General features: G+C 44.2%; 3 protein-coding genes across 3 annotated transcripts; 1 reads left to right on the forward strand and 2 right to left on the reverse strand.

The window, feature by feature from the left end:
• Positions 1–28,486: 28,486 nt before the first annotated feature.
• Positions 28,487–64,251, forward strand: asl (argininosuccinate lyase). Its single transcript, XM_084320083.1, has 16 exons — positions 28,487–28,649; positions 28,899–29,093; positions 31,965–32,048; positions 35,936–35,992; positions 42,087–42,184; positions 42,542–42,619; positions 43,253–43,330; positions 45,174–45,226; positions 45,411–45,473; positions 45,589–45,703; positions 46,106–46,190; positions 58,515–58,574; positions 59,692–59,775; positions 62,749–62,829; positions 63,287–63,393; positions 63,561–64,251. The coding sequence occupies exons 1-16, from the start codon at positions 28,635–28,637 to the stop codon at positions 63,700–63,702; spliced, it is 1,395 nt and encodes a 464-aa protein (XP_084176209.1). The 5' UTR covers positions 28,487–28,634; the 3' UTR covers positions 63,703–64,251.
• Positions 64,252–65,132: 881 nt separating this feature from the next.
• On the reverse strand, positions 65,133–75,083 carry ca4c (carbonic anhydrase IV c; the record flags this gene model as incomplete). The annotated part of the gene is made up of 8 exons (XM_084320390.1): positions 65,133–65,312; positions 65,498–65,661; positions 67,339–67,405; positions 67,610–67,702; positions 68,609–68,754; positions 69,408–69,572; positions 70,902–70,949; positions 75,023–75,083. 8 exons carry the CDS (start codon positions 75,081–75,083, stop codon positions 65,133–65,135), a joined length of 924 nt encoding a protein of 307 aa, XP_084176516.1.
• A 664-nt stretch (positions 75,084–75,747) lies between these two features.
• Positions 75,748–94,096, reverse strand: aldh3a2b (aldehyde dehydrogenase 3 family, member A2b). The gene is made up of 11 exons (XM_084320081.1): positions 93,965–94,096; positions 91,222–91,391; positions 90,886–91,117; positions 85,832–85,917; positions 83,837–84,045; positions 83,412–83,529; positions 83,154–83,295; positions 80,829–80,995; positions 78,061–78,160; positions 77,490–77,728; positions 75,748–77,379 (listed from the first exon to the last, which is right to left on the reverse strand). Exons 2-11 carry the CDS (start codon positions 91,381–91,383, stop codon positions 77,365–77,367), a joined length of 1,470 nt encoding a protein of 489 aa, XP_084176207.1. The 5' UTR covers positions 91,384–91,391; positions 93,965–94,096; the 3' UTR covers positions 75,748–77,364.
• Between the last annotated feature and the right edge of the window lie 10,863 nt (positions 94,097–104,959).

The raw sequence follows: 104,959 nt of genomic DNA on the forward strand, positions 1-104,959 counted from the left end.
CAGCCCCCTCAGCATCGACGGGGCACCGGTTGAGAGCGTGAACAGTTTCAAGTACCTCTGAGCCCACATATCCGAGGACTTGACATGGACCACACACATTGACAGTGTTGTGAAGAAGGCACGACAACGCCTCTACTTCCTCAGGCGCCTAAGGAAGTTCCAAGTCAGTCAGAAGATCCTTAGGAACTTCTACTCATGTACAATAGAGAGCATCCTGACTGGCAACATCACCTCCTGGTTTGGGAATAGCACTGCACAAGACCGTAGCAGACTACAAAGAGTGACACGTTCAGCCGAACGCACAATTGGAGGGGGGCTTCCCACCCTCCAGAACATTTACAACAAGCGGTGCAGGGGGAAGGCTAAGAGAATCATCAAGGACTCCAGCCACCCGAACAACTGCCTCTTTGAACTGCTGCGGTCAGGCAAGCGATACCGGAGTCTTAAGGCGAGCACAGAAAGACTCAGAAGAAGCTTCTATCCCAAGGCCATCAGGCTGCTAAACGAACAATAAACACTATGCAACAACCATCAAATGCACACAGCACACACACCCACACGCACACACTCACTTAAACAAACAACACACTGCAGCACCGACTCTCCACTTTAGATCACACAAACACACTTTATATTTATTGATAAAGGATTTGCACTACAACTCGTACACCTACTGTAAATTGTACCTAAATTGCACCTCATCCCATTTCTGCCTTGCACTATATAGTATTGTATATTAGTACACTGCATAGTATATTGTATATTATATGGTAACTCAGTTATGTCTATTCTGCATCGGACATTGTACATATGTCTATACTGAACACTGTGACCTCATTTTTTTACTTCTAATTTACATGCTATACTATGTTATTTTATTTCATACTTATCTTGTCTTGCACAGTCTCTGGAGCGTAACAGTAAGAAGCATTTTGTATAAAAGTATTCTGTACTTCTGTATGACAACTATTAAAGAAACTTGAACTTGTGTGATCACCTGCTAAAGATCCTGCACATTTTGCCCTGAACAAATTATATTAGTATCATCTGCAAAAAGAATGAATTTCATGATAGATGATACTCTACATATGTCATTAATGTATAATAAAAACAGTATTGGACCCAAAATTTACCCTTGCGGTACTCCGCAGACAATGTTCATCAGTGTTGATCTATGTTTGTCAATTTGTACAAATTGTTTCCTGTCTTCCAAATAACTTTCCAACCAATTTAGAACAGTTCCTCTAATACCACATCGATCCAGTTTTTTTAATAATATACCATGATCTATAGTATCAAACGCCTTTTTCAAATCTATAAATATTCCTACAGCTAATTTCTTATTTGTCAGTACATGTGGTGATTTCCTCAATTAGGTCTGTAAGTGCCAATGAAGTTGATCTATTATGTCGGAAACCATACTGGCTGTCGGAAAGCAAGTTATTTTTTTCAATAAAACTGAAAAGTCTTATTGAAAAAAGTTTTTCTAGTATTTTTGAGAACTGAGGTAGGAGAGAGACTGGCCGGTAATTTGTAAAAGTATGTTTATCCCCTGATTTAAATAATGGTATTATTTTAGCTATTTTCATTTTATTTGGAAATGTTTCTGTTTGAAAGGATACGTTGCAAATGTGAGTTAGTGGTTTTATAATTCCCCCAACAATTTTCTTAATCGGCTCCATATCAATATCATTATAATCTTTAGATTTTTTATTCTTACAGTTCAATACAGTGTCCATTACTTCATTTTCTTTTTTTAAAACTTTATTTTTTTTAGCGTTTATTGCTTTTCTGGTCAAGCATGACCGACAGTTGTAGGGTGAAACGGGAGAGAGAGCAGGGGGAGACATTCGGCAAATGACGGCGAGTCTGGGAATCGAACTCGGAGTCAACCAGATCCGTGACGCAGCACGGAGTCCCGCGACGCAGCGCGGTAACATGGTGTGCTACTGGAGCACCCCATTACTTCATTTTCATCTACCGGATAAAGAAACATTGAGCTTCAGTTTATCCAGTGACCCAGTTGTGAATGTAATTTTCTCTGCCAATTCAGGTCCAATACGTACAAATAGTAGGGAGGCCGAAGGTCTCTAGAGGCTTCCGTTAATGAAATGATTGATCTGGTTTTACAGAGTATATGTTATTGTAATATGAACTACATAATATACTATAATGACACATTTCCGTTTGTTGGCAACGGTTTTTGGGTCATATCTTTATGAAAATGAATGTGTTGATAAGATAAAAACTACCTACGTTTGTGAAAAGGGGCGTTGCTGCGGAACCAATCAAAACGCGTTACAACGTCAGGTGACTTGATTTCTCCCAATGACATTCTTCAAGCCCTGGAACCAGGAAGTAAATATTGCTACTCGTCTGTGTGAGGTTCGCCTGTTCCCTGGACCTTTAATTCCCTGTCTCCTCACCTCACCAGCCCCCACCCTCGCGTTGTCGTTGTTTATTTATTGCATTCCCTGCCTCGCTCCGTTCCTTTAAGGTACTGTCGTTACTGTGAGGTTCGCCTCTTCCCTGGACCTTTAATTCCTGTTCCCTGGACCTTTAATTCCCTGTCTCCTCACCTCTCCAGCCCCCACCCTCGCGTTCGTTTACTCTCGTCTGCTCTTCAGCAGCCCACACCCTTGGACTACCTTTCATTATGTGTTTGATTGGTCCGTGCCGAACACACACTTCTAAGTCAAGTATCAATTACCATCACGCACCTGATGTGTGTTCTAATTAGCGCCCCAGTGGGCTTTAAATACCTCGATCTCCCCCCCAGTCCGGGTCGGGTCGTCTCTATCTGTAAGCTCCTACGGGAGATTCCCTATCTGTATCTGTTTCTGTATTCTGTATGCTGTTTCATCTCCGGCGTGAGACGAGGTGCAAGCCTTCGCCACCTGTCGCCGTTTGCCTGGAGTGGGACACAGCCTGCGCTCTCTAATTCTCTACGGGAGGTATTCCAGTGTTCCACTCCAGACCCCGCGCCAGACGCGCTCCTACAGCAGACGCGCTCCACTCCAGACCCCGCGCAGACGCGCTCCTACAGCAGACGCGCTCCTACAGCAGATGCGCTCCTACAGCGGACGCGCTCCTACAGCAGATGCGCTCCTACAGCGGACGCGCTCCTACAGCAGACGCGTTCAACTCCAGACCCCGCGCAGACGCGCTCCTACAGCAGACGCGCTCCTACAGCAGACGCGCTCCACTCCAGACGCGCATCGCTCTCTAATTCTCTACGGGAGGATGCGTCTCTCCGAGCCGGCGCGCTCTCCGAACCGGCGCGTTCTCCAAGCCGACGCGCACCACTTCAGACGTTTAGCCGGCGCGCTACTACTCCAGACGCGCATCGCTCTCTAATCCTCTACGGGAGGATGCGTCTCTCCGAGCCGGCGCGCTCTCCGAACCGGCGCGTTCTCCAAGCCGACGCGCACCACTTCAGACGTTTAGCCGGCGCGCTACTACTCCAGACGCGCATCGCTCTCTAATTCTCTACGGGAGGATGCGTCTCTCCGAACCGGCGCGCTCTCCGAACCGGCGCGTTCTCCAAGCCGACGCGCACCACTTCAGACGTTTAGCCGGCGCGCTATTACTCCAGACGCGCATCGCTCTCTAATTCTCTACGGGAGGATGCGTCTCTCCGAGCCGGCGCGCTCTCCGAACCGGCGCGTTCTCCAAGCCGACGCGCACCACTTCAGACGTTTAGCCGGCGCGCTACTACTCCAGACGCGCATCGCTCTCTAATCCTCTACGGGAGGATGCGTCTCTCCGAGCCGGCGCGCTCTCCGAACCGGCGCGTTCTCCAAGCCGACGCGCACCACTTCAGACGTTTAGCCGGCGCGCTACTACTCCAGACGCGCATCGCTCTCTAATTCTCTACGGGAGGATGCGTCTCTCCGAGCCGGCGCGCTCTCCGAACCGGCGTGTTCTCCAAGCCGACGCGCACCACTCCAGACTTCTAGCCGGCGCGCTACTTCTCCAGACGCGCATCGCTCTCTAATTCTCTACGGGAGGATGCGTCTCTCCGAGCCGGCGCGCTCTTCAAGCCGACGCGCACCACTCCAGACGTCTAGCCTGTGTGCTCCTACTCCATCCCTGTAAGCAGCTCTGGCCCTCGCCCTGTCCAAGGCCTTAACCCTGTTTTCTCTGGCCCTGTCTCCAGCCCGCCTCCCCGGGCCTCTGTCCCTGTTCCCCTCTCCAGTGCCCCTGTTCCTGCCCTGTCCTTTGCCCTGGCCCTGTTCCTTTAGCCTTAGCCCCTTAGCCTGCTCGCCTCTTAAAGGCACAGTGCCAATTTTCCCTAATTCTTGTTTCCAGTATTTTGTGTTCTCCCTTAGCCTTCCCCTTAGCCTGCTCGCCTCTTAAAGGCACATTGCCCTTTTTCCTTGTTCCAGTATTTTTGTGTTCTCCCTTAAAGGGACAGTGCCGCTTTTCTGTTGTATTCAATAAATGCCCAGTTCTTGGCTTACTCTCATACCTGTTTTGTGTTGTGCGATTGGGGTCGGTTACAAACCATAACAGTACGACCCGACCAGTCGACGACCCCAGCCAGCACAGACAGTGTACTTGAGTTTAGCCTTTGTTAGCTCCCCTGTTAGCCTGTTAGCTCCCCTGTTAGCCTTTGTTAGTTCCCCTGTTGACTCCCCTGTTAGCTTCCCTGTTAGCTCCCCTGTTTAGCCTGTTAGTCTCCCCTGTTAGCTTCCCTGTTAGCCTCGTTAGCTCCCCTGCAGCTTGCCAGGCCTCTACTACCGGCATGGCCCCAGTCTGCTAGCTTAGCCCCGGCTGCTAGCACAGCCTCTATGTTAATGCAGCCCTTGCAGCTAGCATAGGCCCTGTAGCTAGCCATGCCCAGGCAGCTAACCCGGTCCCTCTGCATGGCCTCCACTTTTTGTGTAGCTTTCCCCACTGCTAGGACTGCCCCTTCAGCTAGCAAGGTCAGTCTTCCCCGCTGCTAGGACTGCCCTTTCAGCTAGCAAGGTCAGTTTTCTCCCACTGCTAGGACTGCCCCTTCAGCTAGCAAGGTCAGTTTCCCCGCTGCTAGGACTGCCCTTTCAGCTAGCAAGGTCAGTTTTCCCCACTGCTAGGACTGCCCCTTCAGCTAGCAAGGTCAGTTTTCTCCCACTGCTAGGACTGCCCCTTCAGCTAGCAAGGTCAGTTTCCCCGCTGCTAGGACTGCCCTTTCAGCTAGCAAGGTCAGTTTTCCCACTGCTAGGACTGCCCCTTCAGCTAGCAAGGTCAGTTTTCTCCCACTGCTAGGACTGCCCCTTCAGCTAGCAAGGTCAGTTTTCTCCCACTGCTAGGACTGCCCTTTCAGCTAGCAAGGTCAGTTTCTCCCACTGCTAGGACTGCCCCTTCAGCTAGCAAGGTCAGTTTCCCCACTGCTAGGACTGCCCCTTCAGCTAGCAAGGTCAGTTTCTCCCACAGCTAGGACTGCCCCTTCAGCTAGCAAGGTCAGTTTCCCCACTGCTAGGACTGCCCCTTCAGCTAGCAAGGTCAGTTTTCTCTACTGCTAGGACTGCCCCTTCAGCTAGCAAGGTCAGTTTTCCCCCACTGCTAGGACTGCCCTTTCAGCTAGCAAGGTCAGTTTTCTCCCACTGCTAGGACTGCCCCTTCAGCTAGCAAAGTCAGTTTTCCCCACTGCTAGGACTGCCCCTTCAGCTAGCAAGGTCAGTTTTCCCACTGCTAGGACTGCCCCTTCAGCTAGCAAGGTCAGTTTTCCCCACTGCTAGGACTGCCCCTTCAGCTAGCAAGGTCAGTTTCCCCTCAGCTAGGACTGTCCTTCCAGCTAGCTTGTTCTCTCATTCTGGTCCAGCCCTGTCTGCTAGCCTAGCTACGGCAGCTAGCGCAGCCTCTATGTTAATGTAGCAGTACAGCTAGCATAGGCCCTGTAGCTAGCAGTGCCCTGGCAGCTACCCTGTCCCTCTGCTAGTCCCACTTTTGGTGTAGCTTCCCCGCTAGCATGGCCCAATTTTTTGTTTGTTGCCTTGTTTGTGTCCCCTGCCCCTCTGTCTTTATTTTTGGGTCGCCCGGTGGCTCCCGTGGAGGGGGGAGTACTGTGAGGTTCGCCTGTTCCCTGGACCTTTAATTCCCTGTCTCCTCACCTCACCAGCCCCCACCCTCGCGTTGTCATTGTTTATTTATTGCATTCCCTGCCTCGCTCCGTTCCTTTAAGGTACTGTCGTTACTGTGAGGTTCGCCTCTTCCCTGGACCTTTAATTCCTGTTCCCTGGACCTTTAATTCCCTGTCTCCTCACCTCTCCAGCCCCCACCCTCGCGTTCGTTTACTCTCGTCTGCTCTTCAGCAGCCCACACCCTTGGACTACCTTTCATTATGTGTTTGATTGGTCCGTGCCGAACACACACTTCTAAGTCAAGTATCAATTACCATCACGCACCTGATGTGTGTTCTAATTAGCGCCCCAGTGGGCTTTAAATACCTCGATCTCCCCCCCAGTCCGGGTCGGGTCGTCTCTATCTGTAAGCTCCTACGGGAGATTCCCTATCTGTATCTGTTTCTGTATTCTGTATGCTGTTTCATCTCCGGCGTGAGACGAGGTGCAAGCCTTCGCCACCTGTCGCCGTTTGCCTGGAGTGGGACACAGCCTGCGCTCTCTAATTCTCTACGGGAGGTATTCCAGTGTTCCACTCCAGACCCCGCGCCAGACGCGCTCCTACAGCAGACGCGCTCCACTCCAGACCCCGCGCAGACGCGCTCCTACAGCAGACGCGCTCCTACAGCAGATGCGCTCCTACAGCGGACGCGCTCCTACAGCAGATGCGCTCCTACAGCGGACGCGCTCCTACAGCAGACGCGCTCAACTCCAGACCCCGCGCAGACGCGCTCCTACAGCAGACGCGCTCCTACAGCAGACGCGCTCCACTCCAGACCCCGCGCAGACGCGCTCCTACAGCAGACGCGCTCCACTCCAGACGCGCATCGCTCTCTAATTCTCTACGGGAGGATGCGTCTCTCCGAGCCGGCGCGCTCTCCGAACCGGCGCGTTCTCCAAGCCGACGCGCACCACTTCAGACGTTTAGCCGGCGCGCTACTACTCCAGACGCGCATCGCTCTCTAATCCTCTACGGGAGGATGCGTCTCTCCGAGCCGGCGCGCTCTCCGAACCGGCGTGTTCTCCAAGCCGACGCGCACCACTTCAGACGTTTAGCCGGCGCGCTACTACTCCAGACGCGCATCGCTCTCTAATTCTCTACGGGAGGATGCGTCTCTCCGAACCGGCGCGCTCTCCGAACCGGCGCGTTCTCCAAGCCGACGCGCACCACTTCAGACGTTTAGCCGGCGCGCTACTACTCCAGACGCGCATCGCTCTCTAATTCTCTACGGGAGGATGCGTCTCTCCGAGCCGGCGCGCTCTCCGAACCAGCGCGTTCTCCAAGCCGACGCGCACCACTTCAGACGTTTAGCCGGCGCGCTACTACTCCAGACGCGCATCGCTCTCTAATCCTCTACGGGAGGATGCGTCTCTCCGAGCCGGCGCGCTCTCCGAACCGGCGCGTTCTCCAAGCCGACGCGCACCACTTCAGACGTTTAGCCGGCGCGCTACTACTCCAGACGCGCATCGCTCTCTAATTCTCTACGGGAGGATGCGTCTCTCCGAGCCGGCGCGCTCTCCGAACCGGCGCGTTCTCCAAGCCGACGCGCACCACTCCAGACTTCTAGCTGGCGCGCTACTTCTCCAGACGCGCATCGCTCTCTAATTCTCTACGGGAGGATGCGTCTCTCCGAGCCGGCGCGCTCTTCAAGCCGACGCGCACCACTCCAGACGTCTAGCCTGTGCGCTCCTACTCCATCCCTGTAAGCAGCTCTGGCCCCCGCCCTGTCCAAGGCCTTAACCCTGTTTTCTCTGTCCCTGTCTCCAGCCCGCCTCCCCGGGCCTCTGTCCCTGTTCCCCTCTCCAGTGCCCCTGTTCCTGCCCTGTCCTTTGCCCTGTTCCTTTAGCCTTAGCCCCTTAGCCTGCTCGCCTCTTAAAGGCACAGTGCCAATTTTCCCTAATTCTTGTTTCCAGTATTTTGTGTTCTCCTTTAGCCTTCCCCTTAGCCTGCTCGCCTCTTAAAGGCACATTGCCCTTTTTCCTTGTTCCAGTATTTTTGTGTTCTCCCTTAAAGGGACAGTGCCGCTTTTCTGTTGTATTCAATAAATGCCCAGTTCTTGGCTTACTCTCATACCTGTTTTGTGTTGTGCGATTGGGGTCGGTTACAAACCATAACAGTCTGTTGACAAGACTGGATAGCTCTGCATTCGGTAAGCTCTCAATTCATTACTATTACTATTGAAATGCATTTTTACTTAACTTTACAGCATTATTCAAATGTGATAGGAAGTTATGAGTCATCAGCAGTTTATATGCAGTCCGTTTTGACGTCCGATTACACATTGGAAAATGTTGTAGCCAGCTCACAAAGACTAACGTTACGTTAGCATTTTAACTTTCTCAGATAGCAATCTAACATTACGTTAGTGTAAATCAAACAACTCTAACCCAATACTAATAATAGTAACTTGTTTCACATTCTTGCTGTGTGTTACACTATGGTAATAGCGGTCTGTGTTGTTGCCTGTGACGTTAGAAATTTGACGTTGTCACAACCGTTTGCAAAATATACTGTCTCATAAATATACTCTTCCAATATAACAATTAACAATAGTTTGATATTGGATGGTCCCTGTGCTGTTGTTTACTGTCTATCTGTATGTCATGTATGTAATATGTTATGATGAATTGAAAATAGGGGACCCTGATGTAAACAAGATGAAAGTCTTTCTCTGGTCTGCATCCCATTAACAATTGTGTGTATTGAGCTGTACTGTACTGTACCCATTCTGCAATCTGTTAATAACGTTTTCAATCAATCAATCAATCAACATTTATAACACAATAACAAGTGTGAAAATAACATGTTATTTATTTTAACAGTAACATGTATTACAAAAACATATTCCCTGTTGTCCCAAATTACTGCTCCTTAATGATGATGATTATTTAGCTTTAAGTATTGTTCAGAGACGATTTTGGCTGGCAGGAAGTACTGCTGAAAAAAAAATTGGCGCTTTGATGGCAAGCTCCACATTCTCTGCCCTTTAATCACTGGAAACAGTTATTAGCTGATGTTGTAACAATGGAGCTTTCTACAGCTAGATTAAATGGTGCAAACTATCAAACAATAGATAGCTGGAACCAACAATGTGCATTGTATGCCTGTACCTGTGCCTATCTTCCAAAAAAGAAATAAAATATATGAAAAAAAGAAGAAAAAAACTCCAGTGAAAACTTAGGATACAGTGTTCTGACAGTCCAAACACAGACACATGTCTGTACATGGTAGGTTGTTTGATTTGCATGTGCATCGCCCCTTCATGCATTGTGTTTTTTTGCAGGAGCAGTATACAAGTTCCAGGATTGCGACGGGCTGGAGGAAGTGACATCCAGTCAATCTCGAAGAAATCTCTGGACTGCTGATCACCACATGGGAACTGTATTGAGAGGCATGAGCACAGTGAAGCAATAGTCGGGTGTCTGCTTCCTCCTGTATTGAGAACAGTGTTTGTAGTGGTAACACCTCCACCCCTGTGCCACTGCTGTTGACTCTGATGACATGGCACTCAGACCCATGTCCAACTATCAACAAGATGTCTTGCATTACCTCTTTGCTGGATTTTGACCATGTCTCAAATAGAAATTGCTGTAGGTTTTCTTTGTTTTCGCCACAAGCTAAGAACTTGGACCATTGTTTTGGTGTTTTCTGGTCAGCTGAATATATTGTAGTCAGCTGACATCCTCTTGCTGCTCGTCGGTTTCTCTCTGCGTTCTTTATGCTCAGTGTTTTGTACGTGTCGGGGACAAAATGCACCACTTTGGATTTACTTGCTTTGGCTGGGTTGATGAGGTTCAATAGTACGCTGTTTGCAAATCTTCCAAATGTATCCTGAGGTTTCATTGCCTGTATCAGAGCCATTGCATCACACACCCAGGTTGAGCCATCAGGGACTTCAACTGTGGCGGGTGGATTTACTGATCCCTCGAGAAAGTGCATTAACTTGGCTTTATCAGTTTTCACCATAGAGCCATCCATGTTCGCTATGGCTGCAGGGAAGGGTCCCAGACTGTAGACTAACATTTCCCCGATGTCAATCTTCCTGACTGTTCCCACCACTATAAGCCTGGCGAAGAGGTCTCGGTCTGCTTTCAGGGCCATCTCCTTGCCTCTCACCTTGGTAACACTTGATGTTGCTGTGTCCTTGAAGGTTTTGAGTTTCATCTTTTTTACAGGAGCATGGAAGTCCACCTCATCTGTTAGGAGACGTTGTTTAAAGAAATCGCCAAATGCCTTCTCACTGTACTAGTTACACATTACACACATACAAATGACAATAACACTATGTAACAACCATCAAATGCACTCACAGCACACACATCCACATGCACACACTCACTTTAAACAAACGACTCACTGCAGCACCCACTTTAGAACACCTAAACACACTTTATATTTATTGGCAAAGAATTTGCACTACAACCCATACCTCATTACACCTTACTGTAAATTGTACCTCATCCCATTTCTGCATTGTACTGTATAGTATATTGTATTGTAACTCAGTTACTTTTCTACTCTGCATTGTACATTGTATGTATATATTGAACACTTGTCTACGTACTTGACTTCTATTTTATACTTATCTATTTTTATCTAGCACAATCTCTGGAGCAAAACAGAAAGAAGCATTTTATATAAAAGTATTCTGTACTTCTGTATGACAACTAATAAAGAAACTTGAACATCAAAAAATCAACATTCTGTTCTCTATGCCAGGCTAGATCTGACCTTGACTCATGTTACAGGATTAATACACACTTTATACACAAATTGCATATAGCATTCTCTTTGGTAGCATTCATTCTGTGTTTATTGTGTCATACTGGGGAATAATATTAATATTATTATGTCCTATTGGGGACATAATTTTAAATTCTGAGCAATTCAATCGTTTTTTTTATAGAGAGGACGTCTGACATTGATTGAAAACTGTTAACAGATTGCAGAATGGGTACAATACAGTACAGCTCAATACACACAATTGTTAAGGGGATGCAGACCAGAGAGACTTTCGTGAGAGACCAACAAAGTGAGGTATGTAATACATTTCGAATCAAATTGTGGTCGGTTAGATCTAACGTTAATATCACGTTATCCATCTAATGGATAGCAAGCTCACCTGACGTCGGTATGGCTTGCGAAATACAATCTTATAGTAAGAAACAAAACACAAGTTGAACATAGTTTTGAACGTTTTATTACAATAGTATTTAGGTCGGACCGTCGGATAGATCTAACGTTAATATCACGTTAACCATCTAAAGCTCATCTGTGACGTCGTTATGGTTAATACAGTGCGAAATACAATCTTATATAGTAACAAAACAATACACAAATTGAACATAGTTTTGAACGTTTTATTACAATAGTATTTACTGTCTCATGTTGTGTATAATCAGCTAGCGTTCCAGTCAGATCCATTCTCCGTTGTTCTTGTTGACAATTTTGGGGTCCCGAAATCCCGTTTCTGTATCCTGATTGGTTTATCAGCTAGAGGTGTCCAAAGATATGCATGAGCAAACATTTAATTTAAATGTAAGATTACGAACACCGATGACCAACAGACGGCTGGCCAACAAACGTATTTTGACTCAACATAATAACTAGATATCACACACAAAGAATTGTGTAGTCTGCCAACATGGATCAATCAAGTTCACTTTAGACAGACTCGGCCTCCCATCTAAAAGAGTTGATGGACTTTTAATTTACAATAAAATGATCTGGATAGTTCACACCATTAGACCCCTTTCTGATAAGATTATTAAGCACCTTCCAAATACCCTTAATAATATATAAGATATTGTGGGATCGCAAGAAAGGATGAAACGGGAGACGGTAGTCGAGTCTTTCCTTTACTTACCAACATAAATTACATACATCAAAACAGAGTGCAGAGACGTTTAACGTTATTACTTCAAAGTGACAGCAGCCCGCTGACAGCTGACAGGTGACATAATATACGTCACCAAATACCCAACCCGTTCCCAGAATCCCCAGGCTTAAAGGAGCATTCCCCCGCTCCTCAAGTCCAGTGAATGTCTGCACCAATTGTGCGTGATAAGTGTCACCACACAGGCCCCCCCAGAATTCACAATAACCCCCCAAAAGATCCACAGTCAACGAGGCGGGGGGCGGATCAGGCGCCCAAAACGACTCCGTATCACCCGTGCAGGGGTAGAGGTGGGGATTGGGGCGTGTGGGGGGAATTCAGGAGATATGAGGTGACTAGAGGGAAAAGCAGTTGGCAGGGGCCGGGCAGGGGGTCGTCCACGCCGCGGGGGCCGGGCCAGTTCAACTGGCCTGTCTAGGTCCAAATGGGCAGGCTTGAGCCGGTCGACCGATACCCGCTCTGACCTTCCTCCAATGTCCACCATGAAGTTCTTAGGCCCCGCCTCCAGGACGCGAAAAGGGCTGTCGTAAGGGGGCTGCAGAGGAGTACGGTGGCTGTCATGGCGAATGAAAACATACCTGGCTGACTGCAGACCCCTAGGCATGTAGGACTGCGGGAGGCAGTGCTGGGAAGTTGGGACTGGGGTGAAAGCACCGGCGCCATCCCTGAGCACAGTCCGAGATGAGGTGACCAACCAGGGAGCCTCGGCATCCGGGAGGAACTCCCCAGGGACTCGCAGCGGCTGTCCGTACACCAGCTCAGCAGCCGAGGCCTGCAGGTCTTCTTTGGGGGCGGAGCGCAGGCCAAGCATGACCCAGGGAAGCCGGTCGACCCAGTTGCAGTCCGTAAGGCTGGCCCGCAGAGCAGCCTTCATAGAGCGGTGAAACCGTTCACACAAGCCGTTGCTCTGTGGGTTGTAGGCTGTGGTGCGGTGGAGCTTCACTCCCAGGCCCTCTGCGACTGCAGTCCAGAGCCCGGACGTAAACTGTGGGCCCCGGTCGGATGTGAGATCAGATGGTGTGCCAAAACGGGCTACCCAGGACCCAATGAACGCCCGGGCCACCTCGGCGGATGTGGTCGATGCCAGCGGGACCACCTCCGGCCACCTAGTGGTTCTGTCCACCATGGTGAGGAGGTGAGTGAACCCGTGGGAGGCGGGCAGGGGACTCACCAGGTCCACATTGACATGGTCAAAGCGCCTCTCCGGCACGAGAAATGGTGCCAAGGGGGCTTTGGTGTGACGGTGTATCTTTGCACGCTGGCACGCCACGCAGGAGCCGGCCCAGGCTGCGATGTCCTTCCTGAGGCCATGCCAGACGAATTTAGCACTGACCAGCTTAGTTGATGCCTTCACCCCCGGGTGCGACAGGCCATGGATGGCTTCGAATACCTGCCGCCGCCAGCCAGCGGGAACCATCGGACGGGGCTGACCGGTGGAGACGTCGCAGAGGAGCGTGGTGTTGGCAATACCAAACTGCACATCCTCTAACCTTAGTCCAGTGTCGGCTGTTCGGTAGGCCTGCATGTCCTTGTCAGTGGCCTGGTCGGCAGCCATGGCAGCGTAGTCTAGTCCCAAGTGGACGGCCCCCACCACCGTCCGGGAGAGGCAGTCAGCGACGTAGTTGTCTTTACCTGCGACATGCCGTAAGTCCGTGGTAAACTCGGAGATGGCGGAGAGTTGGCGCTGCTGGCGCCCTGACCACGGCTCGGTGGCCTTGGCCATGGCGAAGGTGAGTGGCTTGTGGTCCACAAAGGCAGTAAACCGTCGGCCCTCCAGCAGGAATCTGAAGTGCCTGATGGCCAGGAAAGAGGCCTAGGAGCTCCCGGTCAAAGGTGCTGTACTTTCTTTCATTGTCCCGCAGCTGGCGACTGAAGAAAGCAAGCGGTTGCCAGCCCCCCCCCACCCACTGTTCGTACACTGCCCCCACTGCGTAGTCTGAGGCGTCAGTTGTGAGGGCGATAGGGGCGGTAGGAAATGGGTGTGCCAGTAATGCGGCATTGGCCAGTGCAGTTTTAGCGCCCAAAAAAGCGTCATCGGTACACGGGGACCAGTCCACCTCGGCCTTGGGGTCCTTACCACGCAGGGCCTCATACAAGGGGCGCATGAGGTGAGCAGCACGGGGAATGAACCTGTTGTAGAAGTTCACCATGCCTAGGAACTCCTGCAGGGACTTCACGGTGCGGGGGCGTGGAAAGCTGGCAACGGCGTCCACCCTGGCAGGGAGCGGAACGGCTCCCTCTGCTGAGACCCTGTGCCCGAGGAAATCAATAGACGACCGGCCGAACTGGCACTTGGCGGGGTTAACAATGAGCCCATGTGCACTGAGCCGCTCAAACAACTGCCTGAGATGTGTCAGGTGCTCCTCTGCAGACGTGCTGGCTACGAGAATGTCGTCCAAGTATACGAACATGAATGCCATATCCCGCAGCACCGAGTCCATCAGTCGCTGGAAAGTCTGTGCCGCCCCCTTGAGGCCAAAGGGCATCCGCAGAAACTCGAACAGGCCAAAAGGAGTGATGACCGCCGTCTTGGGAACGTCCCGTGGGTGAACTGGTACCTGGTGGTATCCCCGCACCAAGTCCACCTTGGAAAAGATGGTGGTCCCCGCCAGGTGGGCGGAGAAGTCCTGTATATGCGGGACGGGGTACCGGTCCGGGGTCGTGGTTGTTTAGGCGTCGGAAATCGCCACAGGGACGCCACCCACCATCAGCCTTAGTGACCATATACAGGGGGGAGGCCCACGGACTGTCAGAACGGCGCACAATTCCAAGGCGTTCCATGGTTGCAAATTCCTCCCTGGCAATGGAGAGCTTAGCTGGGTCAAGGCGCCGAGCACGTGCATAGACCGGGGGACCGACAGTGGCTATATAGTGCTCCACGCCATGCTTAGCGACTGCTGAGGAAAATGTAGGCGTGGTGAGGATAGGGAACTCCGCTAGGAGGCGCTGATATACATCCCCAGCAGCAAGCATGTTGGACAGACCTAGTGTCCCTGGCCCTCCCAGCGTGCACGGGTAGGTAGCGAAGGAGACAGCATCGATCAGGCGACAGTTTGTAATGTCCACTAGCAGCCTGAACGCACACAGGAAGTCCGCGCCGAGGAGAGGAACTGAAACAGCGGCCATGACAAACTCCCACCCGAAACGGCGCCCGCCAAAACACACCTCTACATACCGGGTTCCGTAGGTACGTATAGGCGTGCCATTAGCAGCGTCCATGGGGGGACCGTGGCCCCCAGCCATAGTGTCCACAGCTGTAGCAGGCAGGATGCTGCGTTGCGCGCCCGAGTCGACTAGTAGTCGCCGGCCAAATAAGGTGTCCTTAATAAATAGCAGCCTGCTGCCTCCGCCAACGCTCATGGCTGTTAATGAGTATTGGCCCTGGCGTTTCCCTGGTCACTGTAATTGCACGGTGGGCGACACTGTTTGGCCCTGGCGCCAAACCGGTTATGGAAATAACACCATCCACTGTTACCCTGGCGACGGGCAGTCACTGCTGCAGCGGCGTCCGCAGCGTCCACTAGGTGGGTAGGTGGGTGGTAGGCTGGAAGCAGCGCATGCACAAACTGCTGCCGGTTGGCGAGATAAATCCTGTCCGCTTCGGCAGCCAGCGCGCGGTAGTCCTTGGTGAAGGAGACGGGAGAGCTGGCCAGGGCGGTACGCACAGGCGCTGGGAGCTGACGCATGAAAACATGTTTAAACAAAAAAGAGGGATCTGCCGAGCCCAAAGCGGACAGCATCCTGTCCATCAGTTCGGACGGCTTGCCGTCGCCGAGGCCGTTAAGTGACAATAGACGATCCGCCTTTTCAATTTCCGACAGTTCAAATAATTGCAAAAGGAATGCCTTGATAGCGTCATATTTGCCGGCAGCTGGCGGGGCTTCCAGCAGCCCCATAGCGCGGGCCGTCGTCTGGGCATCCAATGCTGCTACCACATGATAATATTTCGTAACATCCTGTGTTATTCCTCTCAACTCGAACTGAGCTTCAATGTGTTGAAACCAGGGTCGAGGGCTGTGATGCCAGAAGTCGGGTAACTTAATTGCAGCGGCGTAGACAATGTTCACTTCTCCGTCCATAATGATGTAATATTCACGTACTTCAGGTCACCAATGTGGGATCGCAAGAAAGGATGAAACGGGAGACGGTAGTCGAGTCTTTCCTTTACTTCCCAACATAAATTACATACATCAAAACAGAGTGCAGAGACGTTTAACGTTATTACTTCAAAGTGACAGCAGCCCGCTGACAGCTGACAGGTGACATAATATACGTCACCAAATACCCAACCCGTTCCCAGAATCCCCAGGCTTAAAGGAGCATTCCCCCGCTCCTCAAGTCCAGTGAATGTCTGCACCAATTGTGCGTGATAAGTGTCACCACAATATATTATATTGTTATATTATTTGTATTCTATTTAAATTTTTACCTCTCCACTGTACTATAATTCTATGACCTGTATCATGTCTACCTGTACCTCCCCTCCCCCATGCTGCTACGATGCCTGAATTTCCCCAAGGGGATCAATAAAGGAATATCTTATCTTAAACAGATTAGGACAACCAACTGTTTATCTCGAGTGAGGGTAAGGTTACGGTAAGGGTTAGGTTTATACACAAATGTGTATAAACAGATTAAGATATAAACCATGAAATGTTCAACATATTATAGCCTTATAAACAGAGCACCATTTTGAGAAGTTTTAATAGGAGCAAATTATTCAAGGAAAGGAATATTTCCCATGCAGTTTAAGAGCAGTCTTAAAATACCCAAAGTAGGTTATGGTAAAAGTAGGTTTGACTTTGCTGCTCTCTGACCTATGGACATTGGTGACATGTGGTGACCTGTTTCAATAGCACATTGTAATAGTATTGAAATGACTGTTCAAGCCTTTGGCTAAAATAGGAATAGTTAAGCCATCTCTCCCTCCCACTCTCTCTCTCTCTCAATTCAATTCAATTCAATTCAAATGGGCTTTATTGACATGGGAAACATACGTTTACATTGCCAAAGCCAAACAAAACAAAACAATCAAACAGAGAAAACAAAAGAAATCAGTACATTACAGAAGGAATTTCTTGTACAGTCTTTATGGTGGTTGTATTCCGTTGGATGTCCTTTTCTTGTCACAGCAGCTCACAAATCTTGCTGCTGTGTTGCACATTCTTGTATTTCTCCCAGTAGGTATGGGCGTTTTGAGTTATTGTCCATGTTTTCAAAGTCTCTTTGGGTGTTTGCAATTTGTGGGAAGTATATGTCTCTGATGTCTTGGTATAGTGGGCAGGTTGTTAAGAAGTGGAACTCGGTTTCCACCTCATCTTGTGTGCAGTGGGTGCATAGTCTGTCTTCGCTTGTGAGCCAGGTCTGCCTATGGCGGCCTTTCTCAATGGCTAGGCTGTGCTCGCTGAGTCTGTACCTAGTCAAGGATCTTCTTAGTTTTGGGTCAGTCACAGTGCTGAGGTATTCTGCCACTGTGTACTCTCTGTTTATGGCCAAATAGCATTTCAATTTGCTCTGGTTTTTGGTTGATTCTTTCCAATGTGTCAGATAGTTTTCTTTTTGTTTTCTTATAATTTGATTTAGTCCAGTGTGGTTTCTGTCTGGTGGCTCTGCTTGTGTTTGTGAGCAGAGTCCCAGAACCATCTGGCTGAGTGGGCATCTATCGAGGGTCTCTCTGTGGGTGAGGGCTATGTTGTGGAGTGTGTCTGGGTCACTTTCTTTTAGGTGATTGTGGAATTTGAATGCTCTTTTTTTTTATTTTGATGATTAGTGGGTATCTTCCTAGTTCTGCTCTGGATGCATTATTTGGTGTTTTCCGTTGGGTGCGGAGGATGGAGTTGCAAAATTCTGCATGCAGAGTCTCAATTGGGTGTTTGTCCCATTTGGTGAAGTCTTGGTTTGCAAGTGGGCCCCAGACTTCACAACCATATAGGGAAATCGGTTCTATGACGGAGTCTAATATTTTGAGCCAGATTTTGATTGGAATGTCTAACTTGATGTTCCTTTTTATGGCATAAAAAGCCCTTCTTGCTTTGTCTCTCAGGTCGTTCACAGCTTGGTTGAAGTTCTCTCTCTCTCTCTCTCCCCCTCTCTCTCTCCCTCCCGCTCTCGCCCTCTCTCCCTCTATCTTTACTATCCCCTCGTCCCCCTCGTTTAAAGGTGTGATCTTACATTGTGAGTTATCCAAAAAGCTCACACGTGCACGGTGCACGTGTAGAGTAGAGTGAATGTTGGTATTACAGTAAAGAGAAGTATGAATATGTCGCTTATGATTTAAGTGACCATTGATATTGAACCCACGAGGCATATGTATCTGATTTACATGAATGGTTTGATAACCAAAGAGAATGAAACAAAGGTGAAAGTAAATGATTTCAATGAATAGCTTGATAACGTTTGACATTGATTAACCTGAGACACAGAAACAGACAGACAAATGTAAAGAATACATATGCAATTACTGTAAATATGATGTTTTGATACCGAATTGTTAATTGAGAGTTATTGATGACAATAAAACTCTCAGAGGAGTTTCTGGAGTAAACTGAGCAGCACGTGTCTTCACTCCTCTTGATCATATTCTATGGTTTCAGGGAGTGAATGGAGACCGGCTGCGACGGGGGTGTTTTGCTTCCCGTCCGTTCCCTGGTGGCATGTGGGATGCGCGCCTGAGTGGTCGCGGGTCCTTCTGAACGAAGGTAAATCCCACGGTCTGCTCACCCTGTGCGTTTGAGGTGCTAAGCCCTCTTCGCACAGTCGGATCCGATTCCCTCCCGTCCTCCACTAGGGAGCACCGGGGGGCTCGGGTCCTCCCCGGTTCTGATGGTTGTAGGGGGCCTCAGCGGGTACATCTGTCGAGCTTTTCGCTCTGCTCAGCTCCTGTGTTCCAATAGAGCAGAGCGTAAAGCTATACAATCTATAACGTATGGTTATCCTATAACCCTAGTTATATGAGTATAGCGAGCGCTCTGCTCTGACTCACTGAGGACCCCATGGTCTTTGCCTTCGGTGGTGAAAGACTTGGGAAGGAGCTGATTGTGTGGCCACGACCCCGCTTATGTAGGAGCAGATGTGGGTGTGGCCAGGCGGAGGTAAATAGGTGTGTGTATGTGGAGAAACTACCTCTGGTGTTGTGGTTGTGGTATTCACTGACCTTTGGGAAGTACCTCGACATGTACATGGATACCTTAGTGGTGTAGTGTATCTTGTAGACCAGGCCCATTGCAAGTTGCTGTACTCAAGTTGTCGTTCACTCTAAGCCATCCTAGGTTGTCAAAATGGGCAAGGGTGAGGTGGGTTTTAGGAGTAAGGTCAAGCAGTAGTCTGACCAGTTTGTTTTGTGATGTTTGTAATCTTGTTTTTAGTGCCTTTGAGGTGCTTTGGTACCATGAGTTGCACCCTTGATTGATTGAAAATGTTATTAACAGATTGCAGAATGGGTACAATACAGTACAGCTCAATACACACAATTGTTAAGGGGATGCAGACCAGAGAAACTTTCGTCTTGTTTACATCAGGGTCCCCCATTTTCAATTCATCGTATGACATACAGATACAGTACTGCTACATCTAGACATTTATGACATACCAGATCTACAAATACAGTACTGTTTGTGATACAAAAAGAGTCTAAAAAAAGAGAGTATATACATTTGAGGGGGAAGAAACTGTACATTGGAGGTTGGGTGGGGAAACTGTACATTGGAGGTGGTTGGGGTGGGGGAACTGTACATTGGAGGTGGTTGGGGTGGGGGAACTGTACATTGGAGGGGGTTGAGTTTGGACATTTACAGGGGCCAGTTTTGGATTGCAGTCTCCCGTAGGTGCTCTTTTAGAGGTTTTGAAGGTGGGTAGTGATTCACATTCCTTTACAGCTGTGGGTAGGGCGTTCCACATTGTTGTTGCATAATTGCAACCCTTGAATGAGTGCTCCTGCTAGAGTCTTCAGGGTATTCTTGTTTACCAGAGAGGAGATCCGGTACAAGAATCTTGTTCGTTGGTTGACTTTCTTTTATTACATTGGCTGCCATTTTGTCACAGGAAAGATTTGCCTCTAGGATGGAACCCAGTATGTAATTTCATCTTTCCTTGTGACAATATTGTCACCCACTGTAAGTCTGTAACAGAGAAGCCGTTTGTCTTGCTGAGTTTGTTATTTGATCCGAAGAGAATGGACTCTGTTACTTTTACCCAGGTGTAATGATAGTTTGTTATCAGCGAGCCAGGTGCAGATTCTGCAGAGTTCAGAGCTGAGGGCTTTTTCAACCTGTAACTTGTTCTTGTCAGAGACCAGCAGGGCTGAGTCGTCCGCAAACAGGACACAACATACGCTAGAGAATTATGCCCAGTAAGCTGGTTTATCGTACAAGCAGTAAAGGGATAACGTAGTACACACTATTGTACAAAGAATGTAAGAGGATGGACATGTGATTGTTCTATAATAAACGCTAGCGAGATAAATGACGCCCTAAAAGTGTACGTTGACTCGACCGACATTAGCTGGAAACGGCTAGCTACACAATCCCACCAGGAAAGACTAGCTAAATTGTATGATGCATTTCAAAGCTGACTAACGTTGGTTCGTGTTAGATTACAACTGTACGTTGTCTTTAAATAAAATTAATCAGAATTCAATTCAATAGGATCAATAGGTTCCGCCCGCATGCCCACTGACTGCACTGCGTGTGTGCCCAGGTCCAGCTGCAGCACCGCAGAATCCTCTCAAGGGGCAAGCCTGTGGCAGCCACAGAGAGCGCGCTGATTGGCGGAAAGTACGGACGTTTCTCGAAGTACTCGGAGGTGCATGCTGTCGAGTATTCTTGAAAGAACGTGAGACTACAACTGTGAACTGATCTGGTAATTTATTTAGCATAGCCATAACGTACGTTAACTCCCTGTTACCTTGAACTCCACCCCTACACATAGCCCCAGGCTGATTCCTATTGGCCGGCCCTAACCTTACTTCCTGTTCGTCATAGCAATATACCCGGCCCACATAGATGTTCTAAACTAGGATAACACCACATCTCCCCTTTCTCGAGAACAAAGGGTAGACTGCCTTTGTCTCATCAAACCTTAGAGGATTATTCTGCCTCGTGTAGAAAGGTCTGTCCCTGTGTAACACAAACAGTATTATTTATAGTGCCTTATACTAGACCCATAGCATTTACATTTTACATACCATATTTTCATAACATTTCATTTTTCTTGTTATTATACACATGTGCCCTTTTTTTTTTTTTTTTTTTTTACTGATCTCAGATCCCCTTTTCCCCTAGTTCACAGGTCAAGCCTATTAGGTTTCACTACAGTTCTCCCAGACCGGGTGTCGTATATTCTTGATCAATATCTAAGGTGGTTTTACAGTACAATGAGGTTGCTATCTGGAAGGAGGAAAGGAGAGCGAGGGCAACATGGTCTTCTCCCCTGACTTAGTCAGATAAAGAAATAAACGTGCAGTCCAGGCAAAAGGAACTATATTTCAACTCAACTGATTTATTTGCCAAAGGGTCAAGGGTGGATAAGGCATCAGTTGCACACAGGAATTAATTCAGCATAATACATGATTGTACAGAAGGTTTGATGAGGTTAATCAAAATAGCCCATTCACAGTGGCTACATCAAGACAGTCTTGCACATTAATAGTATTCATGTTATGTATGAAATAGACCAATAGTACTCGTTGCCACCACATGATAAACCTGGTCTAAGATAGACATCTTACTCTAAGTTATCACAAACAGTGATTATTCCATATACAGTTTACTCACGTAGCAGCAAAGTAGAACCATGGTCGGTGGGCGATGGAGGCGCAGACTCAGACCCCCTGGGGAACGGTCGTGGCGGGTCATGAGCTGGCCTACCCACCATCATTATTGTTCCAATACTTATAGGTTAAATGACTTCCCTATTTTTAACTAGTTCAACCATTCACAAGTATCTAAACACAGGCGGTCCTTAGATGACCTTCTTGGGGAGGCTGGTCCGCCTCCCCCCCTGACTTCCTCGTTGGTGGCTAGCTGCCCCCCCCCCCCCCTCCTCGATCTCCTGGCCGGTGTCTTCCTTCAGTGAACAGAGGGGGGGTCTGCTAACTCAGACCTTTTAACCTTCCCTAAATAGGGCTTGTGTAATGATTCAATGGCCTATCTAGCATTAACCCAGTACAGTCATTGCTTCTTAGGTTAATACCATTCAGTCCACAAGAGCCAGCACCAACCCCTATTTACCAACTGACACTTTGTAATACTCTGTGATAAATATACCAGGATTCTTAATTCTAAATATCTATATAGATGTTTTTCTTGGTTTCTTTATAGAGTTGTCAATCCAATCAAAGCCAATCAAGTATCATGCTTTTTCATTTAACTTTGAAACATGTCCTTATTGATTAATTACCTTTAGTCCTGTCTTATACTATCAGAGCCAGTTATCTGGTCTCTGCTGTCGCTGCTGAAATCTGCTAACAGTTGGGTGTGACTTTTCAGTTAGTACATCTGCTAGTGGGGGTTGAAATGACTGTTCCTGCTGTTATCTGATGCAACTGTCTCTAGAATCGTTCCTCATTTAGCCCTGCAAACCACTCTGCTGCTAAAAAGTATACAAGGCATTTGCATATATTTTCTATTTACAGACATATCGATTATGAAATCCCAGTCAAGGGTACCACACGGGTTTTGAGAGAGAGAGTCCCTTTAGGTGCGGCTTGGGGTACCACACCCGGTGACATGGGAGCCTGCTCAGGAGTTGGCTCTGGCGTTTGGTGCTGTAGTGGGGAACCTCTGTCCTGTTCAGATGTCTGAAGAGGTATCAGGTGCAGGCGGTTACGTCTCACCACCCCCTGAGGTAGATCCACCAAGTATTACCTTGGAGTGGAGTGCTTCTGGAGCACTGTCCCAGACTCTTCAGCGTCAGTGACCCATACTTGTTCTCCTGGTGACAAGTCACTGAGAGCTTTGACATGATGACGTCTGTTGTAATTTTCAGCGTCCGCCGCGCCTCTCTTCTTCTCCTTCTGAGCGAACGCACTGCAGTCTGGCAGCGCAGGAACCAGCTGGGAGGGAATGGTCGGCACTGTGGTGCGGAGACGTCGGCCCATGAGAAGTTGAGCCGGGCTGTAACCACTCTGGAGAGGTGTGGCTCTGTAGGTGAGTAGAGCCAGCCTTTTTCAGCAGATTTTTCACTGTCTGGACTGCGCGTTCCGCTTCACCATTACTTTGAGGAAACCTCTGGCTGCTGGTGACATGCCTGAATCCATATGTAGCTGCAAAGGACGTGAAGGCCTGTCCAGAAAACTGTGGCCCGTTATCTGACATCAGGACCTCTGGGATGCCATGGCGGGCGAAGATTGAGCTGAGGTGAACGATGACGTCGGTGGACCTGGTGTGACATAATAGTGCAATCTCAACATACCTGGAGAAGTAGTCGACAACAAGCAGGTATGTCTTGCTTCCCAAGACAAACAGATCTGCCCCCAACTTCTGCCATGGTCTTTCAGGGCATTCAGACACCATGAGTGGCACTTTGTGGTTATGGTGCTCTTGTATGCATGTCCTGCAGTTGAGTACCATGTTATTTATCTGCTGCCAGAGTCCCGGCCACCACACGGACTGATGAGCGCACGCTTTACATTTCACCACGCCTTGGTGTCCCTCATGAATTTTGGCCAGCACGTCATTTCGCATTGTTGCTGGTATTACAAGCCGTGCTCCTTTCAACAGTAATCAATTTTCCACTGTGAGTGTATCTCGCTCTGGCCAGTAGTTTTTCAACAGCGGTTCTTCATTTACATGCGCTGGCCATCCTTCTGTGCACAGTGTTATAATATGTGAGCAAACACTGTCAGCTTTCAGCTGTTATTTCAGGTTTTCCATGTATGAGGCACTGACAGGTAGACTCTCTATAACAAAGTCCACGTATATGTTGGTGCTCTCCATCAGCTCTTTATCTCCTGCAGACATGCATGACTCCACAGGTGCACGCGACAGCATGTCTGCTGTCCAAAGTGACTTTCCTGGTACATGCACGATGGAGTATGAGTAGCGCATGAGCCTCATTCTGAAGCGCTGGATTCTTGGCGGTAGCAGATCCAGTGCTTGGGCTCCAAGTAGACTGAGTAGGGGTTTGGGGTCGGTCTCCAGGCAGAAATGTTTCCCTATGAGGTAATCCCGGAACCTTTCGCAGGCCCATGTGAGGGCTAGCGCCTCCTTCTCTACCTGCACGTAATGCTGCTCAGTTGGATTGAGCGAGCGCGATGCATACGCCACAGGCTTCCATCCTTCCTCCTCTCTCTGGAGAAGAACGCCTCCCAATCCATATGATGATGCATCAGCTGACACTTTAGTGTCTCTGTTCGGGTCATACATAGCCAGCACAGGAGCAGAACACAGTGCCTTCTTCAGCGCTTCAAACGCCATAGCCTGGTCCACGTCCCAGACCCAACAGTTTCTCTTTGAGAGGAGGTCACGAAGCGGCTTATCAGTTTCGGCCAGCTGGGGGATGAACTTTCCCAGCTGATTGACCATGCCGAGAAAACTCCTCAACTCAGTAACGTTCGTAGGCTCCACCAACTCTGTGATGGCCTCTGTCTTCCTCGGGTCAGGGCGGATGCTCTCCGATGTGATGATGTGACCCAGGAAAAGCATTTCACTCTTGGAGAACTCACATTTGTCCACATTCAGGGTGAGGCCAGCTTTTTCCACTCTTTGTAGCACAACATGGAGTCGAGCATCGTGCTCTTCCTGGTCCCGCCCCCACACTAATAGATCATCAATGTGGCAGACCACCCCTTCTAGCCCCTCTATGACCTCCGCCATCATGCACTGGAAGTGTTCGGGTGCTGAGGCGATTCCAAACGGAAGACGGTTAAAGTGGAATCGACCAAAGGGTGTAATGAACGTGGTGTACTTGGCTGATTCCTTCGTGAGTGGAATCTGCCAGAACCCCATGTTGGCATCCAATTTGCTGAATATTTTCGCTCCAGCAAGTGTCCCGAGATTCTGCTCTACTGACGGTAAAATGTACTTTTCACGGCACACATACTCGTTCAAGCGTGTCAAGTCCACACATAAACGCACCTTCTCGCTGTCTTTCTTGGGCACGACCACCATGCCGGCGCACCAGGCGGTCGGCTCCTTCACGCGGCTGATAACTCCCAGGCTTTCCATGCGTTGGAGCTCTTCTTTGACCTTCCCCACCAACGGCAGTGGAATTCTACTAGGGGTTTTCAAGGAAATCGGCACAGCATTGGGTGTAAGCTTAATGTGGTATGATCTACGTACCGTACCCAGCCCACTGCTTAGCTTTGGGTAGCTCGTCTTGAGGGTCCCCTTGTCCACACTGTTGACATGGATGAGCAGGCCCAGGGCTACTATGGCTGGCAACCCGAGCAATGGCGTACTCAGATTTCTTACCACATAGACTTTCTCCGTGGTGTGTTTGGCTCCCTTTCTCAGCTGCAGTCTGGCGAAACCCGACACATCCAACGGAACCCGTCCTGGACCCAATAAGGGTCTCTCTCTGAAGGCTGCTGTGCATGGGAAAATATACTGTTAAACATTGTCTGTGACACAGCCGTAACATCGGTGTCCAATTTGAAACTGATGCTTTTTCCCATTATGCCTATCTCAGCAGTCCATGCCTCTTGCTCAGATGTCACAGAGCCAAGAAAACAGCCCCTTTTCTCTTCTTCCTCAATACCATGCACAGCCTTACCTGCACGGCACACACGCTGGTAGTGACCCATTTTTCCACAGGAATGGCACCTGACCTCATTTGCAGGGCACTTGTGTAGGGTGGGACCCCCACATTTGTAGCACTGTGAGCTGTTTTGATTTTTACTCTGGCTGCTGTGTGGCTGTGCTCCATAACTTTTGTTTTTGGTGAAACTAGGCTTGTCATACTGCTGCCTGCCTTTAAACACTCCACAGAGCTAACACTATCCATGAGTTTTACACAACTGGCATCGCTCCTCAGTGTGTGTTGCTATTTTTTAATCTCTTCTGATTGTCTAGCCATGTTAATGGCTTTTTCCAGGTCTAGATTTTTCTCCATCTGCATGCGTTCTGAGAGATGTGTGTTAGCCAGTCCCACTACGATCCTGTCCCTGATTAGCTCATCATGCAACGTCCCATAATTGCAGTGCTCTGCTAATCCATACAGGGAAGTAACAAATGCATGGCACAGCCTCGTTTGCTTCTTGCTTGCGCATGTTAAAACGTGCACGTTCATAAACAATGTTCTTTTTCACAACAAAGAAAGACTGAAAGCCATCCGCACTTTACCGTATTCCAGCTGGTCTGTAGCACTGAGATTCAAGCCTCTCAAAACATCATCAGCTTCAGCTCCCATACAGTAAATCAACGTGTTTACCTGATTTTCTTCGGAGCTTGCAGTTAAATTGCTTGCCTGACGGAACCTCTCGAATCTCCTGATCCATTTAGTCCACTCGAGCGGCTTTGAAAAATCAAAGGGCTCAGGCGGTTGGATGTTGAAAGTAGCCGCAGGTACGTTAGCCATGATGCTACCTCCGACTCTACCTGGCTCTTTCTCCTCACCGTTACTCATGGAACCTCTTTATTCAACCTCCGAGGTAGACCTTTTAATCTGTTTCACAGCACTTCTGACACCATGTCGAGTATTCTTGAAAGAACGTGAGACTACAACTGTGAACTGATCTGGTCATTTATTTAGCATAGCCATAACGTACGTTAACTCCCTGTTACCTTGAACTCTCCCCCTACACATAGCCCCAGGCTCATTCCTATTGGCCGGCCCTAACCTTACTTCCTGTTCGTCATAACAATAGACCCGGCCCACATAGATGATCTAAACTAGGATAACACCACACATGCCATCTAAGAATGAAGTGAGCGTGTGTTATTGGAATGATTGATTGATTGAACATTTTTGTTCAAACTGGTTATGCTTAGGCCCTCTTTCGAAGTCGGTTATGCTTAGAGTTTATCTTTAGAGCAGGGCGAACGCCGATAGACCACCAGCCCTGATTCCAAACATAACCGACTTCGAAAGAGGGCGACTTCGAAAGAGGGCCTAAGCATAACCAGTTCGAAACAAGGCAGACATTAATACAATTTAATCAATCAATCAACCAATCAATCCAATAACACACACTCACTTAAAACAGCGCACCTCCGAGCTGCTTCTATAGAAAGTAGGTTTGTACTTTACGCCAGACGTACAGATGTACAGTCCCCCCCCCCCCACCCAACCCCACCCCACCTACCCAACCTCCTCCAATGTACAGTTTCTACGTCAAATGTATATACTCTCTTTTCTGGACTCTTTTTGTGTCACAAACATTACTGTATTTGCAAATCTGGTATGTCATAAATGTATAGATGTAGCAGTACTGTCTATCTGTATGTTGTGTATGTCCAGGCACGTGCACATAGCGTGGGTGGTGATGATGATGATGATAGAAACCGCTGTGGCGCATACAGTTGAATGCTGGTATTACACTCATTGAGGGACACGAAGAAGTCAAGTCCGATGGGATTTGGGAATCTCAAATACAAATCGGGATTGGAATAAAAAATGCATTTATATTAAACAATACAGAATATACAGCACTTCTTGGGGTCTGTAGGGTAAGCACTTATTCCCTCCCCCATGAACATTTATGGAGATGTATGGGCCTTTTAAGTCAGTGATAAAACTGTCTTTCAAGGATAAGTGAGCTCCTGCACTGATTATTATAGTTCAATATTCAATATTTGATCACCAAAACCCCCCAAAAAGCATAAAAAGCCCCCCCCCCCCCCCCCTGAAAATGGCCCTTAAAAATCGGGCTCGTGCGCTACGAGTGCTCGGTTAAAACACACACAGGTATGCCCTTTTCAGCCTTTGAGCACCTGCCCCTCTAAAGTCCTGTGCACGTAGGGTGACCAGGTGTCCCCCTTTTGGTTGTACTGTCCCACCATTTGAGACCGCGTCCCACATATTGAGAGGATGTCCCTCTTTTTGAAGCAAAAAAATATATATCGAACACAAGACATTCCTGTCAAGTGATAAAGTTTGAATATTTAAAACAGATGTTAGGTGGTAACAAGCCGGCTGCCAGTGCCAAGATGAATGTGGAGAGATATAATTCTGTATTTAATTTGTATTTATTTTGATTTAACCTTTATCTATTCGGTGAAGACGAGTTATTCTAATAAAAAAAATTACATTATCTATCTGTCCCACCAAAATCTTACTGTTGTCCTGCTTTTGGACTTTTTGCATCTGGTCACCCTATGTGCACGTCCCTGTGTATGTCAGACTCATATGTTATGATTAATTGAAAATGGAGGACCCTGATGTAAACAAGACGATAGTCTTTCTCTGGTCTGCATCCCCTTAACAATTGTATGTATTGAGCTGTACTGTACTGTACCCATTCTGCAATCTGTTAATAAAGTTTTCGATCAATCAATCAGCGCTCGCCCTCTGTGGCTGCCACAGGCTTGCCCAGTGAGAGGATTCTCCGGCGCTGCAGCTGGACCCTATTGCCTCTGCCCACTCAGACAACCATCTGCCAACCTCATTCAACTGAGCCAAACATTTCACCAGCCGAGAGTCGAGACCCCAAACCTGTGATTTGATCCTTAACCCACGTACCACAAGGAAGAGAAAGATGGCGAATGCAGAGGTAACGTTAAGGGGGAAACGACCACCACTCTCGTGTTTTGTTTTTCTTCTTATCCGCGTGGATTTGTGCTTCAGAGGGTTGTTGTTTTAACACTTAGCTGGACAGAGGCTGACACAAAGCTAGCTGTCAGAGTCAGACCTTCACGCAGCGATCATACCGTTCTGTCTGTTATGTTGTTGCTGGCTAACCGATGATATTGCTATGCTAAGCTATGTGTATACAAACCGTGTGTGTTTATCTTGCTCTCAGGGAAATAAACTTTGGGGTGGTCGGTTCGTTGGAGACACCGATCCTATCATGGAGAAGTTCAACGCATCCATAGCTTATGACCAGAGGATGTGGGATGCGGACATCCGAGGGAGCAAGGCGTATGTCAAAGCCCTTGAAAAGGCTGGTCTGGTCACGACAGAGGAAATGATCATAATTTCGCAAGGGATGGATCAGGTGAATTGATTGATTGATTATTATTGATTGAAACTTTATTTAACAGATTGCAGAATGGGTACAATACAGTACGGCTCAATACACACAATTGTTAAGGGGATGCAGACCAGAGAAAGACTTTCGTCTTGTTTACATCAGGGTCCCCCATGTTCAATTCATAATGACATTAATGACATACGCAACATACAGATATATATATCATGACATTTCTGACATACAGGTATACAGTAGGCCTACTGTTACATTTGTGACATACAAGATATGCACATATACAGTACTGTTAAACAGAGATCCTAACAGATAATATATACATACGAGGGGGAGATTGATTGATTGATTGATTGAAAACTTTATTAACAGATTGCAGAATGGGTACAATACAGTACAGCTCAATACACACAATTGTTAAGGGGATGCAGACCAGAGAAAGACTTTCGTCTTGTTTACATCAGGGTCCCCCATTTTCAATTCATCAGGAGGAAACTGTACATTAGGAGGGGGTGGGAGGGGGGGTTTGGACATTTACGGGGGCCATACAGACATACAGATATGACAATACATGACATACAGGTATTAGTACTGTTACATTTGTGACATACAAGATATGCAAATATACAGTACTGTTAAACAGAGATCCTAACAGATAATATATACATACGAGGGGGAGGAAACTTTACATTAGGAGGGGGTGGTGGGTGGGAGGGGGGGTCTTGACATTTACGGGGGCCAGTTTCGAATTGCAGCCTCCTGTAGGTGCTCTTTGAGAGCGGTTTTGAAGGTGGGTAGGGATTAAAAAAAAAATTATGGCTGTGGGTAGGGCGTTCCACATGCATTTGACATACTTTATTGAATCCTCAGATCAAACCACATTTGCGCATTGGATTCAAATAACAGAGGTTCAACATGCTTTCGGAACACCTATGGATACAAAAAGCATCTTCTCCGCCACACTGTGGCTACCTAACCTGTTACAGCAGAGTTAGAACAAAATCTGGCAAGCTGTTTGGAACTTCTCTTTGACAGGCCTGCAAACCTCACGCCACTAACCATGTCCGAGGCGCAAACAGACACACAAAATAAAGGCAAATAAAAAATACTAACCCACTCTGCCATACTTCTGAAGGTTTGCAGCAAATTAACACATTTCCAGTTCCTACAGACCCACTTAACTCTTTGACTGCCGTGCATCTCGCTTATCTTTACAGCTAGATTGCCAGCTTGATAGCCGTTTCCGCGGTCGTTTCACTATGTTTGCGAAGCTATGTGTGTGTTCTGTATTATAGCTGTGGAGACATGGTGTGGCTCATTTTAACAGATATTACTTGTAGTGCAACATGGGAAAAATCGTTTGTTTCTACACGCTGTAGTTTGTAGTTTATTACACGCTAAACATCGCGCATTTCCAAGAAAATCCAGTAACGAGATAAATCGCGTTATGTGCAATAAGCCCAAACCGTTCTGGTTGATCCCCCGAAACCCCAAATCAAAGCTTGACATGTATATATGTACCTTCACAAAATCATCAAGGGGGGGGGGGGGGGGTCGTTTTAACTCAAAACTGTGATTGTGTTTGGCGAGCATGTTTTTTGTCCGGTGAAACACAGAACTGTGATCGTAGGAAAAAAACTTTTCAGATTCGGTAAAATAGACATAGAATATACCTTACCTTAGCCAGAAGGTATTCCAAGAAGAATAATTCCAAGTGATCGCATTGCCATCGCGATTACCAGTGTATATGTCTATACACGTTTCGATGGTCAAATACGCTTAGGCAACGGAATTTTGAGGCGATCAATGTGAATTTCTGTTCCAGCAGGAGGAGGGGCCACTACCAAAGAGAAATTAAAGTGAGGCTGTGTATCAACCCCAAGCCATTGCAGTTCAGACACGGACGATACCACCACCTGGTGATAGTCGATCGGCATTTCAATTCAAACATATACAAACGAGCCAGGGACGGCTAGAATGATCCAGATGATGATTTAGAACGGGGATCAGAGGGAAAAGATCAAAGGATCAAAACCCCAGATATCTCGGATCTGGCAGCCAACGCATGGCGAGTTAACCCGAGATATCTCGGGTCTGGCCATTAATGAGTTAAGACTATGATGATAGTCTGAACTCTCCACACACAAGTACACATGAGCACACACACACAACACACATGCTGCATTCGCTCACACACAAACGGTCACTTAATGGAACAGAAAATGGAAAGGACACTTAAAGGAACGAGGAAAATAAAGGTCACTTTAAGAAAATAACTGATGTGATTCTTGTATAGTATCTCAGGACTTTAGCATGTCTATTTTATCATGCCTATTTTATGTCTATTTTATTAGCTGTTTATTATGTCTATTATTTAGTATTATTGCACAATCAAAGCGGGCATGGCCACCCGCATTTCACTGTATGCCCTGGTATGTATGTGACAAATAAACCTCTTGAATCTTGATATTAACAGGGCTTTTGACAAAAGTTTAACTTTGTGGACAAGGACCAATGCATGAAAGAAAAACATGTTTATGTTATTGGGTGGTGTTAGGATGAGTGTACGGTTCACACGCTTCTCTAGGTTAATGGGTGACAGCTGAAAATCTGCCCTGGTTGAGAATTCCTTTCTGCATTCTGCTGAGTTTGTGGTGAACAATAGAATCATCATGTGACAGATACCAGCTGCCAAATAGCTAACCCTTTCACTCACATACCGAGTTCAAATCTCAGGGTACAGGCCACAGGCCTCTTGCCTGGCTGGATAGGCACATTGGCCACCTCAAAATTATATACATACAGTATAGAAATGTGAATGTTTTGATAAAAGTTAAGTGGCATGTTTTGTTTTTCTTTTGTATGATTTACTTGTCTTTTCAGATCTTTGAGGAGTGGTCCACAGGGGGATTTGTGATCAAGCCTGGAGATGAAGATATACACACAGCGAATGAGCGCAGGCTGAAGGTGAGCTATAGTTGAGCGAGTTGGGTTGACCTACAGTCGTGGGTCAGAGTCCTCTTCTGCTGTTCGAAAAGAGGAATTACTATCCATAGTTTAGGATTAGCCAGGGATTCCCAACCTCTTAGGCCCTAATGCCCACCTTCCCATCCCATCTCAGAAGCTTTAGTCTCACAATACCAACTGCAGTGCAGAATCAATGGTAGTTACTGTGACAACTCTGTGTCAATAAGGTAAATAACTGACATGCTAAATTGATTATCCCTTAAGAATGCCTTCCTGGAGCCCACTTTGTGAGCTATTATATTTGTAATCTTACAATGCATGCTGAAGAGAGACCAGTGTGGCTATTTATTTATCATTGTGGTTAAAATATTGGCAACCAGCAGAGTCATGCAAGGCAAAATTCTGGATGGGCACAATTAGAGGGGGTGAAAAAAAAAATAAAAATTGGGTGTGTTTTGTGATGTCCGGCACTTTACCTCTTAACCCTTTATCTGCCGGAGCTTATTCTCATCCTTGTAGCCTCTCTGCCAGCACTATTTGTCTATGGAGATGTTCACCTTCTTTGCAGGGCTATAACTTTTTTAATTGTATTGCTAAATTGACATTACTATGGCCCATTCAACATCAATTATCTATCGTTCAGGATTTAGGAACGTTTTACTTTTTCACTCACACATTCATACAAAAATACGGTCTAGAGTATAAATATGTTTTTATCGTTTTCTGCAGTATTTCATAGAACGTGAGTTATAGCCATAAATGCATATATTAGATCATCAAATGCAGTTTGATACCGATTGACGCCAGATAAAAAATTTCAACTGTACATGATCCCAGACGTTATGACTCATCATGCGCGGTTGACCTGAGGGGGGGGGGGGGGGGGGGTCGTTTATAAGTCCGTGGCCGACGTTAAATCATTCATGTAGTATGGGTGATATATAGATCAGAGCAGTTTGTATCGAAAATGGTAAACAAACAGGCTGAAACTCACCCCAGTCTCCTCGTAGCGTTGGGTGATGAGCGTGGAGCAAAAAGATTGCTATTATGGGATGTTGATCTAGATGATCCAGTTCCGGTTTGTATAATACTAATATACGTCCAATCATGTTGTTTATTGAGTTATGGCAACGGATCGATATGCACAGTGTCTGGATAGAGTCCTGCGAGCGATAGCGAGTGGCCGGAAGGAATAGGGAGACACACCGGCGTCACAAATTTTGACATCCGGTTGCAACTCGCTGATTGGCCACCAGGTGGCGGTATTGAAGCGTTGGAGAGTTGAGCGGAGATCTACAGCACCAGTAAAGGATCCGTGGGTGAAATATGAATACCATGACAGAAATATGAAATATTGATCTCAAAGACGCTGTAAAACGGCATTGGCAGATTACGCATGGCGAGGAATGACGTGGTAACACGTCATTGGCGAGAAAAGGGTTAACACATCCACCGCCGTTCACGTTGTACAGCGGTATTGCCCGCCATGCGTTGTCTGCCAAACCACGCTGTACAGCGATATTGAGATCATATTTAATTTTTTCGCCATGGCATTCATAATTCAGCCACCCAGCCGCTGGTGATACAGTGATACAATATTGCAACGCCTCAATACCGCTGCCTGGTGGATGATCGGGCGAGTTACAACCGGAAGTGGCAATCGGTGCATCTGGGAAATCCGTCCGGCAGCCACATATTGTTGCGGGACTCCAGACATACACTGGCGTGCATATGGATCGCTGCCATAACTCAATAATCGATATGATTTGGGCGTTTATTGCACCATACACCATGCATGATGACGCATAACGTATACGATCATGTACAGTTGCATTTTTTAATATAGCGTGTCTAGGGAATAGACGGCAATCGATAATCTATATATGCGTTTAGGCCTATAGTTCACGTTCTAGGAATTACTGCAGAAAACGATAAAAACATACTTATATTCTAGAAGGTATTTTTGTATGAATATATGAATGAAAAAGTATAACGTTCCTACATCCTGAACGATAGATAATCGATGTTGAATGGGCCATAGTAATGTCAATTTAGCAATACAATTTAAACATCTCCATAGGCTTAGAGTGGTGGCAGACTGGCTATATTGATGGATATAAGTCATGGCAGGGAATGTTTTAATATTAATACACAGACATACCGTCATACCAATACTTTCCTGAGCACATATACACATTCACCTAACACACCCGTGGACATGAACTGTTCATATGGACTGTCAGGGACTCGTCCTACTAACCAGTTCAGCAGCATCGTTAAGCTGTAACCATCTCCTCCCCCGATGCACACAACACTGCTGCCTGCATGTTTATCTGCTGTTGAACCTTTGGGAAATTTTACTTCTTCATTTCAGATATTGATTGAATAAGTGTGATTTTAATAGACAAAGTTTAAAGGACCAAGAATAGAGCCCCCTGGAGCTCAGATAGGAGTGGGTCTGAGGCTGCCAGAAGATGCAGACTGTAGGGGTCTTGAGGGTGTGTAGTTAGAGACCATTGACCGGAGGTAGGAGGGAGCCGTTCCCTTTGTTACATGGTATGCTAGATCAAGGACCTTGAAGCGTATTTGTGCAGCAATGGGAAGCCAGTTCTCTAAGAAGTGGGGTAACATGGACTGACCTTGGTAGGTTAGAGATTGGGCGGACGGCTGCGTTCTGAATGAGTTGAAGAGGCTTGGTGCCGGTGGTTGGTAGACTAGCGAGCAGTGCATTGCAGTAGTCCAGGAGTAGAGTGGCTTTTTTTCCCAGGAAGGGGCGGATCCTTCTGATGTTGCTCAGGAAGAATCAGCAGGTTCTGGTTGTTGCGGCAATGTGAGCGGAGAAGTTCAGCCGATCGTCAAGGACAACACCAAGGTTCTTGGCGGTCGTGGATGCGGCCACGGCTACATTCTCCACTGTGATGGAAAGGTCGGTCAGCGGGGAGGATTTGGCCGGCAGGTGAAGCAATTCTGTTTCGATTTGTGACTGGCTGAGATCCGCTCAGAGACATGGATATCTTGAGAGACATGGACACCCATCTGTAGAGGGTGGGGGGCTGACAGGGTACCTCTCCATGGAAGAAACCAATGGAAGAAACCAATACCATAGGGAAAGGGGGTGTGTGACCTTTTGAGGCATGACCTATAACATAATTAGAAGAATATGTTTGACTCATAATAATATAAAATGATCATAACTACATATAATAAAACATTTCCAGATATAAAAAATCTGGTGAGGCACGTGCCACTATTTCTTAAAACATAAGGTGAAATAAAAAAATTCTTTAATCTCCACATCGTCATTATTTTGATTCTCAACAATACAAATATATACAGTATTTAACTGCAAAAACCACAATAATGGCACCTACATTTAATAACAAAATGTATAACAGAAACTATAGATTTTCAGTTAGTGTCTAATCCCAATGGGATTTATCTCCCGAAGCAGATTCAAAGGCACATTACATAAATGTATTGATGTAACGGTAGTCATATCGTCACCTTAAACTGCGATGCCCCGAGGGAGTTTCGAACCTGTGGTCTGCCGCACCACGGGTCAACAGCACAGACCGCTATACCAAGAGGTGAATTCACTGCTTTGTAACGTGTCTTTTAAGGGTGAGAGTGAGTTTAACCCACAGCACCGCTACTCGCCACAGTCACTTCACAACATCTGAAGTCCATCGTGACCGCGCCTCGCGGTACCATCCGCTACATTGAGGAACATCTGGTTGGCTCATGGATTGCCGAAATGTACACAATATTATTATCTATTAAACAAGACCAAATCTTTCACCATTACACAAATTCCCCTGATGTTGGACATCTTGGTAACATAAGCATGATTATTAATTATTGATTGGTTTTGTGTTCTCTTCTCCCAGGAGCTGATAGGTGACCCAGCAGGGAAGCTGCACACTGGCAGGAGCAGGAATGACCAGGTTTGTCTTTACAAAATAGTTTATAGTTGTTTGTAGCTACTGAATTATTTACTCAGTCACAGATTATATAATAAATTAACATGACAATAAAGATTATATGTTTGATGATATTTTAAGGATGGGTACTTTCTGTTAACACCTTAGCTAATTTCAGTTTTTCTTTAATTAATTAATTTAACCTTTATTTAAACTTGAGGGACACTAAGGTTTCCCTTATTTACAGTGACGTTGAGTATACAACTAAAAGAGATAGAATAACACAAAGATAAAACAAGGATTAAAAACAAGTAAGCATCATGATAAAATCAAGTTAAAATAAGATAAAAAAACGGAAACAAGAAACAGTAAAAGCAGACTAAAAGCAAGAAAAAAGGGCCAAGAGTATGGAGAAGGCAGTTTTTCCAAAATTAGAACAAGCTCTGGGAATAAGCAAATCACTTGAGCGAGTTTGATATAATCCAGAATTCCAATCAAATTGTTTTGTAATGTAAGGGGGTTGCTTATAGGGATGTCCGATATTATCGGCCTACCGATATTGGCATTAAAATGTAATATCGGAAATTATCTGTATCAGTTTACAAAAAAAAAAAACTATACATTTTAATTTTTTTACATTTATTTAACCTCTATTTACCCAGGCAAGCAAGTAAGAACAAATTCTTATTTAATTTATTGTCAAAAGTATGCATAATGTTTTATAGTGTTATAACCGGAAATATTAGTTCTCCTCCTTTCAAAATCACTCGTGGAAGTAGGCAAGGGGATCCGATTTCTGCAAGCTTGTTTATTCTATCCCTTGAACCTTTAGCCCAAGCTATACGGCAATCAGAAAACATTAAGCCAATCTCTGTCAATTCTAATTATCATCATATTTCGCTCTATGTGGATGACATCTTGTTATATATGGAGAATGTATCTCAGTCTCTCTCAAGCCTCCTGAAAAAAAAATAAAAAATCAGTTCAATTTCAAGTTATAAAATAAACTGGACCAAATCAGCACTTATGTACCTAAGAACCACTCCTAACTCTGTGCTTGACCATGAGATCCCGGTTGTAACCCAATTTAAATATCTTGGTATTGATATATTTCCTTCAATTGAAAAAATTGTGTCTGTAAACTACAATAGAACCATTAGGTCAATCATAGACGATCTCAATCGATGGTGTAATATACCTGTCTCCCTTTCCGGAAGAGTCTCTATTATCAAAATGAACATATTACCTCGAGTAAACTTCTGTAGTTCCATGATTCCTATTGCCCCACCTGTTGCTCATTGGGAAAATTTACATAGAGCAGTCTCAAAATGTATATGGCGAGGCAAGCGAGCTCGGGTTAAACTTACTACCTTACAAAATGAGCGGCAATCTGGCGGTTTAACTGTACCAAATTTTAAGTTATATTTTCAAGCGTTATCATTTCGTCCTCTGTTGAGTTGGTTTAATTTAAATTCTGAGGCCCCCTGGCTTAATATTGAAAAACATATTGTGGCACCGATTCGTTTACAAGACATTGTCTTCACAGATATTTCACTAAAGCAGTGTAGATTACGTTATGGTCCGATAATAGCGCATGCCATATCTTTATGGCGCAAATATGAAAAGTTACTTAAATGGGATACTAAGTGGCATGAACAGACTCCCTTATTCCATAACCCTTTTATGCTTAGCGGAGGCCGCAGTTTTGTAGCTCAATCATGGTCCAATTGTGGCATTCATGTACTTGCCGATGTTATGGAGGACAATGGTTTAAGATCATTCTCAGATCTGAAAGAGTCATATAACTTACCTGGCACCTCCTTTTTTTATATTTACAGCTCCGTTCGGCTATGCGAGCCTATGGAGTTCCATGGACCAAACCAACTACTCACCCCTTAGTTACTTTCTCTAAAAAAAACTGCAGGTCTGTCCAAAGGTCAAGTCTCTATAATTTATAAAGATCTATCACAAAGATGTACTTCGTTAATACCTGTTATCCAATCGTGGAGCACATAATTGGGATTAGAACACCATGGGGAAATATTATTATGGCATCACGAAACCCAAATCATCAGCCGATTCATTTCAATTTTGTCCATAAAACATATTTAACCCCCCAGAAAGCTTATAGAATGAGACGTGCTATTTCACCAAACTGTACACTTTGTTCTCTAAATACTACTGGTACTTTTACACATATGATGTGGGAATGCCCCACAGTCAAACGTTTCTGGGAACAGATAACTAATTATCTATCTAAAGTATTACAAAAACATATTCCCTGTTGTCCCAAATTACTGCTCCTTAACACTTTCAGTGCCACCAGGGGGCGCACGACTTAGTGCTTGAATGCCACCATCGGCGCCAATATTAACGCTAATATCGCCTAATCTATGTTTTAAATTATGGCTATGTGTCTAATCTGCCCGTCGCTTATCAAATAATCATTTTCCAGTCAGTGTTGTCAAGGCAGATTGGTTTTTTATCGCTTCATTTCCGTTTGAGAGCATTTTGAAAAGCACCCGTTTTCAGGTGAAAAACAGCCCATTCTGTGATAATCGCCTTTTACTGGAATATTCCAGAACGTTGATATTTGTCGGCCTATTTATGAATTGTTTTCAAATAAACGCTAGATGATCAATAGTATACGTGCACGCACGCACGTTCGAGGCGCGCGCTGATAATAGCTGCTTTCATTTCCTCATGGATTTTACAGTGAAACAGCTGGAGCACATATCACAAAAAAAGCTTATATCTTCATGAAAACGAGTCTGATTATCCTAACACTGATAACATAGATTCCTTACCTGACATCAGATGGTATCCAACTGGTATATTCCAATTCCTGATCACCATTCGAAAAAATCGATAAATGTATAGATCTAACGTGTATACAGTAGAACTCATGATCCGCGGGGCTCAGAGCCCCCTGAATGAACTCTGGTACTCCGGCTGCATGGGTGAGAAGTGAAATGTGGACTGGAATATTTTTTTTCCCATCCATTTTCATTGAGTCCACTCCAAAAGGGTGATTTACCATCTGGGAGACGATAGGGGGCGCTTTTTTCACATCTGATCGCCGGCGGCCCCTGGGTAGGCTAGGGTAGGCTCGCGTGATGCAATATGATTTCAGATCGCTAAAAAAAAAAAAATCAGAGAAATCTCGTGAGTGGCTTTCAACGTCACAATCGTAAACCCGAGATTAGCCGTGAGTGGCAGTCAAAGTGTTAATGATGATGATTCTTTAGCTTTAAGTATTGTTCAGAGACGATTTTGGCTGGCAAGAAGTACTGCTGCAAAAAAATATTTGGCACTGCGATGGCAAGCTCCACATTCTCTGCCCTTTAATCACTGGAAACAGTTATTAGCTGATGTTGTAACAATGGAGCTTTCTACAGCTAGATTAAATGGTGCAAACTATCAAACAATAGATAGCTGGAACCATATTCTCTATCAAGTTAGGACCTCTACTATATAACTAGCAGGACATAACTAATTATATCTGTATAATTCCCTTTATTTTTTTTTGGTCTTTGTTGAAATCTTTGCTCAATTCTTTTTCTTTTCAGGCCTATGACAGGGTGGGTTGGGGGGGGTTATTATTATTATATTTTTTTGTCAACGGTGGTTGGTGCAGGGGTTAGGGAGTAGGATTTTTTATTTTAAATGAGGCAAGGGGCAAGCCAATGCGTGTAGTTGGCAAATAATTTAAATTATGTTTTATGTGCATTGTATGCCTGTACCTGTGCCTTTCATCCAAAAATGAAATAAAAATATATGAAAAAAAAGAAGGTATGCATAATGTTGTGTTAATTCCACGACAAGAGATATGTAATGTTAATTACCTGAAATTATAATGTTTTTTTGGGGGGGAAACCCCGCATATATCGGTATCGGTTGATATTGGTATAGGAAATTAAGAGTTGGACAATATCGGTATATTGGATATCGGTAAAAAAGCCAATATCGAACATCCCTAGTTGTTTACCAACGACAGCTTTGAATTTGCAACAAGGACATAGGGCGCTTTCACATATAGTTTTGGCGGACTCGGTGCGATTCGGGGGGTGAAGTTGCAACATTGCGCACCAAACTTTCTGAACAATGTCACGCGGTCGAAAAGGGTGCTCGTCTATTGGACACAAGAGAGTGGAAATGTGTGTGCGTGACTGCGAGCCCTAACGTGTGTGTGTGTGACTGCGAGCCAGAGGCGGTGTTGGTGATGCCTTCTGATGGGTCTCATCTTCGAAAGACTCAACGATATGTTTCGGGCTGGATGTGGGTCTTGTGCCAAGTATAACGTCCAGTCAGGTCATCATACCAACTGACACTGGCCGTCTATTTGATGGCCACGGATAATAAACTATAGATTTATATGGAATTCGTTAAACAGATCCGTTGTCTTACTTATTATTAAACATATTATTTATTTTTCCCAAATGAAGGTTGAAAGTCTGTCTCCGTCACAAGCGTAATGTAGGATAGACCGGTCTATCCTATATACGCGCAACCAATGAGTCTATCGAGAGAGAGAGAGATAGACCGGTCTATAGAGAGAGAGAGCACAACTCATTGACTGCCTTAAATTAGCACACACAAATCATCTCCAACTAACATTATTTATTTAAATTGTTCCTGTTAATTAATTATTTTTAATAGACCGGTCTATCTCTCTCTCTTGATAGACCGGTCTATCCTACATTACGAGCAACCAATGAGTCTATCTGACGGCCACGGATAATAAACTATAGATTTAGATTCAATGTCAACGCCTTTTAAATATAATCAAAACGTTCCCGCATTTCTGTCCTCTTTATCGTTTTATGACATCTGATAGAGTGTATGCGCCAAAAATAACGAGTTGAGTTCTAACAAAGACCAGGTAGGATGTGCTTCATCTAGCTATTCAGCCGAATGCATGAATGCTGAGTCAAACGCTTACATCAAACGCAATGAATGGTTTTGTTACACACGTATTATTATTCTGCAGTATTATTAATTTGCTCAAATGTGGCCTCACACGGTGCCAACTGCATGGTCTCGCCATCTCAAAGATGACCGAGCATAATGCAGCATCATCCCCCTGTTTGGTTGCTCAATGCTGTAAAATATTACATAAATGTTTTTTATGAACGATATTTGAGAAGCCTAATAACAGGGACTTTCATTCATCTTTTTTGCATTTGTGCCCGTTTTTACAAGGAACGTATAAAAGTGTTATGCTCCCTGCTGTTTTACAGAGGCTGTCAGTGGACAATACTGTGTTTAGCCTATATTAAATAGTCTAATTGTTTTTTTAGCCTGTTATTCGTTTGAACTTTCAGCCTGTTAATAAATATGTGTCGTTAATTCAGTATTTAACTTCTTGAATTCATATTTATTTAGGCTATGCTAATTAAAAACACAAATGTTATGGACATCTAATTAAATTATCTGCTTATTTATTAATATATTGCTGATGCCGTTTTTTTATTTTGACGTGGCATTGATCCATTGTTCTATTGAAGCCCATTACCACCATCCTCTCGCTAAACAACTTGTACACGTGTTGTTTTTATGAGTGCCCACAAGTAGCTGTTTAATTTGGTCTTCTGCCCATATTTCTATCAGGGCTTTCACCTCGTCATTCGCCCACGTCTGTCCACGAGACATGTTTACCGCGGTGTTTGTTTTGTTTCCTTCTACCCAAGATGCACAGTTTATCAGGTCACTTCCTATATTTGGTCTTGCGTTTGGTCCGATGAAGCGAACCGAGACCTACGTTTTCAGGCGGACCAGAGTTTGCGTGTTTGGTCCGCACCAGAGTTCGACTGAGCATTCACACCACCCCAAAAAAAGCGGACTATCTGAGGAAACGAACTCTGGTCCGATAGTCCGGACCAAACGGCTCTGGTGTGATCCGCCACAAGAGCCAGAACGGCTGAGTGAGTGAGTGAGTGAGTGAGTGAGTGGGTGGGTGGGCGGGTGGGTGGGTGGGTGGGTGGGTGGGTGGGTCGGCCCATTACCGCCAATCCACATTCAAATTGTTTTATTAGGGACAATTGGAGTGTTGAGAAAAGTGGGCAGGGCTTGACAACCCTAGTCGTACATTGTTCTCTTGTGTTGTTGACCTGACCAGGTGGTGACTGACATGCGCTTGTGGCTGCGGGACGCAATTTCAACACTGAAGAGAAACGCCCATCAGCTGATATCTACCATGGTGGAGCGGGCAGCAGCGTAAGAAAATAAGCACACACGCGTGCACGCATGCATATACACACACCATCTTGGCTGTCCATCGAGATGCTCCGATCAACCCTTTTCACAGCAGCCAACTTGTCCTAGATGGGTAAAAAAAAGAAAAAAAGCCGTAACCATAGATAGGGGGGGGGGGGGGGGGGGGGGGTTCAAAGACATCTCATGTGTCTCGCTGATGTGTCTCTTTCTGTGTAGTTGCTGTGAAGAGCTTGACCATGTGCTCCCGGTCCCACACACATTCTTTCTCTCACACAATGACTTTCTTCCAATCCACTATCTCAAAAGTGCCTTTGAAGTACCCTGCAGTTTTTAATATTGCCGCTTTTGAAACATCAGAGAGATTGAAGTCCTGTTTCCCGGATACACCCACATGCAGAGAGCTCAACCAATCAGATGGAGCCACTGGATTCTGAGGTAATCTTCTTGAAATGCACTCTCTGCAGTGTTTGTCATAACTGTTTATGATGTTAAGCATTAGCAAAGATAGTGGATATGGTAACATACTGCAGGGATAGTCTTGCATGTATGGGAGGAAAATGTCCACAGTTTCTGTCTGCTTTAGTGGCTGTGGACTGTGTTTGTTCACATAGTATTGACTGGCAATGTCTCTGTGGACCGCATGGACTCCTGGAGATACAGTAGCTGAACACGTCCAGATGTCCTCATGTGTGCGTTAAGATCATTACTTTCCCATTTTTTGTGTGTTCAGAAAAGTGAAACATTAATAGTTCATATATTTGTTAGTATTAAAAAGTGTGCTGACCTGCACCATAACGTGGTTATGTTTATAAAGTATGGTGTCTTTTGTCAATTTGGCAATGGGGAAACTGAATTGATGAGAAACGGCAACAAATGTAACTATTTCACTCAATTCAAATCGGGGGCAGTGTCCATACATTGTGAAACGCGCACGTGACAGATGACAGGAAATGTAATCAAGTTGAAGCGTCTCCCTTTTTTTCTCCCCGCTGCTGGATCATGTCGTTGACGTGTTCATGTCGCTCTCTGTTTCTCCTCCTCCTATACGCCACTTGAGTTGCCCTCCAGCCACGCGGTGGCTCTGAGCAGAGACGTGGACCAGCTCCAGGCGATGAGGAGGCGGGTCAACGTCTTACCTCTGGGCAGGTATGAACATTTTCATTGTCTCTCGCCGCCAGCCCGCCTGCCTTTCTCCGTTTGTTACACACACTCACATAATGCAGTGTTTACTGCTTTTAGGTTATTATGATGGTGGCAAGCTGGATTAGACGGGAGATTCAGAGTCCATTAGCAGAAAGAAGTGTGTGTTACAAACACGTTATACTGTGTGTTACAAACACTTTATACTGTGTGTTACAAACACTTTATACTGTGTGTTACAAACACGTTATACTGTGTGTTACAAACACGTTATACTGTGTGTTACAAACACGTTATACTGTGTTACAAACACTTTATACTGTGTGTTACAAACACTTTATACTGTGTGTTACAAACACTTTATACTGTGTGTTACAAACACGTTATACTGTGTGTTACAAACACTTAATACTGTGTGTTACAAACACTTCATACTGTGTGTTACAAACACTTTATACTGTGTGTTACAAACACTTTATACTGTGTGTTACAAACACGTTATACTGTGTGTTACAAACACGTTATACTGTGTGTTACAAACACTTTATACTGTGTGTTACAAACACGCTATACTGTGTGTTACAAACACTTCATATTGTGTGTTACAAACACTTCATATTGTGTGTTACAAACACGTTATACTGTGTGTTACAAACACATTATACTGTGTGTTACAAACACTTAATACTGTGTGTTACAAACACGTTATACTGTGTGTTACAAACACTTCATATTGTGTGTTACAAACACGTTATACTGTGTGTTACAAACACTTAATACTGTGTGTTACAAACACGTTATACTGTGTGTTACAAACACGTTATACTGTGTGTTACAAACACTTCATACTGTGTGTTACAAACACTTTATACTGTGTGTTACAAACACGTTATACTGTGTGTTACAAACACGTTATACTGTGTGTTACAAACACTTTATACTGTGTGTTACAAACACGTTATACTGTGTGTTACAAACACTTTATACTGTGTGTTACAAACACGTTATACTGTGTGTTACAAACACTTTATACTGTGTGTTACAAACACTTAATACTGTGTGTTACAAACACTTCATACTGTGTTACAAACACGCTATACTGTGTGTTACAAACACTTCATATTGTGTGTTACAAACACGTTATACTGTGTGTTACAAACACGTTATACTGTGTGTTACAAACACGTTATACTGTGTGTTACAAACACTTCATACTGTGTTACAAACACGTTATACTGTGTGTTACAAACACTTAATACTGTGTGTTACAAACACGTTATACTGTGTGTTACAAACACGTTATACTGTGTGTTACAAACACTTTATACTGTGTGTTACAAACACGTTATACTGTGTGTTACAAACACGTTATACTGTGTGTTACAAACACTTCATACTGTGTTACAAACACGTTATACTGTGTGTTACAAACACTTAATACTGTGTGTTACAAACACGTTATACTGTGTGTTACAAACACTTAATACTGTGTGTTACAAACACGTTATACTGTGTGTTACAAACACTTAATACTGTGTGTTACAAACACGTTATACTGTGTGTTACAAACACGCTATACTGTGTTACAAACGCGTTATACTGTGTGTTACAAACACGTTATACTGTATACTGTGTGTTACAAACACGTTATACTGTGTGTTACAAACACAATATACTGTGTGTTACAAACACGTTATACTGTGTGTTACAAACACGTTATACTGTGCTATTTGATCAGTTTGGGGAATGAATATATTAGCAGTAGGCCTGTCAGATATTGTGGTAGGCCACCATAAGTAAGTTTATTGCCACTTCATCGTAATAAAGTAATACGTCTCTATCCTTTCAGCGGTGCCATAGCTGGAACTCCATTTGATATAGACAGGGAGCTACTGCGCCAAGGTAAGTTGACTCTGACTGACTCTGGGTCATTTACTGTTAACCTGGTAATTCATGCCTTGTCAGTTTGTTGGCCTCTATTCTCCTTATTGTTACCATTCAACTAGCTTCATCGCCAAGTCCACAACAGAACCTTCTCTTCGCCGCTGTCGTTCTGGATTTCTATTTCTATCTATTTCTATTGTAGAGTTGGCGTTTGATGACATCAGCATCAACAGCATGGATGCTACAGGCCAGAGGGACTTTGTTGGTATGGTAACTATATCTATATCTGTCAGTGAACTTGTCCAAGAAGTACAGTATAAGTAAAATACAGTTAAAACCGTGTGCTCGTGTGTGTGTGTGTGTGTGTGCACTTTTCTCAGCCGAGTTCTTGTTCTGGGCGTCCTTGTGTCTCACACACCTCAGTAAGATGGCTGAGGACCTGATGCTCTACAGCACCAAGGAGTTCTCTTTCGTCGCACTCTCCGATGCCTACAGGTCAGGCCAATTTTCTGTTTACATTAGCCCTGTCATTTGATTGAAGTTACGCATCACTGCATTCGTTTCCTATTCCCTATGCACGTCCAACGTTTTCCTTCTACTTATATGTGTGTGTGTGTGTGTGTGTGCGTGTGTGTGTGTGTGTGTGTGTGTGTGTGTGTGTGTGTGTGTGTGTGTGTGTGTGTGTGTGTGTGTGTGTGTGTGTGTGTGTGTGTGTGTGTGTGTGTGTGTGTGTGTGTGTGTGTGTGTGTGTGTGTGTGTGTGTGTGTGTGTGTGTGTGTGTGTGTGTGTGTGTGTGTGTGTGTGTGTGTGTGTGTGTGTGTGTGTGTGTGTGTGTGTGTGTGTGTGTGTGTGTGTGTGTGTGTGTGTGTGTGCGCGTGTGTGTGTGTGTTTGTGCAGCACAGGAAGCAGTTTGATGCCTCAGAAGAAGAACCCTGACAGTCTGGAGCTGATCAGGAGTAAAGCAGGTCGTGTCTTTGGCAGAGTAAGCCCGTATTAAGCCATTAATTAAACGAGTGATCCATGCCACATCTTCACTTTTCCGATACAGATTTAAATTCCTAACCTTTATAAGTATTGGCTGATACAGAGTACTGATCAAATCCACTGCTTTAACTGAACAGTATAGACCAGGTGTAACTGAGGGGTACAATTCCCTGACTGTATTACTAGATATGATACTTACTACCACTACCTTTGTACTTAATATTCGGCCACCCAGTACACGGCATAAATATATTATCATAAACACTCTCACGTAGATGAAACGGATCCAACACAAATGTACGAAGTCGAAGTATGCGTTTATTACTACACAGCAATGGTGTGTAGAGCAAGCACTTAATCACTTAATTACATTTATGAATTGAAATAGTATGCACTTTTATGGCAAAGAGTATTCGTCGGTATATCAATAGAGAATGTCCAATCTCTGATGGCGCAGGTGGTAAATATACGACCTGGAATAGTTAAGGAATAACAGCAATGATACTTTAATGATTATATACTAGATACACTAAGGGGGGGTTAATCCGGTCGCTTGTAAGCCGACAGGAGTAGGAGGGGGGGGGGGGGTAGAATCCGGCTGCCTCGTCCGGCCAAGGGTATCCCAGGTGAACCCACTGTAGTGCCGTTCAATGCGCCGGCGATCCTTGGACCACAGATGAAAGCAGGTGGACTCTTTGTGGGCCGGCTCTCTCCGGTCCACGGGGGAGAGACGTGAAGCGACCTCGTCTTGCAGAGCGTCTCCTCACCTTGCGTCCTCTCCAGGGGGGGGGGTTCCAACACACGGCAGTGTCGGGGGTCTTTATCCATGGAATAATCAAAGTATACAAAGCATAATCTGTGCCTGGGAAGGCGGGCTGTCGTCGGTAGAATAATCCGGTATACAGGTCCACTCGCTCGTCGGCTCTGGGGCTCCTCGGGTGCAGCTTCACATGGGGTCAACCACCCTGGGTAAGCAGCCAGTTCTCTGCCCGAAACGATGGGGTACTGACCACGGTAGTATTCTCACCGCACGAAGCACTATATATTAACAGACTATTATTAGCTTAATAGACTACGTCCAACTCGACGATATAGTGCCAAATATGACTATTCAAATATTAATATACACGATGTCTCAATACCGATGGTAGGCGAACTTGGCCTTACTCCCACACGTGGCGTCGCGGGGAGGCTTTACGTCTGTGACTCTATTGGAGGGTAAGAAACTGGACTGAAAAGAAAGTCCTACTTTAGTAGCGCAGTATATATACGCACTATGAACAAATAGTCCCATTAGTGGTGCGGTAGTCAGATTCCTACGCGGAACTAGGACTTGTTCGTACATGTGGAGCGGTACGTTTGAACTGGGTCTGAGGGGTATGGCAGCCTGGCACCAAGGTCTCGACCAATAGTAGAATGGAGACTATTATGGGATGTTCAGTAGGCTAGAATGGATATTCAATGCATATTGTACAAGGAATATACAAGGGATATCAGGGAATATTAGAGAATATACAAATACAATTAAATATATATATATAAATAAATATATATATTCGGTTTAATCTGGCCCTTCACAACAGCCACCCCCTGAATAGGTCCCAGACCTAATCAGTTAAACAGGGACAGATTAATCGCGTTGTCTATTTACACATAAGGGTTTGCTGTAGGGGTCAGTCAACTTCACAAAGTCATAGGGTTGTAGGGTCATGGTCATCATCGATTGTGTCTGGGAGTCGAGGCAGTTCTATGGGCCTCGCCACGGGACGAGTGTAAGTGCGACCCTGGACGAGCACTTCAGCTGCTCGGACCTTGCCGTCGGCACCGGTGATCACTTTGCTTACGCGGCCGGCCGGCCACATAGCTCTGGGCAGTGATTGATCAATAATCATGACGACTGTTCCTTCTGTCAAATTGTCTCTCTCCTTTACCCACTTCTGGCGGGTCTGTAGAGACGGTAGGTAGTGCAGTAGGAAACTGTTCCAAAACTTGTCGGCTAATACTTGGCTGTACCTCCACATTCGTCGGCCGTTCGCTTCTTCAGGCCGGTACATTGTCTGGGGTAATGCAGGATCTAGCCGCCCCATCAGGAGTGTGTTGGGGGTAACTGGGTCGATATCCGCCACATCACTGGAGACATATCCGAGGGGCTTCGATTTAAGTACTCCCTCAATCTCCGTGAGGACTGTTTCTGCTCCTGCGTGATGTACATCCTCATCGTATTTCTTTATAATCAGCTCTGTGACCTTGTGTCGGCTGTTCAATACGATCGGGTATTTAATGTCATCCGGTAGATTGGGGGCTCTGCGTAGGCGACCACCCACTCTGATGAGGGTATGAGCGTCGCTCTCGGGGGCCAGATGAATTAATCTGCTGTCGGATGGGACGGGCTTTCCTCCCTGTAGACAGGCCAATTCATCGGGGAACGAGTCTCTCTGGGCTCGCTGCAGTAGAAGCAATTCTGCTTCCTCTTAGTTAGCTGCTGACATATCAGCGGGGGACTTGCACTCCGGGTGGTACCGCAGGAATGTTCTTTGTTGTGCACTCTCTATGGACGTGCAATCGTCTATGTTAGGGTCGGTGGAGGCTACGGTGCTCAATCCACAGAACACAGACTTCTTATTTTCCACCTCCTCTGAACTTGCTTCCCTCGGGATAGGCATGGGCCACTGTCCTTCCGGGAGTCTTAGGAATGCGGGGCCGTCACTGTAGACATTGCGACGGGTGAGGTCATCCAGGGGCATCCCCCGGGTGATGACGTCAGCTGGGTTCTGTTTTGTATCAACGTAGCGCCACTCTGTTTCTCCGGTTAACTCTTCGGTTAAGTCTTGAATCTCGGTGACTCTGACTCCCACGAAGACTTTGTACTTGCATGAGTCCGATTTGATCCAGGCGAGTACCGTCGTGGAATCTGACCACAGGATTGTTCTAGACACCGGTATGGTGAGCTCACGTTGGATGAGCGTGGCTAGGTGCGCTCCGGCTAGGGCTGCGCAGAGCTCTAGACGTGGGATAGATTGTTGCTTGCGTGGGGCTATTCTCGAGCGGGCGAGGACAAATGCTGTGTAGATCTCTCCCCCCTGGTCTTGGGCCCGCAAGTAGGCTACTGATCCGTATGCGACCTCTGAGGCGTCACTGAAGACGTGTAAGTCCATTTTACATGTCTCTGGCCTCACCGTGGGTGGGAAGTAGCTTCGGCGCATATTAACGCCTGGGAGTGAGTGGAGCTCCATCTCCCACTCTCTCCAGGTGGATGCAAAGTGTGCGGGAATGGGGTCGTCCCAGCCCTGGTCCTTGTCCCACAATGCTCGTACAATCATTTTTGCCCTGGTGGTGTACGGTAGAATACATCCTAGCGGGTCATATTGTCGGGCGAGTGTTGTGTACACACTCCGTCTGGTGGTCGGCGCCGCCGCCGGCCTTCCCTGCTCCGTAGTCAGGGGCTTGTGTCTGTAGTGAAGCGAATCTGTTTTGAATCGCCACACCAATCCCAGGGTCATCTCCTGGGCTTCTCCCGGGATTGTAGCCATCCAGGTCTCGCTGCTGGCTGCCTTGTCCTCGGAGGAGAGGCTGCGCAGTACTTGCGGATCGCTGCTGGCCCACTGCCTGAGATCAAAGCCGCCTTTGATCAATGAGGCGCGGAGTTTAATCAGGAGAGCCTCGGCTTCTTCCTGGGTTGAAAGGCTTTGTAGACAGTTGTCTACGTAGAAGCTGTTCTTTACGCTGTGTCGGACCTCTTCGTCCGCTGCTGGGTCCTCTGCTACATGTTTCTGTAGTGCAAATGTAGCACAGCAGGGGCTGCACGTCGTTCCGAAGGGGAGGACTTCCCATTGGTAGATGGCTGGGTGCTCATCTCCTGGCTTCTCTCTCCATAGGAACCGTAACAGGGGCTTGTCCGCCTCTACTAATCTCACCTGCAGGAACATTCCTTTAATGTCACCGCTGATGGCCACCTTTTCCTGGCGGAAGCGGAGTAGAACGCAGAGTAGGGAGGGGCCGAGTGTGGGACCGGGCAGTAACTCTTTATTTAGATTTTGGGATCCGATCTGGTAGCTGCAGTTAAATACTATGCGGTCTTTACCGTTGTGATGGACCTTGTGGTGGGGCACGTACCACGATTCAGTGGTCTGGTCAGCCTCTTTAATGTCCATCTTTGTGACGTGTCCCGCTGTGATGAGCTTCTCAATCTCAGCGCGGTATACACTCTCTTGGGCGGGGTTCTTGGCTAAGCGCCGCTCCGTGTTCAGCAGGTACCGTTCTGTGGCGTCTGTCTTGGCGTGGAAAGTAGGCATTCCTTCTCGCCGCAGGAGTGGCGTGGCGTATCTCAACACGCCGTTGACCGGGACTCTCTTGGTCCCTGTCTCGAGGAGGTGAATGACGTAAATGTCATCTTTAGAGCGAATGTCTTTCTTTCCGTTCTTAAAGGGCATTTGTTCCAAGGTCCATAGCCGCTCTCCGTGTTGCAGGAGTGCGGTTTCTCCCTCTGTGACTCGGGAGTGGAGACATCTAGTGGCTGTACTTCGGTTGAGAGATTTGGCGAGCGGGCCTTGGAGAGTCCATCCCAAACGGGTCTCGACTGCTGCAGGACAGCCTCGGGGTCCGGTATGAACCCGGTCTATCGGGACAATGAGGTCTGCATGGTCGGAGCCTATCAACAGGGTCGGCATAGCATTGTCTATGAGCGGGATCGGTAACTTGCGCAGATGTGCATATTTCTCCATCAGCTTGGCGACGGGGTATGTGTACCGCGACAGTCCTATTTCTTGGCTGGTGAAAGCGTCTGCAATCTGGTACCGTCGCTCAGGCTGGCCGCTTGCTGCGATAGAGAATGAGACATTCTCGCCCTTTATCGTCTTCAAATCTCGTCTTATTGTCCGAATTGTCATTTGGGTTTCGCTTCCCCGCAGCCCTAGCTGGGCCGCAGCGGAGGCGAGCAGCAGGGTCTTCTCTGACCCGTCATCGAGGACGGCGTAAGTGTCCAGGACTTTATTCTGGTAGCTTAGTGTCACACGCACTACTTTTAGGAGTACTCGGGCTCCACTGCTGCTGGCGGGATCGATGTACATGACGCTCGCTTTGCGGCTGGATGGTGCAGGTGAAGGGCGCCGTCTGTTACTGTCGTGAAGTATGTCCAGATGGGCTCCATCGCACTTGGTGCACCTTTTCTTTAAGCGGCATTCGGCTGCCATGTGTGAGCGCGCACAGCGAAAACAGCGCTTGTTGGACTTTATCCATTGACCTGCTTCCTCCGCGTTCAGCTTGGGGAAGGAGTCACATTGCGCTAGCCAGTGTTCTTTCTCACAGTAGGGGCACACTATCTTCCACTTCTCCGTTCTGGAGGGGGTACTGTGGCTCCTGCTGCTCGGTACTGACTCCGGTTGGTGCATCACAGTCACCGATCTTCTTCCATCATTTAGTCGTCTGGTTCCTTCTCTGGAGCCAGGGGTGCTCCGTCCGAATGTATCTAGCCGTAGGCTGCTGACTTCTCTCGCCAGGAAGTCTGCTAGATCGAGGAGGTTCGGTTCGGGGCCATTCGGGTCTCTGTGGTCCCTCTGCCGCCTAAAGCGCTCCTGACGAGCGGGCGGCAGCTTCTCCAGAATCCTTTCCACATTTGAGTTGGCGTAAAGTTCATGCCTCCCCTTCTCTCTTTGCGCTCCCAACATCCCTACCAGGGACTGCACTCTGATGGACAGGTCGTCCAGTGCTCGATTGTCTATTGCTGGGGGTAAGCGGTCGATGTGTCGGATCTCCTGGATCACGTAATCCCATATGCGCCCATACCTCTGGTCCAATGCTACCAGCGCTGCTGTGTATGGGGTGGTGGAAGTCGCGTAGGCGAGCGCTATATTATGTGCGCGGGGTACCTTTAAGTGCTTCAGTAGGATGGCGTATTTGTGGCGTTCATCCAATACATCCACCAACATGGTCTCCAGACACATGCGGAGTTCTGTATACTGGGCCCGGTTCTCTTGGGTGAAGTCAGGTACCATAGGCGTGCCAATGTATGACGCTGACTGTGGATACATCGGCGAGCGTTGGGGGAGAGGCCTCCTAGGCGAGTCTCCTCCCGCTCCTTGGTATGGGCTGGTACCGGCAGTGTACCATGGCCCGCTTGTCCAGGTGCTGTTCCTCGGTGCGGGTCGTGCGTCGTGCTCACCCGTGTATAGAGTCGGGGGTCTGTAGCGCAGCTCCGCGGGAGTATAGCCTGGGCTGTACCGGACCTCCTGGTCCGGTAGAGTACTGTGCTGTCTTCGGGCGTGGTTCTCCTCCTCTTCCTCTTCGTCTTCAGTTAGGTCATCCAGTGCTTGTAGTCTCTGGTTTAGCCTCTCCACAGGATATGCTGCTCCTTCCCGGTTGCTAGGTCTCGCTTGGACCGGTGGGGGGAGGTGGTCTGTGGGGGGTATAGACCTCGTCTGTTGGTCAAGTTCAGGGTTGTTTACTCGGCTAGGGGATGCCGCCCTGGAGGTGTGTCTAGACGAGTTCCTGGAGCCTCTGGCGGAGGGAGAGGGTGTTGTCCGTCTGATCAGCTGTTCTATTAGTTGCGACTGCTGTCTGTCGCGCGCTGCGTCCCGTTGAGCACCGGCTCGTTCTCGGGCCACATTCTCTTCCATCTGAATGCGTCTTATTTCTAGACGTATCTGCTCGTGTTCGCTTCGCTGCTGGATCTGCAGTCGGTCGCGTTCAGCAGCGGCGTTCAGGCTGATGAGGAAGGCCTGCTGTAGGGTCCTCTCTGCCTCGCTGGGAGAAGGCGGTTGTATAGGGGAGCCTTCCCTCGGGGTACTCCTTGCGGAGCCTTGGAGCTCTATCTCCACGGTGCTCTCCCCGTCTTCTTCCGTGCCGAGTTCTCTCTCGGTAGCGTTGTATTCCTCCCGGGACTCATCGGGGACTACTTCTTCAGTACTGGCGGGGTGTGAAGTCATGTCTGGTTCCCACTGGTCCCCACCGTGAACTTGGTCAGTTACATTAGAGCCCGTAGGGGCCTCTATGGTCGGGGTAGTCTGGGCGTTGGGGTTAGACATACTTTTACTTTCTAGTTTTACCGCGTTTACTGTTAGTAGAAGACTAGGTTGTTGACTGACAGCGTAAGCCTCTAAGTACTGAGGGAGCCGTCGTTCGCGCTGCGGGCGTTGGTTAGGAGGATCGTTTCGTGGAGTGTTCATCATAGGCCATTTCAATACTAATAACACTATATTAATATTACACTGATTACCCTCCGGCTCGAAGGACCAATTTGTAACTGAGGGGTACAATTCCCTGACTGTATTACTAGATATGATACTTACTTCACTGTATATTAGTACACTGCACAGTATTGTATATTGTATGGTAACTACGTCTACGAACATTGTACATATGTCTAAACTGAACACTGTGACCTCTTTTTTTACTTCTAATTTTTACTATTTTTACTATGTTTTTATTTCATACTTATCTTGTCATGCACAGTCTCTGGAGCGCAACAGTAAGAAGCATTTTGTACAAAAGTATTCTGTACTTCTGTATGACAACTATTAAAGAAACTTGAAACTTGAAACTACTACCACTACCTTTGTACTTAATATTCGGCCACCCAGTACACGGCATAAATATATTATCATAAACACTCTCACGTAGATGAAACGGATCCAACACAAATGTACGAAGTCGAAGTATGCGTTTATTACTACACAGCAATGGTGTGTAGAGCAAGCACTTAATCACTTAATTACATTTATGAATTGAAATAGTATGCACTTTTATGGCAAAGAGTATTCGTCGGTATATCAATAGAGAATGTCCAATCTCTGATGGCGCAGGTGGTAAATATACGACCTGGAATAGTTAAGGAATAACAGCAATGATACTTTAATGATTATATACTAGATACACTAAGGGGGGGTTAATCCGGTCGCTTGTAAGCCGACAGGAGTAGGAGGGGGGGGGGGGGGTAGAATCCGGCTGCCTCGTCCGGCCAAGGGTATCCCAGGTGAACCCACTGTAGTGCCGTTCAATGCGCCGGCGATCCTTGGACCACAGATGAAAGCAGGTGGACTCTTTGTGGGCCGGCTCTCTCCGGTCCACGGGGGAGAGACGTGAAGCGACCTCGTCTTGCAGAGCGTCTCCTCACCTTGCGTCCTCTCCAGGGGGGGGGGTTCCAACACACGGCAGTGTCGGGGGTCTTTATCCATGGAATAATCAAAGTATACAAAGCATAATCCGTGCCTGGGAAGGCGGGCTGTCGTCGGTAGAATAATCCGGTATACAGGTCCACTCGCTCGTCGGCTCTGGGGCTCCTCGGGTGCAGCTTCACATGGGGTCAACCACCCTGGGTAAGCAGCCAGTTCTCTGCCCGAAACGATGGGGTACTGACCACGGTAGTATTCTCACCGCACGAAGCACTATATATTAACAGACTATTATTAGCTTAATAGACTACGTCCAACTCGACGATATAGTGCCAAATATGACTATTCAAATATTAATATACACGATGTCTCAATACCGATGGTAGGCGAACTTGGCCTTACTCCCACACGTGGCGTCGCGGGGAGGCTTTACGTCTGTGACTCTATTGGAGGGTAAGAAACTGGACTGAAAAGAAAGTCCTACTTTAGTAGCGCAGTATATATACGCACTATGAACAAATAGTCCCATTAGTGGTGCGGTAGTCAGATTCCTACGCGGAACTAGGACTTGTTCGTACATGTGGAGCGGTACGTTTGAACTGGGTCTGAGGGGTATGGCAGCCTGGCACCAAGGTCTCGACCAATAGTAGAATGGAGACTATTATGGGATGTTCAGTAGGCTAGAATGGATATTCAATGCATATTGTACAAGGAATATACAAGGGATATCAGGGAATATTAGAGAATATACAAATACAATTAAATATATATATATAAATAAATATATATATTCGGTTTAATCTGGCCCTTCACAACACCAGGGGTTCGACTTTTTTATACCACGATCCAATTTTATTTAGGATTTTCTTTCGCGCCCCCTCACTTAACTCATTCAGCGCCAGTCACAAGAAAAGTCGGGTTAACTCGCCAACCGTTCAGCGTCAATCACGAGAAAACTCAGGTTTTAATCGTTATTTCTTTTATTAGCTATATCCATGAATTTTTCATCCATCCAGCCTGATGTTATCATTGGGAATGGGTCTGAGCTCGCAAAATGGCAAATACCGCCGCCTACGCCTTCCAGCCAATGATAATCTAGCGTTGATTTCAGGAAGATTCGATAATCAGGAGAAAAAGGACAATGTGTTTTAGTGTATTCCACGAAAATGCTATTATCGCGTCTTTTCCTGGGATTACTAAGAATCACCAAAACGACTCATATTCAAAATGGTATAAAACGGAAATGTACGGATGAAAAAACAATCTGTTTTGTGCATGTTGACTGGAAGCAACTTACTGACAATCGACAGGTATATTAGACCTATAGCTATAATATAAGATATATTTTAAGCACTCGCAAATCTCGCAGTCTCCCCATTGATTAAAGTGATGGTGTTCTAGCGCCCCCTGGCTCATTGAGCGATGGCGCTGGATGAATTAATGTATTGCATAATTTCAATGTGGAAATAAGGAATATCAAAATAAAAGCACACGTTGAACTTGATCATACATATTTATTAGAAAATGAAATTACAGCACTATGTTATCAATGAAATGAATTAATATTATCAACAAAAGCAATGGAATTGCTTCTGTATACACATTTATAAAACAAGGCATATTTAGCCAAAATATGTTGCCAGAACATGAAAAGAAAATGCGTTCACATGCACTTTGGCAGAGATCCGCTTCTACTCTGAAAATCCAGCCTCACAGAGGTACCGTAATTTCCGGACTATTAACACTTTGAGTGCCAGCAGGGGGTGCACGATTTAGCGCTTGAGTGCCGGCGCTGTAGTCAATGGGAGGGCGAGCACATTTGCGAACGCATAAACTATATCTTAAATTATGCCTATGTGTCTAATACGCCCGTCGCTTATCAATGACTTGTTTGCAGTCAACATTGGCGAAACGGATTGTTTTTTAATCGGTATATTTCCGTTTGATACCATTTTGAAAAACGCTAATTTTTTTAAACTTCCAGAAAAAAGGTGATTCTGCAGGAATCGTGCTTTAGTGGAATACACAAAACACGTTGTAGTTTTTCGGCCTATTTATGAATCGTTTTCAAATAAACGCTAGATTATCGATCGTATATGTGTACTTATGCACGCTAGAGAAGCGGGCTGAAAAATCGATTATCTTATTTCCTGATCAGCACACACACACTCACACACACATACACACATATGGGACACGTTGATATATAGGTGAGAAAAACTCTGATTATCCCAAGACTGGTAAAATATATTCCTTACCTCAGATCAGATGTTCTCCAAAAAGATTATTCCAATTCCTGATCGCCATTCCAAATATCGATCGCGTTTATTGATCCAACGCTGGGTACTGGAAACACATATTCCACGCTGTTCTGCGGCTCGGCAATGAATGGGATCGTCTCCGGTTACATGCCTGACAAGTAAAATGTGGATTCCGGACTCTTTTTTCCCATCCATTTCATTCAGTCCAATCCAATGGGTGGAATACCATCCGGAGAGACGATAGGGGGCGGTATTTTCCCTGTTCGAGCTCAGATAGATCCCCAATGGTAACGTGAGGCTAGATTGATGAAAAATGTATGGAAATCGATAATAAAAAAAATAACGATTAAATAACGAGATTTCTCGTTTTTGGCACTCAACGCATGGCATGAACTAACAAGATTTCTCGTGGCTGGCACTCAAAGTGTTAAGCGCACCTGAATATAAGCCGCACCCACTGAATTTAAAAAAAATAAAGTATTTTGTACATAAATAAGCCGCACATGTCTATAAGCCGCAGGTGCCTACCCGTGCAGCAGCTCTATTTCCTTTTCCAACAGCCAGATCGATCGCCTTCAACTTGAAAGCTGCATCAGGGGGACCCTGATGTAAACAAGACGAAAGTCTTTCTCTGGTCTGCATCCCCTTAACAATTGTATGTATTGAGCTGTACTGTACTGTACCCATTCTGCAATCTGTTAATAAACTTTTCAATCAATCAATCAATCAATGCATTTCTCCGTGTCTTTGGCATGATGAGGTGACAACATGACTACCGTAATCAGAATGATGGAGCTCGTTTGAGCTCGATTTATGTCACATTATGTGACGTGCTCAGTCTTTTGGCGGCATGAAGCTTGTGAAAGCAAAAGATGGTAGATTATTATATTAAAGAAAATTATATTTGTAAGTAATTATATATTTAATTTATAATTTAAATTATAAATTGAATACTGTGTGTCGGCCTCCGTTGATGAAGGGGCGAGACATGGCAAATACACACAGTTGCCAGGTGGAAAACTCGATCAGTTATATTTTTTTTGCCAATGCGTGACCCCACTGTCGCCTACCCGCGACCCCACTTTGGGTCGCGACTAGGGATGTCCGATATTATCGGCCTACCGATATTATCGGCCGATATCGGCATTAAAATGTGATATCGGAAAATATCTGTATCGGTTTTCAAAAAAATATATATATATATTTTTTTACATTTCTATAACCTTTATTTACCCAGGCAAGCAAGTAAGAACAAATTCTGATTTTATTTATTGTCAAAAGTATGCATAATGTTGTGTTAATTCCACAACAAGAGATATGTAATGTTAATTACCTGAAATTATAAAAAAAATTGGCGGGGGAAACCCTGCATATATCGGTATCGGTTGATATCGGTTGATATCGGTATCGGAAATTAAGAGTTGGACAATATCGGTATATCGGTATCGGTAAAAAAGCCAATATCGAGCATCCCTAGTTGCGACCCGTAGTTTGAGAACCGCTGGTATAGACCATCAGTTTGTTGAGATATAATGCTTTTTACTAGGGATGCTCGATATTGGCTTTTTTACCGATACCGATATTGTCCAACTCTTAATTTCAATTTTTGAAAACCGATACCGATGTTTTCCGATATCACATTTTAATGCCAATACTCATTCTCTCAGCCAGAACCTAGACTGAACCTAGACTGAACCCTTCTCTCAGCCAGAACCTGTCTGAACCTAGACTGAACCCTTCTGTCAGACAGAACCTGTCTGAACCTAGACTGGACCCTTCTATCAGCCAGAACCTGTCTGAACCTAGACTGAACCCTTCTGTCAGCCAGAACCTTCCAGAAGAGCTATTTAGTCCACATCCTAAACATTAGTAGGACAGTCAGGCTTTCGCTGCTGTTGTTCCCTGTTCACACATATAGTCTGTTCATCTCTAAACTTTACATTGTGTATGTTTCAGTGTGCTGGGTTCCTGATGACAATGAAGGGCTTGCCCAGCACCTACAACAAAGATCTGCAGGTACACACGTGTGTGTGTGTGCGCGCGCGCGTGTGTGTGTGTGTTTATGTGCAGTATTTGTCTGTTGCACAACTGGACACTCACTTCACCACTTCTGCAACCACACGTGCCTCTGGCACCAATGTGCACAGTACTAAACGTGGAGAGTGATATGTATATTCTGTCTGTCCCTGTGTTCTGTATGTGAGGTCCTTTTGTGATTGTACGATGAGTGTGATTGTACGATGAGTGTCCGATGAACCTTGAAAGGTAATTGATATGCTGTGTCTTTGCACCACTGGCAAGACTAATACATTTCTCTCATGCACTCATTGTGTTTGGCAAATGAGGTGACGATTATTCCCTCACTAATCTAAAGATGCACTAAGTAAGGTTGGCGATGATTTTAAATGAGGACCATGTAGACTCAACCTCTTACGATAACCGGTACGTGGAATAAATAAGCACATGATTCAGTGGATGAGTCTACTGAATGGTAAATGGCTGCATTTATATAGCGCTTTTATCCAAAGCACTTGACAATTTGTTGCTCACATTTGACCCATTCACTCACACATTCACACACGGACGGCAGAGGCAACCATGCAAGGTGCCAACCTGCTCATCAGGAGGGGTTAAGTGTCTTGCTCAAGGACACTTCGACATGCTGCCCGGCAGGAGCAGGAATCGAACCGGGAACCTACGGATTACCAGACGACTGCTCTACCTCCTGAGCCACTGTCTACTAGGTCCTCATTGTTGCTTCGCCCCAATCACCACATTAAGAGCTTATTCCTCTTAACTGTGTGTAATTGAATCAACACAGCCTTCATTTTCAAATCATCAATGATTTACATTTACATTTTAGTCATTTAGCTGACACTTTTATCCAAAGGTACTTACAAGTTCTGTCAGCAGGAAGGGTACACCTGTGACAGCTAAGTAACATTGTTCGTCAAACAGTGTTGAACTTCGAGTGCTACAGTCTTGAGCGCATAGTAGTAAAGACATAGTAGCATAGTAGGTAGTAATATAGGCAAGGAAGATTATTTAGTAGCAAAGTGCATGGTAGTAATGCAAGTAGTAAGATCTTAGTGCATCTTTAATGTTTGTTTTTGTCATTTTCCTGATTTTGTAGGAGGATAAGGAGGCCATGTTTGACTGTTACGACACGGTTCATGCTGTCCTGCAGGTGACAACGGGAGTGATTTCCACTCTCAAGGTGAGAGGTCACCGTCCTCAGTGCCGTGCCGTGTTCTACGTGCACTCGCTTTGTGTCCTGCTGCTCGTCTACCCGTCATGCCTTTGTGCAAAGTGGCTTCTTTTGTCTCTTTACTAATGAGTATGTTTAGTCTTATCCTGGACCCAGACTCATTTACCTACTGTATCTCAAACCCTGCCCTCTTTTCTTGATCCTCCAAACTAAGTTTGTTGACAGGATCACAAAACGTGGGCGGGTTTTGAGATAGGTTGATTGACATGTGGCAACCCATCAGAAGCAAGCCCACAATGCATTTTGGGTCCCGAACCGTAACCCTTTCAGGTGTATGTTTTTGGTTGTTGGTTGTTGTGTGAACTATACTGCTGTACACACCATGTTTGGAGGCTCTAGCCTTTAAATGGACCTATCTCCATCTGTTGCCACAGTTGTGATTGGAGGGTCAAGAAAAGAGGGCAGGGTTTGAGATAGAAGCCCAAGCTCATCAAAAGGGTTGTAACCAGAAACTTTGCACAAACGTTGGACCTTGTTAAGTTTAAGGCTGTCAAAGTTAATGCATTATTAACGCATTAACGCACAATTCTTTTAACGCCACTATTTTTTTACCGCAAGATTAACATTAAAAAAAAAAAAGGGGGGGGGTGTATTATTGATACTCTCATTGATACATTTGTTTCTGACACAGTTTTCTGAGATACAGATAAAGAATATGCGATTAATTTGAGATTAATCACGATTAACTATGGACAATCATGCGATTAATCAGATTAAATATTTTAATAGATTGACAGCCTTAGTTAAATTATACTTTATTAATCGTTGTGGGAGAATTATTCCTCTGCATTGTACCCATCCTCACCACTGGGGGAGCTGTGGGCAGCAGCCACAGACTGGCGCCTGGGGACTGTTTAGAAGAGTTGTAAGACGCGATACCAGGAGGGTTGAATATTGCAAAGAGAATAAGGGAAGAAAAAGCAGAGCAAAAGATAAAGTCTTAAAGGGGCACTTCACTAAAAACAATGTTGATTTTCTTTTATTTTGCACACAATCTCACACACATCCAAAAAGTCTAAACAGTTTTGCACACATTCATTTAGTTTGACAGTTATTGAGAGTAAATGAGTTTGAATATGGCAGTGATGTCGTTGGGGACATTGAATCCATGTGTTGCGTTAATTACAGCTTCTCTCTAGGCCCCGTTTAGACGGAAACGCTAGCAGGTGAATCCGCAAAAATATTTTTTCGGATGTGCCTTTCGTTTATACGGAAACGGCGTTTTTACGGGGTGAAACCGCAAAAAAGTGAGACTACCTTCCAGGGTGGAATTCCTAGAAACGATAAACCTTTGCGCTCTCATCTAAACTGTCAAACCGCATAAAACGATGACGAAAGGGTTGTCAAGGCTCTCGTCGCGTGTACTGCTTACATCACAGGCATGCGTCAGTAGCCTAGAAGCGTAAACAAAGCATGTCTGATTCTATCCATGGCGATCACCTGAAGGCTACATTGGCAGTACTTTTAAATACACAAGAATCTGTCCCGCGGCGTGACTGGACCCACTGTCTGTGAGTGACTCTGCTTTGGTCCAATCACATTCCCCACCCACAGTCTGCGAATCAGAGGCAGAGTAGGGCGGGTCTTCACAGCACGTCATGTGACATATGCGCCAATCGTGTGACAGCGGGGCTCAGTCGTCTGGAGTCGTTACAGCCTCGTCTGCACGGAGAATTCCATCCCAAAACGATAGTCTAAACGCAAAATTAAAAGTGAAACCGTAAGACGACTTTTGCGGTTTCTGTTCAGACTCTCTCCGTCTAAACGTAGCCTCAGACCCCATGCTCTCTCAGACCCCATGCTCTCTCAGACCCCATGCTCTCTCAGACGGCATGCGCTGCAAAAATGCCTGTGGAATTGATTGATTGATTGATTGAAAACTTTATTAACAGATTGCAGAATGGGTACAGTACAGTACAGCTCAATACATACAATTGTTAAGGGGATGCAGACCAGAGAAAGACTTTCGTCTTGTTTACATCAGGGTCCCCCATTTTCAATTCATCGTAACATATATGACATACAGATAGACAGTACTGCTACATCTATACATTTATGACATACCAGATTTGCAAATACAGTACTGTTTGTGATACGAAAAGAGTCCAGAAAAGAAGTATATACATTTGACGTAGAAACTGTACATTGGAGGAGGTTGGGTAGGTAGGTGGGGGGGTACTGTACATTGGAGGTGGTTGGGTGGGTGGGGGGGAGGTTGGGTAGGAGGGGTGGGTGGGGGACACTGTACAACTATACAAGCAACACTGTACATTGGAATATTGACAAGACCATACTTGGTAATTTTTACTGTACATTGGAGGGGGTTGTGTTAGGACATTTACAGGGGCCAGTTTCGAATTGCAGTCTCCCGTAGGTTTTTTGAGAGTGTTTTTGAAAGTGGGTAGTGATTCACATTCCTTTACAGCTTTGGGTAGTGCGTTCCACATTGATGTGGCATAATTGCAAAACGTGTTTAGTCCCTTGTTTGAGCCGAATCTGGGTTTAACATGATTTGTGGAGCTCCCTCTGGTGTTGTGATTGTGGTATTCACTGACCTTTGGGAAGTATTTTGACATGTACATGGGTACCTTGGTCGTGTAGTGTATCTTGTAGACCAGGCCCATTGCAAGTTGCTGTACTCTGTCGTCTACTCTAAGCCATCCTAGGTTGTCAAACTGGGCAGGGGTGAGGTGGGTTCTAGGTGAGGTGGGGTCTAGGAACACACTGGAGTCTCAGAAATAATAATTTAACTTTGCCTACTAAGATACAAAAACTGATTTACTACAGTTCCTCAGTTATCTAATGCTCTAGTAGAATGGAACCACCGTGGATTTTAATCCCATGTTTATGTTGCGCTTTCTTCTGCAGACGAATGAAGGGCTCAATATAATTTCTTCCTTTCTTATCTTTGCTTGCATTCAGATCAACCAGAGTGTGATGGAGGCAGCTCTCAGTCCTGATATGCTGGCTACAGACTTGGCCTATTACCTTGTCAGGAAGGGCGTGAGTACTCATATATATACTGTGTGTGTGCGTGTGTGTTGTGAGGGGCCTACAAATAGCCGGTCTCCCCAAAAGGAAGGCCAAGCAGTTAGCCAGGTACTGCGTGCGTGCGTGCAAATCAATTTGCTTGGTACAGCTAAAAGGCATTTTTATTTACTGAAGAATTCTTATGGGTCCCAAGGCAGTACCAGGGTGGAAATAAATCCCAACCTGAGCATGACATGAGAGCAAAATGGCCACTGTGTCAATATGGTCAATTAGTAAACACTGCAACAGGAAATAAACATGGGCCGATTTAGAATGTGTATGTTGTCAAATTTGCAAAGGTATATACCTAGTGTTCTAGATTTGTCATAATGTTATATCCTGTGTTCCCGATTGTATATCCTGTGTTCCCGATTGTATATCCTGTGTTCTAGAAGATGTGTCATAATGTACAGTATATCTTGTTTTCCAGATTCCATTCCGGGAAGCCCACGGTGTCTCTGGTAAAGCTGTGTTCATGGCTGAGTCCAAGAACATCCCCCTAAACCAGCTCACTCTGGAGGATCTGGGCACTCTGAGGTAGCAGACTCATTCACACATACACACACAGGGAGGGCCCCCAGCCCCTAATGCCTCAAATTTATTAGTTCAGTTGTTTCTTTGAACAAGTGTAACGGTGGTCCCCACCCCCCTCTTTATTTCCCCTCTATCTCCCTCCATCCCCTATCTCTACTCCTTCATTCCAGTCCTTTGTTTGAAAGTGACGTGTCATCAGTGTGGGACTACCGTAGCAGCGTGGAGCAGTACAGCGCCCCCGGGGGCACGGCCAAGAGTAGCGTGACTGCGCAGGTGGAACACTTGAGGACCTGGCTGCAGACACAGAACTGACCTCTGTCACCTTGGAACAGCCTTACTGATTGCACAACTGGTTTCATTGTGACGGTCAAATATTTTTGTAAAGGTCAATCGCCATAATTGCCTTCAAGAACAACCTCCAGTGTTTTTTTTTACCACAAAAATGGGTCAATTCTGTGACATAAGTATTGGTTGAAATTAGGGATGCACCGATCCGACTTTTTCAGTCATGATACCGATACCTGGGCTTTGGGTATCGGCCGATTCAGAGTACTGATCCGATCCATTACTTTTAGTGAACAGTATAGACTTGGACCGTCATTTTGCAGCAAATCAAGTCACTGTGCTTTGATTTCTGGCACGTTTAGACGCATTTCTTGGTATCAGATTTTGGTATTTGGGAAATTCTCAGATATCTATATTCTATTTTAGCCAGTATCGGTACCAGTGCATCCCAAGTTGAAATGTACTGTATGCTTAAAAGACTAGATTAATGCTTAAAAGACTAGATTAGCAAGATGAGGGGGGAAAAAAGGATTGATTTATGCACTACATTTATTGGTTATTACATTAAAATGTACCATTTAATTTAGTTGTTGTTCATTTTGAGAAATGTCACTTACACAAGTCATTAAATTAGTGTATATATAGAAATCATCATAAGCAGAAATAAGGAATCTTATCATAGTGTAAAAACCCATTGGTCTGGTTTTCCTACAGCTAACGAAGAAGATTGTGTACATTTAGGACGTACTTCAAAGAAGTCTGCTCCTTTACTCATCAGATATGCAGAGTATTTCATGATGTCATCATCGCGGACATCTTGGTAGGCAAAAACAACACGTGATTGTAATCAAATGAAAGATGGTACTCATTAAATGAGTTGCCTATGAGCTATACTTATGGCATTGTGCCATATTGGTAGGAAAGGCATTATGCATGACAATACTACAAATAGGATATTAAAATATACATGATAGGTGAAAATAGCAGAAGAGTTTGCATACAACAGAATTCTGAAAATATGAAAAGTAGAATTCCCCAAGGCATCACAGATGAGATGGAAGACAAAAATGTTGACTGTTGAGGTACAAATCCTCATGTGCTCTAGGGAATAAATTATTATTCAAGTCCAATTGAAAATTCAAAAGGCAATAAGCAACCATGTTATAGTGGATGCTAATCAAATTCCACATTTAAAACTAAATGAATCAGAGATGAATTGTCATGAATATCTATGCCTGGGGTTAACCTATTTGTCAGTATAAAATAAAAAACAAATGGCGACTTATATAAAAATAGTCTAAATGTAAGCTACATGTTACATCTTCTAAACAAGAATATTGCCTCTGTAAAGCAAATTTCAGCTGGACGTTAAGAAGTATGCAGAGGTTGCCACAGTTTATGGCGTTGAAACCAGACAACATCTTATTTTGGACATCTTAATGGTTGGGCTCGTTGCATCAGACCCAGAGTCCACAGCAAAGACAGAGAGCAAATAGCCACACTGTGGTCAGACGGGGCAGAACCCGACTCGCCTTGGACCGGTACACAACTCTGCCATCCAGAGGCTGTACGGGCCGGAAGATGTCGGTCATGGGCTGGCCAGTCCAGAACCGACACTGTTGAGCCACCTCCACCAGCTGAGGAAGAGGGGAGGAAGGAGGAGAGAAGTGAAAGGTGGCGATGATGGGAGGAGGAAGGTGGAGAGGAGAGCAGCGGAGGAGGGAGAAAATGAGGGATGAGAGGGAGGAAATAAAACAGCAGTGGTCATATTTGTATAGTAAATGCTATGACATTTAACCCCCAGTAACCTTTGCTTCTGTACCTGCCGGTTGCTGATGGGCAGAGCCTTGTTAAACAGTGTCCAGGCCACTGCCTGCTCACAGCCTGGCGTTGTCATGGAACCCACATAGCGATAGTAGCTATGGAGGTCGTTTGCAGGCGGTATGATGTCACTGAGTTGGAAGTCTGGCACTATTGTGGTACTGCCTGAGGCAGGAGAAGGTAAAGGAAGGTGAGATGGGTGGGAGTGAGATGAGGGGTTAGAGAGAGACATAAGGTAGTATAGCTTAGGGTTTTTGAGACAGGGGTGTCAAACATGTGTCCCAAGGGCCATATCTGGCCCGCTAGGCAGTCCACTCCGGCCCGCAGGGATCACAGGATGATCTTAGTGTGGAAATTGCATTTGAACATTCACACTCAAATAGTTTGCTAAGAAAAAGGGGCCCAAGGCTATCTTCATTAGTCATTCAAAAGCCTTTAATACATTGGCTTGTTCAATGAACAATTAAAATCATTAGAAACTCCATAGACAAATCTATAATAAACTCAGCTTTGCATTCTTCAGGGAGTACGACAAAACAGTCCTTGACAAACACCAACAATTAATTATTGTATTATTAGCCTATATTTGCATGGTCCGGCAGCTGTGCTGTCACTTTACCTCTTAAACAGCCTCTCTGTCAGACATGAAATAACACCAAATAATAACCTTATCTGGGTTCTTCACAGTAATAAGAAGTGCATGGAATATTAACTTTCTGCTGTATGTTCCTTCCTTCCACAATCTGAACAGGTAAAACAGTCCTTCCACAGTCTGAACAGGTCAAACAAAATGCTTGCACCTTTTTTTTACCAACTTGATCATAACAGTGGTCTGAACTGAACAATGGGCTCATCGGCTTAGTTGTCAGAGCAGCAGAATCTCTTATATGACTCAATCAGAATCAGCAACGCTACAGCAAACACAATCATTTGATAGGAATACGCAAGGAACATTTGGAAGATCCATCTTGATACTTCGTTTCCTGGAGGCATATGGCCAAGCAGAAAGGTACTATGCGTGAGTATTTTACACTTGTGAGGTGTGGACCCGAGTCAGATGACTTGGACTAGAGTCAGACTCGAGTCACAAGTTGATGACTTCAGACTCGACTTGACAAAATCACAAAACATTTGCAACTCAACCACCAATGACTTGTGACTTCACTCTGACTTGAGCCTTGTGACTTGAAAGACTTGATACTCTCCCCAAGCCCAAAATGTAAAATAATTATGCCATGAAAAGTGGCATCAAAAGTGAATCAACTTAATTTCCCTGATTACAGTTCCACTTTGGACCAATCCGTCAGCCGCCAATCAAGTTGCGCGAGCAGAGAAGGAAGTTGTGTGTGACTGCAGAATCATCTAAATTGAATAAACAAACTATTACTATTACAAGTTTAAGACTTGTGACTTGCTTGAGACTTATAAATTGCCAGTATTGACCTGGGACTTGACTCAGGACTTGCAAAACAATGACTTGGTTCCACCTCTGGACCAAAAAGCGCTGTCCATGGTTCTGAAACAAGAGCATGCTATCTCCTGTCCTCTCCTCTCCTTTCGTTGTCACAGAATTTCAATATATAATCATTATACGGGACAAGGGAAGACCCGTATGGAACAAACCCATTTAGCCCAATGTACGGGATGTCCTGGCTAATACGAGATAGTTGGCAACCTAATCCGGCCGCATGAGTTGAAATTAGACTGCATGTAGCTTATGACCTTTGGTGCAACTTCGGTTGATTTTAAATGTGCTATATAAATAAAGAGGGTAATTCAAAATCTTCAAAAAAATGTATAATTATATTTTGCATGTATTTCTTATGGTAACTGAGCATATACCATTGGTCTGTACTCGACTCAGAGCAGCTATCAGAGTATCAAAATATGGATGATCCTCTGTTGTTTCCTATGGGGAAGATACAACATAGATTAGAGAGTAAAAGATTATATTCAACAGCCATTCAATAATGATGTTATATAGCATATTCTGTAGATATTATAGCTGTGGTTATTTGTCAATATATTGTTGAATTATTATAGCTGTGAATATTTGTTGATATTATTGTTGAAAATACAATATTAGAAAAAAACAGGTAATTTTAGTGAGTACCTCAAATAGAAAGGCAAGCAGGGCAATACCAGCCATATCATTCTCTGCCTCTGCTAAAGAACCATATGGCTCCTTGATGTGGACTATGTGCAGCTAAAGAAAGGGAGAGAGGGAGGGACAATAGACAGATAAGTGTGAATTAGATCATAGTGAAGTACACTGTACAATGTTGAGTTTGGATCAATTCACTTTCAATTCAGTGAATTTAGGAAGTGTTTTATTTTCTCAACTTTGAATATTGAAAAGTGTTTGGCATGAAAGGCTGTACTGTCCAGTAAATGATAAATGGCTGCTTTTTTATATAGCGCTTTTATCCAAAGCGCTTTACAATTTGTTACTCACATTTTACCCATTCACTCACACATTCACGGCGGAGGCAACCATGCAAGGTGCCAACCTGCTCATCATGAGCAATTAGGGGGTTAAGTGTTTTGTTCAAGGACACATCGACACGCTGCCTGGGAGGAGCGGGAATCGAACCGGGAACCTCCGGATTGCCAGACGACTGCTCTACCTCCCGAGCCACTGTCACCCCCAGTCCAGTCTATTATATATCATCATATAATTATATATCTACTAATACATGGGAATGGTTGTTCTGTCACAGAGGTTATCAACAATTTTCGTGTCACCACGGTGGTCGGACCAATCTGCGTCCATTGAGGAACTACTGGCAGCTACGGGTGTGGTTTAGATCCAATCATATGCCAAGCATTTTTTGTGTTGGCACTTGGCCCTATTCCAAACAGTTTTAAAGGATGACTTCTCAGATGGTTCTTCGTAATGGACCATCGAGCGGATCAGGTAAACTCTTTCTGGGGAGCCCTTCTTACCCCCCATATCCCACATTAAGAACCACTGTCCTATCATCACTAAGTAAATCGTAATTTCTGTTTAAATTTTGAATTGATTGAATAGAAAGTAAATTGATCTCAACCCTGGTAGATAATACCACCAATTCCTTAGAGACGCATTACTTGTTTTGCCCATCGGATTTACCTCCATGGGGAATCGCTCTCCATCTATAGTGTGTTCTGATCCTGGTCGCCCATTCACGCCCCAGTGGAGATGGAACTGGACAGCTCTGTAGTGCCCTGGCAGAGCCCCCCCACTCAGACGCACTGACTGAGGCAGGAGAAAGTGTGCTACAGGGAAGAGACCGTCTTTAAAGCCCAAAACCAAAACGATTCCAGCTGACAAGAATAAGTGTTGAGATTTGCTAAACAAAGTGTGCTGGAGAGTGTTGTTCTGTATCCTACTGTGTTGTGTTGTGATTAGGGATGTCCGATATTATCGGCCTACCGACATTATCGGCCGATATCGGCATTAAAATGTGATATCGGAAAATATCGGTATCGGTTTTCAAAAAATATATCGTTTTTTTTTAAACATTTCTATAGAAATGATGTCCGATATTATCGGCCTACCGATATTATCGGCCGATATCGGCATTAAAATGTGATATCGGTTGATATCGGTATCGGAAATTAAGAGTTGGACAATATCGGTATATCGGTATCGGTAAAAAAGCCAATATCGGGCAAGTTGTGATGTATCCTGGTGTATTGCAAAGTGCTGTGTTTTGTTCTGTTGTCTCAAGTCATGTTGCTTAGTGCAGTGCTGTGTATAACAGGCATATTTGATATTATACTTGGTCTCCATAGAATTCATTTTTTATATGGCCGTGCACATAAAGTACATCTAGGTACTCAGGGAAAAGATCTATCCCTTTAACTTTTCACTGCATATATTTGATACGTTTTACAGGAATGCATTGAAAACAGTTGTTCTTCGTCACCAGAGTGTCCTTGGTTCTCCGCTGTGATGTTGTTACTGTTGGTGTGACCAATGAAGTTAAAGGGCGGCAGTGCACTGTTGACATGCACTTTGCTGGTGATGATGTTGATGGGTGACTGGCGCAATCCCCCACAGCTTGGAAACAGAGCAGCCCAGCGACTAGGGTCTATGATGACAGGAAATAGTTTATATTAATTGTTCTAACGTTAATATTTTCTCCGGGATCATGCAAAACAAACAAAATAATTAAATTTTGTGCAGAAGTACATACATTTCTACCATACTTATTACTACTGTTGTTCACACTTTTCTAAGAGTGAAGCTAAACTGAAGCTGATACTGGATGCCCATATGCTGCACATCTTAAAGGAACACTCCACCAAAAACATAATGCTGATTTATTATTCTCATAATATCACACATATCACACACATACAATTTCATTGTATACTTGTATGCCGTGACAAATAAAACTCTTGACTTGACTTGATCCCCAAACTATAAACTACAAATTAATTTGGTTTTAGAGTTATTGAGTTAAAGACTTAAGCTGTATGATGTCATTAAAATGTATATTATTCCGCAGAAGTAAGAAATACATCTTGGTGAAATTATGAAAACATTTCTCTTTTCATTTTCATGATTTCACTGAGCTGTATTTATTAGCTTCCTGTTCCTGGAATAATGTACATCATAATGACATCCCACATCTTAACTCTTTAACTATATTAATCTGTAACTTTTTTCACATTGATAGCCATACATCTTCTCATTCTATTTATTTTAGTGAATGAATTGTATCGTGAACATCATATCTAATTGATAAATAAAGCTAAAATCTACTGAAAAGACAGGAGAGATCAAATGTAACATACTGTACGTAGGATAGCTGCTAGGAAGCTAAATGTTTAGAAACGGTAATTATTTACAAACGAAAATGTTATTCCTCAAGATAATGATTATGTATATGAACACATTTGTGTAATATTCTGTCCTAACATTGCTAAACATCCAAAGACACAGCAATTCACTGTTGATTAACAATAGCCTAGCTGCCTGCAACTGTAAGGTAGCAAATGTATGTCGCATTATTGAGCCTTTCAGGCAGCCAAATCCTAGACATTTTACATAATAGAGAGGCAAAGTCCCTCCCCTTCATCTAAACATCAGGGACGCTATTTCAGATGAAATATGTATGTTAGTCAATGGTGATAAACAAATACTTTTTTCAATTTATATAATATTTAATCATTTTGCAAGTCAAGAAAGTTGATTTATGTTATGTTAGCAAAAATTATCAATAGCTTTTGTTTTTATGCTATAACCTAATGTTAACTAGCTGACAATTAGACTTTTAAATTGACACATTTCATAATTCATGGCACAATTCAGGATACAAAATTTGTTGTTTCTCGCCACTGACTACAGTTTGGCTGCAACAGCAGCTGGCTTCCAGTCAGTTAGGGAACAATAATTCCTCTGGCTTGTTGCATACCTCTGCATGTATCGTCACACGAGTACTGGCTCTGGTAGCACCACTGAGCTGGAAGGGAAGCACAGCACTTAGTTCAGCTGCAAAGGGCAAACGAAGTGTGCATAATTATGCATGTGCACAGTACACACACATACACACACAGCCATGTTTTCATGCCTTGTGGGGACATTCCATTGACTTTCATAACCACATGACTTAACCATAACCACACCCAACTCTCACCCTTACCCTATACTGTAACCCTAACCCCTAACCCTAAAATAGTACCTTGCCCTTGAACACACACACACACACACACACACACACACACACACACACACACACACACACACACACACACACACACACACACACACACACACACACACACACACACACACACACACACACACACACACACACACACACACACACACACACACACACACACACACACACACACACACACACACACACACACACACACACACACACACACACACACACACACACACACACACACACACACACACACACACACACACACACACACACACACACACACACACACACACACACACACACACACACACACACACACACACACACACACACACACACACACACACTGTTCAGGACAACTCCATCTTGAGGACAGCAGCTTGGTTTTCTGTGGCTCTTGACAGATTATGCATTTATTTTCTATTCCATGCTCTAATGCCCCTGGTGTTTTCCTACAGTCAGCAAACGAATCACCTGACCTCCTTCTCCAGCTGACCATTCCATGTGAGTGCAGTAGCAGTAGCTGCAACCCTTTCAGGTATGCATTGTTTTTAGAACATTTCCCCCAAATTGTATCTTGCAATTCTAGAATTAGTTATATCATCATTAGAATGTTCAGTTCTCTATATTCTCATGACAGATCGCACACGTGAAAAGGGTTAACTATCATATTACTAACACTGCCCTTAAGCGCCCCTGAGTTTTGTAATGTCCAGTTTTGAGTTGAGTCTTTTGAGTTGTGTCCTTGACTTCTATTTTATTCCTATTTACTTTGTACTCTGCATTGTTGTGTAATTTCTTTAGTCGTGGTTTTTAAGCACGTTGTAACATTTGCATTCAAAAGTGCTATATCATTAAAATTATTATTATTATTATTGTTGTTAAAGGAACACGCCAACTTTGGGGAAATTCGATTTTTTTTCAAAAAGCAACAGGACTTTTGAGGTGACGAAATCCCTGCGCTCAGGCAGCAGTGGTTCGGCAAAAACTAGTTCTGAGTATATATCTGCTTAGAAAACGAAAATGTCAACAAAAAAACAATCCACGTGGTAAATACACAGGTCACAACAATGTTTGGAGTTGTATTTGGAGTGTATTTCGTGACTGCTGGGAACTAGGCTACACTGGCACACCTACTTCCAGTGAATGACGCTAAGCTAGGCTAACGGTGCGGCTGTTCCCTAAACCTAATGCATGCACAGAGAAGAAAGTGTATGTATCTGCTTGTCTAACTCCGGGGTAGATGGGCAATAAGCAAATTTCCCCAAAAGTTGGCGTGTTCCTTTAATATTAGTGTTCATTTTACACCTGCCCGTCTGATATTATGTAGTTTAAATGGATAAAAACCATATAATGACAAGCCAAAGACGTTGATGTTTTTGAATGATGTTGATCTAACGGGTTAACTGCTGACAAATGAGTGACTGTTTCAGCCTTAATGAGATTACCCAAGTGTTACATGAGAAACACACACACACACACACACACACACACACACACACACACACACACACACACACACACACGCACGCACGCACGCACGCACGCACGCACACAGACACAGACACACACACACACAGCATGCTAAGTAACCTTTTCTCCTTACAACCATGTGTTAAATGCAAGGAGAGTGCTGAGCTGGACACATTAGACTGAGGACTAATAGGAGGTCAAACACTGACAATAATCATGGGACTCTACGTACTAATGAATAACATATTGCAGCCTCAGTGATGAATATACAAGCTATTCTATTTAGAAACAATGGTGGTAAAAGTACACAATTAATTTACTAAAGTGATCCACAGGAATTCTGATTGAGTATAAATGTATGTGATATGGAATGTGTTCAGGTATGAAAAGTAAAAGTACACACTCTATACTATTTTCTTGTATTTCAGAAACTTGAGGGCATTCGATCTTGGATGCATTGACCTCTAAAGGATATGTCAAAGTGGTGGGTGGTTAAGTTATTCTTAATTATTTCCTCTTAAATTTGGTAGTGTTGGATATTGCAAGTTCAAGATTTTCGTGTTAAAAAATAAATAGATACATAATTGATTCATTTAAAGGAAAGCAGGTTATTCCCTTTGTAAAGTACAATGAAATAACAAGTAGAATGTGTGAAATTAAATACATTGAAATAAGTACAATTAGTATTTATACCTGTCGTGGAATATATTATCACGTCATTAGACAGCTTGACTGGTGCATTCTGACCAGCTATATAATGTGCTCAGATGTGGCAGACACTACTGTCCCTTTCAATCTTTTTCTCTCCTAGCAAGGATTGTTTAGCATTCCACATATCGAACAACACCGCCTAGCCAATGCTGGTTCTCCTTTGGGCAGACTTTGTTTACCTATCTGGGTGTCTAGTGGACGTCATTTCAATTGTGTATTTAATATACGTGTGAACAGCGCTCTGGGTCAGTTTCCGGCCAGACGCTACTGTGTGAACATGTTGTCTCTGACTGTAAACTGTCCTTTCATTGTGGCCACAGTGAAATAAACCTTTCTATTATTAATAATGACTCAGAATGATTAATGTAAACGGCGCATCGTTTTGTCCATTAATATTTCCCATTACATACCTCAGACATGTCTGTTTGTGGCATGTTTGTGATTCCCCTTAACATGCTCAACACTAGGTTCTGGTAAAAGCATCTAGTTTTATGCTGCATGTGTGGCATTGTGCTGCTGGTGTGAAAGGAGCTCTAGTGTCTCTGGCTCTGTGCAGGGAGTGAAAGGTGCTTTAGAGAACCGTTTAACCCATATTGGTACACAGATTACCACCACTGCCTCCAACAATGCTGTCCTTTGAGAGAGAATCACTTTTCTCACCAGGGGAGAACAATACACAGGTAGATGCTGGATTTACTCCACCTACCGCCTCACACACACACACACACACACACACACACACACACACACACACACACACACACACACACACACACACACACACACACACACACACACACACACACACACACACACACACACACACACACACACACACACACACACACACACACACACACACACACACACACACACACACACACACACACGTCACACACACACACACACACCTGCAAATGACTGCAGGAATTTACCATATTCACACGGGCAGCCATTTTGCTCTTATGTCATGCTCAGGTTGGGTGGGAACAGGGTCTGAATGCAGTCAATTACCTCAGCTAAAACCCAAATGTCAAGCAATCAAACTGTGATACACCAATCTGTAGCTTTTATTTCTCATTCATATCAGAATATTCTGCCAAAACTGCAAGCCGTGTTAGTTAAACTGGGTTTACATTTCTGGTGGAGCCCCACATGATAATGAGTAAAGCTATACTGTATGTTTTAATGAGCAACATGTAATTCATTTCAATGTTTTAATGAGCAACATGTAATTAATTTCAATGTTTTAATGAGCAACATGTAATTCATTTCAATGTTTTAATGAGCAACATGTAATTAATTTAAATGTTTTAATGAGCAACATGTAATTCATTTAAATGTTTTAATGGGCCTGGGTCTTGGGAGCAACATGCAATTCATTTAAATGAGGCATTGGGCTGCAAAGGTTGAGGAAACCCTGCCCAACATCAACATTTATACACCTGTGACACCTGTTGACCACCAAGTGACATTGTCCATGATATATTACATGTACAGTATATATACAACCTTGCAGCTTAACACCTGTGATATTTCAACAAGCTCAATCTTCTGCCACTTTTGATTCAGAATGTAAAAAAAGAAAAAAGAAAAAAATTCAACTTAATGCCTATATGTATTGATTTCTGTATATTACGTTGCAGACTGTATGTAAGTTTATGTGCCTACCTTACCTGAGCAGTGGGATATGACTGAAAGCAGCAGAGCCAGGAGGTAGAGATAGAAGCCCATCATTATTACTCACACACACAGGAGAGGATACTCACATACTGACCAACACAACTGAGAGGAGGGAGACACCTGAATGTGAGAGAAAATGTGTGTGTGAGAGGGCGGGCGAGAGAGAGGGGGGGAGAGAGAGAGAGAGAGAGAGAGAGAGAGAGAGAGAGAAACATAGATGGGAAGGGTAGTAGAGCAATGGTTCCACACGATGTCAGGTGTTCAGTAGAAAGAAAATAAGACACCTGGTGGCGAAATCAGTTACTGCAGTGTTATTTCAAGCTTGCACACTCTCCCTTTACTGGTGCTGGGCAAATATCAAATATATATAACGCCCAACACACACATATTTCCTGCTCAACAACTTTTTAAATTAAAGTCAGACAAACATTTTTATATTTTGATCTAGATACTATAGGTCTTAATCCAGGCTTAGAGACCTTGCAGCTCTGGCCGTACAGTATGTAGGTTACTCAAGGTTCTTAGTTCAAAACCCAGCCATACTCACCATACTCTGGTCTGAGCTTAGCTCCAAGCCAAACAAAAGAGAAGGTCACCATGATTAGCTTATCACACACGGCAGATGACCAGTAACTAGGTAATTAACTCCAAAAATACAGATTTTAAACAAGACAGGTAAGATTGATTTCAAAACATATTTATTGAAATATTGATTAGAAGCTCATTTCAATTCAGTGCCCCACTTGAAGCACACAAACATGGAAATGTTTCAGAGTTGTTGTTAGATACAGATACAATTTATACTATACTTGTTACGTTTTTTACAGGTACATGGTATTTGGAGATATTGAGAAAATTATGATTAAAACAAAAGGTTAGTCCCCTTTGATTCTGAGGTCATAGATAGAAGGACATAGATAGAAAGTCATAGATAGAAGGACATACAGTCGATAGGTCAGATAGAAAGTCATAGATAGAAGGTCATAGATAGAAGGACATAGAAAAACATAGATAGAAAGACCGAGAAGGACACAGATATAAGGTCATGGTCACTTGAAAGAATGTTCAAATATCCTGATGAAGCCTAATCTCAATGACATGTAAATCCATGTCATCACAAATAACAATTATTTTGAAACAAATTGGAAAATCTGTTAGTTAGTTAGGAATTATAATTGATCTAAGTAACTGATCGCAAAAGGTTGAAATGGAATACATTCTAAATGGATAATGGATTATGCAACTTTCATGACAATTGCAGTGTATGATAAACAGTAGGGTTGAGCAACATGCCCAAAATATCATATCACAATATTTTTGACAGAATAAGGGTATTTGATGGTATAGTTTTCCAGTAAAAGATTACAACGTGATATGACATATTTCTTTTATGTCTTTATCTTTATCTTTTAATACAATTGTCATGGTCTATTTTATTTAACTTTTTACTGCAATACTGCTGCAAGCAATTTTTTTTTATTAACTTAAAAATATACTGTATGTATATTTTAGCAGCGACCAGCAGCTCTATAGGTTGCACGGTTGGTTTGTCAGTCGGTTGGTCCAGAAACCCCACCTTCTAGCAGCCACAGGTTCCGGCATAGGAGGCTGAAATTTGGCATGGAGGTAAATGGTAAATGGAGGTGTGTGAAGGTGTGTGTGTATTCATGCTAATGGCTAAAAGGGGAGTGGCAATGGGAATGGCCTATCACAAAATGTGCGCTTATTGTTACGATATGTGTATATCGTGGACGATATTAAAAATCCATACCTTTGCATGGATCCATGACGGTATACCTTCCAGCCCTAACAAACAGCGCACACATTAGTTATGTGAGGTTTATCTAACTGCAAACTCATCTGAAAAAAGGTCCTTCATTGAGTAATGGATAATGTCTACATGTTGTCGCATCACAGTGCTATATGCAGATAGTTAGTTAGAATACAAAAAGCTATAACAGGTCATTGCATAGTTATTCCGTTTAAAATAATATATGCAGCAAAATAGCAGCACTGTATAATATACTTCATTTAAATGCTTATCAAAACAGGTTAAAAAGAATGTAGTACACAAATTAAAGTGCCATAAATAATGATAAAAGACCACATTCTGTAAAATTTGTTATTGAAATGCAAAAGGACACTTCATAAAAACAATAAGAGGCTGTTCCCCACAGTGATACTTTATCACAGCCTACAAGGCATGAATGCTGATTTAGCTAGAAGCCTGTCCATGATGTAAACCTCACACTGCACTCTTAACGCCCGTCTTTCTCTTGGATCCCGAGGGTCAACGAAACACCAGCCCTGTCCTCTGGGAACTATTAGGACGTCCTCACAGGAAATACTTCTGAGAAGAAGAAAAAAAAAAAAAAGCACATATCCACCAATCAGAATCCCCTTTGACAAACCAGTAATATTATTGCCCTTTTTCCTTCCTCTCTCCCTCCATTAGCTCACTTGCAACACGACGGCAGCCACCACAGCGAGGATGGCCAGGAGAGCCATGCGTCCCATCCAGCCCAGGTCGGGGTTTTTCAGGATGAAAAAGCGTGCCCAGCCCAGTTTCTTGGCGGTGTGCGGAGGGTAGCGCATGCCGTTGACCCCCTCCATCTTCAGCTGCTTGATCAGGCAACCTCGGAGGTGGCTCAGCTGGTCAAAGCTGAACTTGCCATGGTAACAGCCCATACCGCTGTTTCCTGTAGAGGGAGAACAGCACAGAGGAAGTGTTAAGAGGGTTAGAGCTCACTTATAGTATGTGTATGAGCTAGAGAGAGAGAAGGATAGGGAGAGATAAGGATAGAGAGAGACAGTGAGTGAGTGAGTGAGTGAGTGAGTGAGTGAGTGAGTGAGTGAGTGAGTGAGTGAGTGAGTGAGTGAGTGAGTGAGTGAGTGAGTGAGTGAGTGAGTGAGTGAGTGAGTGAGTGAGTGAGTGAGTGAGTGAGTGAGTGAGTGAGTGAGTGAGTGAGTGAGCGAGTGAGCGAGTGAGTGTGCATGTGAGTGTCAGTACGCCAGACTAGTCTGTACTCACCCACTCCACCGAAAGGCAGAGCACTGACAGAATAATGAATAAGACAGTCATTGGCCAGTAATCCTCCACTGGATGTCTCATCTATCATCCTCTTTATTATCTACAGAGAAGGAGGGAAAGGGAACAAGAGTCAGATCTAGACTTGCGTACAGTATCACAAGGGAATACTGGTACAGGCCAGGGTTCCTGCATGTTTCAACCAGTTACATTTAAGACTTTTTAAGACCTTTTTAAGATCACTATGAATAGAATTGAATACCTATTTCACGGCCATACTGGCAGAAATAGAGGGGAACAGACGGTTATTACCGTACTGCTTACTTTACAACTCCAACATGTCCCCCCAAACACATTTTAAACGCACAGAAGTTATCATAACATATCGTAACATAGTTTCCGGTGTTGCGGCATGTGACGGCACCAGGGATGTCACGATATGACATTTTGATGGTATGGTTATTGTGTGAGGAAATATATCGGTTTTCGCGATTATTCTATTATTAAAAATATATTTGATATATATATAAATCAGTATCTTCTTTTTGAATAAAATCGCCTTTTTCTGCATCAGGATTGTTAAAGATAATTAGAACACACACAGAGGCAGAATGTCTTATAGCAGACAATAGTATTTTTATATTTCAGCTAATGAAGTGAAATATTTATTATCATCAACTATGATAGTTATGGTGTAACGTTTGGCTACTTAATATCACTGAACGTTGTGCAGTTTGACCATAACGTACAGAGAGAGGGGGGAGAGAGAAAGAGAGAGGAGAGAGAAAGAGAGAGGGGGGAGAAAGAGAGAGAGGGGGAGACAGAAGGAGAGAGAGTGGGAGAAAAAGAGAGAGGGGGAGAGAGAAAGAGAGAGGGAGGGATAAAGAGAGAGAGGGGGAGAGAGAAAGAGAGAGAAAGATAGAGAGGGGAGAGGGGGAAAGGGGGAGAGAGGGGAGAGAGAAAGAGAGAGAGAGAGAGAGAGAGAGGGGAGAGGGGGGGAGAGAGAAAGAGAGAGAGGGGGGAGAAAGAGAGTGGGAGAGAGAGAGAGAGTGGGAGGGGGAGAGAAAGAGAGAGGGGGAGAGGGGAGAGAAAGAGAGAGTGGGAAGGGTGGAGAGCGGGGGGGGAGAGAAAGAGAGTGGGAGGGGGAGATAAAGAGAGTGTCTCAGGTTGAGCTGGAGAGCAAACTATTCCAAAGAGGCCCATCTCTGACTATGCTCCGCAAAATCAAGGAAAGTAAGTGTAGGCTGGAGAGTATTATTCTTAAAGGGTGAGTAGGCTATTAATGGGATGGTCTATCCAATCCAATCCAATCCAACTTTATTTATAAAGCGCTTTAACAGCCACAGGGGAACAAAGTGCTGTACAGAGGGAGCATATTAAAAACTATAAGCAGCACTAAAAATAGATAGAAAAAAAACAAGAGTACCAAAAAGAGAAAAGAAATAAGGTAAACATAGGCAGCAATACAAATTTAAATAGATCAGAGTACTTAAAAAATATTTAAAAGCAAAGGACACAGTAACAAAACGATACAACAATAACACAGTAAAACAATAAGATCATAAAGTCAACAAGCTACATGGTGTCGAAAGCCAGAGAGAAAAGGTGGGTCTTAAGGAGGCCCTTGAAACGGGGCAGTGATGAGGCCTGCCTAATCTGCAGCGGCAGCTCGTTCCACATTTTGGGGGCGACAACGGAGAAGGCACAGTCCCCCCTGAGCTTACGCCTAGTTGTAGGCACTACTAGGAGCAGCTGGTCAGCTGACCTGAGAGAGCGAGAAGGTGTATAGAACTGCAACAGCTCAGAGAGGTAGGGTGGGGCAAGGTCATGAAAAGCTTTAAAAGCAAATAAAATAATTCTAAAATGAATCCTAAAGCCAGTGGAGTGAGGATATAATCGGTGAGATGTGCTCATGTTTTGGCCAGCTGCCTCAACTGGAAAAAGCTCGATTTGCCCACGGCCTTGATCTGGCTGTCAAATTTAAGGTCTATGTCGTTCTTGCTTCCCCAATTCTTATGAGTGACATAGTTAGTACACTAGTAGTGCATTAGTATTACATACAAATAAAATCTTTTTCTTTTTTATCCACTTTTTCTCCCATTTTTCTATATTTTCTCCCATCCCAATTTCGTATCATCCAATTCAACCCTCCCCTGTCACGGACGCTGTTTCTTGCCTCCCACAAGCCGGCTGCAATGTGGACTAAGTCATACATAGCACAAGTCCCCTCCGGTACTTGAGGTAACAGCAGTCGCATCTTTTCACCTGCGCAGCTCGATCTCTCAGTGGCGAGGAGTAACGCGTGGGAGGCTCACGCTGCCCCCGACACTTCCTGATTCTACTGCGCAGGCGCACCAACCGACCTGTAGGAGTCGCTGTCCACAACGCCCGATCCCCACCCTTCAGTTTCCCTCCCCGTAATACGGCCGATGTGTATTACTGTGGACGACCAGCTAAACTGAAAGCAAATGTGGAGCGCTGGACATACAAATAAAATCTTAATATTATTCTAGATGTGTTGTTTTTGTCTTCTTTTTATGCGAGGAAACACCCAAATACCTTGTAATGTATGTGTAAATGTACTTGGCCAATTAACATGATTCCCATTCTCGTATTGTTATTATTGCTTTAGAAATAGCAGGGATACACATAGCGGGGAGCCTTTTTAGCCTTTAGACTTCAGAGCATTTCACGTTAGTTGTCCTGATTTATATATATATATTTTTTTTTAATTACCCCTTATCATCTGGTCACCCTGTCTCTACGGGTACCTTGTTGTCAGGCGTGAAGACGTAGAGGGCCAGAGGTTTCTCTCCCTGGTTGATGAACTTGATGGCCTCGTCCAGTCCGCTGACCGGCAAGATGGGCAGCAGTGGACCGAAGATCTCCTCCTGCATCACCTTCGCCTCTGGCTTCACATCCCGCAACACTGTTGGGGCTGGAGACACCATGAGCACACTGAGTGTTGAAGGAACCAGTGCTTCTTTAGCTTACCCTGGGACCCATTAACCAGTACCCCTAAATGATCTTACCCTGGGCATTAACCAGTACCCCTAAATTATCTTACCCTGAGACCCATTAACCAGTACCCTAAATGATCTTACCCTGGGACCCATTAACCAGTACCCCTAAATGATCTTACCCTGGGACCCATTAACCAGTACCCCTAAATGATCTTATCCTGGGACCCATTAACCAGTACCCCTAAATGATCTTACCCTGGGACCCATTAACCAGTACCCCTAAATGATCTTACCCTGGGACCCATTAACCAGTACCCCTAAATGATCTTACCCTGGGACCCATTAACCAGTACCCCTAAATGATCTTACACTGGGACCCAGTACCCCTAAATTATCTTACCCTGGGACCCATTAACCAGTACCCCTAAATCATCTTACCCTGGGACCCATTAACCAGTACCCCTAAATCATCTTACCCTGGGACCCATTAACCAGTACCCCTAAATGATCTTACCCTGGGACCCATTAACCAGTACCCCTAAATGATCTTACCCTGGGACCCATTAACCAGTACCCCTAAATGATCTTACCCTGGGACCCATTAACCAGTACCCCTAAATGATCTTACCCTGGGACCCATTAACCAGTACCCCTAAATTATCTTACCCTGGGACTCATTAAAACATACCAGTACCCCTAAATAATTACAAATCATAATGTAAGAAACATTGAAATACACATTATATGACACATGTTAGGGACATATCATCATCATCATTAGTAACTACTAACTAGCCACTTCTATGGATTGATCTCCATTCGTCACACGTAATATCGCAAACACCACAGGTCAGATGTTGATTAAACATATGGATCTCACCCCTCTGTTCTGCCATTTACAAAATGACCCTTAATTTGCCCAAATCTGGGCGATATCTAAGACAGTGGTTCTCAAACTGTAAGGCTTGTGTTCCCCCTCTTAGTACCTTTTTCTACCAATTGCCCCCTGGACCGGCTTCACCTACCCTCTCGTATCTTTTTTACCGCTGTGTTAGCGTGTGTGAATACACACAGGCCCTCGGCCCTCTAGATTGCTCACGACGTGGGAAATAGCGTCATGTTTAATGTTGGAAAGGAAAGGTGATATTCATTCAGCATTATTTAATCAGAATATGGATTTTTATAGAAATGATTGTGTTGGTGTGTCTGATACAACTTCAAAGGTCTTCTTGTGTGCCCCCTGTAGAACTCCTAGCCACTGTGTTCTACTTTTTAAAACATTACACTGATTGGCCTGAGGGGGGCACTACATCCACCATTAGTTCATCTGTCTGGAGCGATATCTCAGACACCACTGGGACAATTTGCCTTGCCACATTAACATTATTATAGGCTGAATGGCCTAACTAAGGGCATGCGTCCACCTAGCTCACATTTCCAGCTGAAAAACGCTGGCAGTGCGCCGGTAGTTTTGGGATGAAGCGCATCTTGTAGCGAGATGACAGAGAGAAAGAAATCTAGCGACAGCCATATTTTTATCGTATTTTACTGCCACGGTTTTGCACATATAGCATATTTTAATACACTTTATTGTATATTAATTATATATATAGTTATTGCCTGACACCACAGTTCGCGCTTTGCTTTTTATTAGTGTATTCGTGTAGTTATTTGTATTTGTGCCCTCATACTGCTCCTGTCTCTTGTGGGCAGACAGGCAGGCAACTCCGGTGTCAGGTTACAAACAGAGTGGTAGATATGACTGGCTGTGATTGGTTGTCTGAAAATGCGCTCAGCGCATCGCTCTGAAAAGTTCAGAAGTGTTAAAGAGCTGGGTGCGGCCGCACAAAAAAACTGAAAGGCGCTGAAAAAAGAAGCCGACTGCAGCGCATTTCCTATAGGCGGCAGCATGTGGCCGCATACGCTCTGTCCTCATTGGGAACAATTGACAAAAGACGCTTGCGCCCAGAAATATGCGGCAGGTGGATCCAAGCCCTAAGGGGGCAACAATGTCTGTTTTCAATTCCTACACACATTCCTACACTGGCTTCTGATAAATGTTACAATCTCTCTATTATAGATATCACATTTTGATCTATGACTCATTGTGGCTGTCGAAAGTAGTAGCCATACCTATGTAGCATTCTAACTCGTCATTTTCTCCTCCTACGGCAATGGTGCTGTCTTCCGTCAAAGCCATTATCCTCCTGAAGTGGCGCTGGTTGATGATGCGTCCAAAATCAGGGCAATTCTTAGGGTTTTCTGTGTAGAAGTCCTGAGTGAGGAAATATAGGCTAATCATTAGTGCTGCTGGCTGCAGATACATCCACACATCTCCCATGCTATAGCCATGCTTGGTGGTGCTGTCCCAGTTCTACTGGTACCGTTTACCTTGATGGATTTCTTGACCTCTTCTATGACACGGTCCTGGATGCTGGGCTCACACAGGATGTAGTCCGGAGCGATGCAGGTCTGACCGCAGTTAGTGTACTTCCCCCAGGTTATACGCCTGTAGAGTATGGTGGGCAGAGAGGAGGAGGGAACGGTGCGATAGAGAGATTAGGCAAATAAATACACAGATTCCAATGGAAACCTAGAAGAGGTGGGTTAGAGGGACAGAGAGGGAAGGCAGTGGGAGGGAAAGAAAGAAAGAAAGAAAGAAAGAAAGAAAGAAAGAAAGAAAGAAAGAAAGAAAGAAAGAAAGAAAGAAAGAAAGAAAGAAAGAAAGAAAGAAAGAAAAAAGAAAGAAAGAAAGAAAGAAAGAATCAAAAAGAGAGAGAAAGAAAGAAAGATCCAGAGTTGAACAATGCTCTGACCTGCATGCTATGCTAAGGTCACAGTTCTTGTCGATGTAGCAGGGGCTCTTGCCACCCAGCTCCAGGGTGACTGGGGTCAGGTGTTTGGCTGCAGCCTCCATGATCAGCCGGCCTACCATGCTGTTGCCAGTGTAGAAGATGTGGTCGAACCGCTGGCGCAGCAACTCCTGGGTCTCTGACACCCCTCCAGTCACTACCGGGTACAGCTCCTGACACAGAGATGAGTGCACACATTCAGGTAACAATATGCTACATGCAACTCCTGACACAGGACAATAAATACCTATATAATAAATACACGTGCTACAGAGACCATGTATTAGTCAACGTATGAACTCGTAAAAATAGATGCATGATAGTATATAAAAGGTAAAAAGGTGGATAGACTGAGTTTAGGTGGGTTTACCCTTCATTACATGACTATTCATTTACAAACCAAGTTTAAAGGAACGCGCCAACATTTTGGGAAATACACTTATTTTCCATCCAGAGTCAGACAAGAGGATTGATATCAGTTTCATCTGTGTGTCCAGTAGCCTCAGAGATGAGGTCCAGGTGCATGCTAGTCTAGCTTAGCACAATGACTGGAGCTAGCCTAGCTCTCTCAAAACTGAAGAAATACAACTTCCAACAACTCCAAAACTGATGCACAGAAATGTATCAACATTCTCATCTGACTCTGGGGAGGATGGAAAATAATTGTATTTCCCAAAATGTTGGAGCGTTCCTTTAAACTTGATTTGTAAATGAATAGGCAGTCATGTAATGAAGGGTAAAGCCACCTAAACTCAATCTATCCACCTTTTTACCCTTTACAGTATATACTATCATGCATCTATTTCTACTAGCGATGGGAGTGAATAATAAATTACTCGACAATGTCTTGACTGACACACTGTGTTGTGTGTGTGTGTGTTTGTAACTCTGTGCAATATTTAGTTATTGCTGCTGCCATGCCCTTTAAGATGCGTTCTAAAAATGTATTTCCCTAATACATTCAGAGTGCCCAAATCCACAGGATTCCCACTACTTCCAACTAGACTACACCACTGGAATGATGGATGCATACATATAGTAACGGTCGGTAACAGCTTAATTTTTATTAATATTCTATGACTATGAAAATACTGTATCCTGTAGGGCTGCAACTAATGACTATTTTGGTAGTCGACTAATCTGTCGATTATTTTTTCCGATTAGTCGACTAATCGAAAAACAATTATATATTAAAAAATATATATATATATAATTTTTTTATAAAAAAATTTGCACTACCTATCTTTGTGAAAGTGGCTTCTCAGCTCTGGTCCAGCTGAAGACAGAGCAGAGGAACAGATTGGACATTGAGCATGACCTCAGAGTTGCTTTGAGACTCTTGTCAGGACCAAACAACATCCCCAGTTATCCCATTAGTTCCCCCAAACTTACTGTCGGTCTGTTATGTTAAGCTAAGAAGTCTTCAGCTGGCTGGACCAGAGCTGAGAAGCCACTTTCACAAAGATAGGTAGTGCAAAAGAATATATAATAATAATAATAATAATAATAATAATAATAATAATAATAATAATAATAATAATAATAATAATAATAATAATAATAATAATAATAATAATAATAATAATAATAATAATAATAATAATAATAATAATAATAATAATAATAATAATAATAATAATAATAATAATAATAATAATAATAATAATAATAATAATAATAATAATAATAATAATAATAATAATAATAATAATAATAATAATAATAATAATAATAATAATAATAATAATAATAATAATAATAATAATAATAATAATAATAATAATAATAATAATAATTTTTATTTTTAATTTTTTTAATGACTCATCGACGCAACAATTCCTCGTCGACGATTTTTTATAATCGGCATCGTCGATTATGTCGACTAATCGTTGCAGCCCTAGTATCCTGTCTACCTTTTTATTTACATGGGCTATAATATGACTGTATTATACAACACACCTTGTCTAGATAGAGTGGAAGCAGTTCCTCCATGACCTTTGAAGTGTGAACACAAACCTCCGAGGGTTTGACCACGGCTGCGTTGCCTAGAGAGGGAGGATGATGAAAGTACATTTCACAACATGGAAACACATGGAAATGTGTTGGAAAAGGTCTTGTACTTAAAGGTAGAATCTGTAGTGCCGTCAAACAGTAACCTCCCGGGAAAAAGTGCACCTCTTGATATTGCACGTTGTTTACATTTCTTTGTTTTGCTCTTATGTGTGGGTTGGAGTTGAGGCTTGCTGGCCACACATCAGGTTCTGCCAAGAGAGGTCTGGAGGAATTCACAACATAATAAGTTACTATATGGTTATAAGACTTATTATACTGTGACTTCTCTTGACAGAACCTGAGGTGTGGTCAACAAAATCAACCCCTCTCCACTATCGGATGAGAATGTTGTAAGCAGCCATACCACAGGTCTCCACAACACTGCAAGCAGCAATACCGGGCAAAGCTATGCAAAGCAAAGCAATTGGTCCATTCCGAACAGGCACTGCGCTAGTGTTTAAAAGTTCAAAGGCTTTCTGGCTTTAATCATGATTGCAGACAATGATAATAATGTTATAAATGGTCAGTTTTATCCTCTAATTCTCTACATTTAAGAGGCAAAGTAACCCTAAAGTAATCCAATGTAATCAGGTTACTGTGTTGGGAGTAATCCATTCAATTCCATTATGAATTACAACTGTAAGTGGGTAATTATTAGTCATCTCTAATGGAAAAGTAACCTTCCTGGACGCGCGTGCAGTGTATTGAACATAAAGATTGACTTGTAACCTACTGAACACATGTAAACCCGAATCTAAGATCTGATAGGAAGAGCGTCGACAGGATAAAGTCCAGGCCAAGGCAAACACTCACGCCTCTGTGGCATGGGCCTGGCCTGGTGAGCTTGGCCTTCAAATGAGGGATGAGGGAACTGTATCAGTTCACACACACTCTCTCACCGTTCACACACACTCTCTCACCGTTCACACACACTCTCTCACCGTTCACACACACTCACACCTGGCAGCTGCCCGGTACAACCACATTCTGCCACTGTTGGCCACTGAGCAACTCCACTGGAGCAGTTAGGGGTTTAGTGCCTTGCTCGAGGGCACTTCTGAAGAGAGGGCACTTCCCACCCAGAGTTGTACTGCTGGCCCGGGGGATCGAACCAGTCTGCCCTGCCCACCCCCACACCTCTCAGCCCCTCAACTCGAGCAACCCCCTCCCTCCCCCCAACTGCCCCCCCCCCCCTCTCTGGTGCAGCCTGTCTGCCCCCCGCAGCTCGAAGACCCGCCCCTCCCCCCAACACCTGAGACCCCCACACAGTGTGGCTCTCTGCAGACCAGGTGAGTATACAGCTGAGCAAGTTACATGCAGGCAAGGCTGCGGGTCCCGATGGGGTGAGCCCAAAGGTACTCAAAACCTGTGCCTCTCAGCTGTGTGATGTGCTCCAGCACATATTCAATATGAGCCTGAGGCTGCAGAGAGTCCCGACACTGTGGAAAACCTCCTGTGTGGACCCTGTCCCTAAGTGCCCGCGTCCCAGCACGTCCAAGGACTACAGGCCGGTGGCTCTAACCTCTCATATAATGAAGACCATGGAGAGGTCAGTCCTGGAGCAACTCCACCCGGTGATCAAACCCCACCTAGACCCACTCCAGTTCGCCTACCAGTCCCGACTGGGGGTAGAGGATGCTGTCATCTACCTGCTGAACCGAGCATACACTCACCTAAACAAGCCGGGAACACTGTGAGAGTCATGTTTTTTTTACTTCTCCAGTGCTTTTGATACCATAAGGCCTGGCCTGCTGGGTGAGAAGTTGGCAGTGATGCAGGTAGAGGCCCCCCTGGTGTCCTGGGTTGTTGACTATCTGACGGGCAGACCACAGTATGTGCGCCTACGGAGCTGTGTGTCAGACAGACTGGTCAGCAACACCGGGGCCCCGCAGGGGACAGTCCTCTCTCCCTTCCTCTTCACTCACATTTTTACCCATTCACTCACACATTCACACACCGACGGCGGAGGCAACCATGCAAGGTGCCAACCTGCTCATCGGGAGCAATTAGGGGTTAAGTGTCTTGCTCAAGGACACATCGACACACTGCCTGGGAGGAGTGGGAATCGAACCGGGAACCTCCGGATTGCCAGACGACTGCTCTACCTCCCGAACCACTGTCCCCCATGATGACTCTGCGATAGTGGAATGTATAAAGGACGGTGATGAGAGGGAATACCGGGAACTGGTAGTGGACTTCGTCACATGGTGCGATAAAAACCACCTGCAACTAAATGTGGCGAAGACCAGGGAACTGGTTGTGGAGCTGGGGACGAGGAGGAGTGCACATGTGACCCCCGTTTCCATCAGGGGAGTCGATGTGGACATGGTTGAGGAGTACAAATACCTCTGTGTGCACATCGACAACAAACTGAACGGGTCAAAACACGCAGAGGCACTCTACAAGAAGGGCCAGAGCCGACTCTACTTCCTCAGAAGGCTGAGATCCTTCAATGTCTGTATAAGGATGTTGAGGATGTTCTACGAGTCGGTGGTGGCGGGCGCCTTCTTGTACGCTGTGACCTGCTGGGGCAGCGGACTGAGAGCAGGAGACGCAAACAGGCTGGATAAGCTGGTCAGGAAGGCCAGTAGCGTGGTTGGGGTGGAGCTGGACTCTCTAGCGATGGTGGCGGAGAGGAGGAGCCTTGCTAAGCTCCAGGCCATCAGGGAAAACCCCTCCCACCCACTATACACAGACTTGGCTGACAGGAGGAGCATGTTCAGTGCTAGGCTAACAAACACTCCCTAAATGTAGCAACGGTCCTTCACAGGCACAGGAAGTCCTTCATTCCGACAGCCATCAGACTTTACAATGCATCAATGTGCATCACTGAGCAGTGAGCACAGGGTGACACTGTTACAATCTTCCTGGACTTTTACTTTTAAAACAACACTGTTCAATATTACACTTACTGTAGACTTCTGTAGACTAAGACTTCTGTATATTTTTACTGTATATATTTTACTGTATATTTTATTCTATTTTTATTCTTAGGTAATTTGTTTTGTTATTCTTATTTGTGACTTTTTTCTGTCTAAATGTCTAAATGTTTAATGTGAGCGATTTGTAGTGTCAAATTTCCCTCTGGGTGATTACAGTATTTCTATTCTATTCTAATTCGTAAGCTTAGCATTGTATTGTATTTTATCTTAGTACTTTTTATCATGTCTATTTTATTATCTATTCTATTTTATTCTATTATTATTTGTATTTTTTGCACAATCAAGGCGGGCATGGCCACCTTCATGTCACTATGTCTCGTGTATGTATGTGACGAATAAATCTCTTGAATCTTTTTTTTTTATCCACTTTTTCTCCTTATTTTTTTTCTATTTTTCTCCCATCCCAATTTCGTAATTCCAATTCTTCCCTCCCCTGTCTTAAACGTTGCTAGACTATGCCTCCCACTGGTCGGCTGTAGTGAGGATAGAAGCCTTGCATCACGTGTCCCCTCCGGTACACGAGGAGGCAGCCTGTCGCATCTTTTCACCAGACAGCTCGAACTCTCAGTGGCGAGGAGTAACACGTGGGAGGCTCACGCTGCCCCCGATACTTCCTGTTTCGGCGTCACCCAACCGACCTGTAGGAGTCGCTGTCCACAACGTCCAATCCCCACCCACCGGCTTTCCCACCCTCTAACACTGCCAATTGTGTTAGTATGACGGCCGGCCAAGCCGGTAGCAACGCCGAGAGCTGGGCACGATACCAGCATCTCCTGCGTTAGTGGCGAGCGCCTTGCCCACTGCGCCACTCAGCCGCCAAATCTCTTGAATCTTGAAAGCGAAAGAGGAACAAAGCCTATCCTTGGCGGCTTTGAGCACAAAGTCTCTGATATGACCAATTCTCCGAGTGCAGGCATACGCACACACAATTACATACAGTACATTCAGACACATGCTGATAACATACACACACATCAACACCAACACACATGCCAACACACACAGACACACACGCGCGCGCGCACCCGCACACACACACACACACACACAGCCTTTCACACCAAGGCAGCTGTCCTATGCCTTTGATACTATGGTTGTACTGATGTAAACAGCTCCTCTTTCATGGACTCTTCATGGACTCTTTCATGGACTATTGCCTCAGACCCAATAATGACTGGCTGAGAGGAACGTTATGCAATGCTTGGATAAAGAGGACCATGGGGAGGGGTGATCACGTGACGAGGGTTAAAAGATGATCCCATGAAATAAATTATGTTGACATAATTACAACACACACACACACACACGCACGCCGCACACACACTGCCAGACTGTTGACCGGAACCCGCAAGAGAGACCACATCACCCCTGTCCTTGCCTCCCTTCATTGGCTCCCAGTACGCTACAGGATAGATTTTAAGGTTCTCCTATTTGTTTTTAAAGCCCTTAATGGTCACACACCCTCCTACATCTCAGACCTCCTATCCCCCTATTCCAACACCAGGTCCCTCAGGTCAGCCGATCAGAGGCTCCTGACAGTCCGGAGGTCTAACCTCAAGCTCAGGGGGGGCCGTGCCTTTGCTATCGCAGCCCCTGACAGCTACAGCACTTTGGTTGACACGCGTCATGTGAAATGTGCTTTATAAATAAATTTGATTGATTGATTGATTGACTAGAGATGCCACAGTGAGGAAATGTCCCCACCGGTTAATAAACTCATGACAACACCGGTGTTATGGCAAATAATGTAATCGCTGTCTGCCCGAACACCAGTTAACACCGGTAACACATTGATCCCCCCATCTCTCTCACACACACACACACACACACACACACACACACACACACACACACACACACACACACACACACACACACACACACACACACACACACACACACACACACACACACACACACACACACACACACACACACACACACACACACACACACACACACACACACACACACACACACACACACACACACACACACACACTGTCATCCTCTTCCTACCAGCAGCGATGGCTCCTATCAGAGGCTGAAGAGTGACAGCCCAGGGGTAGTTCCAGGCCCCGATGATCAGCACCACGCCGAGGGGCTCCGGCTGGATGTACAGCGTGTCGGAGATGGTCAGCAGATTCCTCTCCACAGGACGCGGGGCGGCCCACTCTTTGAGATGCTTGATAGCCAGGAGGATCTCCCCCTCCAGACCCAGGGTCTCATACAGCTGTGTCCCCACTTCACTCTAGGGGAGTGGAGAATCATGTACAAATGTATAGTGTGATGTTGTCAGGTGAAATAGGCAAACAAGTGGAGAGATTCAACCAGGGAGACACGGATCACACTCACTTTATTGAGATCTTTCTTGATGGCATCTGCGATCTCTTTTTGTCTCTCCACGATGAACCGCTGGAGGTTCTTGAGCTGGCGGATCCGGTGATCCAGCGACTTGGACCTGCCGGTGAGGAAGGCTCTCCTCGCACGCTCCACCGCTTTCTGCTCGCTGGACATTCTGAAAGCTGAAAGGGACCCGTTTTAACTAGGGATGTTCGATAATTGGCTTTTTTTTATACCGATATTGTCCAACTCTTAATTTCCGATACCGATATCAACCGATACCGATATATGCAGGGTCCCCCCCCCCCCCAAAATGGAATAATTTCAGGTAATTAACATTACATATCTCTTGTCGTGGAATTAACACAACATTATGCATACTTTTGACAATAAATAAAATAAGAATGTGTTCTTACTTGCTTGCCTGGGTAATTAAAGGTTAAATATATATATATATATATATATATATATATATATATATAAATGTAAACCGATACCGATATTTTCCGATATTACATTGTAATGCCAATATAGGCCGATAATATCGGACATCCCTAGTTTTAACCCTTTCACTACCACACTACCAAAGGGTTAAAACCCTTTCACAATACAGAAGGTTAACCCTTTCACTGCCACACGACAAAAGGTTTAATCAGCTGCAATGCTCAACTTGTATTGTCTATTACTCCTTGGGCTACTTGTTTAGGGAAAGCTGAGAAGCGCTTATTCTATTATGAACAATGCAGTGTAAACAACAGCTAGAGAACAGGCTTGGTAAGGGTAATATGAGAACTTTACGCTGACACTTTCAATATGATAAAGTCACGCAAATATAGTATTATGTCTATTGACCTTAGCCTACTATTACCCTCCCCGTGTTGGGAGTAGTTTCACAACTTTTGCAGTTGTTTGCTGGTAGTTCAACTAAATAACTTTTTGTTTGCTATTTTGAAGTGTATTTATGTTTTAATGTAGTCCCACACATTACTTCTTCCACCCTAAATCATCTGTCATCTCTAATTTGTGTATTCCAGTCCTTGGGTGTGGTCAATCCTTGAACCACTGACTTGACCTCTAAAGGTTTACCCATTGACCTCTAAAGGTTCATGTTAAAGTGGTATGTAGTCTAGTTATGCTGGGTCTGATTACATTGAAGTTGGCAGGCTTTAAATTTGAAGGCACATAATCTTCATACATTTTTGCCATGTTTTATATGGAAAATATTTTTCTTAATTGTGTAATGGGTTCATATGATGGGTTCAGATGAATATGAGTAAAAAATACAATATTTCCTTTGGAATGTAATGTTCCCTGAAATTAAAATACTCAATTAAAGTACAAGTACCTTGAAATTGTACTGTACTTAAAGGGATATTTCACTTCACTAGAACTTTCAAGAATCAGCAGTCTTACTTATATAAAGTTATCTACAAATAAGCTTACGACCACTGCTGTCCCTGGTGTGTCCACTGTTCCTCTCAGGTGTCAGGCTTCTCATTCACTTCTATTAATGTTGGGGACCTGGTCTAAATATCATCCTTGTAAAGTATAAACAAACTACTGCTGTGACGATTTCAATAAAGCAGGCATTTCTGAGTCAAAGATATGTGTTTGTTTTAGCATTTGATGTGTTTTTACAGACTTATGACCTTTGAAGAATAAAAGCAGATCCGGTCAAATTGTGTGCTGTGTATCTTTGCCTTGTATAGAATGTTGAGAATGTTACCTATATGGTCACCTGCTGCCTTGTTGGAGGAAAGATTCGAAACATTATGTGAGAAGTTGGCAATTGATCAAACTATACCTCAAGTGAGAAATAGTTCCAATATAATGTCAATATTAGCACATAAAAAAGAAAAGAAAGTATACCTTTGAAAAATATGTTACACAAAATATTGCTATATTGTTTGTTTATAATTAAGAAGTATTATATTTAGACTTGGCCCTCATAATGAGTTAAGTGAATGAGGAGCCTGACACATGGGAGGAATGGTGGTGTTGACAGTGGATGACAGGGACAGTAGTGGTCGCTGTATCTGTGATGAAGAAAATTAAGAAATTAAATTAAATTAAAATAAATGAAGAGAGAAAACTCACTAACCTTCTTACTGTCTTCTATATCATGCACTCTTCCTACTATACTATACTAATATGTCTTTACTATATGCACTCAACATTGTTTTGTTGATTTGATCATTTCTACAAAGTAGTTGTAACTACGTATTTCCCCTGGGTGTAGTTTAGTTGCAAAACGATGCTTTCAGATCAACTTTCACAACACTGTACACAGCATAAAGGATGTAAAATTACGAGCACAGGTATGTTATGTTTATGTTTATTTAGGATCTCCATTAGCTTTTGCACTTGACAAACGCTATACTCTTCCTGGGGTCCGACACTTAAAACAATACAACAATATTCAAGACATAAGTCAGACATCATTAATATCATCCACTAGTACCTATGCTGGGGAGTGTCATACACGGACCTTGGCTGATTTGGCTGCAATTACGTCTACAGAATGAACTCCGCGCCAATAGTGTGTATGAAACATGAATCATTGTAGGCTACAGCTTTTAATTTTGGCTACTGTATGTTGTTTTTACAAGTGGCCTGCCTATCGTCATCTGGGGCAAAAAGTTACATTGTAACTACGGGTTTATAGCCCAGTACAGTAGCCCACGACCTTTTACACAGTTAGATTGAACACATTAGCGTTTTAAATTAGAAGTATAACAACTGGTTTAATGCTTACCTGAATAATTTTAAAGGCGATGAATTAGTTGCGATCCTTGCGATTCGAAGGCTATGGCACCTTACAGACGCTGTGGAATGATTCTCAACCTCGGTTTTTTGATAGAAAGACAGATCCGACTGTCTCCGTTAGGTCACACCCCTGGAGGGGCAGGGCCACATTTAGCTTCGAAGGAGCACGTTGATTGGTCTGTGTATGTGTCTGTCAAATGTCAACAACGCTATTGTATAACAGAGGCTAGAGCTGATTATGCTTGGACATAATATTTGGCCGAACTAAGAGAAGCTGAATTTGAAAACCCTCGACAAGAAATGGGTGCAATAAGGCCAACTAGTAAGGCAATCAAAACCAGTGTCAGGATAATCCATCTCCATGTCTACTCTAGCTCTATCATTACTTGACATTGACAATGAACCGCATCTTGAAGATTGGCAATTAAACGTTGGAAAATGGGTAGGCCAGGCCTACCACATAGGATGTTTGCTTAATAATAGATGTGGCTATAATATAGGCTTTCTCGTCGAGCTCCCAGTACAGCTCCAAAGTATTCATTAGCTTCTTTGGGCTGCTAACACCATAACTTTGAATGAATTCACTTAAATTAAAGCCCATGGTAAGGCCTCTCCACCTACAATGCTGCCATCACCTGTCCATCTAAAGGGGAATGGAAACATTAGAAATCAAAGGGATAATTTCAAATTAATTTATATTTGTAAATCAAATGATCATGTCACATTTGTTTTATGGGGGCATGTTTTTGTTGTCATGGAATACGCTGTCACATGCTCATTTATCCACAGAGCTATTTAGTCCCATATTAAATGGCCCTGCTTATCCAACCAGTGACACTAGTGGACCAATCAAAATGAATGGAAGTGAATGAAGAGCCTGACACCTGCTATGCTAGGTAAGGCTGTTGAATTTTGACAGGTTCTACTAAAGTAGGGGAGAATGGGGATAGTTGTCACACTTTTTACTCTAGTGTGAATTGCTCATCATCAAAACATCTTTCAATAGTCATTCCCACATTAAATTGAAGCTTAAGATGTTGGCTTGAAATGTGTATCCCTCTAATTTTCCAACGTATTGTAACAAATAATCACCTATCAAAGACACTCTGACACATTGTGACAACCAACCCCCTCCGACACTCAACTAACCGCCTCGGACAGTCCTTCATACCAGCGGCCATCAGGCTCCACAACAGTGGGCAGCGACTAGCAGCCTCCAGGCCCCACAACAGGGGGCAGCGACAGCGACTGCTACCAGACATTGACCTAGGACTTATAGGAACCCAAGGGGGACAAAGTAGACTACCCTGGTACTTTGATTAATGTATACTCAGTAGATAGTAAATTATTATAACACTACCTCTTGCATACTGCACCTCATGTGACACTGTGAATAATGTGAATATTCCTCAGCTAGTCAGATAGTAAATTATATTGACCATATTGATCAAATTGTTTACACTGCCTGTGTTGTCTTTTACTACCTGTATACTGTGTTGTTTTACTACCTGTACCCCTCCCCCCCTCCCCCCCATGCTGCTATGATGCCTGAATTTCCCCAAGGGGATCAATAAAGGAATATCTTATCTTATCTTATCTTATCTTATCTTATCTTATCTTATCTTATCATGGGGATGGTTGTCACACACTATGGGGTTGGTTGTCACCATGTGTTTTAATGGGAAAGAATCTTAAAAAGAAGACAAGAAGGCAGAACTAAATTTGAAAGTTTAATTGCATTGACAAGTTGACAAATACATAACGTAATGCATCTTAACATGAACATAAACAGAAAACACATCTTTAGGCCATCCTATATAACAAAATAAGAACACAATAAATCGGCCTAACAATAATAGCCTACACAACATGTGACAACCAACCCCAAATAAAATGTGACGACCAACCCCAACATGGAATGTCTTGATAGCATCAAGGCTAACAGCCATCTAACAACTATAGCTAGCTAACAACAATCTAAACTATAGCTATCCCTTCACACTTTTTAAGGGTAATAATTGTTTCATTATAAACCAATTGTGTAAAAGCCTAGAAGAAAAATACTGAGGAGCGGAATATTTACAAATGGACATGAAAAACACAAAAAGTCCTCTCACCTCAAATTCAGCTGTTTCACTCCAAAGATGACAATGTAGGTGAACTCTGACCCCAATTCTGGACATTTAAATACCAAAGTATGGGAGACAGGACCCTCTGGTTGTGAAATATAATGAATGTGACAACCTACCCGTGTGACAACGTCCCCTGTTCTCCCCTAAAATATCCTACTTCAAAAATGAATTAATTTGTTTGTAAAACTGTTTTGTCAAATGTGACATGATTATCCGACATGCAAATATGAATTCATTTTGAACAACCCCTTTAATTTTCTAGTCTTTCCAGTCTTGGAGATCATTTGAAAGAAAGGCTGTCATAACCTTGTTATATACCCTGGTACCAACAGGGTGATTAATTTAATTAACTTATTTCAGAGTGTAGCCTACATCTAGAAACATTGATTACCCATTTCAGAATGGTGAGATGTAAAATTATTTTGTAGGCTACAGTGCCCATTGTCTTTGATCCAGTGTCAGAACAGTCATTGCAGTCATTTTCTGTAAGATCTCAGGGATATGTGATACATAAATACAGTTTATTGCCCTGAAAGATCCATAGTTTAGTTTAGTTTCTTTAATAGTTGTCATACAGAAGTACAGAATACTTTTATACAAAATGCTTCTTACTGTTGCGCTCCAGAGACTGTGCAAGACAAGATAAGTATGAAATAAAATAACATAGTATAGCATGTAAATTAGAAGTAAAAAAAAAAAATGAGGTCACAGTGTTCAGTATAGACATATGTACAATGTTCGATGCAGAATAGACGTAACTGAGTTACCATATAATATACAATACTGTGCAGTGTACTAATATACAATACTATATAGTGCAAGGCAGAAATGGGATGAGGTGCAATTTAGGTACAATTTACAGTAGGTGTACGAGTTGTAGTGCAAATCCTTTATCAATAAATATAAAGTGTGTCCATAGGAGGCGTTGCTTCTCTGAAGTACCATATTCACACGGCTGCCTTTTTGCTCTTACTGTATGTCATGCTCAGGTTGGGATTCCTTGCCACCCTCAGGGTGGACTTGGTCCATTTAAAACGTGCACTGAAGAACCATGAAAGTCAATTTTGAATTTTTTTGGACAGCCAATGTATTTGCAAGTTTATTTAAAACACTTGGTGTGTGAATGTGATATATCACAAGAAACGACTCAACCTCGACTGTCTATGAGTGAACACAACACTCTAATTTACCATCTTTAGATAATAAAGTTTGAAAGCATTGTTCCTCTGAAGACTTAAAACAGACTGAAATGGTCATTTATTATATGTTACATCACTTGTACAGCCTATTGGACATGTTTCGTAGCTCTGCCTCTGTTATAAATACATATTTCTCTGTACAACGCTTTAACTAGTTTAACTAGTCAGGGACTAGATATGATATGTCCAAGTAAATCACATCTTGTTCTTTTTCTTGTTGTCTTCATATCAATCTTGTGACAGATACGACAAAACCCCTAATCTCATCTTTGTTTACCTTTCTTGTCATATCTGTTATTAATTTGTCATCTTTTGACGTCATGTCAACTTTGTATTTATTGTAAGTCTGACCAGAGCGCTTTTTCACTTTCTGGTCAGACGCTTGTGTGTACACTTGTCTCTGATTGTAAACTGAGGATACTTTTTCTGTGGCCACAGAAACAGAAATAAACTATGTTCTATTTTTGATACAATTAGACTCATCTGAATTTCTACAGTTTCACTGTTTGGCTCATTTAAAATATTCCACAACACAGTCATATGGTTCCTCGTCTGAGGTACTCAATTGTTCTACTCCAAGTCCCAAATCAAAAAGGAGCTAGATTCAATTAGAGTCTGGGGACACCGTTCCATATGTCAAGTCAAGCACATAAAGCAATGAGGCATGTCAAATTGCTGTTCCCTTTACAGCATAACTCAATAATATCAGATATATAAATGAAAACTCCAGACAAACAACAGTGCTGTAGAAATTCATTCAGAAGCTATAAAAAATTACCTTCCAACTCATAATGTCACAAGTCAAAGACCAAGTCTACAGGTTCATGTCAAATGTGTGACTCAAGTGGACTCGAAAAACCAAACCGTCCAATCGGGGTCCACAGCTGTGCTCCTATTCGATGATACGTGTCTAAGGTTTTACAGGGCTCTCTTCATAAGATTCATCACCATGCAGGTTCTCTCATCTTTCATCCAAAGCCAGGCTGGAATCACATCCTCCCGCCACATCTCAGGGCCGTAGCGGCACTGGGGCAGAACAATTGGGTACCTTGCCCTAAGCGCTCCTTGAGCCATTTATCTATACTGGCAACCATGCAGGCATTAAATCATGTCTCGTGCTCTCCTTGCTATGCAGGTCTTTTTATGTTTCATCCGAAGCCAAGCTGGAGTCACACTCTGTCTCTATTTCTCAGTAGCGGAGAGGCCCTCTGAAAGCCTGGGAGGAATAGGCTGTGAGTGTCGTGCCCCCCCCCCCCCCCCCCCTGTTTAGGATTAAGGTCTACGGATCTCCCAGGATGGCAGGAAATGTGGACGAGGCTCCCACATCAAACAGCTGGCCAGGGAGGGGTGTTTGCGTATTGTGAAGCAAGGAGCTGATATGGAGGGTGGGAAGGCAAAGCGTCATTCACTCCTGGGTGTCGGTCTTGACTGGTGAGTTGAGAGGAGTTGCTTCTTTTCAGATTACAGGAGGTTTAATTTGTGACCCTCTGGTCAGATTTTGGAGAAAGCTGTGTGTTCACTGGTCGAAGTCCTTGTAAGATGCGTTTGTTGTTAAAACACACCGGCCTAAAACCAAACGGCAGGGCCGGGTTTAAAGGCCCAATCCATAATCAAAACAAACAAATGGGTACCCCTCCCCCCGCCCCCACAAAGAAAACGACTTGTTGATTCCCTTGTTGATTTACTAAACTCTTGGTAGGTAGAAGGACTAACACTAGATTACAGGTGCGTTTATAATTGTTTGTTTATGTTGCTAATTATTTGTAAATTAGTAAAACAGACCTATATTCTGATTTACAATGGGTAAGAAAGTTCATAAAAGCTTGTTTTCTGTCTAAACATCAAACAGAAGAATCAAATGGCATCATGCTCAAAACTGTAAGTGAATATAGGAGACACCACATTCAAAGGAATCTGAATGTGGCTTTAAAACTGATAAACAAGTAGACAATCATCATCAACACATTAAATCTAGGTTACTGTGACCATGACTATTAACTGCACATTTCACAGATATGAAGTGACGATGGTGGATGTTTCCTGTCATGTAAACACTACATTTTTATTTTCTTCCATTGCATAATTGGAATTAGAATATTTGCCTGCCTGACTAGGCTGGTAGGCTGTGTAATTTCTAAAGCTAGCATGCTTGCTAGCATAATGGTGTGTGTGTGTGTGTGTGTGTGTGTCAGAGAGTTCAGCATTAAAGCAAAGATACACCCTATAGCTAAATTCATATTACTCCAGACTTTGGAGCAGTTCAGTCCAGATGTGTAAACAAGAGTCTCTCTTGAGGACAAAATAGAATCACTTTATTGCCAAGCACGAGAATTATGAATGCATGAATGCCTTTATAATGCACTACAGCTATGGTATTCATAGAAAGTGTAACCCAATGAAATTGGGTTATCTTATAATGACATATAAGACGTCACATAGTATATACTATGTAGTGACACAGTATATACTGTGTAGTGTAGTGCAAGCGATATATATTGCCTTGTCTCTACTAGCCAGGGTTTAGCCATACTGTGGCCTGTCTGGCCTGCCATACTCCATTGTCTTTAGAACCTGGCCAAACCTGGCTGGACTCTGGCTGAGACAGACACCTTTCACAACCGGGCTGGGACTGTTGTATCATCATGTTTTAGCTTGTGTACAGTTGCTGGTGTGAATTTTGAAAGGTTGCCTAGCAACCGGAGAGAAACGCAATGGAGACACAAACCCAACCATAGCAAACCTTGCTAGACCATGGCTAGCCCCAGCCAGGCTGAGCTAAAGGAGACAAGGCATAATACATATACATATACATTAGACAGTAGACTACATATCAACAAACTGTAATGGGAAATATTAAAGGACTAAACGATGAGCCGTTTACATTAATGATTCTGAGTCATTATTATTATTTTTTCCCCCCCCCCTCCATTTTCCTCCGATTTTCTCCCATCCCAATGTTAGTCGTTATGCCAATTCCCAATCCCCTTCCTGGTCGCTGCGCACTTACCCCCCACAGTCAGATCATCTGGGAGAGTGGAGGCTACCACGTGCTTCCTCCGACACACGTCCAGCCAATCAACCGCTTCTTTTCACCTGGCAGCGCGGATATTCTCCGAGAGGGCGTAGCGTGTGGAAGGATCACACTATCCCACTCAGGTCCCATCCGCGCTTAGCAGGCGCCCCGACCGAACTGTAGGAGTCGCTGTTTACAACGACCCGGACCCACCCCGCCAGCTTCTCCCACCCTCTAATACTGCCAATAGTGTGAACGGCCAGCCAAGCTGGTGACAACTCCGGGGTTGGATTCTGAGTCATTATTAATAGTAATAGGAAAGTTTATTTCATCCGTGGCCACAAATGAAAGATCAGTTTACAATCAGAGACAACATGTTAATACAGTAGTGTCTGACCATAGAATGATCCAGAGCTCTGGTCAGACATACAATTAAATACATGAAATGACGTAGAAGAAACAAAATGGCTGGTTAGATAAATTAATAATACGACTATGTTATGGCTATGGCCTGGAAGCAAAACAGCTTCGTCTAACTGTTCCCATAACCTTGGGTTATGGCTCTGAAGAAACACTGGAAGCAACAACAAAAAGGTTATGGCTTGGGAGATATTAGTACATTGGAGTCTTCTTAAAGAGACATACACACATTAACCAGTCAAGCTGGTCACACTGAAAGTCAAGCTGTATTACATGATATCTCAACACAGATCTATAAGGACATGATAATATATTCCACGACAAAACATAATTTTGACAGAACACAAAAGTCAATATTGGCAGCATGGTCTATTGTCTGATGAATGATGCAGCTGTATTAATAACAATGATCATAGAAAAGCATGTTACGTTAGCTATAGGGCTCAAATCTGTGATGTCACATTGTCTGTGATGAGACTCTCTGAAGACAATGAATGGCAGACTGAAATTATGGACACTGTGATATATTATCAAATGATTTGGGACACTATGACACCATGCATTAGTTCTGAATCTGAGTCAGCCTCAGAAAGTGTCATGACACAGTTTGTCATGGTGAGTTATTTGGTACAGTTGTTAATTTTGAGTCAAAATGCAAATTGTAAAGCCCTCTAGTGGGCAAGAAGCATATTCAACGTTAGACTGCTTCAATGCAAAATTGTATGCAGAAGATAGATAGATAGATAGATAGATAGATAGATAGATAGATAGATAGATAGATAGATTTTTATTATTATAATTTTATTATGACCATATTCATATCTATAAATCAATCTATCTATCTATCTATTTATTTATCCATCTATCTGTCTATAATTCTATCTATTGTAAAAGGACTATGAAACAGTGTAGTGCAGGGCTATTCAACTAAATTGTTCAGGGGGCCACATTGTCAGAAACCCAAGGGGCCAGGGGCCGGACTGCCACGGCGCCTCCCCGTGCTATGAATATATGTACACTTGACACAACACGCAACCACATTTTCACAACTTTTATTTAAAGGGGAACTATTTTACTATTTCTTTCACTATTTGGGCACTTTTACACAATTCCTGTGGGTTTATGGAACACCTCTGTAATATATATTTTTTTTTAATTCATTGTTTTGTATTTCTAATCAAGTACTCAAAAACACGTTTTGAGCCTGGGCTCCAACCACTGTGGGAACTGTGTGGAAACTCAGCTGATTATCATGCAGCAGTGTCTCTCTGACATCACAAATCAGCACATTTTCAGATGACTCAGTTCAGTGAGGGTGAATATTGTGAGAGGAGAATTGGAAGAATGCGCCAATATGAGAATTAGAGACATAGATCATATTAATATAAGTCCACATAGCTAGGAAACAATGCTAAACACTGAAAAAGGCCATTTATAAGATCCCCTTTAACTACATTGCAAAAGTAGTATACTTTTCAAAAAAAGTGCTTCATTTATGTGCAACAACTGCAACATCTCCTCTTCAACATTTCAATATAAAATTAAAAACAAACAAGTGCATGATGTGCATATGAACATTCTAACATCAACACTTGAACAAAAAAACACATTTATAGTGCAGCTGAGCTTATGAAAAAGTGCTTCATGTCTGTGCAACAACAGCAAATCACAACATCTTATTAGCACTTATTGTCGACTCTTAACTCTCAAACATCAGGGGGGTGGGGGGCAGACAGGCCTAGCCTACATACACACATCTAATGAGAGCGATTGCACTTCTTTGACTGCGGGCAATGGCAGAGAAAGAGGGTTCATAGGAAGTGAGGGCTACCCGCAAACAGTGATGCAAATGCTCATTTGTCAAGGAGGCATGGTTGCTTGTTTTAATGGCATTCATGTGAGAGAAACTGGATTCACAGGTGTATGTTGAGCCAAACATTGTTAGCACAGATATTGCCAGCGTTTTTATTTTGGGGAATGTCTTGACATGAATACACTTTATCCAAAATGTTGTGGTGGATTCATTCTCAAGTGCCTGCTTCAGAGCAGATGATGCTTGCATGTCAATTATTTCAAGTTGCAGGAGACCTTCATCAATGTGAAGTGATGCAAGGAACTCTTGTCCTTTTGTGGAAATAGCAGCTACATTGGCAAATGGGTTGCTCACAAAATGCATCAATTATCTGGACATGTCAAATTCATCAAATCAACTTGCAAAGTTTTCCCTCAATTTATCAATGAAATCTGTCATTAATTGAGTGACTTTTGGCTCAATTGTGCGTGTTAACGTTGACATGAAAAAAAAAGTAAAAAAAATAAATAAATAAATAAATCTTTTTAATTTTTTTTATTATCATGTAATCTTTGGCGGGCCGGTCAGAATCATCCCGCGGGCCGGATCTGGCCCGCGGGCCGCCAGTTGAATAGCCCTGGTGTAGTGTCTGCTGGGATGAGGTCATGAGGAGCACCTACACTCGGAGACCTGCGGGGGGAGAGAGAGAGAGAGAGAGAGAGAGAGAGAGAGAGAGAGAGAAGAGAGAGAGAGAGAGAGAGAGAGAGAGAGAGAGAGAGAGAGAGAGAGAGAGAGAGAGAGAGAGAGAGAGAGAGAGAGAGAGAGAAGTGATATTAACGGGGTGGCGTTTGAGTTAATACAACCAGTTCCCTCTTCCACAAACTTTGTCCAAGGGAAGCAACAGTTGTGATTTGAGGATCAAGAAAAGAGGGCGGGTTTGACACATTAGAGAACACAAAAAAAGAATCAGAAATTATGCTTGAGGATAAGTGAGCGGTTATGTAATTACTCGTAAAATAAAACAGAAGAATTTAACCAAGATAACTAAAGAGGGGAGCTTTCTCACCAAACTTCTATTTGGGTAGAAAGTAGGGCTGTCAACGAATATTCTATATATGGAAAAACACACATTAGATTGTAAACATTTAAGAAAAAAGTTGCGCCCTTAGGTGCACCTTACAAAAGCCACGGTCACACTAATAAAATTAATTGTCTATTGGCTGAGCAGCCTGGCATTCGTGCGACATCATGTCCGGAATCAACCAGGAAATAGCTAATGGCTAATAGTTGTTGTTGACAAAAGATTTATAATAATCACAAGATACATTCAGTGCTGAGGGCGGCTGGGTGGCGTAGCGGAGATTGCCCTTGTCACCAATGCAAGAGACTCCGGTATCGAATCCAGTCTCAGCATTGCCTTCGGCTTGGACCGGCCGTCGTACTGGCTCATTTGGCAGAGTCAGCAGGTGGAATTCGATGGGTGGGGATTGGACGTTGTGGACAGCGACCCTACAGGTCGGTTGGGAGACGCCTGCACAGCAGAGACAGGAAGTGGCGAGGGTAGTGTGAGCCTCCCATGCGTTACACCTCGCCAATGAGAGTCCGCGCTGGCAGGCGAAAAGATGTGACAGGCTGCCTCCTCGTGTACCGGAGGGAACACGTGATGCAAGGCTTCTCTCCTCTCTACAACCAACCAGTGGGAGGCATAGTCGAGCAACGTTCACGACAGGGGAGGGGAGAATTGGATACACGGAAATTGGGATGGGAGAAAAATTTAAATAAGGAGAAAAAGTGGATAAAAAAAAAGATACATTCCAGTGCCTGGATCTAACTAAATGGATTTATGGAGACACATTTATGGAAAGTTCAACACCGGACCACAAAGCTTCTGAAGGGTTAGAATGACGGCCGCTTCCAATTCGTGATGATGGCAGAGAGTTCTTCAGATCCCAACTCGGCTCAGGAGAGAGTGATTTGCAAAGCCCCGTTTTGGAAATACTTCGGATTTATGCTGAGCCAGTTAGCCTTAGACAGCTACATTACATGTATCTTTCTGTGTGGTACGTGCTAACGCTATAGCGGTTTGAGAGTTATAGCGTCAAGAATTTAAGCACCCTAACTTTTTTAAGCACTTAATTGTAAATAATCCCTCAGGGCAAAACGACTTTGTTTAGTCACATTCTAGGAATTGTGTGCCTTAATTTTATTTAAACAAAACATGAAAGTATATAGGCTACTGTAGGCTTACTGAACAGGTATTGAATAATTAATTGACAGAAGCATCATACGGGATGCCCAATGGTTTGATTACTATTTCACGTTTCATGTCAAGGAAAATATATTGTTTTCACGTTTATCACACCTTTTTCGGAGGCACGCTGCTGTGTATACATGTCCATTCATACCGTGAACTTTCATTCATTTGATC

Source organism: Notolepis coatsorum (assembly GCF_963971535.1).
Source record: "Notolepis coatsorum genome assembly, chromosome: 8".
NCBI classification, from domain to species: domain Eukaryota; kingdom Metazoa; phylum Chordata; class Actinopteri; order Aulopiformes; family Paralepididae; genus Notolepis; species Notolepis coatsorum.

Coding starts and splice junctions, on each gene's coding strand:
- asl (XM_084320083.1), top strand. Junction 46,191..58,514: donor CAGGTCGTGTCTTTGGCAGA/GTAAGCCCGTAT, acceptor TGTATGTTTCAG/TGTGCTGGGTTCCTGATGAC. Junction 63,394..63,560: donor GAGGATCTGGGCACTCTGAG/GTAGCAGACTCA, acceptor CCTTCATTCCAG/TCCTTTGTTTGAAAGTGACG.
- aldh3a2b (XM_084320081.1), bottom strand. CDS start 91,383: ATGTCCAGCGAGCAGAAAGCGGTGGAGCGTGCGAGGAGAGCCTTCCTC. Junction 83,296..83,411: donor AGGTCAAGAAATCCATCAAG/GTAAACGGTACC, acceptor TTCCTCACTCAG/GACTTCTACACAGAAAACCC. Junction 77,729..78,060: donor TCTGCCTTTCGGTGGAGTGG/GTGAGTACAGAC, acceptor CTCCCTCTACAG/GAAACAGCGGTATGGGCTGT.